The sequence below is a fragment of the Maylandia zebra genome, linkage group LG1 (assembly GCF_041146795.1).
Source record: "Maylandia zebra isolate NMK-2024a linkage group LG1, Mzebra_GT3a, whole genome shotgun sequence".
NCBI classification, from domain to species: Eukaryota; Metazoa; Chordata; class Actinopteri; order Cichliformes; family Cichlidae; genus Maylandia; species Maylandia zebra.
Genome location: NC_135167.1, coordinates 45,377,975 through 45,522,153, shown reverse-complemented (window position 1 = coordinate 45,522,153; position 144,179 = coordinate 45,377,975).

Genomic DNA, 144,179 nt, shown 5'->3' with positions numbered 1-144,179 from the left:
TATGCCTTGCCTGCTAGCATCTTGCACCCTGCTGTTATGTGCTGGATTGTCTCTGGGGCATCTTTACACAGCCTGCACCTGGGGTCTTGCCTGGTGTGATAGACCCCAGCCTCTATGGATCTTGTGCTCAGAGCTTGTTCTTGTGCTGCCATGATTAGTGCCTCTGTGCTGTCTTTCAGTCCAGCTTTGTCCAGCCACTGGTAGGATTTCTGGATATCAGCCACCTCCTCTATCTGCCGGTGGTACATACCGTGCAGGGGCCTGTCCTTCCATGATGGTTCCTCGTCTCCCTCCTCTTTCTTGGGTTTCTGCTGCCTGAGGTATTCACTGAGCACTCGGTCAGTTGGGGCCATCTTCCCAATGTATTCTTGGATGTTCGTTGTCTCATCCTGGACTGTGGTGCTGACACTCACTAGTCCCCGGCCCCCTTCCTTCCGCTCAGCGTACAGCCTCAGGGTGCTGGACTTGGGGTGAAACCCTCCATGCATGGTAAGGAGCTTTCTTGTCTTTATGTCAGTGGCTTCTATCTCCTCCTTTGGCCAGCCTATTACCCCAGCAGGGTACCTGATCACAGGCAGGTAATATATATATATTAGGGGTGCAACGATATTCGTATCGATATTGAACCGTTCGATACAGTGCTTTCGGTTCGGTACGCATATGTATCGAACAATACAACATTTGTAATTTATTTTATCAACTTTCCTTCTGACGATGCTGTCTGTGTTGAGCGCTCAGTGAATCTGCGTTCGACTACTCCGCCTAGGCTGCACTGTCGAGCGCAGATCCACTGAGCGTTCAACACAGGCAACATAGTCAGAAGGAAGAGGGCAGGGCAAGCTAGCGAGACAGAAGTTAAGCTCTCCTTGCAACATGGACCTCCCCCACCCTCATTCAGATCTGGCGTTTTGAATTATTTTGGTTTTCATGTGACGTATGACCCTGAAGGTAAGCGAGTCATGGACTAAAGTAAAACAGTATGTTGGATGTGCCATGCAATGCTTAATTACATTGGTGTGAACTAGTGTGTTAGCGCAGTTAGCTCGTTAACGTGTTGGCCGTCTAGCCCCATGCATGGAGCGATCGGCGGTAGCTCGTTAACGGAGATTTGCCGTGTTGTGGCGTTAAGGTCATTTCAACGAGATTAACCTGAAATCACTAGTGGGAACACAACGAATATGACTGCACATTTACGCCGACATCATCCTAGTGCAAAGACAAAAACAACAAGCATGCTACTAACTTTAGCCGAGTCATTTAGACAGCTGTTAGCACATGATTCTCCTTATGCTGCTGAGAATATAGCCCAGAAGAAGCGGATAGTATAGCTTTTATTTTGGAAAGAGCCATTTCTCTGTAATAAACTCTCTTTTCCAAAGATGAGTGATTCCTCAATCAGATACAGGGCTCGCAATATCGCTAGCCCGACGTCCCGGGGCTAGCGATTTTTTCAGTCGAGCTACCAAAATCTATCTCTTCCCTGCCCGTCGGGCTATTGTAGGAAGGAAAAATATATGTCAATGCTTTTGCATTCTTTCAGAAATGTAGCTGGGTAATTATGTCATTGGCATCGGTGAGCCACTGTCAATATGTGACATATTGAAGTCGCGTTTGAATTTGCGCTTGTTTTTTTGCTTTCACTTTGCAATTGTGCGAACTGTGTATAGAGAGCGACAGCACTGATCTGTGAGTGATGATAATTTGTGCACCAATTCCTCTGACATCGTCTTATTAATCGTTAGCTTACTATGCAAACATGACAAGTGAAATCTCCCGCAGCTTAAACATGTGAGAGGTTGATCGCGCAGAGAATCGCTGAGCTTATGTGAGTGCATGTGTAAAAGCAGCAGGATATATATTTTAGTTCTGCTGAGCCAAATAAGACAGGTCAGGGTAAAGAAGTGACAGCCAAAGAAAAGCTTACCACAAAACGGAGAAGTTATGACAAATCAGACTATAAGGCAAAAAGAAAGTGCAGCTTTATGGTTTCATGGACAAAATTATTTCTGTGGCTGCAATATGACGAGCTAAATAACCAGGGCTGCACATAAGTGGTCCGCAGGTGCGCATTCACTGTCAAAATAAAAAACACGCACAAGGGTTAGGGTTAAATTTAAAAACTGTACTTTTGAGTTAAAATATATATTTATAATTTTAATAAATGACAAATTAAAAAGGCATGAACATTTTTTTTGTATCGAAAAAATATCGAACCGTGACACCAAAGTATCGAACCGAACCGAACCGTGAATTTTGTGTATCGTTGCACCCCTAATATATATATATATATATATATATATATATATATATATATATATATATATATATATATATATATATATATATATATACTGACCGAGTGCTCAGTGAATACCTCAGGCAGCAGAAGCCCAAGAAAGAGGAGGGAGACGAGGAACCATCATGGAAGGACAGGCCCCTGCACGGTATGTACCACCGGCAGATAGAGGAGGTGGTTGATATCCAGAAATCCTACCAGTGGCTGGACAAAGCTGGACTGAAAGACAGCACAGAGGCACTAATCATGGCAGCACAAGAACAAGCTCTGAGCACAAGATCCATAGAGGCTGGGGTCTATCACACCAGGCAAGACCCCAGGTGCAGGCTGTGTAAAGATGCCCCAGAGACAATCCAGCACATAACAGCAGGGTGCAAGATGCTAGCAGGCAAGGCATACATGGAACGCCATAACCAAGTGGCCGGCATAGTGTACAGGAACATCTGTGCCGAGTATAACCTGGAAGTCCCGAGGTCAAAATGGGAGACGCCCCCAAGGGTGGTGGAGAATGACCGAGCTAAGATCCTGTGGGACTTCCAGATACAGACGGACAAAATGGTGGTGGCTAACCAACCGGACATAGTGGTGGTAGACAAACAGAAGAAGACGGCCGTAGTGATCGATGTAGCGGTTCCGAATGACAGCAATATCAGGAAGAAGGAACACGAGAAGCTGGAGAAATACCAAGGGCTCAGAGAAGAGCTCGAGAGGATGTGGAGGGTGAAGGCAACAGTGGTCCCCGTGGTAATCGGAGCACTAGGTGCGGTGACTCCCAAGCTAGGCGAGTGGCTCCAGCAGATCCCGGGAATAACATCGGAGATCTCTGTCCAGAAGAGCGCAGTCCTGGGAACAGCTAAGATACTGCGCAGGACCCTCAAGCTCCCAGGCCTCTGGTAGAGGACCCGAGCTTGAAGGATAAACCGCCCGCAGGGGCGTGCTGGGTGTTTTTATATATATATATATATATATATATATATATATATATATATATATATATATATATATATATATATATATATCCCATTCGCCTGCCTTCTGGTAGTTCAATCCCCTCAGTTCTGACTACCTTCCCTCTCTTTGTTACCATTCGACTACACTTCTCCAGTCCGAACGACATTCCAATGTCATTGCTGTATAGCCTGGTATTGTGGATCAGTGAATCGATGTCTCGTTCACTCTTGGCATACAGCTTGATGTCATCCATGTACAGGAGGTGGCTGACAACTGCTCCGTTCTGTAGTCGGTATCCGTAGCCAGTCTTGTTAATGATCTCACTGAGGGGGTTCAGGCCTATGCAGAACAGCAGTGGGGACAGAGCATCTCCTTGGTAGATCCCGCACTTGATGGTGACTTGTGCTATGGGCTTGGAGTTGGTCTCTAGTGTTGTGCGCCACATCCCCATTGAGTTCCTGATGAAGGCTCTTAGGGTCCCATTGATCTTGTACAATTTTAGGCATTCCAGTATCCAGCTGTGGGGCATTGAGTCATAGGCCTTCTTGTAATCAATCCAGGCAGTGCACAGGTTGGTCAGTCTGGTCTTGCAGTCTCGGCTGACTGTTCTGTCTACCAGTAGCTGGTGTTTTGCGTCTCTGGTATTCTTGCCAATTCCTTTCTGTGTCCCGCTCATGCATTGACCCATGTGCCTGTTCATCTTAGCTGATATGATGCCTGACAGGAGCTTCCATGTAGTACTGAGGCAGGTTATTGGTCGGTAGTTGGAGGGGACCGGTCCCTTCTTGGGGTCCTTGGGGATCAGGACCGTCCGGCCTTCAGTTAGCCATTCCGGGTGTCTCTCGTTAACTAGCAGCTGGTTCATTTGTGCTGCCAGACGCTCGTGGAGTGCAGTCAGCTTCTTCAGCCAGTAGGCGTGAACCACGTCGGGCCCTGGTGCTGTCCAACTCTTCATACTGGAGACCCTTTCTTGGATATCTGCCACTGTGATGGTTACTGGACCCTGTTCAGGGAGGTCGCTGTGGTCTGCCCTCAGATCCACTAGCCACTGAGCATTGCCGTTGTGGGTTGCGTCCTTCACCCATATGTTCTTCCAGTATTGCTCCGTCTCCAGCCTTGGTGGTGCTGTTCTCTTATTGTTCCCCTGCCACTGAGAGTACACCTTTGCTGGTTCTGTGGAGAACAGCTGGTTTATTCTCCTGCCTTCTATCTCTCTGGTGTACCTCCTCAAGCGGCTGGCCAAGGCTGTGAGTCTTTTTCTTGGCAGTTTCCAAGGCCTCAGGTATGGACAGTTTGCTGTATTTTTTATGCACCTTCTTTCTCGCACCTTTCTGCAACTCCGTTAGTTGGCTAACCTCCCTCCGTGCTACTTTGATCTTGCCCTCTAGCCTCCTTCTCCATGCAGGGTACTGCCCCTTGTGGCTGTTCAACTTATAGCCAAGCATCTCACTGATCACTGCTGCCATATTGTAGATCAGCTTGTTAGTCTCGGTAAGCATGGCTGTAGGTATCATCCGTAGTGCTGCATTAACATCATCTAGCAGACCTTCTGAGGGTACTTCACGTAATCTTGGTAACCGGCTATGGGGGATCCAGGTCTCAAGCTTGGCCATGATCCTATCTTTCAGGTCAGTTCCTCTCGCACTCAACGATCCTTCTCCTATCGCACTTGGGGCTTTGTACCCAATCTCCGGTGGGGGTGATGACATCTCCCCATATATATATACACACACACACACACACACACACACACACACATATATATATATACAAATATATATATGTGTGTGTGTGTGTGTGTGTGTGTGTGTGTGCGTGCATATACATATATGTAAAATATACAGAGGTCAGCAGTTTGAATATTGTGCGAAAGAAATGGCATATATATACAATATACAATATACAATATGGAGTGCATAGTGTTGAACTTCAGCTTTTTAGCCACACCAACGGACCAACAGTTGTTGCTGGTTTAAATTCCTGCTAAGTGACCTTAACTTCCTTTATCTGTCAAATAAGTCAAATAATATTGTTTAAATATATTCAAAATTAAATAAAAATGAGTTAATATTTCATAACTTACATTTAAAAACAATTTCATCCACTACATGGAAATATAAGTAGTTTCATCACATAATACATCATTCAAATAAGCCATAATTAAAAAGCCATCAGCCTTTTTAATTCTCATAAAGAAGTAGATGAGCTATCAGACATATGAATTTGAAGTCTCCAGAATAGTATACAGAATACCCTGCCTTGTCTTCGAACAAAATGATTGTAGACTTGAAAGAACAGCTGCCGAGTCAGAACATACTACCACCTACCTGATTTTTGAACACTCTACCCATTTCAATGTACCAAAATTGCTACCATTTCAACCGTGTACACTGCCAGTCCATCTGAAGTGCGTCTGTTTATTTCAATATTTTTTGACGGAACTGCTATTCCACACCCTGTAATTCCAGTATCTGGACTTTTAGCACCATCTCTGAACACATGAATACGCTCAGGGTATTCATTCAAGCTGTGAAAATGAAATGCTGAAACAAGATTGACTCTTCCTTTCATTTTTCTCTTCGGATCCAGCAAGTACCAGTCCACAGGAGGGGTCTCCAATAATCATGGAGGAACCACAGGGTTCAGACACATGACACTCCTTAGCCCACTGATTCCCCACCTTTCCAAAATGATCCTTCTGACTTCTTCCATACTCCCAGCATTCCAAAAGTACCCCCTTTGTGGGATGTGCATCACCATGACCACCAAGATGAACCCAGTAATTCCCCGATACTTGCTTCCTCCTAAGATCTAGAGGCATTTCTCCCATCTCCACCTGTAGGGCCCTGACCGGAGACATTTTAAAAGCTCCACAGCACACTCTAAGGGCTTCCGATTGCAGAACATCCAAACGTCTCAACACAGAAGGAGCTGCTGAACCATATGCCACACACCCATAATCGAAGACCGATCTAATTAATGCCTGGTAAAGTATTTTCAAAGCAGAAGAGCTCGCTCCTCAACCCCTGCCAGCTACACACCTCATAACATTAATAACTTTTTTGCATTTGGTTTCAATCCGGTCAGTATGCTCCCTCCATGTCAGTCTTGAATCAAACACAACACCTAAGTACTTAAAAGAGATATGGCAGCCTCGCTTCTGTCAGTCTGCCCCAGGGCAGCTGTGGCTACAACTGTAGCTGCCTCCACCAGTGTGTGAATGTGTGTGTGTGAATGGGTGGATGACTGGGTGTGTAAAGTGCTTTGGGGTCTCTAGTGGGGACTAGTAAAAGCGCTATACAAATACAGGCCATTTACCATTTAATAATAGCATCAGTTGTGTTACGAGCTGTCCTGAAACCACTGTCCTAAAGCCCCTTTTCTTCCAGCTCAAAGGACAGTCTTACCATTATCATACGTTCCATTAACTTGCACACATTTGATGTAAGAGCGATTGGTCTGTAGCTATCTGGTTTAGATGGATCCTTCCCGGGTTTTCTTATTGGCACAATAACAGCCTGTCGTGGTCTGGGTGGTTTTCCACAGCATCAGCTCCTCCCCACTGGGTGGAGTCTTTGTTGCTCCTCACCTGATGGCAATCGTACCAGCAGTATTTATGACCGGCGCACTCAACTGGTCTTCGCCAGATTATCTGCCAACTTTAGTCAGTTCTCGGCCTCACGTCCGTTCCTTGGTGACTAATCGTGTGTATTAACCGAATCTCTGTTTTTCTCGTCAGCCTCTGAAACCCACCTACCAAGCTCTCCTGGATACCAGTTTGCTGCCTGCCTCCCTGCATTGCATGCAGCACCCACCTGGACCTCTCCTGCCTCCCCCCTCCACGCAACCCCCACCTGCAAGCTTGTAAGACAGCTCAGTGTACTATCCTTAGATTCACTCGCAAACCTCTGTGGGATTCCCCTGACTGCTCTGTCCTCTGTTTCAGTGCCCTGGCCCGCCACAGTTTCCTCTGCCCAGTACCTGCACCCAGTTATCCCTGCCATCTAGTTATCACCACAGTATTTTTCTCTCGCCTCAGACATCTAGTTTATGTTCATTGATTCTAGTCTGCACTTTCTGTTAGCCTCTGAGCATTGTAAAATAAAATCTCTTTTCGTTACACCTCACCCCTGGCCTCCGGTTTTGAATCTGCACTTGAGTCCATCCCATGTCCACGGGCCACTGCGCCTGACACAGCCTCCCTCCAAGTACTTGGGAGCTCACTCTTAATCCAAACTGTGTTAACCAAACACAGCAGTTTATTAAGCGCTTTCGTACCAAGGTTCTTCAACATTAAATAACAAATTTGATCCTTTCCCGGGGGTGTGGGCTTTGTTTTTTGAAGTGCTCTCCCCATTTCCTCCCGAGAAAACACCGCATCCAAACTACTGTCTATGTGCGCCTTTCTTACTAGAGCCTCTGAATACCGTGTTTTAGTTTGGCACATTCTGTCTTTTCCCAACACTGATATGTTATCAGAGCAATGAATCTTAGCAAAAGTTTTCATCATAGCCTCCACTTTTTCCTGAGCTGTTACAAAGTTCTGTTGGCCTGAAGATAGAACTGGGTAATCCCATTCCCGCCGGTCACCTCCCATTCTTCTGACCATGCCCCAGACCCTACTGTGGGGGAGTGGTTCTTCTTATTTTAGAACAGAACAACCTCCAACTGCTCTGCTTTGCTTGTCTCACTGTTCTCCTGACCACTCCCACTGCTTTTCTGTATGCAATCAGAGCTTGTATGTTAAGGGTTCTTTGGAGAAATATAAAAGCCTTGTTTCTTTCCTTTACAGCAATTCGACATTCCTCTGTCCACCATGGCACCAAAGTCCTACTTTCCTTACCTTTACTGGTTGGGATTGAGGCCTTGGCGGCTACCATAAGTACTTCAATAAACTGATTATTCATTTGATCAACGCTACCAGACTCATCAACCTTGTCAATCGTTTCCTCACATAATTTTTGGAATTTTGTCCAGTCAGCCCTATGAAAACTCCACTTCTTATGCACCTCTCTTAGAGATACCTGTATCTTCCCTCCAACATCACAGAAAACAGGATAATGGTCACTGCCTATGGTAGTGTCTGTTCTGATGGTCCACTGACTTATTCCTGCAAGGACAGTTGAGACTAGAGTTAAATCCAAAATTGACCCTGTTCCATTAACAACATTACATCTGGTCCCCCTACCATAATTCAGGCACATCAAATTGCATGTATCCATCCATTCCTCAATTACCTTACCATTTTTATCTGTGTGTGTGCCTCCCTACACTCTGCTATGGGCATTAAAGTCCCCACACCAAATAACTCTACGACAGTCACTTCTTTCAATTGAATGAAGATGCGGCAGCTCCAATCCGGCACAAGGATTATAGAAATTCACAATAACATTTGGTTCATTCCTGTCCCAAACCTCAATAGCAATATACTCCAAATCATTGCCTTTACCCAGGAGTCTATATGGAAGGTCTCGTTTGACAAACGTTGCACACCCTCCCCCTCCACCACGGTCCCTGTCATTTCTTATTATCTTGTACCCATACAACACAAAATCCAAAGAAGATTTAAGCCAAGATTCCTGTACACAAATGACATCCGGTTTAACATCAAGTAGTTTGATGAAATGCTTCAACTCTTGGCCATTGACCAACAGACTCCTTGCATTCCATTGAAGAATAAGTACCATGATTACATAAAAGAACATCATGTTTCCTGACTTGACTGATAATTGAGGTTGTCCCACTCACTTCTTCCCACGTCAGTCCTACTAACCCCAAGTGGTTAATCGCCGCCTTAACAATGAGCTGAATTTTCTCCTGCTTAGATCTCACATCAGCTGTGGTGTTTATCACTCCTGCAATGAATGTAACCAATGCCATCTTATCAATAACCATACTATTCACGTTGATCCGGGTAACTCCTTGATCCCGTGATGCACCCTGTCCTGGGTTTACGTTGACCTGTTCACTCACTCTCATCACCCTCACTGCTTCAGCATAGGAGATCTTCTTCTCTACCCTCACTTTTTTCACACTTGTTTCATTCTCTCTCATCCAGCATATGCAACACTGTGACTCCCACCGCAACTACAACACTTTGGTTGAACTCCATCTCCACATTTCCCATAATCGTGATCTCCACCACACCGAGCACATCTCCTCTTTTCCTTACAGTTTTTCGCTAGCTGTCCAAACCTTTGACAGTTAAAGCATTTCAGACGTTTTGGAACATAGGCTACTGGATAACTAATGAAACCCAAAAACACTTTCCTTGGCAGATTTCCTTCTTCAAAGTGTATCAGGATACTTTCGCTATCTACCTTAAGTCCTTCTTTTGTTGCTTTCATTCTGACCACAGAAATCACATTTCCTCCTTTGACTTTGCTTTTCATATCATCCATTTTCACACTAATTTTCACACTCCCGTCTGTGCACCCACTTGCCCAGCATTTCTACTTTAAACTTCCCAAATTGTTTTAAGTTCAAAGCCTTGTTGAGCTGCTCTTCATTCACATATTGCACAAGAAGATTTCCATCTGAGAGTACCTTAGCAGAAACTATATCTCCCACTTTACTGTTAAGTTCAGCTGTCAACAAGAATGGACTCAGTTTTTTAATATGGACTTGTGTTCTTTCATTGAATCTCAGAACAACAAACAGTCTTGTTCTCTCTCTAGCTTCTAAAGAATCATCCCTACCACTACTGCTCCCAACTCTTTTACGCTTTTCTCTCCTCTGCTCACCTTGCACTTGCTCCAGAGGCATTTCTTCCTCTTCGGCAAAATCAACATAGTCTTCCCAGCTGCCCACAGCTGACCCACTCACGGAACAGTTGTGCTCAACCGCCGCCACAGGTGGACTGCCAACCAGGTTTGAATTTTTGGCACTGCTCCAACCAATTTTGCCAGCAGATGCCGCTGCCATCCGTCCTCTCTCCTCCATCCACCTCTCACCCAATGCTCTGTAGCCTCATCTGCATTCATACGGAATCTCGCTCAGTCAGCATAAGTAGGAGGGATTTACTTCTCCTAACCAATCACAGGCAAGTGTGTATGGTTTAAGCCAATAAGGTGAAAGGATGGCAAAATAAACTTGACTGGCATACAATTGAGCCAATAGAAAATAGGTTTGGCAAAACAGACCAAATAAACTATAGTGAATTATAAAAAAAATAGATTAGACAGAAAAGGAAAAAGAACAACTGTGGAAGCTCAATTCCACTGGGCTACACTGACATTTACAAATGCTCAGCACTTGCCCAACATAGAGACACAGAAATGATCGCTGTACACACACTCACACTCCCCATACATACTCTTGGCAGGCTTGGCAGGTGGCTGCCGATGGTGTGGTGTGGCGGAGGCTGAACGTGGCTTAGCAGGTGCCTGCCGACAACATAGCGTGGCGTGGCTGGTTGGATGTACCATGGTGGGTGCTAGACGAAGCTTGAGTTAGCAGGACCAGATGGCGCAATGAGCTCTGGCTGAGCAGGTGGATGGCCAGGCCCACCTGAGTCCCCAGCTGACACAGTAGGACCCTCAACGAGCTTGCCTGAGCCCCCAGTGGAGACAGGAGGCTTGGGACAGGCTCGACTGAGGCCCCAGCGGAAAGAAGAGGCTGGGCGGCTCAATTGGACTTTTAACAGGAAGAAACCTCCAGCAGAACCAGGCTCAGGGAGGGGTGCTGTCTGACGCGATTGGTTGGGGGTGAAGGGAGGGAGACAAGACAAAGGACATACTGAGGAAGAGAGTCAGAAATTAATAATAACTAATTATTAAATGCAGAGTGGTGTATAAACACATAGTGAGTGTAGAAGTGTAAGGCGAACGAGAAATGTTCAGTGCATCATGGGAATCCTGCAGCAGCCTAGACCTATTGCAGCTTAGGCTTCACCTGACTATATGCTTTGTCAATAAGGAAAGTTTTAAGCGTAATTTTAAAAGTGGAGAGGGTGTCTATCTATATATACACAACACTATTTATTACATATTACTTTTTTTTTAAAAACCAGCTTGTACATTATTTATATATATATATATATATATATATAAGATGGGGCCTGATTGTTGAAGACCTTGTATGTGAAAAGCAGGATTTTAAATATGATTCTGAATTTGAGAGGGAGAAGGCAGTATAGGAAAAATATGCGCCCTATTTCTAGTCCCTGTCAGTACTCTTGCTGAATACTGAGATAAAATAAAGTGAGACCTTTATTATTATTTTCTTTAACAGTATTTCAATGCACACACTCACACACACACACACACACACACACTCACACACACACACACACACACACACTCACACACACACACACACACACACACACTCACACACACACACACACACACACTCACACACACACACACACACACACACACACACACACACACACACGCGCGCGCGCATGCATGCAGGCACACACTCATATGCATGCTTTCTCTTTATCCTTTTGGTGCCCTCTTGATGGCTTTGTTTCCATGTCAGCTGTTAAAATGCTGTTAAAATTCTTCAGATGCCAGTGGCTGATTTGGGTCAGTGGACACTTTATCTGTTTGTGTGTAGACATCTGTTTTAAGAAATGTTTTTTTCAAATTAAGAAAAAAGCATGTTTAAAAGTGAAATGATGCACAACATGCATCCCAATCACTAGCTATTTTGTGATTAACCATTGTCACTAGGTGCATTAAGGGGAACCTTCTAAGAGCCTTTTCAAAAATACAAACCCAATTCTAAAGATCTGGGCACACTGTTGAAAATGTAAACAAAAACAGAATTCATTGATTTGAAACTTGCATAAACCCATATTTTATTAATGTTTGCATTACGACATCAACTTTTTTAAACTGAGAAAATATATCATTTTAAAAAAAATATGAGCCCATTTTGAATATAATATTAGCAACACATCGCAAAAAAGCTGATATTCAATTTTTAATTCAATTTTATTTATACAGCGCCAAATCACAACAACAGTCACCTCAAGGCACTTTATATTGTAAGGTAGACCCTACAATAATACATAGAAAGAAAGGCAATGTACTAAAACAAAATGCTGGAGAAAAATTAAAATTACTTGGCAGCATTTCAGTGACATGAAACATCAAATTAATCTCTGGTACACTTGCCGTAATCTAACTCTGACCGTGAACACCATAGCTCCTGTGCATCAATGTATTCACAGTGCTTTGCTGTAAACTCACCACAGAAATGCAAGGTAACCTGTTTATTCAACACTAAAGTGCCGAGTAATTTTCATAACACAAAGTTAGTATACCTTAGTTTATTTTGCAGAACATTTCAAATCGTTCTCAAACTCTAATAAACCTGGTGTTTGCCAGAGGGTCTGCAGATGGAGATTAGCCCAACGCTATAATCTGGCATATTTACATTTGTTTAAATGTTCATTAATATGTATTGCCCCTCTTTCTAAATAAAATAAAATTAAAAAAAAGATAAAACTCTGTAATGAATTACGGTCTGATTTTATTGGCCATTCGGGGGAATGTGCGCTGATGGTGTGCATCCTGCCCGGACTGTCAGCTGGTGAACCAGATGGCTATTACTTTGTGCCCACTACTATTAATGGAGTTTCCCATTGAGCACATTGGCATGGGCCTCATCGACCCATTTCCTCAGAGTGGACGGGAATATTGGTTTGTATTAGTTCTGGTGGATTTTTCAACTCCTCCTTGAATCGCTACCTTATCGTGGTGGAGGGGTTTGTGTGTCCCAGGGATCCCAGGGGCTATGTTGTCTGGGGGCTTTTGCCCCTGCTAGGGTCTCCCATGGCAAATTGGTCCTGGGTGAGGGACCAGACAAAGAGCGATTCAGAAGACCCTTATGAAAAGAACATCGAGGGAACAGTTTACCCTGCCCGGGATAGGGTTACCGGGGCCCCGCCCTGGAGCCAGGCCCGGGGAGGGTGCCCAAGGGCGAGCGTCTGGTGGCCGGGCCTTAATCCATGGGGCCCGGCCGGGCACAGCCCGAAGAGGAGACATGGGCCCATCCTCCCGCAGGCCCACCACCCGCAGGAGGCGCCATAGGGGTCGGGTGCATTGTGTGCCAGGTGGCGGCCAGGAGCAGAGGCCCTGGTGGATTGACCCCCGGCTGCCAAGACTGGCAATAGGGACATGGAATGTCACCTCTCTGGTGGGGAAGGAGCCTGAGTTAGTGGAAACAAGGTGGAAGGCCGGTCGCCGAAGGCGGCCGGGCTTCAATGCACAGGCCTTCCTTAGTCTCCACCCAGGGGTCCACCTTGATCACACTACAGACCTGTAGAAGGGTTCTATTCCTTATTGAAAATTGGGGATATCAATAGTTTCGTAATGTGATTGAAATATTTTAATTAGAGGAGGAGGGAGAGATGAGGGGAGAGAGAGAGAGAGAGAGAGAGAGAGAGAGAGAGAGAGAGAGAGAAATGAGGGGAGAGAGAGAGAGAGAGAGAGAGAGAGAGAGAGAGAGAGAGAGAAAGGGTTAGGTTTAGGGCCCAAATAAGTACCAGCATGGGGTTTAATGAGGTTAGGGTTAGGATAAGTTACAGGGTGGGATGTTAGAATAGTGTGTGTAAGTACTCAACAATCATCATAATCGTTCGAGAAACACACACATAAACCATTAAATAAGTAAAACTCCTTAAATTTGTGTTTTTCAAAATCCCTTTTCATTCAATCCCCTGGGGTACATTGTATTTAATTTAGCAATCCAAACCTTTTCGGCCCTCCTCCTCTGTTGGATTGACCATCTAGGACAGGGCTGCCCAATCCCAGTCCTCGAGAGCTACCGTCCTGCAGCTTTTAGATGCATCCCTACTCCAACACAGCTGAATCAAATGAATGGCTTGTTATCAGGCCTTTGCCAAACACGATGGCATGCTGAAGAGGTAATCAAACCATTTGATTCAGCTGTGTTGGAGTAGGGATGCATCTAAAAGCTGCAGGACGTTAGCTCTCGAGGACCGGGATTGGGCACCCCTGATCTAGGATTTCCCTCCAACACAATGGCACTAACAGATTCCCAGTTATGAGACAGAAAGTGTCTTACCAGATATGTATGGCTGTTTTTACCTTTTAAGATATTGTGCCTATGCTGTGTGAATTTGGTCAATAGTGTATTACCTGTCTCACCGACATACTGTAAACCACATTTTTTACAGGTGATCAGGTATACACAGTTTTTGGATCTGGGAGTGCCATGACACTGTGATAGGAAAACATCTTTATTCTTCCCAGATCCTTCCCAGACGCCTTAACGCCCACTCACATCCTGGGCCATCTGACCTCAGGAATTCGCATGATAAGGTGGGGCCAGGTTTCACAATGAACACACCCGAAACTCTGGCTGATTGGGACCCACGCCCAGTTTCCCACCTTGGCTCAGGCGATTAGAGGATCATCAGGGGGTCCTTTTGTCCCTCTGTGGGGGGTCACTCCCACTAGGTTTATATCTGGGACTCTCCACCATTTGACCTTAGAACTGAAGAAGCTTCTCGGATGAGAGGTGAAACGTCTTCAAGCAACTTAAAGAAGTCCAGACGCTTTTCTTTGCAAGCTCCTTTGACTACGATGACCTGGATGACTGAGAACCTTCACAGACTTGTTTGATGATTGTTGACATGCTCTCCAAATAGAAGTTTTTCCTCCTAGCAAGGAAATATAGGTGCAGCAGTCAGAGTATTGCTGAAAGGGATCTCCTGAGAAATCTTCAGAGGCCCAGTGAGAAGCAAGATCCATTCCAGGCATAGCTGACAGCCCAGGCAGTGGTTGAGGTCAAAGGTCAAGCTGGTTGGGGCCCATCATGAGATCAGACTTTGGAGCCACAGCAAGGACCACGAAACTGCGTTGGAATGAGAGCTGTGCCAAAGGGGGCTATCCAGAGGCCAACAGAGGAGATTGTGGACAACAGACAGGCACCTGAAGGATGAGGGGAGCGTGCCAAGCTCCAGCGACAGCGCAGAGGGAGTCTAAGGATGGCATCATGATTCTGTGAAAAGCACAGGAACCAGAAGCTATGGTGGTGATGACAGCAGTTTCCTATGAACATCACCTAATGCTGTGCCACTATACTGTGCATACGATGACACTCTGAAGACTGCTGGGATCATAACAGCAGTAAGATAACTGAACCCAGCACCCTTTCCACAGAGGGGTTTTTCTGCAGAGCGTGGACAGTGGAGGAGTCATAAGTATCCCCCTCGCAGGACGAAGGCCTGAAGTGAGGTGATGGGGGTTGGTAGAGGCCATAAAACTAGAGTGCTGAAGAGGTCTGCAGCTTTGGAGATAGCTGAGACCCATGTTGACAAACAACAAAACCAACTGGTATGTTTGAATGTTTATTCTACATACATTTGGACTCTGGTCCTATGGACAGTGATGGAAACAACTGGAAGGGACATTTATGACGCCCTGCAGAACTCAAACCACTCTGCAGAGACATTTGATTTGCACACCCGGAGGAAACACCACCAAGCTGGGATGTTTTTGAAAATGTTACTTTTTTATTTTAACTATTGAATTAGCAATTCATTTGTTTGCTCGTAGGTTGCAGTTTGCCATTGGATGAGATCAATGAGGACTAGGATAACTGCTAATACATTTGTTAAACTGTACTTTTACAGTAATTTAGGGTGATTTTGTCATGATTCGGCCGTGTGGCAGGCAGGATGAGGACCCAAATTGCAAACTCACAGACACGGGGGATAAACTCAAAATGCAGCTTTATTGCTGACAGGTGATAAACAATAACGATGATACAAAAGCAATGCAAAACTACACTAAACTGGGAAAAGCTAAAGTAACATATACCGGAAGACACGGGGAGAACCACACACGGCATGAGGGAGAACGCGACCCCGAACAGAGGGAGACTCAGACAGAAATACACAGAGGGTAAACGAGGAAAGTGGGCACACACGGGGAACACAGGTGATACTGATAATCATAACGAGACAGGGCGGGGTGAACTGAACATGACATGTACAGGCACAGAGGTTCAGACAGGAGGAGAGAGAGCACGGGGAAAACACAGACATAACGGGCTGGGGAAACATGAAACAACCACAAAGGGAGACGAGGGCTCATAAATACATAGAGGGCACACAGGGGGGAGAGAGAGCACGGGGAGAACTTAGACATAAAGGGCAGGGGAAACATGGAATAAAACATAAGGAGAGACGAGGGCTCACAGATACACAGAGGGGCACACAGGGGGTAAAAGCCATGAAGGGAAAACACTTAGGGAACAACACAACAGGGCAACTCAGGAAACATGGCCTAAATAAGGAACGAAATACAAAAATACAAGGAACTAAGAATACTGGGCCCACATGGCCCAGGACCATGACATCACCCCCCCCTAAAGGGCTGGCACCCGACAGCCCAAACCCGAGAAACAAAACCAAACAGAAAACAACCCACCCAGGGCGGGAGGCGGGGGACCAGGACGGAGGGACCAGAACGGGAAACAAAACAAACAACAGAAAACACAGGAGCACATGACCGTAGTCCAAATAAGGTTCAGGGGGCCGACCCAGAGCCCACAGGCACAAGAGTTCACGGGTCACACGGTCGGGGGGCCGACCAGGCGGGTGGCACAGGTGGCAGAGCTGGTCCGTAGGCCGTGTTAAGGTTCAAAATTGAGGAAGGAGAGTACAAACCACCCATGGTCCAGAAGGTCTTGGTCAAACAATGATTTTAATGACTACACATGTGTGGGAAGAACACTCTGTACGCCGACAGCAAGTGATCTCCGACTTAATCAAAGCATAAACAGATATTTTATAGCATCAGGGTTTGATTTACTGACGCCCCTTCATGCGTCACAGATACATTTTATACATAGATCAGATCAACACCACAATGACTTTTAACCCAGAAGATCATCTTCTATTTTCATGGCTGGTACTTTCCGTTCTTGTCTTAAAGTGAATTGTTCCTCTTTCACCGAGACATGACTAATCTCTCCTCTAAATAAATCTAACTCATGTGTGTGTGTGTGTTGACCCCACATGCTCTTTCTCAATTCACCTGTTGCACTTCTGACCTTTTACCAGACCAGAGGCTCACTGAGACTATATGTATGTCTTCTACTAAATAAATGTTTTAACCAAGAACTTCTACTTAAACCTTAATATGAAATGACCTGATATATAAGTGTTTTGTAAGCATGTATTGCAATTCCTTCTATGGCTCCAAGTCACTTGCACAATAGATTGTCCGGACATCGCGCCGAACAAAGCTTCCAACCCCCAATTAATTGACCGAGCTCCAACTCTTTAATAAGCACAGATATGCATTGTGTATAAAATAGTCATAACTGCACCTGAAATACAAGGTCAACATAATAACTGTATGCATAACATCTTAAGGCCTTCTTAAAGCTATCTGTTACATTGTTAAAGCCTCGTCTTAGCCTGCTGCTCAAAATAACTTTCACTTCTGCAAAACTCTCCAAGCCTGTTTCCTGTCCTGTTACTTTTAGCCTTTCTGAAAGACACACACTGTTCAACCCCTGAATGCAATATAAACTCCAGATTATATTATTAATGCAATGGTAATAATGATGATTATTTAACAATAGCAGTAAAATAATTTCCCTGCTCCACACTCCCTCTCTCGACCTCTGGAACACCAGAGGTCGCAATACATTGTGTCCTCGCTCAGACCCTCTCTAGCCGTCCTCTGGCTCAACCAGCTCCCATTCGAGAACACTCCATGTGTAAGCTTAGGTTTTCTCGGTCCCTCTCTTTTGGTTCATGAGGCCTCGAGATCTCCAGCATCCTCGTTTCTGGTTTGTGTTATTAGCTTACCCAGTTTAGGTTTCCGGTTTCTTGTTTTTCCACCAGTGCTGTTTTGTGCCCACCGTTGTAAATAAATATTCACCTGCACCAGAGCTGCCGCCTTTTGGGTCCTTTTCTACAACTCCACACGGCTTGCCCCGCAAACCGTGACAAGTTCACTTTAATCCTTTAACCTTAACTTAAAAATAACAGTTTCAGTTTTACCATATCCAAATGATCAAAAACCCAAAAGGTCCTAAAATGATCCTAAATTATTAAACAATTAAATTATTAAACCCTAAACCCCCCTTTATCTTGATACATTTCATGTGTCAAGATACTATACAAAACTTAAAAATGCTCAGTTTTCCCCACTCATGATCCAATCTATGTCATAAAAAGAAACTTAAAACAGAACAGTTATCAGTCATGTGTTTCTTCAATTAATGGTAACTGAGTTACATCAAAAAATATTTCCCCTTTAGCATTTGGCATTCTCCCAACAATATACTATAATCCCATAATCTAACCCCACTTAATAAAAAAAAACAGAAATTTTCTCTGGTAAAAACAAATTGTTTGTCCACATTTATTCATCCTCACATTCACTCACACATTCACACCATATTTTTGCTAATAGTGGAGCTTCCCGCGTCAGATTCTCCACCCTCAGCAAAATGAGCTCAGTCATTTTTATTTTCCATAGGAAAATATTTCTTTATGCTTTTGGACTGGATTGACTCGCATAAAATCCTTTTTACAGGTAGCTTTCTCCTCAGCCAATTGTAATCTGGAAAGCCCCCTTATATTTGCTCTTCCCGAGAATTTTCAGCGCTGTTTCAGGCCTGCTTAGAACAGAAATGAAAAAATAGAGCTGATTGTTAGCTCACCAAACACAAAACAAAATCACCTGACAGGTTTTCTTTAAGTGCACTGTTACAAAATAATGGGCCCAATTTTTAGACATGTCCATGTTTCCTAAAACTCCCTCTATTAAAAACAAAAACAACAACAACAACCTAACTGACAGAATCAACCCCTCACCACAACAACCTCAACAACCTTAAACACACAAGTCTTGCCACCACATAATTTCACCTCCTCAATACACCGAAAGTCTCATTAAAACCACACAATTTGCACACAAAAATCACCCCCTTTAACATACTTAAATTCAGCATAAAACCCCCTTACGACAACATATAATCACTAAACTATAAACTATTTCCTACCCAAATCTGTACTTCTCTTGTCTGCCATGCTTCGTCTTCTGAAAGTCACTTCCTCAGTCACACACACACAGGAAGTTCCTTCGTCACCACTCACTCCAACTAATTTGCATACTGAGTCATCTCTCAATGAGTTGCTGTAACAACAGAAACATGGTATGTTTAAACATTACCAACTCATTAAATCATTTTATTTCTTTCTACAGTGATCACTAGTGTTGATCACTCAGTACGAGAGCACTCCTAAGTCACTCTTTTAAAACTACTTTAATCATTTTTTGTTTACATAACTCACTCCCTTTGTCATATGGCTTCTTCTATTCCTCAATTACAAACTCAAATGTATTTTATTAAACATTCACACCATTGTATCATTCATACAAAATAGCAAGCTGTTCTTCATTGCATATGTTTGTGTTCTTAGCCAGGTTTAATCAGTGTCTATGCATTAAACTCCATGAGCTTGTCTTGTCTTTATAAGGTTAATGCATTTTCTGTTTGTGTGTGTGAATTTGCATATGTTGCTTTTGCAGTGTGTCAGACTCCTTCATAATTTTGCCTTTAAACAGTCAATTTACTCCTTCCCAAATTTACTAACCCAAATTCTGATTTCCTACCTTAAATAGCAGCATTCCTTGTCCTCAGCCAGAAGGTAGGGCTCCACTTGCCACTCTCCCCCTCTGCCTCAGCCCAGCGGCTTTACCCTTAAGGTCCCGTCTTCTTCCCTTCATCTCACCCGTGACTCTGAGCTCACCGGGACTGAGTGAAGCCGAGTAATCGTGACTGTGCCTGCCTTAGGTTGTCCCAGGGTTTCGAGGTGGGATCTTACCCGTCATGGGCTATCCAGCCTTCCATACTCGCCTGATACGGGGCCCAAGTGGGCAGGGGAGGGAACACACTGGCTCTGGAAATTAAAGGAGTGTAAGCTGCTTCCTTCATTGCATCTTATATTAAACTATCTCACTTCTGACTCCTTCCTAGAATAATTTCACATATGGCACTTTGTGTATGTGTGTTTTCTATTCATTAATGTAATTGTCAGTTATTTTCTCTCTTCAATTTTACTTTTTATCTGTTTGTTTGTAACGTTCTACTTTAGTTCTACTAAATCTTGACGTAAAAACAATACGCCCTTATTTCACGCACACACACTCTGCAGACTTCCTCTGTTCACACACTCGCCTATGAGTTATAATTATTAGTTATTTATTATTTTGTTCAAATCACACAGAATCATTCAAATCGAGTACTCACAGCATTCACATCACAACCTTCAACGTGCTCACTTTCAATCCTGCAAGACGCAGAGATGGACATCTCCTTCACCTAACATAAACTAAATTACCATATCAACATACAATTACTGAAATTCAGACTCAAATACACCGTCTGTTTTAATAAAGTCAAAGAGTAAACGGGTGTACCAAGTGTATGTACTTATGCGTTCTTAAACTGAAAGAAAAAGAAACTCAAACTCTTATAACATCACTCATGCCTCTCTCAAATTAAAAACACTTTCAAACTTTAAAACATCCTTCTTTACATCACCAAAGAAATACCTCTCACACCTTTATTCCTCATTCAAAACCTTCTAGTCACCGCATTCACACACTTAAACTGTGACCAGAGTTGAGGAATATAACTCAAAACACACTTTCCTAAGAGTATTTTAGACATGCTTGTCATAATCAGAAAGAGCAAGTCAAAAACAAACAAACAAAAAATTGAAACCTCCATTAATTCTCACCGCACACACAAGAAATTGAAAAAATAAAACACACCAGCAACTATTGCTGGAGAAAAGTTACTACTGCAAGTAATGTGTTAGTCTTAAATATATACAGTGCACTCAATATATTTATATATCTGCATCCAAACTCAGTCAATTACTATACATCCACTACGGCAACTCAAAACTTTATTTATAACCCTCTAATGAACATAAATGGCATTTGAAACACACACTCAGCAATGTTTGCAGCAGTATATGTAAAACCAACTGTGGTTTAAACAGTTCACTACTTACTCATTTGCATTTTCACTCACACACACACCGTCTAAAAATAGCTCCAGCATTGCCTCAGACTCCTTTCACACAGAGATCTCTTATTTTATATTACAAAGACATCTTATATTTACAACCACTGTCAGATCTGTCAGCTTTAGCGCCTAAACAATTTCGACAAATTTAAAATAACCGCCCAGCGGATAAACTCCCTGAGTTTTTTGCGACCAATTAACCAGTATCTGTCCAACAGTTTCTGGCCTCATCTCTAAAGTCCCTAACACAATTTAAAAGCGTCAACCAACCCAAACTTTGCCTGAAGCTCTATTTTTGGCGTTTCACAGCCAAGGCTTACCCCGAAGTGTTAGGTTAAAGTTACACGCCCGAAGTCCAACTTCTCCTGTCCAAAAAAGCGCAGACTACCGTTCCAAACGGTAAGGAGACTCTAACTCCTAGTTATTCTGGAGTGCCCCAAGCTCCACAGTGACCAACTGACTATCCCTCTTCGAGGACAATGCCTAAGCGTCCTTGGCATTGGCAAGCGTTACCTCTGAGCACTGCGCTTCCTAGCAGACTCGAACTGCCGTTCTAGAATAATTTATGATACTTTGAAACAACAATCAACACCCAACAAAGTGTATGACTGAGGCAGGTGCAACCTAGTGGTCAATGGAGACTCCAACTCACAAAATGACCGCTCAGGTCCACTCTTATGACCAAATTTGGACTCTAACCAACACAATAACCAATTCCCTACCAAACTACTTGAGACTCTAACTCAATTTCTTTGGGACTTCAACCCAGTATTTAAACTTTTCTTATCAGACTCTTAACTGCTTCAACTCATGAAATTTTCATCAAAATCAAAACAGACATGCACCAGTAATTTCAGTGAGTAGACTTAAATTTTATCATGTCCAATTTGGCACACTTTGGAAATAATTCAACAGGTAGTGCCTTACCTTTTGGATAAGCCGGCTTATGCCCACTCACTTCGACCACTGGAATTCATGTCTGCCCGTCAGACCACCTAAGACCAGATTTCTCCATCTACACCTCCAATTCTCCCTCCTCAACCACCGGACAAAGCCCCCAAATGTTAAGGTTCAAAATTGAGGAAGGAGAGTACAAACCACCCATGGTCCAGAAGGTCTTGGTCAAACAATGATTTTAATGACTACACACGTGTGGGAAGAACACTCTGTACGCCGACAGCAAGTGATCTCCGACTTAATCAAAGCATAAACAGATATTTTATAGCATCAGGGTTTGATTTACTGACACCCCTTCATGCGTCACAGATACATTTTATACATAGATCAGATCAACACCACAATGACTTTTAACCCAGAAGATCATCTTCTATTTTCATGGCTGGTACTTTCCGTTCTTGTCTTAAAGTGAATTGTTCCTCTTTCTTGCCGAGACATGACTAATCTCTCCTCTAAATAAATCTAACTCATGTGTGTGTGTGTGTTGACCCCACATGCTCTTTCTCAATTCACCTGTTGCACTTCTGACCTTTTACCAGACCAGAGGCTCACTGAGACTATATGTATGTCTTCTACTAAATAAATGTTTTAACCAAGAACCTCTACTTAAACCTTAATATGAAATGACCTGATATATAAGTGTTTTGTAAGCATGTATTGCAATTCCTTCTATGGCTCCAAGTCACTTGCACAATAGATTGTCCGGACATCGCGCCGAACAAAGCTTCCAACCCCCAATTAATTGACCGAGCTCCAACTCTTTAATAAGCACAGATATGCATTGTGTATAAAATAGTCATAACTGCACCTGAAATACAAGGTCAACATAATAACTGTATGCATAACATCTTAAGGCCTTCTTAAAGCTATCTGTTACATTGTTAAAGCCTCGTCTTAGCCTGCTGCTCAAAATAACTTTCACTTCTGCAAAACTCTCCAAGCCTGTTTCCTGTCCTGTTACTTTTAGCCTTTCTGAAAGACACACACTGTTCAACCCCTGAATGCAATATAAACTCCAGATTATATTATTAATGCAATGGTAATAATGATGATTATTTAACAATAGCAGTAAAATAATTTCCCTGCTCCACAGCCGGCCGTGCGGAAGGCAATGGCGGCGGCGACGAAGGAGACGACGGAGCAGTTCAGGAGGCCGGCCGCGCGGAAGGCAGCGGCAGCGGCGAGGGAGACGACGGAGCAGTTTAGGAGGCCGGCCGCGCGGAAGGCAGCGGCGGCGGCGAGGGAGACGACGGAGCAGTTCAGGAGGCCGGCCGCGCGGAAGGCAGCGGCGGCGGCGAGGGAGACGACGGAGCAGTTCAGGAGGCCGGCCGCGCGGAAGGCAGCGGCGGCTCTCCAGTGTCAGGCGTGCTGGCCATGGCCCGGTGGGCACAGGACCAGACGAAGCACAGGCTGAGGCTGGACCAGACGAAGCACGGGCTGAAGACTCAGAGGCTGGACCAGACGAAGCACGGGCTGAAGACTCAGAGGCTGGACCAGACGAAGCACGGGCTGGAGCTGCGGCTGACGAAGCACGGGCTGGAGCTGCGGCTGACGAAGCACGGGCTGGAGCTGCGGCTGACGAAGCACGGGCTGGAGCTGGACTAGGAGGAGCAGAAGCAGAAGGTGGCTGGATGGGCTCCTCGGGCCCTCCAGCTGAGGTGGCATGGTGCTGGACGGGCGGCTCGGGCCCCCCAGCAGACGTGGCATGAGGCTGGTGCGGTTCTCCTGAACCCCCAGCTGACGAGGAAGGTTGCTGAATGGGCCCCTCGGACCCTCCAGCGGAGACAGGAGGCTGAACGGGCCCCTCGGACCCTCCAGCGGAGACAGGAGGCTGAACGGGCCCCTCGGACCCTCCAACGGAGACAGGAGGCTGAACGGGCCCCTCGGACCCTCCAGCTGATGAGGTAGATGGCGGCGTGGGAGCCGCGGAGTCCTGGATGAGCTCATCCAAGCTCCCAGCAGGAGCTGATGCAGAGCCAGAGAGATTTGAGACCCCTGGCTGAATGTTAAGCTGACCAGCGGACCGTACTGCTATCGGGGACTGGGCTACTGGAGACGCGGGGAGCTGAGCTACTGGGGCCTGCGCTACAGGCGGCACTGGAGCTACTGGGGCCTGCGCTACAGGCGGCACTGGAGCTACTGGGGCCTGCGCTACAGGCGGCACTGGAGCTACTGGGGCCTGCGCTACAGGCGGCACTGGAGCTACTGGGGCCTAAACTGAAAGGGACACGGGGGACACTGGAAACTGAACTGAGGGGGACACTGGAAACTGAACTGAGGGGGACACTGGAAACTGGACTGAGGGTGGCTGCGAGGGAGCTGACTGAGCTGTGAAGGGCTGCGAGGGAGCTAACTGAGCTGTGAAGGGCTGCGAGGGAGCTAACTGAGTTGTGAGGGGCTGCGAGGGAGCTGACTGAGCTGGCCTGGGAGGAGAAACACGAGCAGGAAAAGGAGCAGGCTCAGAAAAAACTGTCCGAGAAATGGCAGGCTCAGGGTCGACAAAAATAGCTCTATCAAAAATGAACCCGCCGTCCACTTCATGTTTTGTAGTTTTAGCATTGTCCGGTTTATGGCGGCGGGCGCGCCGCCTCCTTCGAGCAGAGGAAGCTGGCGCGATGGGCGCTGATGGCGCCAACACAGAGGGTGACGTAGTGGTGAGTTCCCCGTCGTCCGCCCCCATCCTTGCCAGAAATGAGACAGGCGAAAAATAGCCTAAGCGGATCGGAGACGGCGAGCGGCTGGTAGGCTGTGCAGCAGGTGAGAGGTCCTCCTCCGGGATGAGCCAGGGTTTCCGCCGGAGCTCGTCCTCCCGATAAGCCCGTAACACCTGCTGCCGCTCTTCCTCGCCAAAGTCTATGGCTTCCGTTGTCTCCGTGCGTCACGCCGTGCGGCCAGACCGCGGTGAAGACGCGGAAGCCGGCGGGGTGCGGGCGGAAGGTGTGTCTGTGGCGAGCCTCACCGTTCCAACTCTGACCGCTACTGGCTCATGAGACAGCGGGGAAACGGCGCAACGGCACGGCTCTGGTGAAGGTGCACGCCCACCGGGCCGCTGCTCCTGCGGACGGAGTTGGAGGGTGGAGACGAGAAAGTCGCTGACGAGGGGGTGCAGCGTCTCCCATAACCAGGGGAACACAGATACGCACACCCCTACTTGGCGGGCGAACTCCTCTCGTTCCTCCTCACTGGAACAGTGCAGCCACTTGTCGCATAGAGACTCCACTGTCCGGACGATCCCCCTCCTCTGTGTTGCTGGGTCCAACATGTTCGCGTCGTCCTGGAGGTCCGCGGAGGGGTTGTGAACTGCTGGGTCCATGTTGCGGTCGCGTTCTTCTGTCATGATTCGGCCGTGTGGCAGGCAGGATGAGGACCCAAATTGCAAACTCACAGACACGGGGGATAAACTCAAAATGCAGCTTTATTGCTGACAGGTGATAAACAATAACGATGATACAAAAGCAATGCAAAACTACACTAAACTGGGAAAAGCTAAAGTAACATATACCGGAAGACACGGGGAGAACCACACACGGCATGAGGGAGAACGCGACCCCGAACAGAGGGAGACTCAGACAGAAATACACAGAGGGTAAACGAGGAAAGTGGGCACACACGGGGAACACAGGTGATACTGATAATCATAACGAGACAGGGCGGGGTGAACTGAACATGACATGTACAGGCACAGAGGTTCAGACAGGAGGAGAGAGAGCACGGGGAAAACACAGACATAACGGGCTGGGGAAACATGAAACAACCACAAAGGGAGACGAGGGCTCATAAATACATAGAGGGCACACAGGGGGGAGAGAGAGCACGGGGAGAACTTAGACATAAAGGGCAGGGGAAACATGGAATAAAACATAAGGAGAGACGAGGGCTCACAGATACACAGAGGGGCACACAGGGGGTAAAAGCCATGAAGGGAAAACACTTAGGGAACAACACAACAGGGCAACTCAGGAAACATGGCCTAAATAAGGAACGAAATACAAAAATACAAGGAACTAAGAATACTGGGCCCACATGGCCCAGGACCATGACAGATTTGACATATGCTGAGTATAAAAATGTTTGCATTGAAACTGTCAGACATGAGGTATTCATAACTGGGAACTTTTCTAGCATAAAGGTCAAAAAGGGGGGGGGGTGTTAGGTTTTGTATTGTTGATTGTCATTTATGCTTAGAAATATCTACTTATATATGCTTAGAGTTTTATAATTAGTTGTAGATTGGTAGAGGTTTGATCCTTGATAGTCTGCAAACTTTGTGTGCATTAGAGAGCACTCTGGGAGCACAAGAGAGGTCGTACCTTGTCTTATTGTTCTACGGTAGGATTAACGTAGCTACGTCTGTTCTAGTCTAAGTGCTTTTTGTTTAGATGAACTGCTGGACTTCCTCACCGTGTTATCTAGGGTGAACCATCAAGGGTGAGGGGGAGACTACCCTCTTCCTGACCAAGGATGTACCTTTTGTGCTTTCATGTTATATGAGCCTTTGATCAGCAGCACCACACACACACACACACACACACACACACACACACACACACACACAGGCAAGGTACTCTTTGTGTGTATGTAGACATCATATGTTAATGACCCTATGCATATTCATGTAACCACAATAAATGGAGTGCTATGGGGAGCCTGGCTGAGAGTCTGACGGAGGTCAAGTGGTGGAACGACACTTGGCTCCAGGCAGGTCTCCCTCATGCATGACCCAGATAGCAAGGAAACATTGAAACAATGTTGAGTCAATATCAGGCGATGTCATTGATTCAACGTTGAAGTGTGACGCTGACCTAACGTCACTCTTGCACCCTTTTTTAACGTTGAAACAACGTCAGGTTTTGATGTTGAATCAATGTTGAAACCTGACGTTGATTCAGCGTTATATTTTCTAATACTGTTGACATTGAAACAATGTCAGATTCTGATATTGAAACACTGTTGAGCTATGGTGTTGATTTTCCACCTCTTTCGCACAGTTGCTTTTTATTAAAACAACAGTTAAATCATGACTGGAAATCTACCTTTCTTTATAGGTATTTTAACCAATACTAAACTACTGCATGTTTCCATCAATACTTCAACCACCTAAACACATAATTGTACTTATTCCTTAAATTGGACACCCTTTATAAAAAACCCCCCAAATGTCTCACAATGTATCATGTCAATATTATTATCCTAAAATAAGAAAGCATTGCATGTGATGTAACAGAGAAAAAAAAAAAGAAAGGTCAATAGTCATGTTTCGTTTGCTAAATACTTTATTAAAAGACAGTTTCCTATTTACATTTATATGTTTCACAGAAGTTTGTAATTTTTTACTCCGGGATGGGGATGCATGATGTGGTCCTGCACCACCCAAACGATCTGGGGCGTATCGGAGCCATTTCTGCACTGCTTGCGCAAAGACAAACTCGGACATAGAGTTTGCCCCTAACTGCTGCGTCAGGCCACAATGTATGGCCAGACATAAATTAGGACACGAAAAACTTGTTATTGTTACATTTATACAACACCAATCCAGATGATACCCACCATGGCTTATTAGAAGTCGGACTGGTGCATAGGTGAGCCATGTTGCACCAGGATGAACTCTCCTCTTTACTGCGTCGTGGATCCTGAATGTTTCTCACGGAGGATATGGAGGCCATGACAATTTCTCCCCATTTATCCATGATCTAGGGACTATTTCTGTACCACCAGTGCTAAACTGCACAATGCACCAGTCTTTCATTTTTTATCTTTTTTTTAATTTGGAGTCCTTTTTTGCCCTGTCTAGGATAAACAGGAAACAGATAATTACAATATATTTCATAGTCACTACAAAACTTGATCTATTGATTGAACTAAATAATAAATAATAGCTTAAAATGTATATAGGCAACAATTACAAGCAAACCCGTATATGTAAGCATTTAAACACTGAAGATAATAAAATTAACAGTATTTTGTCTAAGTCTGCCATTGTAGGAATTCATGGCACCGAGACAAAAACATGGTGCACAGTGTGGCGTCAAAATAGGCGCACACCTTTGACGCTGCGTTTTCTCCGTCTTCCTCGTCCACACGTAAATGCTAAACGCAGTTTACGTGTGGACAAAAGGTGCAAACGCAAGTTAGGTGAGCGTGCAGCGTAAAGTTTGAATTGAGTGCGAATCGAAGCGGGTGCTCTCCAATCATTAAAAGTAACAAAGTCATTGAACACATTTATACATTTACCTTTACGTTTATCAATCATATATCACAGATTTACAATTTTTTGTAGTACTATGCTAAAAAGCAACTACAGAGCGAAAGTCTGGGTCAAGCGCCGAGGCGACGGCAAGAACAAAGGAACCCTCGAAGCGTTAAAGCTAGCTTTGTAAGGAAATATAACAGAAAAGTATGAAACCAAAATGTTTTCTTTGTTGATAGACTTTGTTTGCAGTGCAATTTATTTGTTGCCGGATTGTAAGAAGTGTCATGGTCCGGGTGTGTGCCAGTGTGTCTCCCTCCGTCTCCACCCCGAGGAGGGGCCTCAGTGTTTTTGCTCATCGCTTACACCTGTGGGTAATTTAGCCGGGGACTCATAAGGCCAGTGTACTCAATCTCTCTTCGCCAGATTCTCTGCTAACATCAGTCAGTGCAGGCCACCACCATCATTCCCTATGTATTTTGTGAATCACCTTGCCTCACTGTATGTTTGTCTTTTGTGCGCCTCTCTCTTAGCTACACCCAACTGTCAACCCCTGTCGAAGAGCTCCTACTTGGATGCTGGACCATCTGGCAGTCCCACAGGCTATTACCCAAATTACCTACCTGCCTCTCTGCCTCCACGCCAGGAGTTTTTTGGATTTCACACCCGGACTACTCACCCCTCTACGTCATCTCCGACCTCCTTTGGCAAGTACGCAGTACGAAGGAGGATTCTGAATCAGCAACATATTCATATGTCTCCTTATCCGTATCTGAACATCTGCACTCTGTTACAGTGACCCCGACCTTTTCCTGGATCAAATGTGACTTGCTTTCCAGTCCAATCCCTGGAATAGCTGTCCTCTCTGACCCGGACCAGATCATTACTTAGTTTCAGTGGTGGAACGTCGTACTTGTCTACTCTCACCTTTTGTTTATGAATATTTGTGGAAACATTAAACTTTATTCTTAAAATCTACTTACGAGCTGTTCGGCGTCCTGCGTTTGAGTCCTGTCACTCGTCCAAAAACGGTCTCGGCCGTAACAAGAAGAAAGTAGACACAATTTCGGGCTCCCACATTTTATCCGAAACTTTACATTAACAAGTTTGTTTTGTTTTTTTTACTGTTATTCAAATGCAACCGTGGAAATAACGAATAGAACAAAAGTCATTCATTCTTACCTTATACTAATCGTGGTGCAGGCCAGTGCAGTGCATGAACTGATGCCTTCTCCGGTCAATTCCGCTGAGAGTAAATCTAATGTCCCGCTTGATAGGGGTGCTGGGGAATAGTCCAAGTGGTAGCAGCTTTAATTTCCCGCTCAACCATAAATCGATGGTTTTTCAACGTGATTGTTGTCACCTTGTCAACTATAAATAGATCAACAATCAACGATGACAGAACAACAGTGAATCAATGTTATTTCAATGTCAGTGTCAGGTTTCATCAGTATTTCAATGTTGTTTCAACATTGGTTTTGTGTTGACATTTCAATCCTGACGATTCTGATGGTTCAGATGGAAAATCAACATCTGTTCAATGTCTCCTTGCTATCTGGGGAGTAACAAGAAGAACTTTGCCTACTTCGTGTCTTGCTTGCTGTGTAATTATATTGCCTTCAACGTTCCAGCGAATAGGTTCAAGCTACAAACCTATCAACTGGACCAGCTCTTTATCCTCTCGAGGATACTTGAGGGTGCATGGGAGTTTGCCCAACCAGTCTACATGTGTTTTGTGGCCATGGAGAAGGCATTCGACCGTGTCCCTCGGGGTGTCCTGTGGGAGGTGTTGCGGGAGTATGGGGTGTCTGGCCTATTGCTATGGGCCATTCGATCCCTATACAACCGTTGCAAGAGCTTGGTTCGCATTGCCGGCAATAAGTTGGACTCGTTTCCGGTGGGTGATGGGCTCCGCCAGGGCTGCCCTTTGTCTCCGGTTCTGTTCATAATTTTTATGGACAGGATTTCTAGGCGCAGCCAAGTGGCGGAGGGCTTTCGCTTTGGTGGCCTCAGAATCTCATCTCTGATTTTTGCGGATGATGTGGTTCTGTTGGCTTCATCCGGTGAGGGCCTCCAGCTCACACTGGAGCGGTTCGCAGCTGAGTGTTCGCAGCTTTGACAAAAGTCTAGCTGGGATAACCACATTTACTCAGGCACATTTACAAAGGTTACTAATATGTGTCAGGAGTATTGGAGCAGTTGAGATAGCAGAACACAGAAGAGCTCCCTCGTCAGGCCAGGACTCTGCAGTCTATTTACACCTACAGGCCAGTGGACACTCTTTCATTGATGAGGATGTAACATCTTGGACAGGGAGGAATGCTGGTTTGAGCGCGGAGTCAAGGAGGCCATTTATGTGAAAAGGGAAAGACCATCTCTGAATCGAGGAGGGGGCCTAAGGGTACATCTTTTGCCATCTTACAATGCTGTGATTGCAGCCATTCCCCAACTCTATGTGAATGGTACTCATGGCCATTGATCAGTGGGCTTTGATCAGTGGGTTTTGGTCAGTGGTTGTTGATCAATGGTCATGAGAATTTGCATAATTAAGATTAAGGAACTGACCTCCTAGCCCATTGTTCCTTCAGTGGGCTGGTTTCAGTCATTATGCAAATGTGCTGTTTATAAGATTGGGGAAACCTGCAGTCAGCTGAGACTGAGGAAGTCACTTGGATGAGTGACGAAACGTTTTTCCCACAAAACGCTACGTCCAGATGAACAAAATCAACTTTTGGAGATTTACTTTCCTGGATGATTGAGAATGCATCAAGACATAAAAGTAGGAATAATAGATGAGTGCCTGGTGTAGCCCCATAGTTCTTATGCAGAAGAAAGACAGGGCTATACAATTCTGTGTTGACTATTGGAAGGTGAATGAAATGTCACAGTTTTATTCTTATCCCATGCCTGGTCAACAAGCTCCTCCACCAGCTAGGTACTGCTCATTTTTTCATGATGCTGGATATAACCAAAGGTTACTAATAGATTCCCTTGTTACAGAGTCCAATGAAAAAATTGCCTTCTCCACTCTGTACAGTTTGTACCAATGCATCATACTTGTGTTCAGCTTGTTCAAACTGGGTGCTGCATCTGTATACTGCATATACGGGTACCTACCTGGTTGATGTTATCATCCACAACAACACCTGGGCGGAGTATTTGCAGACAGTGGCCACGGTTCTTGAGTCCTTAGGTAGGTGGGGCTTATGGCCAAAACGAAGAAGTGTGTAGGCGAACAGAAGGATGTGCAGTATCTGGTACCACTTGGGAGGCAGGCTATTCTACCCGCATAAGTAGAAAACAATGGCTATCACAGCCTGCCCATGTCCCAAGACCAAAAAAGAGGTGAGATGGTCCTTGGGGCAAGCCGGTTATGACCACAGTGTGACAAAATGATGGACCCAACCACATAGTTCACACTTTTGACACTTTTATATGGTTGCTGTTCTGCTGGTCCAGGGCAACCTGCGTGAAAAGCGGCGGTGGCGCAGCAGTCGAGGATATGAGCTGAGGCTCACAGCTGGTTGACAGTGTGCTGACCTCTGGCGAAAATGAGGCCAGTCCAGATGACGTGCTTGCGTGGGGATCTTTCCCCCATGGGATCTTGGGACACCAGTGGGCGCAGTGGCGGTGACGGCCAGGAATTGATCCGAGCTGCCAGACTCTCTAACAGGTGCATCCGGCGCTCGGACTGATCCTGCAGTCATTCCACCTGGCAGGCAAAACACTGCAGCCTGCTCGCTCCGCATAGCTGCAAGCTCAGCCACCATTTGGGCCAGCACCTCCAATGGCTGGTCGTGGTTCCGCCATGCCACAATCCTGATCCTGGGTTTCGACACCAGTATGACAAAATGGACCCGACCACATAGTTCGCAATTTCAACACTTTTATTCAGTTGCTGTTTCCTCTACTCCTCGGCCGCAGCTTTTCAGCTGCCAGCCACACACACAACAACACACCTTAGGTCCCGGCACGTCTTATCCAGGGGAGGTGGGATGAGCTGATGAAGTTCTGGTGTGTGTCAGCCTTCCCTGCAGCCATGCCACAAACCATGCCCTGCCACATACAGGTTTGACCAAACTTTGCGGAGTTGACCAGCCCCTTGGCTGATCTCATCAAAAGGGTGCCCCAGATGTGGTCCAATAGATGCAACAGTGTCAGGTGCTGTTTGCGCAGGTAAAGGAGGCTCTCTGTAGGGAATCCCTGTTACCCCCTCTTAATTTTTTACCTCTTTTTTGTCCTGGAGACTGATGCTTTGAACAGAAGGCTGGGGGCTGTTTGGTCCCAGCAGGTAAGGAGGATTGACCGCCTAGTTGTGTACATCACCCGGAAACTACTGAAGTGAGAAGCCCAGTACAGCACCAAAAGGAAGCAGTACTTGACGGTCCAGTAGGTGGTCAACTCCCTCCTGGGCTGCCCTTTCAGTTCAAGGTTATTTATTTGCCATTTGTGTATAATCCAGCAGTCAAGGCACATTGGAATTCTTGTGCAGAACTCTCTCAGCCATAGTGAGCATGTTAAAGAAAGACAAACTAAATAAGACAATACAAAATACAAAACTAATATAAATGATAAGTTATACCCCTTTTACAAGGTGGCAGCATATACACAGACGTCTGATTATATTGCAGATATTGCATATATTGCACAGTTAGGCTATGCACATTTCTGAGGTAGTGTGATAGTGTGGGGTTATTATTGCACATTGTTCAGTGAGGTTTTTCGTTTTGCCATCGGTCTGACTGTGGTGGGAAAGAAGCTATTGAAAAGTCTTGTTCTGTGAGTGATGATACTCTGCTGTGTCTTAGGTTGTATGTGCAGTTCTTGTGTCTGAGCAGAGAGTAAGCTGGATGGAGTGAGTCCCTGATAATTCCCTCTGCTCCATCTCACACTCTGTTTGGATAACACGCTGCTGCAGTGGCTCCACCGCAACGCCAACGCCAACTGCAACATGATGGTACCTTGCTTTGGAGCCTTTTAAGTTCAGAGTGGTCCAAATGCTGGGGGCGCAGGTGGTGGTGGCTGATTTCCTATACCCTTCGTGGAGATGGGTGGAGTGGGGGAGCTGTGGCTGAGATGCAGGGTAGGGACGGAGCAGCGGGTTCAAGCTGTAGTGTCAGGGGAGGCTGGTTGTCACAGCCAGCGAACATCATCTAATAGTAGTTGCCAGGGAAGAAGAGGGAAGTGGAGCGGCTCAGCTGACAGAGTGGACCTGTTAGAAAGCACCCAACTCTGTCTTTTGCACTTTTCCCTGGAAAGTGCAAAAGACAAAAGTAAACTGTTACCGTAAAGCAGCCATATCTGAATTGTCTTTTTACAATGACATTATATGTAGGCTTTAAATATATATATATATCTATCTATATATATATAATTTTGAGTCAACTATTGTTGTGATTCGGTGCAGGATGAAAATGGCGACTGCAGTGCTGACTGTACTAATTTCTTCAAAATTCCCTCTATTTTAGTTTGCCATTGATCACTTTCTCATGCTTGTGTGGCTAAAATGAATAAATAATATATAATCTTAAGTAATCACAATGGTTCTTTGATATCAACAAATATCAACAAACTGGGCATGGATTAAAGTATGAATTTTAGTAGCAGACTGCTTGTATTTCAGTGTCATCATCTCTTACATCATGATGCCAGCTGATGATGTTGCTTTAGTGATATAGATAACATGAAGTGGTATATGGTAAGTGGAATAGCATTTTTGCACTCTGGCTAAATACCCATTGCACTCTTTTCATTACAACCTACAGTCTCCCCTATATTCATACTATATTACAGTCTCAGAAAACACCATATCACCATATTAGCACATCATTGGAGGCAAATGGGGCAAATAGAGACACGAGAACCTGAAATTATTTTCTTTTAATACAGTTTGTGTAAAGGCATTTTAAAAATAGGTAGCCCTATTATTATTCTTTTCAATGCAAGATTACCATATCCTAATGTAAGACTGTAAGGTTTAGCTTCTTTAAGTTTTGTGAAACCTCTTGTGTTTGAGAGGGGTTTGAGTTACTGGACTTAAACATGTCCAGTCACTTTCTTTCTGAGCTGCTTAATTAAAGCTGTTCTGTACTATTTCACCATGTTTTTTAGGAGTCTTTTTCTAAACAGTTCTAGAGTTTGCAATTTGTGTCAAAAACAGGGACTCCATGTGATTGTGGCATTTAACCCTTGGAAGCCTTTATTCTTTTCGGCTCCACAGTCGAACAGAAGACAACATTTTCGCATGTTTGCATTTAGTGAATGTGTAATTATAGCATATTGTGTCTGGCAGCCATGGCAGTAGTCGCCTGTCCACTCGCATTAACTTGACTTAATTGTGTGAATATCTGAAGAAAGACATGGCCTGATTTTGGACTGGGGATGTTGCATGCTTGTGTGTGTGTGTGTCACTACTGTTAGATTTATAAAGACACTGCAAAATATATAATTATATATAGTGTGTTCAGTGCTGCAAATATGTTTCAGTATGGAAACAGGCTCTAATCATTCATCATTTATTATATTTTTGTGTGTCTGCATTCATTTATTATTCTCTGATTTTAAATTTAAATGCGTTACATATACATACTGTATAAACAATGGTAATTTAAGATCCAACCCATAAAAGAAGAGCCAGAAAATTCAGATTTTTTGGAACTGAGATGTTTTAACCCTTAAAACAAAATCCACATTTTTTTTTTTGCTATATCATGCTGTGTATGATGTATTTTTATTCTATATTTATTCTATATTTTTTGTATCACATTTGATACATTGGGCGTTTTTGGCGACTTCTTGTTAACAACAATGTTAATTTTAGACAAAAAAGAGTTTTATCCATAACATTTTGAAATTATGGCAAGTATTGACCATGTTGAGGAGGTCTCAGAAACTCTATGTCTGTGAAGGTTCTCAGTCATCCAGGTCATCGTAGTCAAAGGAGCTTGCAAAGAAAAGCGTCTGGACTTCTTTAAGTTGCTTGAAGACGTTTCACCTCTCATCCGAGAAGCTTCTTCAGTTCTAAGGTCAAATAGTGGAGAGTCCCAGATATAAACCTAGTGGGAGTATCCCCCCACAGAGGGACAAAAGGACCCCCTGATGATCCTCTAATCGCCTGAGCCAAGGTGGGAAACTGGGCGTGGGTCCCAATCAGCCAGAGTTTCGAGTGTGTTCATTGTGAAACCTGGCCCCACCTTATCATGCGAATTCCTGAGGTCAGATGGCCCAGGATGTGAGTGGGCGTTAAGGCGTCTGGGAGGGATCTCAAAACTGGATTATAGATGGCAGAGAGTTGGTGTCGTAAACCCCGCCTCTGTTCAAAGATGGTCGCTCACAGTGGACATAGATGGCTTCTTTCACTCCTCTTTCAAACCATCTGTCCTCTCTGTCCAAAATGTGAACATTGGCATCCTCGAAAGAGTGTCCTTTATCCTTAAGATGCAGATGGACTGCTGAGTCTTGTCCTGTGGAGGTGGCTCTTCTGTGTTGTGCCATGCGCTTGTGAAGTGGCTGTTTGGTCTCTCCAATGTAGAGGTCTGGGCATTCCTCGCTGCACTGTACAGCATACACCACATTGTTAAGTCTGTGTTTTGGCAGAACGGGTCGAGCTGGCTCTGACGGCGGCGTGGCAACCGCAGGACCAGACGAGGCAGGACCAGACGAAGGCGGAGCCGGACCAGGCGTGGATGATGAAGGCATGGAACCTGACGGCAGCGGGACGGCTGCAGGCGGTGAGGTGAATGCTGCAGGCGATGATGTAGAAGTCGCGGGGGATGAGTCAGCAGGTGACGGCTGAACAGACTTCCCCGGACCGTCAGCAGATGTGAGGATGTGCTGGCTGGGTCCTCCAGGACCCTCAGCTAACGAGGCGTGGTGCTGGGCGGGCTCCTCGGACCCTCCAGCAGACGTGGCATGAGGCTGGACGGGCTCCTCGGACCCTCCAGCAGACGTGGCATGAGGCTGGACGGGCTCCTCGGGCCCTCCAGCAGACGTGGCTTGAGGCTGGCTGGGTTCTCCCGAACCCCCAGCAGACGAAACCCGAGGCCGGCTGGGTTCTCCCGAACCCCCAGCAGACGACACTTGAGGCTGGACGCGCGACTCGGGCCCTCCAGCTGAGATAGACGGCTGAATGGGTCCCTCTGGTCCTCCAGCAGAGGACAGGGGCAGAGGGGCGGTCTCACTAGAGCTCTCAGCAGGGGATGACGGCTGAGACTGCTCAGTAAAGTCCTCTAGTGAAGCTGCTGGTGCTGGCATCTTGACCTCTAGGGGTCCAGAGTTGGCTGGTGACTGACACCCAGCCTCTGGGGAGGCCCTAGAGGGAGCAGCTGTCTCTGAGATGGCCAGCTTAAGTGAACCAGCTAAAGTTTGTATGAAGTGTGTTCCCTGCTTGTAATGAGGTTGTGAGGGTGATGATAATCAGAAATAAGCTGTTGCAGCCTGACTTCCAGAACGTAGAGAAATGCTTCTCCCTCATGCTCGAGCCACAGGTTGATTAGTTTTGGCACTGAGTCCGTTATGAGCTTTCGAAGCTCTGTGGGTGGGGTGAATGCCGCTGGATCCGTATCTGGCTGGTCCGTACTGTCACGGCGAGTGAAAAGAGCCATGTAGAAAAGGAAAAGGAGGATCCAAACGCAGGCAGTTGTGAAGGTGTAAAGGTGATTTATTGAACACAAAAGAGAGGCAAACGGCAAAACGGAGAACTAAACTATACTGGGACAACTAAACTACTGAGCACGAACCTGAATATAAAGGAAGGAAGACGATGGTACATGATGATGACGGCAGGGAACACACGGATGAAACATGGTGGATACGCAGACGGACCAGCAACTACAATGACAGAGGACACGACTTAAATACACCCAGAGAAACACAGGGGAATTGCACACAGGTGGTGGACACAGCTAGGAATAATCAACAAGACGAGACAGAGGTAAAACTGAACACACTCACATGAGACACAGACCTTCACAATAAAACAGGAACAAGAAACCATCACACTAAGACGCAGACTCGACAGAGAGACAAACAGAAAATGACACATGAAACTAAACCCACACAAAACATGAGAGCACAAATCTTAAACCCAAATAAACAGAAACATGGAACTCTAACAATAATAATCATCGCACCCAAAACCACAACAATCATTCAAGAAATAAACTAACAATCAAAACTCAAAATACTGGTTCGAAACTGACCCAGAACCGTGACAAATTCAGCCAATTAATTTTTCATCTGCAGGGAATGTCTGGAGATGTTTTTTCATCATTCATGAGGACCTGATGTGCAGTACAAACTCCACAGCACTGGTAATGAAGTCACAGCAGATACTTTAAGTATAGTTACTTTCAGCTTACTTAGCAGAGTTAAAATGAAGCTTTTGGGTAAGTTTAATAAGGAAGATCTGTAGGCACACATCTGTCTGCTTCCCAGATGTTGATGGCTTCACATCCCCTCCACTTTGCCACACGGCCAATCAGCCTACTCTCCATATACTTTAATCTCACTGCTCATTTGTCGTTTTCTCTTGCAGAGGTTTGCAAAGAAAAAATTGGATTGTCAGGGCTCTGTGTGTGGGCAGGTGGAGATGTGGATCCAAGTGCAGGACTCTCAGACGGAAATATAACTGAAAACCACAGCTTTATTGCTGGCACCAACAAAACAGAAACCAAAACATGAAAACACTAACTGGAACACACAGGCAGGGTCTGAGGGTACGACGCGACACTGAGCACAGGAAAACACATGGCTAATATACACAGGGTGGTAATCAGTGAATGGGCAACAGGAGGGAGACACAGCTGGGAGAGATCAGGGTTAACGAGATGGGGGGGAACCAAGCTGCACACACTAACATAAGACAAAGACTTTCACAATAAAACAGGAAACATGAATTACTAAACAAGCATGCAGACTTTACATTGAGAGACAGAATGACACATGGAATCTGAACTAAACTAAACGTGAGATATAACTGAGAACAAATCCTTAAGCACGGATAAACAGAAACAAGAAATAATAATCATCATCCCTACGAGAATAAGAAAACAATCCATGAAGCAGAATTAAACCGAAATATAATAAACTCAAAATACTGGGTCCAACGGACCCAGAACCGTGACAGTACCCCCCTCCAAGGGCTGGCTCCCAATAGCCCTAAACAAAAAAGCACAAACCACCAGGCCAGGGTGGGCGGAGGGGGTCCAGGACGGAGGGACAGAAACCAAGCAAAAAACAAGGAGCAAGAGTCCACGAAAAGTTCAGGGGACTGACTGTGCACACGGCAACGGCAGCGACAGGCAAACAGTTCTGGACGCCGACCACTTGGAAGGCAGAGGCAGCCACTGAGCAGGTCTGGAGGTCGGCCACGATGCCAGCGGTGGCGACAAACTCTTTCCGGAGGCCGTCCCCGAAGGCCATGACGCCACCTTAGAGGCCCGGAAAACGGCCGGCAGAGGCGAGGCGGAACGGGTCGAGCTGGCTCTGACGGCGGCGTGGCAACCGCAGGACCAGACGAGGCAGGACCAGACGAAGACGAAGGCGAGGCAGGACCAGACGAAGACACGGAGGCTGGACCAGGCGTGGACGAAGACACGGAGGCTGGACCTGACGGCAGCGGGATGGCTGCGGAACCTGACGGCAGCGATGCTGCAGGCGGTGATGCGAATGGTGATGATGTAGAAGTCGGGGGGGATGATTCAGCAGATGACGGCTGAACAGACTTTCCCGGACCGTCAGCAGATGTGAGGATGTGCTGGGCGAGCTCCTCGGACCCACCAGCTAACTTGGCTTGAAGCTGGACGGGCGGCTCGGGCCCTCCAGCAGACGCGACAGGAGGCTGAACGGGCCCCTCGGGTGCTCCAGCAGACGCGACAGGAGGCTGGACGGGCTCCTCGGGCCCTCCAGCAGACGCGGCATGAGGCTGGGCAGGCGACTCGGGCCTCCAGCTGATGAGGCAGGACGCCAGCTGGGTTCACCCGAACCCCCAGCAGACGAAACTTGAGGCTGGCTGGGTTCTCCCGAACCCCCAGCAGACGAAACTTGAGGCTGGCTGGGTTCTCCCGAACCCCCAGCAGACGAAACTTGAGGCTGGCTGGGTTCTCCCGAACCCCAAGCAGACGAAACTTGAGGCTGGACGGGCTCCTCAGGCCCTCCAGCTGACGACACTTGAGGCTGGACGGGCTCCTCGGGCCCTCCAGCTAGAGCAGATGCAGGACCAGAGGCAATTGGGACCCCTGGTTGAGGGTGAAGATGAGTGGCTGACTTAGCAGATGACAACGCTAATGTTTCCTCCACTAACTAAGCTACTGACTGGGTCATGGACTGTAACAAAGCTTGCAGAAAATCCGATTGTGGTAGCAAATGAGCTATAGATAGCGGGGGTGAAGACTGAGCTATGGGTGACTGAACGTGAGACGAAAGTGGTGGGGGTGGAGTTGGTGACTGGGCTACAGGCCGGGTGGCTAACTGAGCTGAAGGTGGCTGCTGATCAGAAAACTGAGCTGAAGGTGGCTGCTGATCAGCTAACTGAGCTGAAGGTGTGGAAATGAAAACTGCACCAGTCCGTACTACAGGAGAGAATGGAAGTGTGGTTGGATGATGATGGTGAGGGTTGCATTTCTTCTTTAAAGGTGGATCGAACGACTTGGCAATGAACCTTGGCAAAACATACTGCTGACGTCGAGAGCACCAAGTGGCGAGGGCCTCCAGGAGAGCAGCAGAATCCTCCTTCCCTGGGCCGCCCATGCCAAACAGTTCAAAACAAAAACTGGCCCTCAGAGCTGTTACCAGTGTTGGTCAAGTTACTTGAAAAAAGTAATCAGTAATTAATTACTGATTACTTCCCCAAAAAGTAATCCCATTACTTTACTGATTACTTATTTTCAAAAGTAATTAATTACTTAGTTGCTTAGTTACTTTTTAAAAACACGATTTACAACCTGAAGAGGTGATAAAGCGATAGATCTTTCAGCCCAATTCTACTTTTCCTGCATAATCCATCATACAAAATGTAATCAAATGGAAAAATCTCTTTTTTTTTAACTTGTTTTATTAGTTTTAATCTTTTAACTTTATGCATCAAGCAAAAATTTAATTATATGCAACATTCTCTGAGTTGAATAAATTAGTTTAACATTTAAACCTATTTTCTGCACATTCCAGCACATAAAATAAAAGAAAATATTTTTTGTGTTTACACTCAGTCTTTCAAATAGATGCAAGTAAAACACAGCAGAAAATAAATAAAGTCAAAGACTCAGCGGTCCTGTTGCTCTATTTTCACCTGTAAAGCAGGAGTGGGGTAGGCGGAGGTTTACCCTGGTGCAGGTGTGCCGCGGTCAGTTGAAGAATCCGCGACTTTCTCTGTGAGTTTCCCATTACGTCGTAGCTACTCGGTGCTTGCTTGGAAGTTTAGGGGTTTTTTTCGCTGTAAAAAGAAGTTTTCTTCCCACGCACGATGGACGCTAATGTTTTTGTCACTTTTTATGGAATCAAACTCAAAGTAAGGTCAGTACTTCCACGCTTTAAACACTGCACGCTCATACTCTCTCCCACTCTCGATATGTGATCCATTGTTGATCTGCAGACAGCTGTTGTCACGAACGGCGCACTCGCTTACGTCACTGTCATGAGACATTCTCGCAAAAAATCACGGTTTTAGTAACGCAGTGTTCCTACGGGAAAGTAACGGTAATCTAATTACCGTTTTTGCAATAGTAATCCCTTACTTTACTCGTTACTCGGAAAAAGTAATCAGATTACAGTAACGCGTTACAAGTAACTTGTGTCTCTGCGTGTTGTCATGCCGTTAACATACACACCCTCTCCGTGCTGTGTGTTTCCTCTTTGCTCCTGGTTTAAATTGAACTTGTTAGTCTCATAGTCTCTAGCCTCTTAGCTCTCTGTTTCCAAGTTTAGTTTCCTAGTTTCCAGTTATTATGTTCGGTTCTCTGTATTTTGGCATCGGAGTTTTCCCAGCATTAAAAGCTGCACTTTGAGTTTAAACATCTGTTTCTGAGTCCTGTGATTAGGTCCTCACTTCTGCCTGCCACACAGCACACACCATGACAATATTAGTGGAAACTGATGGAGTGATGAATCGAAATTTGAATTTCACTAGTTAAAATCATTGTCAGCATGTATGGAGAAGGTCATGAAAGACCTTCTCCATACATGAGAGTCCTTCTCCTTCTTTATGGTTGGTTTACACAGCTTGTGTATGTTTGTGTATGCATGTGCAGCTGTATATATCCACACGCGCAAGCGTGTGTGTGTGGGTGGGTGAATTGTGTTGCTTACATTGTTGAGATATACATTGCTGTGCTTGAGAGTCACCATTTACCGGAACCAAATTCCTTGTATGTGTCTGTGCATATACATAGCCAATAAATGTGATTCTGATTCTGATTCTGAGAGATACAATCACCAATCACCCTACAATAGTGACTGTGTACACCTATCTCTAAAACACAGTAGAGGCTCTGTCCTGGTTTGAGGCTGTGTTTGAACCTGTGGTGTTCTTGTCAAAGTTGATGGAATTGCATTAAAGTACCATAAGATTTTGATCCACCATGTAATACAATCTGGAAAGCATTCCAAATACACTACCAGTGCATTAAAAGCATACCATACACAATGCAACACTATCAGTCATGATCTCAACCCCAGACCTCAGCATTACTTAAGTTCTCTCTCTCTCTCTCTCTCTCTCTCTCTCTCTCTCTCTCTCTCTCTCTCTGTGTGTGTGTGTGTGTGTGTGTGTGTGTGTGTGTGTGTATTCTGTTGATTGTGGTGTAACACACTGTTGAACAGATGCATATTCAACAAACTTGACATTCCCGCCAAACTGACCCCTAGAGTGAGTCTTTCCCCTAACCCTCCCCCACCTTTCTCCCGCCAATATCCATAAGCTCAGTGCACACATACACCCACATACTGTGTGTGTTACATGTCCAGCGCTCATCTCATGCCCCTTCTTCTTTGGGCCACAGACTGGCCTTGTGTCAGGCACACTGGCAGACCAGTATATGTGTGTTGGGATGGTAAGGCAGGTGCCTCTTTTCTTTCAGAGACAGTTGTACTCATCCAGATATACTCCAGAATGGACAGTTACCCTCAACACAATATAGCGACCCATCGATCCTACAGCCAGTGGCTGGCTGCCATGTTATGCTGTTGAAGCATGTCTATATATATAGAGATATCTATATATATATAGATATCTCTATATAGAGATATATCTATCTATCTCTATATCTATATACACACACACACACACACACACACACACACACACACACACACACACACTTCAGATGGCTTGTGAACCATTATCAATCACATTCAGACCAGCTGGAAACAGTCTTCGGGGTTTTTAAAACAATGGTTGAAGTGCGCTGTGATGGTTTAGCTCATGTTTACACAATTAATTGCCATGTATAAATCAGGTATTTTTGGTTGTTTATTTTTGTTTCTGTAAAAGTATAACTGCAGCAAGTAGTTTTAGTTTTGGTCATTAATAGGGCAGCTCCCAGACACGTTGGGTATTTTTTGTATGTGATGTGTTGGTGGTCCTTCTAAGCTTGTTCACCATCAAATCAAGTGTTCATCCTTTGTTCATCACGGTTGCAGTGTTGGGGAGTAACGGAATACATGTACCGCCGTTGTGTATTTAAAATACAAAATAGAGTAACTGTATTCCTTTACAGTTACCGTTTAAAAAGGTGGTATTGTCACGGTTAGCGGAGCGGACTCAGGCGCAGACCACAAGTTCCTTCAAACCAAAAGTGAATTTATTTACAGTGTTCTCCACAGTGAAATAGATATACACAACGGTGTCTGGGGAAAAGGGGCCGTGGTTCCAGGGTCCGGGAGTGAAAGGGGCAGGAGTCCAGGGAGGGGAGATTTCCATACAGCTCTCGCAAGCACACACAGCTCCTCTTCTTTCCTCTACTACTCTTGCTCAGTCACAGTACACAAGGAAACGGGTCCGGGGGGAATCTATACACAGACAGAGAAACAGTTAGTCTCCAGGTTCAGACGTACTCACGAACAAAACTTTGCAGAGGGCAGGACGACTGACGCTGATGGCTCAACGATCCAGCGACGAGTAGAGCAGGTTCACCATCTTAAGTAGGACTAATTCTAGTAATCAGCCACAGGTGTGCTGATCATCCCCAGGTGCGTGGGCCACGGGCGGAGCGCATTCTGAGCTCCGCCCCGGCAGGAGAAAGAGAGAGTGGGAGAGAACGAGAGAGAAAGAGAGAGCAGAGGCGAGAGAGGAGGATAAACAAAACAAAACATAGCGCCTGACTAATGTCAGCAGGCGAGGTGCGGGGACCATGACAGGTATTTAGAATACAGTTGCTTTGTTGAAATAAATAGATTACACAGCGGTATTTTCCTGTTTCATATTGTGGCGGGTCAGGCCTGTTTGGGTTTTGTTTGACAGCTGTGTTCTGTTGTTCCAGGTGGCAGCGTTGCGGTTGCCATGGTGACGCTCTCTCTCTGCGACTGTGCGTTTCCTGGGTGAGAGAGCGCCCTTTTGTTGTTGTTGTTGTTGTGCTAAGCTAATAGGCTGAATGCTACAGGCATAGCCCTAAACAATGTAGCCTTATGGGCAGTGTAGTCCGTGCTGCAGGGAGAATGGACTGCCATACCCGTTATGTGTCTGTGAGCGAGGAGGGAGAAAAAGGAGAGTGGAAAAGTACGAGTTGTCATCGAGCAGAAATGGGAGCTGGAAGCATGTAAATATAATAATAACCACTGCAAGAAGAGAGCCTGACGAGCCCAGTTGTAAGTAAGCTATTAAGACTCGACTGTACACCGTGTTCCTGTTTTCCTCCGAAACAATAAGTTCCGTTGCAGCAGTCTTTCAACGCCTCTCTCTGTCTCTCACTAGCAAAGTTGACCCTGACAACAAAGTAAAGCTAGTTTTCGGCTACAAGCCCGACACGGAGCCCGACGTATTAGCCAGAGGTCCCTTTACTACGCGGACCTTCAGTAATAGTAATAAATCACGCAACAATTTTACATTCATGTAGTTGTAAAGAGCATGATAATATATTATGTAATCCAAAGTATTCAGAATACGTTACTCCCCTTGAGTAACGTAACGGAATATGTTATAAAATACATTTTGGGGCATGTATTCTGTAATTGAATACATTTTAAAAGTAACCTTCCCAACACTGCACGGTGGCCCCATTCCCCCTCCACCACTGTGTCTAGTGACTATTGCAAAACATCCCTGTCCACCGGTTCCCCACATGTCAGGCATGTGTCCAGCCTGTGGTCAGTGCTGCAGAACAATAATGGATCCATGAAGAAAAGTAAGAGGACATATTTCCCCCCATTTTTCCCTTGTCTTCTCACACCACCCTCTTTCCACACTGACCTCATTGCATACACTTGATCAGTTTTCTTTTGTGTTTGTGTTTGAAGCGTGCCCATCACAAAGTGGTAACCACTCCTCACCAGGAGACCTCTGTCTTTTGGTACAGCTGACCTCCTTCTCAACTCATTAGTAACATCTACACACACGCATACGCAGATGCTTTCTGTTACATACTGAATTTCACAGCTGCAGCATTTAAAGAAAATTCGTTCTACAAGCTTTAATGTTTGGAGGGAAAATAATCGTTAAGCACATTTAAATATAACAATGTTTTTGTTTTTGTCTTTTTAACTCACTTGGTAAGGCACTGGCTTTTATATAACACTTTTCTAGTCTTATTGACGACTCAAAGCATTGTAGGCTTTATACTACAAGCCACATGTAACCATACATTCATACAGCATTTTATACTATATTTTAAGAAATTCATCAATCTGACATCCATGGCCGATTAATTGGCCATTATTCTAATAGACATGCGTTTGGATGTGAGAGAGGAAATCCATGTAAGCAAAGCAAAACCATACACATGCCACACAAAAAGCTCCAGATTTGAATTAAGAATCTTCTTTCTTTGAGGAAATAGAACTAAGCAATCAATTTTCCACTCAATAGTTGTTTTAAGTGTTAACAATGGAATCCTTTTAGAATAGTTTTATCTATAAATCTAATACAGACAATCCAGACTATTGTGAGATTATTATATCATTGTCACGATCCTGGGTCTTAGGACCCAGTGTTTTGAGTTCTAGTTCATTTTGATGTTTATAGTATGTTTAGCTCATTAGGCCTCCTATGTTCATTTGCTTATTAGTTCCCCCTTGTGTTTCAACCCATGTTAAGTCTCCCCTGCCCTTCATGTCTCTCTGTGCCCCCTCTGTTCTGTTTATTGTGTGTCTTTGCATGTTTGAGTTTCTTGTTTTCTGTCACCCTGCATTGTGCATTATGTTCTCATGGTTGGTCTTTTGTTACTCCCTCTAGTCTAGTCTCTTGTGTTCAAAGCTGAGTATTTCCCTCTGTGTATTTTGGTTCTTAGACCTCTGCCTTATGGTTTGTCTCTGTTTCTTAGTTGCTGTCTCCACTGTGTCTAGTTCGCGTCTCTGTGTGATACTTCCTGTTTTACTTTGAAGGTCCATGCCTCATGTGAGTGTTTCTAGTTTTGCGTCTCTGTCTCGTCCAGTCCTGATTTCTCCCAGCTGTGCCCTCCTTCTGTGTCTCATTCCCTCGTTATCCCTCTGTGTATTTAAGCCCTGTGTTTCTCTTTGTCAGTGTCGTAGTCTCCATCATAGCTGTGTGATTTTTCCCTGTGGCTCTTTGTGCTTTAGTTTTCCCAGTTTAGTTTATTTTGTATTGTTTTTCGTGTCCCACTTCACGCCAGCAATAAAGCTGTGTTTTTTGAGTTTACCTTTTGTCTCTGTGAGTTTGCGTTTGGGTCCTCTCCTGCCTGCCACACAGCCGAAACATGACAATCATATATATTTCGCTTTTATACTTGGCTCTCTCTTCACCACGACGGACTGGTACAGCATCTGCAGCACTGCAGCCGCAGCACCAATCCGTTTGTCGATCTCCTGCTCCCTTCTCCCGTCGCTCGTGAACAAGACCACGAGATACTTAAATTCTTCCAAATATTCAAATTCATTTCAATTCAATTTCATTTATATAGCACCAAATGACAACAACAGTTGCTTCGGTGTGTTTTATATTGTAATGTAAAGACCCTACAATAATACAGAGAAAACAGAAAACCCCAGCAATCATATGACCCCCTATGAGCAAGCAATTTGGCCACAGTGAGAAGGAAACTTCAGGAAGAAACCTTAAGCAGAACCAGGCTCAGGGAGGGGCAGCAGTCTGCCAAGATAGGTTAGTGGTGAGGGGAGGAAGACAGGATAAAGACATGCTGTGGAAGGGAGCCAGAGATTAATAATAACTCAAAATGTATTGACGAGAGGTAGCTGAGCTGAAGGTGGCTGCTGGGCAGCTAACTGAGTCGAAGGCAGCTGGGCAGCTAGCTGAGCCAAAGGCAGCTGGGCAGGCGATAAGCAGTTCATCTTGTCGTTTGCAATACTAAACGCAACCCCCGAGTAAACAGTACCACAGTTCAAAGCAGTCATATTGTCCTTCTCACTCACCACAGCCGACAGTTCAGAAGTCCCACCGTCCGGCTGTGGGGTGACATGCCGGCGGCGCGAACGTCGCTTCCTCCCCGCAGACGGCACCGACGGGCTGGGCAAAACCACATCCGGTCGGGCAGTGAGGCAATAGTAGCCTGGAAAAGGTGTGGAGTACACTGGAGAAAGGCCTGCATGGTCGGGGGAAGCAATTCCAATAGCCATGGAAGACCGCAAAAGAGCCATTGTAGCCAGCTCTCAACTGCGCGGCGAAGCTACTCTGGAGGGTTTTCCAGCCATAGACCGAGGAGAATCTCCACACTGTAAATTATGTTGTCTCGGAGCTCCTCAGAAGGTTTCTGTGCTGCTGGGTCCATGGTGGCTGGTTCATACTGTCACGGTCAGCCGGGCAAACCGTGTGGATTATTAACGGACCCAAGATGCGGCACAACTGAGGTGAGGAACCTACACTGGGAAAAACTAAGAATAAAGCTAACCAGAAACCTTGAGACACAAACGGAGATGCAGGGAGACATAGAGAATGATGCACCGAGTGAACATAGAATGACGGACGGAGAGACGCAGATGAACCAGCAATGAAGACGAGGTAACACACACTATAAATACACACACCAGGAATCAAGGGATGGGAAACAGGAGGGGAACGCACCTGGGAGACATCACAGCTGACGAGGCAGGGGAATGTAAACAGAACGCACTGACATCACACAGGGACCTTCAAAGTAAAACAGGAACACATACATGCAAAGACACAGACTAAGAAACATGAACTAAACACAGAGACCTTACTACACTGGGGCGACCGTGGCTCAGGGGGTTGGGAAGCGTATCTGTAACCTGAAGGTCGCCGGTTCGATCCCCGGGCTCTCTGTCCTGGTCGTTGTGTCCTTGGGCAAGACACTTTACCCTACCGCCTACTGGTGTTGGCCAGAGGGGCCGATGGCACGATATGGCAGCCTCGCTTCTGTCAGTCTGCCCCAGGGCAGCTGTGGCTACAACCGTAGCTTGCCTCCACCAGTGTGTGAATGCGAGAATGAATGAATAGTGGTATTGTAAAGCGCTTTGGGTGCCTTGAAAAGCGCTATATAAATCCAATCCATTATTATTATTACACAAAAGGAATACACTGGCAGGGATGACACCAAACAGAGGGAACACAACTAAACCCTGGGAAACCAACACACAACAGTCATAATACATAAAACTATCAAAAGTAAAAGTACACCAACCAAAAACACTGGGTCACTGACCCAGGACCATGACACATTCAGGTAAGGAAATTCCAGAAAGTTGATTCTGTTCATCTGGATGTAACGTTTTCAGCTGGAAAAATATTTCATCACTTATCCATTTCACTTCTTCAGTCTTGAAACTGACCTCACAGCCAGATTTTTAAAATACTCTTGGAACCACAAATACCTGCAATCTGACAGTGAAGCACTCTATTATGGTACTACAGGGTGGGCCATTTATATGGATACACCGTAATAACATGGGAATGGTTGGTGATACTAAAGTCCTGTTTGTGGCACATTAGTATATGTGAGGGGGCAAACTCCTCAAGATGGGTGGTGACCATGGTGGCTATTTAGAAGTCGGCCATCTTGGATACAACTTTTGTTTTTTCAATAGGAAGAGGGCCATGTGACACATCAAACTTATTGGTAATGTCACAAGAAAAACAATGGTGTTCTTGGTTTCAATGTAACTTTATTCTTTCATGACTTATTTACAAGTTTCTGACCACTTATAAAATGTGTTCAATGTGCTGCCCATTGTGTTGGATTGTCAATGCAACCCTCTTCTCCCACTCTTCACACACTGATAGCAACACCGCAGGAGAAATGCCAGCACAGGCATCCGGTATCCGTAGTTTCAGGTGCTGCACATCTCGTATCTTCACACCATAGACAATTTCCTGCAGATGACCCCAAAGATAAAAGTCTAAGGGGGTCAGATCGGGAGACTTTGGGGGCCATTCAACTGGCCCACGACGACCAATCCACTTTCCAGGAAACTGTTCATCTAGGAATGCTCGGACCTGGCACCCATAATGTGGTGGTGCACCATCTTGCTGGAAAAACTCAGGGAACGTGCCAGCTTCAGTGCATAAAGAGGGAAACACATCATCCTGTAGCAATTTCAAATATCCAGTGGCCTTGAGGTTTCCATTGATGAAGAATGGACCCACTATCGTTGTACCCCATATACCACACCAAACCATCACTTTTGTTGTTCCAACAGTCTTGGAGGGATCCATCCAAGTTAGTGTTAATGTCAGACCAATAGCGGTGGTTTTGTTTGTTAACGTCACCATTCACATAAAAGTTTGCCTCATCACTGAACAAAATCTTCTGCGCGAACTGAGGGTCCTGTTCCAATTTTTGTTTTCGTTGAGATGCTGCAGTAGCTGGAGTTTGTAAGGGTGCCATTTGTGAGTAGCTAATATCCGCCGAAGGGATGTTCGACTAATGCCACTTTCCAGTGACATGCGGCGAGTGCTACGCTTTGGGCTCTTGCTGAATGAAGCTAGGACAGCCACTGATGTTTCTTCATTACTGACAGTTTTCTTGCGTCCACATTTTGGCAAATCCAACACTGAACCAGTTTCACGAAACTTAGCAAGCAGTTTGCTGACTGTAGCATGGGAGATGGGTGGTCTCGTAGGGTGTCTTGCATTGAAATCTGCTGCAATGACCCGGTTACTGCGTTCACCAGATATCAACACAATTTCGATCCGCTCCTAACATGTTAACCTCTTCGACATGTCAATGGCTGTGAACAAAGAGAAACTTGTAAATAAGTCATGAAAGAACAAAGTTATGTTGAAACCAAGAACACCATTGTTTTTCTTGTGACATTACCAATAAGTGTGATGTCTCACATGGCCCTCTTCCTATTGAAAAAACAAAAGTTGTATCCAAGATGGCCGACTTCTAAATGGCCACCGTGGTCACCACCCATCTTGAGGAGTTTGCCCCCTCACATATACTAATGTGCCACAAACAGGACTTTAATATCACCAACCATTCCCATTTTATTATGGTGTATCCATATAAATGGCCACCCTGTACAATAACATTGGGTGTTTAAAATAAAACAGGGACGATTACTCAAGACCTATTAAATAATGAGAAGGATTTTAAATTTGATTACACATTCAACAGGGAGCCAATGAAGAGAAACCAATATGGGAGAATACTACTACTACTACTCTACTACTACTACTAACTAGAGATGGACCGATCCGATATTACGTATCGGTATCGGTCCGATACTGACCTAAATTACTGGATCGGATATCGGAGAAAAATAAAAAGTGTAATCCGATCCATTAAATATCACGAAAGCACCTCACAAAACTTGCAACACGCCGTAACTCACCTCAGAACGTTAGCACGTCGGAGCAGTATGCATCACGTGATAGAGCGGCTGTGGCATGCGGGACCTGTCGGTGGTCTGGATAGCATTTGGAGCTTCGCTAGCAACCCGGCATTTCATCTCCGACAAAATTATCCCGAGAGAAGTAAAGCAAGTGTGTAAGTCCATCTCTGAATGTTTGTAAAGCATTCCTGCGTTAAGCTTAACGAGCGACTGCCTCTCGCTCTCCGGCTGCTACTTCAATCATGAAACTGCTTAATGATCAGCTGATCGGCTTTTCTGTCGCGAGTCCGTGTCTCTTGTTTGCTTTTGGCCCACTTTGCACCAGAAAGAGGAAACCAGCGGCTGAACAACAGCAGCACGTTTAAGCTTGATCAGCTGTTGTTAGAATGTATTTAATATTACTTTCTACTCGAGGATCTTTTTCTACGTAGCTGACGCTGGTAACTGTGCAGGGGCGGATCTAGCAAAGTTTAGCCAGGGGGGCCGATAGGGCATTAACAGGGAAAAGGGGGCACAAAGACATACTTTTCTTTCTTATTCTCATTTAAAATGTCTAGCTTTTAATTATTTAATATTTATCTGAATCTTACACCCAAGGTTTTAATCTGATGTAAAATGTATAGAAGTCCATTACTGCATATAGTAACTGTTAAGTCTAATATACCCTAGTAAGCTATAGTACTTTTTCCTTTGGGAAGGTACCATCTGTGCAGTCTGCAATTTTGTTGAAGAAAGATGTTGAATCTATTTAATATTTCTTGAAAAAGAATTGATTTCTGTGCATTTTTTTTCACACTGCATCAAATTAAGGTTGATTACGTCGATTAAGCATCATGAGGTGGAGCGTGAGGGGTGGTTCCCTATTTTTTATTTATTTATTTTTGTTGTTGCTGGGAGTTGGAACCCTATTAGTTAGGTTGCTTAATATTTACGCTAAGTACTCTTTAAAATACCAGAATAGGGAGGATGGTGTAGGTTTAAGTTTATTAGATTGATCAGTATTGCTGAACTATGAAATATTTTTTTTTGCATACAGGTATAACAGAATAGCTTTAGTGTAGTTGTTGTTTTAAACTTGAGTATGAACTTATACAAAATGCAGCAAGATATTTAAAAAAACAGTTTTGTTGATTAAAACACACTATATCGGATTCATATCGGTATCGGCAGATATCCAAATTTATGATATCGGTATCGGACATAAAAAAGTGGTATCGTGCCATCTCTTCTACTAACACTACTAATAATAATATTTTATTTATAAAGCATTTTCAGACAAAGTGCTGAACAGCTATTGAAGATAAAAATAATAAATAAATAGTCTCTCTCATTCTAGTTCCTTTCAGTACTTTAAGTACTTTGCATGGAGTTTTTAGGACATCCTAACAACAAGTAGTCCAACCTACAAGTAGTAAATGCATGAACCAGTTTTTTAGCATTCTTGTGAGACAGGATTCTTCTAATTTCAGACATAGGACGTGTCCAAATTCATGAGCTGCGTCCTCCTGAGGCCGCATTTGTAGACCGATTACATCACAGCGACGCGCCGAAGGCTGTCCAAATTCGTAGACTCCTCCGAATGCAGCCGACAAATGCGTCCTCCTTTTCCCCCGGGTGTGTCCTTCGTGGCCCACCATATCCCAGAATTCATAGCGCGGCCCAGCCAAACTCCAGTTTCCAACAATGGCGGCCGCTACTAAGTTTTAAAAGTACTCATACTAATCTTTCTGGGTCACAAAATAAACTTTTAACATATTTTCAGGCGAGAAAGTAGCTGTGTAAACATCAAATATCTGCTCGGTTTATCAAGACATCGCATATTTGCAAAACTGCTTCGACGTTTTCGGAGGCGTCTGCTACCCACCAGCTCGATAGCTAGCCAGGAGCTCGAGGGTTACTGATGCGGCCGAGAACGGTACAACTCCCGGCACATCATTTTCAGATCACCGCGGACTTTCGCTGCTCGGGTTAAATGTAATATATAAGTCACTTAGACAACCTAAAAATGTTATTGTTGGGCTTTTTTCAGTGTTTTGTTTGTTCGTGAGTAAATCGGTTTGGCTGAGATTAAAGTTATTAGATTAGATTAGATAAAATAAAACTTTATTAATCCATCGGGTGGGTTCCTCCTTGGTTTTTACACAGCTGACTAAACATCAAACAGAAAACTGATTAAACAGAAGTATGAGACAGTCGAGAATTTACGCCAGTGTCCTGTTATATTTTAGATAGCAAGGAGCAGACGGCTGAGTTTATTAAACTCCACCGAGACAGCGGTGACGCTAATCAGAAGGCTAGACCGTCCAATTTCACGGCCGTTTACTTCCGGCCTACCCGACCTTCTGAGGACCTGGCCCACGTAGACCGCGAAGGCCGGGTCCTCAGGAGGATGCAGCCCATGAATTTGGACATAGCCATATTGTACAAATGGCAGGAATAAGTCCTACATATTTGTTTAACATGTGTATTCAGGACTCCTTACAGTGTTACTGGAGGTCAAGGTAATGCCTAGAAAAATATGTGTTAAAAAAATAAAAACAGAACTGATTTTCAATTTCTTTGTGATGTATTGCACTTTTTTAGCAATAATTTAGCTCATTTTTACATATATATAAGTGCAATTTGGGATATTATTGTGAAATGAAATAAATAATGAAATAAAAGATATGATTGGGCAGAATTGGATGGCAAAAAACCATCCAAGATGGCGCCACAGTAAGCAGCCTGTATCCTCAGCTCCCAGCTTTTTCCTGTCCTTTCTGTTTTTTCTTGTGCTTTAAGCTTTTTTTACTCGACACTCTTGGTCGTGTTTTATTTGTTGTGCAACGGGACATGGACCCACAAATTTTCGTAAGAGTAGTAGTATGTCTTCTACTCTTTTTGGGACTTTTTACCCCCACTTCTGGAGAATCTGTAAGCCAAGCCATTGTTTACAGTAGGGAGCAGCTGCTAGCACTGGGCAACAGGAAAGTACTCCCGGAGGAGCGACCCAAGCTTCCGAAGGAATTACGACGTTGGAGGAGGGGACGCAGGGCTGGAGTGAAGTACCAGGAAAGAAGGAGACGGTACAAACCAAGCATTCCATCCATTCTCATGGGTAATGTAAGATCTTTACCCAACAAGATGGAAGAGCTAATTGCGCTAACCAGACTGCAGTGGGAGTACAAGCAGAGCAGCCTCCTCCTGTTCACTGAGACATGGCTCACGGACCACACACTGGACTCTGTCATAACTCTGGATGGCTTTCAACTGGTTAGAGCGGACAGGGATGCAATGGAGAGTGGTAAGAGGAGAGGTGGGGGACTAGCAATGTATGTCAATGAGAGATTGAGAGATGTAACAATGAGAGATCAGAATCAGAATCAGAATCAGAATACTTTATTGATCCCTGGGGGAAATTATTTTTTGTTACAGTGCTCCATTTTAAACCAACATTAAGACAAGACAGACAATACACTAACTAAGAATAGTACAATATATACATATATATACATACATACATACATAAGTCACTCATAAATAAATAGTTGGAAAAGAAACATGTGTAGTTGTAGCAGCAAACAGTGTGTTAAGTGGATGCGTTGTACAGGGAGATGGCCACAGGCAGGAATGATTTCCTGTGTCGTTCAGTGGTGCTTTTCGGTAATCTCAGTCTCTCACTGAACGAGCTCCTGTGACTGACCAACATGTCATGGAGTGGGTGGGAGGTGTTATCCAACATTGTCTTTATCTTGGACAGCATCCGCCTCTCCGACACCACCTTGAGGGAGTCCAGCTCCATCCCCACAACATTGCTGGCCTTACGGATTAGTTTATTAAGTCTGTTGGCATCTGCGACCCTCAGCCTGCTCCCCCAGCATGCAACAGCATAGAGGATCGCACTGGCCACAACAGACTCATAGAAAATCCTCAGCATTTTCTGGCAGATGTTGAAGGACCTCAGTCGCCTCAAAAAATAGAGACGACTCTGGCCCTTCCTGTAAAGTGCTGTGGTGTTTTTAGCCCAGTCCAGTTTATTGTCAATGTGTACTCCAAGGTATTTATAGTCCTCCACAATGTCAACACTGACCCCCTGAATTGAAACAGGGGTCAAGTGTTTCCTGGTCTTCCTGAAGTCCACGATCAGTTCCTTGGTCTTTGCCACGTTGAGCTGCAGATGATTCTGCTCACACCACGTGACAAAGGAGTCGACCACAGCCCGGTACTCTGTCTCATCATCCCTGCTGATGCATCCAACCACCGCAGAGTCATCAGAAAACTTCTGAAGATGGCATGTCTCTGTGCAGTGTAACCCAGGGCACATCACTGTGAAGGAACAGAGCTGTACCAAAGACATTGAACTGTTGGCAGTTAGCGTCCGGCCATACCACCTGGCCAGGGAATTTTCACACGTTATTGTGCTGACTGTTTACATCCCACCCTCGGCCGACGCTACAGCAGCCTGTGATTACATTCACTCCACTGTCTCAGCTACAGATGGCACATCCGCAGTCCCTCATTATTATTTCTGGGGACTTCAATCATGCCTCACTATCTGTCACTCTCCCAAACTTATCCCAGTACGTTGACTGCCATACAAGGGACAGCAAAACCCTGGATCTATTGTTTGCCAACACAAAGCAGGCTTACAGTGCATCACCCCTCCCCCCGCTTGGCCACTCAGACCACAACCTGGTCCTTCTCCACCCCACCTACACTCCTATGGTGAACAGGAACTCCCCCACGAAGAAGGTAATAAAGGTGTGGTCTGAGGAATGCACTGAGGCCTTAAGAGACTGTTTTGAATGCACAGACTGGCAGGAACTCTGCAAGCCTCATGGTGAGGACATCGACGCCCTCATTCACTGCATCGCGGACTACATTCATTTCTGTGTTGAGAACACTGTGCCTACCAAGAAGATACAGTGTTTCTCAAACAATAAACCGTGGGTCACCCCAGAACTGAAGGCCCTGCTGAACAAGAAGAAGAGTGCTTTCTGGTCGGGAGACAAGGAGGAACTTAAGAAAGTCCAAAAGGATCTTAAATACAAGATCCAAGAAGGCAAGGAGTGCTTCAGGAGGAAGATGGAAAACCAACTCCAACAGAAAAATGTCAGAGACGTCTGGAGGAACATGAATCTCTGGACACTTCCAGGACAATGGAGGAGCCACAGTGTCTGCTGGCCGGGGGTGGGCTAACGACTTGAATCTGTTTTTTAACAGATTTGACAATGGCCCACTGATCACCTCTCCCACCCCCCAGGTTCCATTAACCCCCCCTCCATTTGCCGCCCCCCCCTCCGGGTGCAATGCCATTGTCACCTGAGCTCTCCTCTCACCACAACCCTGCTTCACCCCTATCCACACATCTATCCACAACAAAGCGAGCCCCACCCCCCACTCCAGCCCAGCCTCACATCTACTTCACAGCTGATCAGGTGAGAAATCAGCTCAAGAGGACGAAGGCAAGGAAGGCAGCAGGTCCGGATGGAATCTGCTCCAGACTGCTCAGGGACTGTGCAGACCAGCTCTGTCAGGTGGCCCTGTACATCTTCAACCTGAGCCTGAGCCTGGAGAGGGTTCCTGAACTGTGGAAGACTTCCTGTGTGGTTCCGGTGCCAAAAATCGCACACCCCAGGGAGCCCAACCACTTCAGGCCTGTTGCCTTGACTTCTCATCTGATGAAGACCATGGAAAGGCTCATCATCATGCAGCAGACTGTGACAGCACTGAGCAGCTCCTTCAGTGGGAGACTGCGGCACCCACGGTGTGGGACGGAGAGATTTCGCAGGTCTTTCCTCCCCACTGCTGTCAGACTCCATAATAAAGACTTTAACTGATCAAGCACACACATCCATACATATGCAATAATACTAAGTGCAATAATCCTTTCTGTCATCGTTGTATTTTTACTCAGTTGTATATAGTATTTGTATTTGTATTCTATTTTTATCTTATTGTATATTTATTTTATTTTATTCTACTGTATATAGTATTTTATTTTATTCTATTCTGTACAGTTGTGTACTGTATTTATTCTTATTGTATTCTAATTTTTGCCTCATAACTTTTGCACTGTCCACTTCCTGCTGTGACAAAACAAATTTCCCACGTGTGGGACTAATAAAGGTTATCTTATCTTATCTTATCTTATCTTATCTTATCTTATCCTGCACCACCTTCAGCCACTGGTGGGCTCAGTGTTGGACCCCTGCAGTTCGCCTACCGTTCTGGAATTGGGGTGGATGACGCTGTCATCTACCTGGTACACCAATCCCTCTCTCACCTAGAGCAGGCGGGGAGCACTGTGAGGATAATTTTTTTGACTTCTCCAGTGCTTTCAACACCATCCAACCGGCACTACTGAGAGGGAAGCTGGAGGGAGCCGAAGTAGGCAAACAGCTGACTGCATGGACCATCGACTACCTTACCAACAGACCACAGTATGTGAGGCTCCATGACTGTGTGTCCGAGGTGGTAATCTGCAGCACGGGGGCACCACAGGGCACGGTTCTCTCACCTTTCCTGTTCAGCCTTTACACTTCAGACTTCTGTTATAATTCAGATGATTGCCATCTACAGAAGTTCTCTGATGATACAGCCATCATTGGATGCGTATCAGACGGGAATGAGTGGGGGTCATCAGTGACTTTGTTGGCTGGTGTGAGACCAACGTACTCCAAATCAACGCTGGCAAGACAAAGGAGATGATCATAGACCTTAGGAGGAAGTCGATGATCACCTCAACAATAAACTGGACTGGACTACAAATACAGATGTCCTGTATAAGAAGGGCCAGAGTCGACTCCACCTGCTGAGCAGACTGAGGTCCTTCGCAGTCTGCAGGACTCTGATAAGGACATTCTATGACACTGTGGTAGCATCTGCCCTTTTCTATGCAGTGGCCTGCTGGGGGAGGGGATGCACGGACAGGGACAGGAGCAGGATTGACAAACTGGTGCGGAGGTCTGGCTCCGTGCTGGGATGTCCCCTGGAGTCTGTGGAGGTGGTTGGTGAGGGGAGGATGTTAGTAAAGCTGACATCCATCATGAACAACCCACATCACCCACTGCATGAGTCTGTGAGTGGGCTGAGCAGCTCCTTTAGTCAGAGACTGAAACATCCTCGCTGCAGGAAGGAGCGCTTTCGTAGATCATTCATCCCAACAGCAGTTAGACTCTATAACTCCTCAATCACGATGTCATAAGTCACTGGACACTGTGAACATCCACGGTCACCACTTCATGCATAATGGACCTTCCATGACCTTCCAAGCTATATAGTTTATGTCTTCCATATTTCCAACCATATCCATAATCACATACTGTGTATGCTACCATTGTATATAGTGTATTATCTTACTTTTTTTCATTGATTGTACTTAATTGTATTTTTGTATTTCCTTCATATAGCTGTACCTGAGCTGAGGTGACGCAAAAATTTCCCCGTTGTGGGATCAATAAAGTCTTATCTCTTATCTTAATTGTTTTATTTTAGGCTAAAAAGGTTTAATTAATGGTACATTTAATCAATCATTTATTGCTGTATTAGGCGATTCATTATGGCACTCATGGGCCTCTGTAGAATTCCATCGGTTTCTCTTTTTGGTAGTACCCAATTCTGCTTTGGAGAAAGCCCTTTCACAAGGTACTCAGGATACAGTGGTGCACAAATATCCCACAGCAAGTCTGTATAAGCTTCAATATATGCACCTCTGTCTAAATGATACCCATTTACGAAGTTTATAACTCATGCTTAGCACACAACAAAGACTTTACCTTGAAATAAACCCCCCCAGAAGCCTAAATATATATATGTATGTATCTATCACTGATCCCCTCCTGGACCCCATGTCGTTTACCCACAGAGCCAAAAGGTCAGTAGGCAATGCGGTTAACATGGCACTGCACTTCATCCTCCACCATCTGTACTCTGCAGGAAGTTATACCAGGCTGAGGCTCTGCTGCAGGACAGCTGAATGTGCTGCTTTTACCTGTGGGTGGATTACTGACTTCATGTCTGACAGGAGGCAACATGTGAGACGGGCAGCCATGTCTTGGTCTTTCAATGCATCAGCACAGGTTCCCCTCAGGCCGATATACAGTACTTTCTCCTCTGCTCTTCTTCCTGTGCACAAACAGTTGCACGTCCAATCATTAGTCAGTCAAACTCTTTAAGATTGCAGATGACACCACCCTCATTAGACGCATCTGAGGTGGAGATGAGTCTGCCTATGGGAAAGAGATTCAAATCCTGGTGACCTGGTGCAGTGACAACAACTTGGAGTGTAATGCAGCCTAAACAGTGGAGATGATAGTGGACTTCAGGTTGAAACCAGCCCCCATGACCATTGGAGACTATACACTGCCAACAAACTGAGATGGGAGAGAAAGATTGGTGTCCACCCTTCACATCATAAACACAAACTGTTTGTGACACTCAAATCTGGCAGGAGGCTGCGGTCCATCAGAACCAACCCTTCATGGCACAAGAACAGTCTCTTTCTGTAAGGCTGTCAGGCTACTTAACAACGCTCCCTAAACCCACTCGCTGCTCAGTTAATGTGTTTAAGTAACACGCTTGCTTACCCATGCTACAATGACTTTGCACTCTGGACTCAGTACAAGAATCCAGTAAAAGATATTTATGTGGAAAAGCTCTTTACTGATGATGCAAAGGAAACTTGTATGTTTCACCAGTCTGGCAGAATTGCACTTATTCAGCATAGCTGAATAGTTGAATTGACAATTCAGTATTTCTGGTGTGAAGATGACCAGCAAAGTATTTAATTTGGCTTGCAGTAAATCTCCACTTTGGTCTACTGAAAAATACAACACTCTATCCTCAGATTTCTTTTGTTGCCTCACCTGTTTTTTGATGATGCTAGAGGCCACTGTCAAACCCTTGTCAAAAATGTCCCATAAGTGTTAAGTTAGACTGTGTGCAAAGTGAGTGGGAGGGAGTTGTGTAGTAATCACTTTGAATCCAGTCTCTTTAAAACTGAATTTTTCTTAAGATATAACTTTTACTCTGCCTGTATGTGCAGAAGAAGAATGATACTTCACATAACTTTAATGTCTATTAAATATGCACAGTTTGATTGATGACTAATGAATTTGCATTAATTGGCACCCTTTTGTCACCCTTTTGGTACAAAGGGATACCAATAATTTTGAATGTTGTCAGTGAAAACAGTATAACCATATCTTTAATTTAACATGTACCAATCATTTTGCCAGTGTATCACAGGGCTAACATGTTGTACATATCAGTGTTGTGCCATTGGTCAAATCGAAACAAAATTAAAACTTACTCAAATAAAACAATGCTTCTCCTTTCATCTCAGACAGTGCTGTCAATTAATATGTGCATTCATCCTTTACATTCCTTTACTGGGGCGATCGTGGCTCGAGAGTTGGGAGTTCGCCTTGTAATCGGAAGGTTGCCGGTTTGAGCCCCGGCTTGGACAGTCTCGGTCGTTGTGTCCTTGGGCAAGACACTTCACCCGTTGCCTACTGGTGGTGGTCAGAGGGGCCGGTGGCGCCAGTGTCCGGCAGCCTCGCCTCTGTCAGTGCGCCCCAGGGTGGCTGTGGCTACAATGTAGCTGCCATCACCAGTGTGTGAATGTGTGTGTGAATGGGTGGATGACAGGTTGTGTAAAGCGCTTTGGGGTCCTTAGGGACTAGTAAAGTGCTATATAAATACAGGCCATTTTAGTGTTAGCCTTGAGGGGAGCTGAGCAAGCTGAGAAGTCAGCAGATTTTTTCTGGTTGTTTGCACATGTGCATTGTGGATAAACCTGTGGTCTTTGATGGCAAACTGAGAGGAGACCTTTTATTTTTGCTAATCACCTTGGACAACATGTGTGATATAGAGAAGATGGAGTTTGAAAAGATTGCTATTTACTGTAGATGTAGAGGGGACGGCAGCTCTGAACATGTCCAGTCTCAGCAGCACTTTAAGATTAGCATTTATTGAAAACTCTTACCAGCTTTTAACTTTGATATTGACAGTTAATCATGTCACTCACTGAATTGTATCCTGTTAATTAAGATAGAATTCTGTGTTTCTGAGCTCATAACCAGCATTTTTTCCTAGTTTTATTGGTTCTTTTCCTGTTTGAAAACAGTGCAGATGTAACCCACATAAAAATAAAAAGAACTGCATCTATAACTAAATCGGAATCTTAAATTCCAACCGGAGCGTGTCCGTGAAGGCATCGTGACGCGTCATGACGCACGCCACGCCGCGAGGCTGCACGTGCCTGTTGTGACCAATCCTATTCGCGAGGCACTATTATATGCCTTCCGGGTTGTCGCCTCGAAACGACGCGGGGGAGAGGTGTTAGCGGATGGAAGCAATAGGTACGTGGGCGAGCGCTTTTCGCTGTTTACTATCTTGACTTGTTTTTAAATTAATTGTGGATTGCGTTCAACAGTACTTTGATACCGCCGCGGGTAGATGCGTGGGGCTCGTATGTGACACTGCAAGTAGTGAATGGTGAGTTGAGTCTGAATGTCTGTTTGTATTTGTAACTTGTATCAGTATGCCAGTGCTATTAGCTGATGGGATAGCTAAGGCTGAGGCCTACTACATTACTACTACTCTCACTTTACGTGGCTGTAGTTTTGTTATTTGAGATTGTCATTTATTTTAATTCATTACAATGGTTGGATATGTATTTGTTGTATTTTCTCATGGATTTCATTGTGTACACTGGAACTAAAGCTAGCTTGGGAAATTTAGATGAATTTTGCTAATGGTGGTCTTGTGATTATAGTGCAGGCTAGTGGTGCCCTGGAGAGACCACAGCGTAGTCTCCACAAGTACACAAAGACTAAGACTTATTTAGCTGACTTAAAACAAGTAGCAAAACTGTCTGGTCAGGATTTTGCTGAAGTTCTCCAAGAACTAATGACCCAAATAAATGGAGCTGTTTCAGAACTGCGCCCAGGAAAACCAGAAGGGCTCAAGCAGGAATGCACTGCCGCATCTGAACACAAAACGGCTGCCACTCTGGATCAACAAACCCACAACATGGCTATTCCTGTCACTTCTTCAGCTGCCCTACATCCTACAACAACAGAAGGACATTCTATCAGTATGTCTGCAGCTGAGTTGAATCCACCTGAAGTACAGAGGTATGTTGTGGAGCATATAGTAAAGAGCGAAGATGTAAATATACGTTCATCTCATAAGCTGCGCATGTTTTCTGGGAGACTGCCACACCCACAGCATGAGGTGGACTATGATACATGGCGCTCTGGAGTGGATCTCATCTTAAAGGATCCAGCCATTTCAGAACTGCGAAGATCCAGACACATCCTTGATAGTCTTTTACCACCTGCAGCGGACATAATCAAGCACCTTAACCCTGACCTACCAGCAGAGACTTATATTCAACATCTTGATTCTGCTTATGGAATTGTACAGGACGGGGAAGAACTTTATGCGAAGTTCATGGACACGCTGCAGAACTCGGGTGAGAAACCATCCGGCTACCTACAGCGACTTCAGGTGGCCCTAAGTTTAGCTGTTAAGCGGGGAGGGGTCAAGCAGGGTGAAGTGAACAGGCACCTGCTCAGCCAATTCTGTAGGGGATGTTGGGATAGTAACCTTATCTCTGAGCTCCAGCTGAAGCAGAGAAAATCCAACCCACCTTCTTTTGCAGAACTGTTACTCCTATTAAGAACCGAAGAAGACAGAGAAGCTAGCAAAGCTCTGAGGATGAAGCAACATCTGGGAACACCAAGACACAGAGTTGCAGCTCAAGCTCAGTTCGCAGTAGAAGAAGAAAGGGGGGTCTGTGCTGCGTTGTCCACTCTCACCCAGTAGATGGCGGAGATACAAAAGCAACTTGCCGCCTTAACTGCTTCCCAGTCTCGTCAGTCCTGTACTCCTGTTCCAAAGCAGCACCCGAAGCAAAGAACGGATACACAGGGGAATATATCACCTAACCCCAAGCCTGGTTTCTGTTTCAGGTGTGGGGAAGATGGACACATTAGACCACAGTGTGAGAACAGACCCAATCCCGCATTGGTCAATGCAAAACGCAAACAGTTCAGTGAAAGGAAACCAAAATGGCAGAAGCGGAATTCATCAACTGGACATTTAAACTAGATACAGTTCCTGTAATGGGACGTACAGGAACTGTGCAGGACCCACATTGTCCCGCAAAGGAGGAAAGGAACAAGGAGGAAATTGTTCACTGTGTAGACCTACACACTTGTCCGAAGGCAACCACAATGTTACCTCATGGGTTAGTTGGGTCAAGATGCACAACAGAGGTGACCCTAGGAGGCCATCCACAGAAATGCCTGCTTGATACAGGATCACAGGTTACCACAATACCTGTATCCTTTTACAACAATCATCTTCATGAACAACAAATTCAACCACTCCATGATCTTCTCCAGGTGGAAGGGGCTGCGGGTCAAACTATTCCATATCTTGGATACATTGAGATTTCCGTCAAGTTCCCCAGAGATTTTGTTGGTGAAGAATATGAAGTAACAACATTGGCTCTAGTTGTTCCGGACGTACACCCTGACGTCCCCGCTACTGTGCTAATTGGGATGAACACCCTGGAACCCCTGTATGAACAGCATCTTAACCAGCATCCGAGCTATCAGCCTAGCACTCATGGGTACAGAGTGGTGTTGAAAACACTACAGCTGTCACACAAGCAGAAGGAGAATGGCAGCATTGGGAATGTGAGGCTACTAAGCAAAGCTCCAGTGCGTGTTCCGGCCGGCCGCACTATTGTCATCCAGGGCTCTGCCAAAGTTTCCACCCCATTGTTTAGCCAGAGTGTTCTCCTACAGCATCCTGCTTCCACCTTACCTGGGGGTTTGTGCGTCAGCAGTTGTCTCATCAACTTCCCAGTTCTTTCTCCATACAAGGTTCCTGTGGTTATTACGAATGAGTCGGAGCAAGATACCTTCATTCCACCTCACAGTGTCATTGCGGATTTGGAAACCTACCACTGCATCTTGTCTGAACATCGCGTGACCCATCTTCCAGTCAGGAACACTATCACCAGCCTGAATTTTGATTTTGGTGATTCCCCACTGTCACCTGAATGGAGGACGCGAGTCATAGGCAAGCTGAATGACATCTCGGAGGTCTTTTCGCATCATGACTTGGATTTTGGATGTACATCAGCTGTCAAACATCATATTCCACTCCATGACAATACACCGTTCAAGCAACGTGCCCGGCCAATCCATCCACAAGATTTCGAAGCTGTCCGCTGTCATCTGCGTGAGCTTCTGGAAGCCGGCATTATAAGGGAATCATCGTCTCCTTTTGCTTCGCCTATCGTGGTGGTCAGGAAGAAGAACGGTGAGGTCCGGCTGTGCATAGACTACCGGAAACTAAACCTTCAAACCATCAAGGATGCATACCCCTTACCTAATTTGGAGGAATCCTTTTCAGCACTCACTGGTTCTAAGTGGTTTTCAGTACTCGACCTGAAGTCCGGTTACTACCAGATCCAGATGGAGGAGGAAGACAAGGCAAAGACTGCTTATGCGACTCCTCTTGGGTTCTGGGAGTTTAACCAAATGCCTCAAGGTGTTACCAACGCCCCAAGCACCTTTCAGCGCTTGATGGAGCGATGCATGGGGGACCTTCACCTAAAGGAAGTGCTCGTTTTCCTGGATGACTTAATCATCTATTCGGACACTCTTGAGGAACACGAACGAAGGCTGCTGAGAGTCCTGAACCGGTTGAAGGAATATGGGCTGAAACTGGCACCGGAGAAATGTAGATTCTTCCAAAGGTCTGTAAAGTACTTGGGTCATATTATCTCTGAGGAAGGAGTTCAAACAGACCCCGAGAAGATAGAGACCATCAAGACATGGCCAGTTCCACAGACTTTGAAACAATTGAGGTCTTTTCTGGGCTTTGCTGGCTATTACCGCCGGTTTATAAAAGACTATTCCGTCATTGCCAAACCACTCAATGACCTGACTCGTGGATATTCTCCGGTTCACAGATCAAAGACTCTGAAAGCTCGCAAGACATCCACCTACAGGCCAGATCAACCCTTCGGTGAGAGGTGGAATACCAACTGTCAGGTTGCATTCGAAACCCTGATTGAGAAGCTTACAACTGCCCTGGTCCTTGGGTTTGCAGACCCGTCTCGTTCATACATTCTGCACACCGATGCGAGTGTGACCGGACTTGGAGCTGTGTTGTATCAAGAGCAAGAGGAGAAACTCCGGGTCATAGCTTATGCTAGCCGTGGATTGTCGCAGAGTGAGAGCCGTTATACAGCCCACAAGTTGGAATTCCTCGCCCTTAAGTGGAGTGTGACAGAGAAATTCCAAGATTACCTGTACGGGGCAGATTTTACAGTGGTGACGGACAGTAATCCACTGACCTACGTTTTGACAACAGCTAAACTGGACGCTACTGGACACCGTTGGTTGGCTGCATTGTCAACGTACTCCTTTAAACTTCTGTACAGAGCTGGCAAACAGAATTGTGACGCTGATGCGCTCTCGCGACGACCTTACTCCTGCTCCAATGATGAAGTTTCTAATGACCATGAACTCATTCGTCAGTTCATTTCTCAACACACAGCTGATTCTGATGTCCTCCCAGAAGAGACTGTGAGAGCAATCTGCCAAAGTCATTTGGTCAGAGCCACACGGCCGGGTGACTGCGGTGAGGTTGGCTTCACACTTGTCGAGTCTTTGTCAGTTCAAATGGATACCATCCCTGACAGTTACTGTTCTGAGGACTGTCATCAGCTGCCTGTCGTTTCTACTCTTAACATCAAAGAGAAACAACACTCAGATCCCTGCATTCGAGAGCTTATTCACCAGCTTGAGACGGGGGAGAGGGTTCCACCAACAGCTAGAGTTGAGCTCCCTGAACTTCCGTTCCTGCTCAGAGAATGGTCCAGGTTGGAGCTGGTGGATGGAGTCCTGTACAGGAGGAGACGGGACAATGGAGACCGTTCATACCAGCTTGTCCTTCCAGAGGAGTTGCGACCATCAGTCCTGAAAAGCCTCCATGAGGATATGGGCCATATGGGGATTGAACGTACACTTGACCTTGTCCGTATGAGATTCTACTGGCCCAAAATGGCAAAGGATGTTGAGCAGAAGATTAAGACTTGTGGCCGCTGTGTGCGCCGAAAAGCCCTGCCGGAAAAAGCTGCTCCACTTGTCAGCATAAAAACATCTCGACCCCTTGAGCTTTTGTGTATGGATTTTCTTGCTCTTGAGCCTGACACTAGTGGCACTCGTGATATCTTAGTCCTGACTGACCATTTCACTAAATTCGCTGTTGCCATTCCAACACACAATCAAAAGGCAAGAACTGTGGCGAAGTGTCTATGGGAGAATTATATCATTTATTATGGCATTCCTGAGCGAATCCATACCGACCAAGGGCAAGATTTTGAGTCAAGACTAATAAAAGAATTGTGTGAGTTTGCAGGCATTCAGAAGAGCCGTACAACCCCTTACCATCCGAGGGGAAATCCAGTGGAGCGGTTCAACAGGACGTTGCTGGCAATGTTGGGGACCTTGGAGACAAAACAAAAAACAAGGTGGAAAGAGCATGTGAAACCGCTGGTTCATGCCTATAATTGTACCAGGAACGAGGTTACAGGGTTTACTCCTTACGAACTCATGTTCGGTAGAACACCTCGTCTACCTGTGGATCTGGCGTTCAATCTGCCACTGCGGGAATCCAAGCAAAAGAGTCACTCACAGTACATTAAGTCACTCAAATCGAGATTGGAGGAAAGTTTCAGTATTGCCTCCAGTAACGCTACAAAGGCTGCCGACCGAAATAAGAAACGCTTTGATAACCGTGTGATACCATCAGCATTGGAACCAGGTGATCGTGTGCTTGTGAGGAATGTCCGCCTTCGAGGGAAGCATAAACTTTCAGATAAATGGGAGGAAGAAGTTTATGTGGTTGTCCATCGGGCTGGGGACCTCCCGGTCTATAAGGTAAAACCTGAGAACAGCAATGGACCTATGCGGACCCTTCACCGCGACCTCCTCCTTCCATGCGGCTTCCTCACGGGCAGTGAGGTTAACTTGGAATTACCAGAGCAATCACTTCCTCATAGACCAAGAACTCGGCAGCAGAACCCAGATTTAAATTCCCTCACAGAACCTCTGGTTGAGGATGAAGACACAGGAAGCTTGGTTTCATTGTATGTTAATCCTCCAATGTTGCACTTCACTGTGGAAAAACAGAATCAATTTCCAGATTCATCTGACGGTGGGAGCCTAGGACCACTGATTTTGGATCCTTCAGTTGAAGTGGAAGTGCAAGGAGAACCAGCCTCTGTGTCCAGTGTTCTTCCTCCAGCAGTGGAGTCTGGTGGTGAGCAATCTGACTCTGATGTGGAAGACATCCTACACTCAGAAAAATAAAGGTGCCAACTGGAACCAAAAGTGGTTCTTTAGACTGATGCCATAGAAGAACCTTTTTTGGTGCCACAAAGAACCTTTCAAACAATGGTTCTTTGAAGAACCATTTCTTTCAGTGGTTCATTAAAGAACCATTAAAGGTTCCCCAAAGAACCATCAAGAAATGGTTCTTTGGGGCACCTTTAATGGTTTTTCAAAGAACCTTTTAAAAAATGGTTCTTTAAAGAACCATTTTTAAAAAGGTCCTTCAAATGGTTCTTTAAAAGAACCATTTTAAAGAACCTTTTTTCAGTGGTTCTTTAAAAAACCATTTTAAATCTTTCAAAATAAAATGCATCATAAATTGAATTTGAGTAGGGTAAAATAAATACGAGCACAGCATAGACATATATTAATGGTTTATTGTCATTTTGTAGTTACCAAAAGACAAAAAGGCATTTTAACCCTCAGCACAACATCACTACTAATACATGTCACATATTAGTGTTTTAAACAGTAATAATTAAATATATTTTCTATACTATAAATAAATATATATAAATACTATAGCTACAGATAACACAACAAATAATACATGTATTGTTTAATTAATAAAACATCAGAAAGTGATAAAACACATTAGAAATAGCAATAGCTTCATAACAGACCAATAAATCAACACATTTTCATCAGCAGATGTTTGCATGTTCAGTAAAAACATTTCAACAACAAGTTTATGATTAAAATGATCAATGAACTTCAGCCTTACACTATGTAATGTACTTTTCATGTTGTACTCATGGTCCTTTGTTAGTCCAGTTTAGGATAATGTCTCTGACGTATGTATCATATCAAATATATGTCATATCAAAACAAGCCCACACCTGCAGTTGTTTCAGTTTTTTACTGGTGTTTCCTGGTGTTTCCAGTCACTCAGGCGGACATCCATATCAGCCAACCAAACGACAAGCTCCTCCCTTTGTGCTTCAAATCCCTCCCACTCTGAGACAAGGAGCTGAAAGAGAGAGAAAAGAGTCAATTATAAAGAAGAGAGAAAAGTGAAACCCTCCTCAGAAGGTCTGACTCGCATACCTGCAGTTGACCTGTGATGGACTCCAGTTTGGCGTTCACGTCATCCCTTGCTGTTGCCAGTAGCCGAGTCTGCAGGGTGCCCTGGAAGAGCTGAGTTAATGTTCGACTCCTCCTGGTCAGGCTCTCCAGCTGGATGAGCTGAGGTCTCCCCTCTCACCGCTGCCTCTGAGCACAGAAACACAAATTGCATCTGAAGCAGGAGGTGCAGATTTTTTTTTGCTATTCTTTTCTAAATCCAGGCTAGATCACGTGGAGGTATTTGGAAAACTTTTTTGGCCAGTGGACGACTGTTGTCTTGCAGAAAGTCAAATCAATCAAACATATGCGATACACAATCAATTCACAAGAACACATTGTAAAAAATAAGTCCAGTTCTTGCCTGATTTCAAGTGAAATCTGCATCAAAACAGGGTGACAGAAGTAAAACGAGTGCACAAAGCCTCACTTTGTACAACCCTGCTATTACAGTTCTCCTCTATGCAGACGACTTTCCTGTTTTGAAGGCACAACTTGGATCTGCTGTACGAATCTTATGGATACACACTAAATGAAACAATAGTGTGCATGACTCCAGATTCTGATCCCTCATCCTAATATGGTCCCAACATAGCAACAGCAATAAAGCAAATGTTGAGGCTTCAAAATACAAAGTCCATAAACCAATGGCTGACATGGGTTTTATCATAAGGGTGATAAATATACAGATTTCCGTCTGTCTTAGAGATTTATGTTCATTTACCTGCAGATGCACTATACGTACCTGCTCTGTGGTTTTTCACAACATTTTGCACATCACTATTTAATACAGGAAGTAGGTGAACTAAAACAAGTCATCTTTCTTTGTGAGAGGACCATATTAATGAAACAAACCTCAATGACATCATAGGGAGCCCTAAAGATGCTCCTGCTGCTTCTCTTCCTCCTCATCCAAAGCTTCCTTCTCCTTGTCCTCGCCTTCCATCCAATTGTAATTCAACCTAATTGTGTTTCTCCCCCTTCTCTTCCTCATTTTGTTGGAGCTGTGAACACAATTAATGTGAATCTGGATTAATTTGTGCAAACAAGAAAAATCTACAGCTTTTTGGTCAGAGGTGCTCTTGTGATTTAAGCCGGGTAGAGTAGATTTATGTGTTGATGCTGCCTGCTTCAGCTGAGTGATATTTACACCCTGGCTGGATTACAAACTTTAACCATGTGCTGAACTTTGGCCCAGCGTTATAATAATGTATAATGTGTATGTGTTAGTCCCCATAGGGAAATAGTTCCTCTGCATTTAACCCATTCACCCAGTGAAGCAGTGGGCAGCCATCAATGCAGCGCCCGGGGAGCAGTGTGTAGGGACGGTACCTTGCTCAGGGGTACCTCAGGGTAGCCGTTCAGTGGAGTTGAACCCCCGACCTTCCGATCATGGGGCCACCACTCTACCTACTGAGCTATCCCTGCCCGTTAATACCTCTTGTTAGTATAACGACCTCTTCTTAGCTTGTATGTATGATGTATGATGGTGGGTAAATGAAATATACAAAAAAATTAACTATATTACAAAAGAACATCTATCTTGGAAACATCAAATGACCGGAGCATAACTTGTCAACTAGTCCGAAACTAAGTTATGCAGGAACAGTCAAAGACACCTTCTCATGTCACATTTCTATTCATTTCTATATAATTCGATTAGACAATAAAGAGTTATCTAATCTAATTATTCATTCAAAACTCTTATGCATAGCTGTATTTTATACAGCTCATACAGAATTCAAAGTACAGGTTCATGTGAGTATTTAATGTACGGCTCAGATCTACAGAATTTCAGAGTTTCTAGAGCAGACACAGAGCTCACGCCACAACAGGCTTCAGGCGCCATTTTAGTGACTTTAACAACATATTAATTTTAATTTCGGTCTAGCTGACATTAGGTTATGTACGCAGCACGCAATTGAACCACATATTTTAGAAGCCAAAGGTTCAAATTAGCTGGGAGCACCTTCACTTCATTATAACAGTGGTTTTGTTAAGAAAACAGTTGGATACTAAATTGCGCTGACGTCAACGGCTAACGTATCTAGCTAATCGCTACTGTTAGCACAACATTAACAGCAAGCTACAATGACGAGTAACAAAAACAAAACAGTAATAAGGTTTTAATGAAAATGTTTTACCTCTTCCAACAGTCCCAGAATCCACAGCTTCAAAGTCCAGAAGGTACTGAAGACTGCTATCCGTTTCGCTGTCACCGTCCGTGAGAAAGTGTTTTTTTCCCCCCCGAAAGGTCAAGGCCCGCCGCTCGCGCACTCTGTCTGCGCAAGCGCATCCCAACGACTGACCCCCTCCGTCCGCTCCCGGGAGATTATAGTATGACGTGTTCAGACGTCACTCTCTCTCTCCCTGTCATTTATTTGGCTTGAAACACATATTAACAAATTGCTCAGTGATGAACAACTACTCAGATCATTTACCTAAGCTGTGCTTTGTCAAAACGAAGTGTATGTTCATTACACTGACATTCTGTTCTGCAATTGTTATTTACTTGTATTTTATAATTTGACTTTACATACTGCTGGGTGGTTTGTAAAGTTTACAATAACTAGTATTATCATTATGCTATATTTTCAAAAATATATAATAATCTCAAAAGTAATGCCTTGGAGTAGAAAATAGTAATGCTTTATTAAAATTTAAAACTAAAGTACAGTACTTGAATGTGTGTATTGTGTCTACTGCTTGTTAACTCACCATATTCATAATGTGTCTGTGGGGTTAGGGGTGTGTGTCTGTGTGTGTGTGTGTGTGTGTGTGGGGGGGGGTTAGGGTCTTTAGGCTTTGGCCCCCACCCCTGCCACCAGTATATTTTTAAGGAAATATTTCTGACTTTTATTTGAATATTCAGTTTCCTACCATCTTCTCTTAAAGGGTAATTGCCAGGTAACCCGCCCTCTCCCTTCGCACACACATGCACACAAAGAAAACACACAGTATAATTCACAGCCTCATTATAGTGAATAAATATTTATGCCATTTACACCATCAAACTTAGATAGCTAAGGATGAAGAACCTTTTGTTCTTTAAAGAACCATTTGTAATAGCTGAAGAACCATCCACAAAATAAAAAGGTTCTTTGACGTATGATGGTTCTTTAAAGAACCATGAAGCCATCTGAAGAACCATTTAAGAACCATAATTTTTCTGAGTGTACTTGAACTTGTTGAAAGTCACCCTGAAAACAGAAATAGCTTACCTGAAAACTTACCTGGAAATGGAGACATACTTGTCAACATTCCTGTCGTTGCTGTTGAAGATTCTCCTGAAGAGTCTAGTGTTATTGAGCAGGACACTGACATAGGTGACGGGCTAAGACGTTCACAACGACAAAGAGTACCACCTGATCGACTTCACTATTTCACTCGTGGTAATCCTCTGATTTCCATTGTCCAAACGATGTTGCATAGTCTTTCCAATGCATTGGGCCATGATGCTGGCCGTCCTTCGTCTGTTCACGTTGTCTAGCGGTTAACATGCGACGGGACGTGCATGGTTAAGGCGGGGAGGATGTAACCCACATAAAAATAAAAAGAACTGCATCTATAATTAAATCGGAATCTTAAATTCCAACCGGAGCGTGTCCGTGAAGGCATCGTGACGCACGCCACACCGCGAGGCTGCACGTGCCTGTTGTGACCAATCCTATTCGCGAGGCACTATTATATGCCTTCCGGGTTGTCGCCTCGAAACAACGCGGGGGAGAGGTGTTAGCGGATGGAAGCAACAGGTACGTGGGCGAGCGCTTTTCGCTGTTTACTATCTTGACTTGTTTTTAAATTAATTGTGGATTGCGTTCAACAGTACTTTGATACCGCCGCGGGTAGATGCGTGGGGCTCGTATGTGACACTGCAAGTAGTGAATGGTGAGTTGAGTCTGAATGTCTGTTTGTATTTGTAACTTGTATCAGTATGCCAGTGCTATTAGCTGATGGGATAGCTAAGGCTGAGGCCTACTACATTACTACTACTCTCACTTTACGTGGCTGTAGTTTTGTTATTTGAGATTGTCATTTATTTTAATTCATTACAATGGTTGGATATGTATTTGTTGTATTTTCTCATGGATTTCATTGTGTACACTGGAACTAAAGCTAGCTTGGGAAATTTAGATGAATTTTGCTAATGGTGGTCTTGTGATTATAGTGCAGGCTAGTGGTGCCCTGGAGAGACCACAGCGACACCACTACTTTGGATGGCGAGCTAGGCCCAACGAGCCAGAACCCCAGCTACAACTTCCTGCGGTCTGGTAGGAGGCTGCTGCGGCCTACACTCTCCCCTCTTGGTTTTCAGTCCCCTAAATCTCACTTCCGAGATTTCAGTCTTGGAATCTTAGTGCTGATCATCATACTTCCAATTTCAACCTGTCTAGACTGTCATACGCGTTGGACTTATATCAATCATGAAATAAACTTTATGGACATTGTTTGCCAGAGGTTGGACAAGGTTGCTGCACCGCTGTGCAGCGGATATTTTACAAGCTTGAATTATGTTTTATCTTTTCCTGTCTGCAGATTTTGTAAATATTGGTATTTGGTAATTGCACTTTATTTTCACTATAAATAATAACTGTAATCACAATATCTGTGGTTGTATGTTTATTGTACTTCACTCACCTCCTAGAGCCGAATCTGATATCTTCTGAATTAGCCCAACTACTCATAACCAACTTAAATTATTTTAGCTTATGTACTTGCTACACAGACAAGCAGCACAAACAATATGCTTTAATCTGATCTAGTTTATCTTTTTAAATTGCTAGTAGAAACCTAGATAATGTGACCTGTGCAGTAAGTCCTGATTTAGGCACACCTGTCCCAGTTAACAAAAGCCTTTATACCATACTTATTGTGCAAAGAACTGATAAGGTTAGATTTCAGTCTTCAGTGCAGCCATTGAAGTAGCAGCTAGTGATTACTGCAGGTCACACAGGCTGGGTGGCCTTCTGCACTGAGACGGACCTGCAGCTCCTAAGAGGACCCCCAGCTCAGTTTAGGGGCTACTGGTATATGTGTGTGTACGTGTGCCTGTGCATGTCCACGAGTCGTTTTGTGTGTGTTAGTTCCAGTGTATGTGTATGTGTGGAAGATCAAGGGTAACCCCGGCCATAGAGGAGGTCAGCAGTGTGACAGAGAGGCTCTCTTAGCAACGAGGCCCAGGAATGTTCTCAGGGACTGAACCAGGGGAAGTCAGCTGCTTTCGAACAATTACGCAAGAGTTAATATTGGCACTGCAGGTCAAAGGTTAAATGCCTGCAAGTCACATGATGGAGGTCAGGCTGCAAGTAGACACAATCAGTGTTGTGGCTAATGTTGTCCTGCAACCCCAGGAGTATTATAGCACATCACAGCATCACAGCAGGCAGACCAGTAATAGATAGCAAAAAATATAAAAGCCTTCTCATTCTGCCTGTGTATTGTCTTAATCTTAAGATTCCTGTCCAGATTCTTCCACAGAAAAGGTCATATCAAAAGGAAAACATCTGGATTTCAAAACAGCTCTTTATATCCCAAACACTTCCAGAGTACTGGGAAATGATGTGATGCAGTAATGCGGGAATCGTGCCCTTGTCCTCTCATTCATTAAGATCCCATGTGTGATTTAGATGCTTCCTTAAAGTCTTTGACCTTTATTTCAGTTTTTTCTTTCAGCAAAAGTTACGCTTGAAATATTTTGTAAATTGTTGCCTTCTCTTCTTGTCGGCATTTCCATAGCAACCTGACTTTTCTATATGTGTAGTGCAGAGAAACTTAGATTGTCCACTTCAGTCAGGAAGATACCACCCTCTCTGTCCCTCTGTGTGTATGCGTCTTGCTCTCTGTTCTCCTGCTCCCCACTCTTCCACAGGGCTCAGATTACTGTGGGAGGACGGAATGTATGAATGGATGGCCCTTCATGCACAACATCTGTGCACCCAGAGCGCGCGCGCGCGCACACACACACACACACACACACACACACACACACACACACACACAAATACCCTCGTACTTGCTCATTCACAAATATCTGAACGAGCCTGTCACTGGTCCTCGTCCAAACACAGGGAAGAAACCAAGAGAGAGCTGGAGACTTGTAAAAAATGTTGGAATCACCATTACCATCCAATTGAGAAGCTCTATTGTCAAATTCACTGATGGCTGAAGCAGAGAGCTGCAGACCTGAGGGTTGAATATTGATAAGGATAAGAGGGCAGTAAAAACCAAGAGGAATACCTTTCCTGGTCTGGATGGTTTAAGATGGCCTAAAGAAACTAAGATGTTAGTAAATCACAGGGAAGTGTGTTTTCATGGCTGTTGCTGTTGTTACATGTTTCTGTATCCACTGAAGATGACTCTCTGTGACCTGTACTCTACAGGTTATGGCATAATATAAGCTTACTGCACTGAACAGCAACCCTATTTATATACAGTATATCAAATCGAAACTTTAATTTTCAAGAAGAGCTTCTGATAGGTCATTTCCCTACTTCCCTTATTGGACTGTAAATGTTTTATTCATCAACATATTTATGTATTTTTTGCTGGAAGCCTTGTGGCACTCCACAAATCTGCACATCAGACACAACAAGAGGTGAGATTACTCACAGGTTTGCTACATTAAAGGTTTAATTTGGAGCTTTCCCAGTGTTTACTGCTTTAAGTTAAACGTTCAACATCCGAAATAACTTCTAATTCAGCTGTAATCATATAAAATGTGAAAATTTAAATGAAATTAGCTTTTAAATCTTTAAATAATAAGTATTATATACTGGACAGACATTTGCACAAATTAATAATTCACTTCTTTATGTAATCATGTGTATTCATATTTTTGCCACAAATACCTAAGGTCATGAAAGAAATGTACAAGTTGGATTCACTGTAGTTGTAGTACAACCTCCAGGATGGTCAGTCCAGGATAGGAGTTAACTACTGTTTATTGTTGTTCAGTGGAGCTTTATCGCAGAGATCTGTTTGTCTTCAAGTGGAAGTCTGCAGAGAATGCTGTTACTATGTGTGTATCTGAGAGTGTGCATTGCATAGCAGCTTCCCTCCACAACCTCCTCTACGTCAACCTAGTCGTTTCTTTGGCACAGTTTTGGTTTTGTGTGCTAAGGCTGAAGACTTAATACAGACCAAACATTTAACACAACGGAGATAGAGAGACAATGAGGATTGTGAACGGCCTAAGGCCTACTTTTGTGAGTCCACTAGGGTTCACTTTGGTGTAAGTAATATCAGTGTGATCATCAGGCAATGGGCACAAGGGTGTGTCTGGACCTCCACATGTCTGACCACAGCCCCTTTACAACTGCACTGACTCTCTCTCTGCTGCCACAGTGCACACTGAAAAAACAAGCATGTGAGCCTGAATTTAACAGTGAGCCCTGCAAGCACTTACTTCACTGAGAAAAATGCCCTTCACCCAGTACCCTGTAGTTGTCACATATGCTCCGAGAGCTTGATGACATAGCTCTGACATGTGCTGAAGGAAGCATCAGCACTGACTTTTTTCCTCCAAGTATATTTAACATAATCCTGTGGAAAACCAAACATGACTAAAGTGTACTACACACATAAAAATCTAATAGAGTCAAGTATGGTCTGTAATCCATTATCACTAATTTATGTATGAAAAGGATTCTTCTCTGAAGCTCAGTTTTCAGGTGAACACAGTAGTAAAATCCTGCTTTATCTAGTTAAGGTAACTGTTAGAGTCCAAACACAATCTTGAAACATTAATGCATGCTTTTGTAACCTTGTCTTGTTTACTGCACTTGTTTACTGCCTCCGTTGCTCATCTGTTGTCATGTTCCGTGGGAGTGTCTGGGGTTTTTCCCAGTCTGTGTTGGGATTGTTTACAAAATACATTTTGGGGCTTGTATTCTGCAATCTGTAGTGGAATACATTTTAAAAATAACCTTCCCAACACTGATTACAACAAAGGATCCATACTCACCTCGCTTGCCTGCGTGCCCTCCTGCCCTCCTGCCCTTCATGACTACCCTGGACACTCTTCAGAAACTTTGGAAACGGACCCCCTTCTCTCACAGTGCTGGTTCCCTGCTGTGAACACTCCCACAGTTACCCTCCCCAAAGCAACTCACTCTCAACCTGCAAGTAAGCAAATTCCTTACCAGTCAATACTCACCACTAGTCCTCCATTCACTTTCCCATCCGGTAACCGCTTTCTACTCTGCAGAGTTCCCATTCCGTCACCCTTGTTAGTGTCGCCCCGTGATTAGTCATTCTCTGTTCACGATCCTCACAGCTCCCAGTGCTCTGTTGGCGTCCCTTGTACCAAGTCATGTTCTATCTAACTCAGTGTTCTTGCTTGTAATAATAATAATGGATTGCATTTATATAGCGCTTTTCGAGACCCTCAAAGCGCTGAAAATAAAATTCTTGTAAATGGTTAATCGAGTGTTGAGTCTGCATTTGGGTCTGCGTCTTGCACGTTTGCTGTTTGCTTGCACGAGATAAAAATCAAGTGGAAGCGTTTTGCACTAACTATAGGTGTCATGAACCAAGAGCATTTCGCTTCATTTTCAGCTTCACAGGCTGGTAGTTTGCTTATGAATCAATTTTTAAAATCCTTTTATTTGTCTTTAAGACTCTTAATGGTTGTGCCTCATTTTTATCTGTCTGAACTGCTGCACCTGTTACGGGTCCCAAGGATGAAGACCACGATGACAAATATGTTACCTGTAAAAGCAGGTGAAGAGCAGAGTAAGGAAGACACGATGCGTCTCTGCTTTCCTCCAGAACGTGTCTGAGTCTGATTTATTTCACACAAATAAATGCTATAAAACACTAAACATGAGCTTTCAATATACTGTTCAGCTGGTTCCTCATTCACATCAATTACATTTACTTATTTCACAACCTCAGTGAAATATACTCTCTTTAAGTGGTTCAGTTTCTCAAATTCACACTTCTTTCCATAACAGTTACATTCCTTTATCATATCAATAAACATATCACATTGTCTTCTGCAGTGTCTTACTGGCTAAACATATATTCAATAACAGCATCGGTAAATAAATCACATTTGTTTCTTTCAGTAATTTACTGGCAAAATCACTATTTAGTGCATCATGAAACCCAGCTTGCTTAATTAACCTGTGAATGCCTCTGTTAGCTACACAGAGTTGCTCAGAGTGCTTGTGTTACACTAGCTAATCTACTCAGTCACTTTAACATAACTATTAACATTCACATCTCACAGAACTGATTTGATTGGAGCATTACAACACGTTTGCACAGAGCATAGGAGCGCACTGACTCTGCTTCACGAGCGCTCCACCTAACGAGCGGGCTCGCGGTGCGGCTGCGCGGGACACTCCTCTGGTTTCTCCCGTGTTTACATATAAATAACTCGGGCGGACCGCCTTAACTCTCTCATTCACATTAACGTGGGTAACCATGGTAACAATAAACAACATTTTCGGTACGAGCACCATTTACCGACCTGTAAAAGCAGGTGAAGAGCAGAGTAAGGAAGACAAAATGCGTCTCTGCTTTCCTCCAGAACGTGTCTGAGGAAGCAGCAGAAGCTGGGCTCCACTTACTGCACCCCAAAACCCCGGAGCAACCACCAAAGTTCCGCCCTCACTGCTTTCTAACATAAAATGAATCCCTGTTACATGGATTTTCTATCCTTTTAAAGAAACTGAAAATAAATACATATAGTAATGAAAAATGTCCCGTTACATGAGTGTTTTACACAAAATAATATTAATGCGTTCATTCCCTTACAGGGGTGCCACATGCTCCCCTACAACAAAAGTGGCTCCTGACACTTGAAACAAATTTGCACTTACAAGTCTCTGTATTCTTATCAAATCACACACAGTGAATAATCAAAACCCTTAAATTAAAACTTCAAGCACTTAGGAATGTTTGGTTCTCTAGGATTAGGTAACCACCATAGTTTAGGGCTCCTTCCTAATAACTACATATGGGGTAGAGAAGAGAGATATATGGGAACTGGACGACCGGTGGGTCTTGGAATGAAGATAAGCTTGGTTGTGGGGCCCACAGGGCAGCCGAAGGCATGAGGTAAGTACCTACCATGTTTACAGTGGGCAGTGACTGGTATGTTGGATGACCTAGAGATGAATAGGTGAGCATTTGACCTGGACGCCTCTGTCAGGTGGATCGCCTCAGTGGGGCAGGTGAGTTCAACGGAGAGTCTGCTGCCTGCTCATTACAACACTCATGTCGAGGTGGCTCGGGTTCTACTTCTGACTGAGGCAAGGGGCTGCCGAAATGTCACTCCCCTCGTGGTCATACTGGTGAGTCTCAACTTCATCTCCATTCTCAGGTGCCATGGGACCCTCTCTTCCTAATCGACCTCCCTTGTGGGCTCCAGCCATCTCTGACAGATTCTAAACAATGTCCTCGGCATCTGTCACAGGTGTCCTTCGTCCTGGCTCTTTAAGATCCTTTGGGCTCAGAACCGATCCTCCTTCAAACTGATCCTGCGTCTGCCTCCCCGGTTCCAATCTGTCCTGGCTGACAGCCTGTTTCTCGGAAGGGACGGTTGTTCTGAACTTAGCCTGGGTTGGTGGTACTCTCAGCCAGTAGCCTCTGCCCGGCTCATCAACTGAATCAGAGGTCTCAGCATTTTCTATCCGTCCTTCGCTGTCTTTACCCCTCACTTGAGCATTGGTCTGTTTGTGTGTCGATCTTAAGGTTAGTTTAGTTGGTCATGGTGGGAACTCTACTGGCAAATCATTGACCAATAGGAGCAGGGTCCAAGTTCTTCCCTGGTCATTACCCTCTGGATGGACCACATACACTGAGTTATCCAAAACCTGTTCCTTGACCACATATATCCTGTTCTCCCAGTAGGAGCGTAATTTGCCGGGTCCACCACGCTCGCCTAAGTTCCTCACCGACACTCTGTCCCCTGGTTTCAGTACAACTCCCCTCACCTTCTGATCATAGTACGACTTCCCCTTAGCACTAGCCGAGAGGCTATTTTTGGTGGCAATCTGATAGGCCTCTGTCATTCTCTTACACCACTTTTCAGCATACCCCCTGTGCAACACTGGTTCAGTTTCCTCAACCAGGCCAAACACAAGATCCACCGGAAGGTGGGGGTGACAGCCAAAAAGCAAGAAATGTGGGGAATAACCAGTGGGCTCATGACGAGTACAGTTATACGCGTGTACAACCTGTGGGAGACGATCTTTCCATGTTTCGTTTTCTTTGTCTGTCAGGGTACGCAACATCTGCAGCAAGGTGCGGTTGAATCATTCTGCGGGATTACTCTGGGGGTGGTATGGGGATGTCCGAGAATGACCAACCCCTGAGAGCTGCCCAAGAGTTCGGAAGAGCTCATTTTCAAACTCTCGCCCCTGATCGTGATGGAGTTTGTTGGGGAACCCGAAGCGAGGTATAAAATCACTGCAGTCCGCCTGGATTTGTTCTTGGTTGGGTAGGCCTGAGCAAACCGTGTAAAGTGGTCCACCACCACCAAAATGTATTCATACCCACCTTTGCTTTTCTCAAGATGTAGGTAGTCTATACAGACAAGTTCATCCGGTGAGTTGGACTTCAGGTTGCCCATGGGTGCACGCACATGAACTGTGGGTTTCTTTTGTTTAATGCAACAGCATTTCTTAGTGACATAGTCCTCTATGCACCTCTTCATATTAGGCCAATAGAACCTCTCACGTGCGAGATGAAGGACCCTCTCAGTACCGACATGACCCATCTGGTCGTGAAGATGTTTCAATACCATAGGCTGGTACAGGAGAGGTAGGACTAGTTGTTTCCGTCCGGGTGTTCGTCTATACAAGATTCCATTTTTGAGGTGTAATCGGTCCCACTCGCGGAGGAGTTTACAAGCAGATCCTTCTAACGACCTCCTGATACTCTCACTGAGTCTGACATTAGACTCTTTAAGTCTGATGACCTCCTTCATCATGGGGTCATCCCTTTGTGCCTGCATCAGGTCATCAGGTTTGACTTCCTGGAGAGCCGCGCCTGGCTGCAGCATGACTTCGTGAGAGGAAGCCAAAAGGACAGCCGCCCACGCAACTTCTTTCTGCTGGGCTACTCTTGCTCCCTCCCAAGCCGCTCTTACCACCTCCTGTGACAACTCTTCGGTACACACTGACGCGAGGTTGTTCACACCCAGAGGAATGCAGGACAGCGTGTCGGCATCTATGTTTGTTTTTCCTGACCTGTATTTGATGCTAAATCAGAAATCTGACAATTCCCCGACCCATCGATGACCGACTGCATTCAGTTTAGCTGTGCTCATGATATACGTAAGCGGGTTATTGTCTGTGTAAATGGTGAAGTGTGGTGCGTAGAACAGATAATCTCTGAACTTTTCGCACACTTCCCATTTAAGAGCCAGGAACTCCAACTTTCCACTGTGCAGGTGGTAGTTCTGTTCAGCAGGCGACAGGGTTCGTGACCCATAGCCAATGACGCGCAACTTCCCGCCCTGCTGTTGGTAGAGCACAGCGCCCAGTCCCTGCTCGGATGCATCAGTGTGCAAAACAAAGGGTTGGTCAAAGTCTGGATATGCTAGCACTGGAGGATGGACTAGCATGTCGACCAGTTGTTCCAGTACCCTGTGATGCTCAGGAGTCCAGTCTATGGGCGCCCTCGATGGCATTTGGGGCCCTTTGGTTTTACTCTGACGTCCATGAGTGGGCCGTTCTGAAGACTTGCTCTGGAGTAGCTCGTACAGTGGCTGAGCTATCCTCGAAAAGTTCTGTATGAAAGAGCAATAGTAGCTAAGGAAGCCCAGGACCTGTCTAAGATCACCTACTGTCTGTGGTGACTTGGTCTTCAGAGCCAAGACAGCCTCCATATCCTTTGGGTCAATCCTGACGCCCTCAGCACTAACTAAGCGCCCCACATAACGAACTTCTGCTTTAAAAAGCTCACACTTCTCAGGCTGCAGCTTCACACCATGGACCTGTAGGACCTGAAGCACTTTGCGGACCAGCTCAACATGGGTTTCAAAAGACTGTGAGTAACAGAGGATGTCATCAAGGTATGGTATGCAATAGTCATCCCTCAGTGAACCTAAGATCTCTTCCATACTTCTCTGGAAGGCGGCGGGTGCATTAGTGAGCCCGAACGGGATTCTCACCCATTTGTATAGGCCCCAGGGTGTGGTGAAGGCGGTGAGATGGCTGGAGCCTTCATCCACAAACCCCTGGTGGTAAGCCTTGCCTTGATCAAGGATGCTGAACCAGGAGTATCCCCCTAAGGTGTCAAGCAGGTCGTGTATCTGAGGTAGTGGATGTCGGTCCAGAACCGTTTTCTGGTTCAATAGACGGTAGTCTATGCAAAGACGGAGTGAACCGTCTTTCTTCCGTACACACACGATGGGAGCAGCATAAGAGGACTTGGATCTTACTATCCATCCCTTCACCAGGAGGTCTTGCACGTACTCTTTAACCTCCCTTAGCAGAGGCTTAGGTATGGAAGTATGTCCTCTCTGCACTGGTATGTCATCCTTTAGGTTTATCACCATTTTCAGATCAGGATTACAACCAATATCATTCCCATCCCTCGCAAAGGCCTTGCACTCATAGAAAACATTCTCTCAACAATCTCTTTTTGTTCCTCCTCCAAATGTTTAGGTTCACTGGCGGATGCCATGATGTTGGGAGAGGTTCAGCTGGCTCCACCGTTACCTCGCCAACTGTTACGGTAGGTGGGGACTCGTTTGGGGCCTCGGCTGTACGTCGGCAATGGCGACGTACGGCTTAGCTGGATTCTTTATTTCAACTAACCCTGTCCAGACATCCAACTGCTCTAGGGCCTGATTACCCTCATCAGCCTCAAACAGCACCAAACAATCGAACGGATTCATGGTTGACGGATGTTACGCCCCTAGTCTAGGCGTGTAGAGATGCACATAAGGTTGGAGGAGAGAGAGACAAATCCCCGCCCTGGTTCCCAAGCCAGACATCCAAAACCAGTTGTGAGTAAAAAAAGGTAATTTTATTGAAGGTAATGAAGCATAGTTCCAGGGTGAACTCAGGCCAAAATAATAAACAAAACCAACTAAGTCCCACCAGAAAACTAACTAAACCCTAAGAAAGAAACAGAACAAACAAATGACAATACTAACCCTCGCTCCCTAACCCGGAAAACAGGAGAAAACTGTTCCAAAGAAAAAGGCGGCTCACCCCTTCTGCTTCAACCTAAGGGTGCCTAAGCACTAAGTTAATGCACCAAGAGCGGCTCTCACAGATCACGCTCACACAAATACACAGTAAAAGTATAGGCTGGAAAACCAGGGTCACGACCACGTCGGCTGTTGAGCTACTTGCTCGCTCCACTCTCTCTCTCTCTGGCGGGAGCTGTCAGAGCGGCTTTTTGAACGTGGTCACCTGTTCCACGGTCCAATCAGCTGCTCGCTACTCTTCATTAGGGGAGGGACCTGCAAAGAGTCTTAAGCACAGTAAAGAGACACAGAACAAAACAGCCCACACAGTGTTCTTATGGCCACAGCCGTAACAATGGAACCCGGCACTTTACCCAGGTGGCCTGTCCAGCAGGGATAATCACATCCCTTTCACCTGTTCTCAAGCGCCCTTGTGTCAAGTTTGGCTCTACTGTCTGGATGAAGCTTACGACCACCTCAGCTTTCTCAGGGGGAAGACAGATGGCATTACACAGCAAGGTAACAAGAGTAGGTATCAACTGCTCTGGTTGCCCCTCAATGATCTGTTCCAAGACATTGAAACCGATCAATGGTTTGTCCATTGGCAAGGTACTGACGAGGACCGGAGTACTGACGGAGAGGCTGGGGTCTTCACCCCCGGTAAGTTGATCATGATGGGTACCCAGCCATCAAATGGTATGGTTTCCCCATTGACTGTGCACACTTTCAACTCATCAATTTCCCAGTGGTCGCATGACTAAGTCAGGCAAGTATCTGTCTTTCCAATCTCAACTTATGATACTAACTTGAGCACCTGTGTTAAGTAGTGCTTTCACTGCTAAGCCATTCAAATTACACTGTATGAGAGCTTTCTTACCGATTAGCTTAGCAACTGCCCCACGTTTAGTATGGGGTGCCATAACACCAGACGTAGCGAGTGCCTCACCCTGCTGCCAGTTAACTACTTCTGATGTGACTAGTGAGGGGAGACTGGGTTTGCTACTGTTAAGGCTAGGTTGGGTCCTCACCTCCCTTAAGCGCTCACTGTGGGGCTCTCTTTTGGACTCGGTCACTGGGCGCCCCGCTGCAGAGACCGGTTCACGTTTCCCTGGTTCTTAGATTTTTTTAAGCAGCCAACCGCCCTGTGACCCTCTTCCCCACAGATGAAGCAATGGCAACAATCTGGACGGCTCTGTTCAACACAGTTTGGACACCCAAAGATTTTGTCTTTTCTGTTTCTTGACCTGTTTAGTGAGTATGGGTTTGCTAGGTCTGAGGGTCATACTAGAGTCTGTTGTCTCATCGCCTCCACCAGCCCAGCGAGCTCATTAACTTTAGCTGTGAGTTCTTTAATCGGGTCAGTCTTGGTCGTGTCAATTGATTGGTCTTGCTTACTACATTCCTGGATGGTGTTGAGCTCAGACTGAGCACTATGTGCGCTAGTTGTGTTCTGTCGATGGGACGAGCCTATTCTCTTTTGCCTCTCACTTTCCTCGCTAGTGATTCTCATTATGTGGCACAAGATTGTTTCATCACTCACCTCTCCGCTTGACAACAGAGGTTTTAACTCTCGCCTAATGTCACTGTGCTTATACCCAAGCCCCTGGTAGGCCGAGTGCAAGAAAACATCCTGAACAGTAGCTGGACTGTACTTTATGCCTGCATCAGACATTTTGGATGTGAAGAGGACCCGCTGCTTCAACCCTATCACCCGGTAGAGAAACTGCTGTGGTGTCTCACTCTCGTCTTGTCTGGCACACATTAATTTCTGAAAGAGTTCTGTACTATTTTTCTCTCTCAGTTGGGCCTGGAGGAACCCCTTCAGTTCAAGTACAGTCAAATCGTCTTCATTGATTAACATATTTTTAAAAGTTCCAGGCTTTATTATCCTGAGCACTCCATGAACTATCTCTGTATCAGGGAACCCTTCTCTAATCCCCTCATCCATCTGTTTGCAAATGTTGTTGTAGCTAATGTCAGGTGAATGGTCACCAACTTTACCCCCTTGTACTCTAAATTCTCTTCTCTGGAGATAAGAGAGGTCTCTCAGAGAGATCATCCCCTCACGAGTGGGCTGGGACCTTGGCTGCCCGAGTGGGTTGGGTTGAAGTGGGTTGCTCTGTGTTAGGTTAGCTTGAACTAGCAAACCCGTTGGCTGTCGAGGTGACTGTTCAGTGGGGACCATTACACTTTGTCTTAGTCTTTTACCAAGCTCCTCATAGCTATTTAACATCTCCTGCAGCTCGCCGAAGGTGATTGGCTGCAGACTCCCATCTCTGCAGGACCTGTACACCTCCAGGACACTGGGACGTGCAGCTCGGATCTTAGCTGACCCTTCTCACCCTGGACACAGTCTGTTTGACCTGCTCCCCTCAGGCAGGAGGCTCCGGTCCATTCGCACCAGAACCTCTCGCCATAAGAACAGTTTCTTCCCCTCTGCTGTTGGACTCATGAACAATAACCATAAGACTGTTCCCACCACTAACACATGACCCTACGCTGTGTTCACTGCATCATTCCATGTTTGGCACTGATCACCACCTGCACTCATGTATATATCTATCTACTTAGCACTTTTAATTCTTATTCTTATGTTATTTATTTTTTTCTCATGTCTATTTAAGCGTTATTTATGACAGTATGTTTGCACTAAGCACCGCAGCAATTTCCTAATGTTGTAAACCTGCTCAACATTTGGCAATAAAACCCTTTCTGATTCTGATTCTGATTCTGATAGAGCTGGCTAGGCCAGTCGGACTAGTTGTACCGACAACTGGCGGCCGGTTAACCATGTTAGCTATCGTGGTCACCGGAACAGGCTGTGTAGGACGATCACCCATGCCACTTGAGGGGCGAACTGGTTGCACAGTTTGTGTAACTGTCTGTGTAACAGGTGAATCTACATCCTCACTATCATCACATACTTGTCGATTTTCAATCACATCATCAATGAAGTCCTTTAACATTAGCAAGTCCACCATGCCACCATCTTCTGCCTCAAGCAATGGCTTACTGTACATGAAAGAACTGATGTGGTCAAAGCAGCCCTCCTGGTCTGTCGTGTCGAGCCCTGGCTGACCCGGGCCCGCTGGACCCACCTTCTTAGCAACCTTGTAGAGTTCTCCTGCTGACAGGGTGAGTAGGCTTCTCCTAATGTCCAACACTAGGCTCTTCCTCTCGCCCTCAGTCATGGCTGCAACTCCTTGCTGTCCCCCTAATTGGGCCACTCAGCACGACGATGGATCAGTCTCGGCTCCAACTCTCAGCTCACTCAGCCGGCATCAGCTCGCGTCCTGGTCCCAGATGTCATTTATGGATCAGCCCCGACTGCAAGGTGGCGCCGATCCCGGACGAGCCCCAAAGATTTGTTACCGGTCCCAAGGATGAAGACCACGATGACAAATATGTTACCTGTAAAAGCAGGTGAAGTGCAGAGTAAGGAAGACACGATGCGTCTCTGCTTTCCTCCAGAACGTGTCTGAGGAAGCAGCGGAAGGTGGACTCCACTTACTGCACCCCAAAACCCCGGAGCAACCACCAAAGTTCCGCCCTCACTGCTTTCTAACATAAAATAAATCCCTGTTACATGGATTTTCTATCCTTTTAAAGAAACTGAAAATAAATACATATAGTAATGAAAAATGTCCCGTTAAATGAGTGGTTTACACAAAATAATATTAATGTGGTCATTCCCTCACAGGGGTGCCACACACCCAGATGTCCCATCAAATTCTATCAGGTCATCAGACCTGATGCTTTTGCTTCTTCCAAAGACACGTGGCCTTAACCTTCCTGCCTTCTTGGGACCTTTTTGTGCCACTGCTATGTGTTAAATGGCTGCCATTTCCACTGTGTTCAGTGGAATATAACCAAACTTGCCACAGGATAGTTTTTACCTGTCAATGTTAATATTCCAGTGTGAATTCCTTAAATCAGCCTAAAATGGCTGAGCAGCAGAAATCCCCACACCCATCACCCTGGGGACCATTTTCTGCCCATTGACTTCCATTATAAACGCTATTTTTCAACCCCAAATTATCATCATATGATTTTATTTTTTCTTCTTTTCTTGGATGTCAATGAAGACTCAGGGCCTTGAAGTTTTAATTTTTAAATTGCAAAAAAAATGCAAAAAAAATAATGGCAGGTCAAAATGTATGTTGGTGCCAATCTTTGGTCCATCTAAAGGCCTACTTATAATGACAATCACATATTACTTCAACTGGTTTTTTGTGGAAATATTTAGTTTCGTTTTTTGGTTTTTGGGGCTTATAACACAGGGCGCTCATGTAATAACACTGGGATTTGAAGGGTTAAAACAACGAAAATATAATTAAAACTTTACATGAATATTTCAGGGAGAAGTAGTTTTACAAGGTTGGCTAATTTAAAGTGGAATAAAATATGGATATATGGTCTTTTTATGGCGTGGCTGAGAATGGTCCCTAGGGTGATGGGTGTGAGTTTTTTAAAGGATGGCAGGAGGGTTAAGTTACTTTTTACATCTTCCTTTATTCTTAAACTTCTAAAGCTCTTGCCTTGTAGCCTTTTTTTTGTCATTCATGTTGGTGTTATTGTACAAAGTTGTATGGTCTGAGCTGTCAGATCTACACTCAGAAGTACAACTTACTAGTGGCAACTGGACCCTCTCTTGACTTCAGAACTATTTTTACGGCATATATTCATGAAAAATTCCTCAGAAATTTTGCTCCATAGATTTATGGACTGCACATCCATGATGCCCATCTCCTGTTGAGCACATCACAAAGGTGCTTTGAGATCTGGAGGCCATTTGAGTTCAGTGAGGTACTCAAATTCAATTCAGTTCAGTTTTATTTATACAGCACCAAATCATAACAATAGTCTCCTTAAGGTCAAGACTAGAGCAGGAAGATATGGCCAAAAATATATATCACAATACATATTTGAAAATTTGCGATAACGATATAACTGACGATATAATTTCTGCAAGACAAAATACAACTCCACAACTTTACTAGCGCAAAAAACCCTCATCCATTTATTTTCACTTAAACAAGCAGCTATTTTTAAGGGCATTAAAGCTATATAAAGATTTAACAGTGCAAATGCAAGTTCCTTGCTGAAAGTGTAACCAAAAGGCATTTCCAGTAGAAATGAGCTGACATATCCTGAGCATAACCATATATAAAATCCACTGAAGTTAAAAAGAGGAGCTTTGCAACATTAAAGTGCACTGTGCCAAATAAAGTCAAATACGTATTTTTCGGACAAAAAATTGCACGGGATTATAAGGCACATTAAGCGAAACAAAGCAGTCAGATAAATCAAACTTTATTCAACTCTCATTCTTCTTGCTTCCTCCACTTCTGTACCATTGATTCATTAATGCTGTATTCTACCACAGCTGCTCTATTTCCGTGTTGTTGCAGTATATTAATGACTAACCTCGTATTGTGGATGGATTATCTCAGTTGTTCTCCTGACTGAAGTTTGGTCCATTTACAGCATCCTGCCATGCGATTGCATTTGTCTCTAACCATCAGGAACCTTCACGTTAACTTTTATCGAGTGGAAAAGTGTTAGCGTTCATCCTACAGCTTCACAGTTTATGTTATGCTAACATAGCTGTGTTGCTAGCGATCACGTAGCACATCATTATATACCACCTAGCCCAACTTCAGTAACCCTACAAACATCACTGCTGTTTGATTCAAATCAATTCAATTCAATTTTATTTATATAGCGCCAAATCACAAGAAAAGTCGCCTCAAGGCGCTTCATAGATACAGAGAAAAACCCAACAATCATATGACCCCCTATGAGCAGCACTTTGGCGACAGTGGGAAGGAAAAACTCCCTTTTAACAGGAAGAAACCTCCGGCAGAACCAGGCTCAGGGAGGGGCGGCCATCTGCTGCGACCGGTTGGGGTGATAGAAGGAAGACACGATGAAGACATGCTGTGGAAGAGAGACAGAGGCTAATAACAGATATGATTCAATGCAGAGAGGTCTGTTAACACATAGTGAGTGAGAAAGGTGACTGGAAAGGAAAAACTCAATGCATCATGGGAATCCCCCGGCAGCCTACGTCTATTGCAGCATAACTAAGGGAGGATTCAGGGTCACCTGATCCAGCCCTAACTATATGCTTTAGCAAAAAGGAAAGTTTGAAGCCTAATCTTGAAAGTAGAGATAGTGTCTGTCTCCTGAATCCAAACTGGAAGCTGGTTCCACAAAAGAGGGGCCTGAAAACTGAAGGCTCTGCCTCCAATTCTACTTTTAAATACTCTAGGAACAACAAGTAGTTCTGCAGTGTGAGAGCAAAGTGCTCTAATGGGGTGACACCATACTATGAGGTCTTTACAATAAGATGGATCCTGGTTATTCAAACCCTTGTATGTGATGAGATTTTGAATTAAATTCTGGATTTAACAAGTTGCCAGTGAAGAGAAGCCAATATAGGAGAAATAAGCTCTCTCTTTCTAGTCCCTGTCAGGACTCTTGCTGCAGCATTTTGGATTAGCTGAAGGCTTTTCAGTGAGTTTTTAGGACTTCCTGATAATAATGAATGACAGTCGTCCAGCCTGGAAGTAATAAATGCATGAACTAGTTTCTCAGCATCACTCTGAGACAGGATATTTCTAACTTTAGAGATGTTGCGCAAATGGAAGAAAGCAGTCTTACATATTTGTTTAATATGTGCGTTGAAGGACATGTCCTGGTCAAAAATGACTCCAAGGTTCAATTCAATTCAATTCAATTTTATTTATATAGCGCCAAATCACAACATAAGTCGCCTCAAGGCGCTTCATAGATACAGAGAAAAACCCAACAATTATATGACCCCCTATGAGCAAGCACTTTGGCAACAGTGGGAAGGAAAAACTCCTTTTAACAGGAAGAAACCTCCGGCAGAACCAGGCTCAGGGAGGGGCGGTCATCTGCTGCGACCGGTTGGGGTGAGAGAAGGAAGACCGGATAAAAGACATGCTGTGGAAGAGAGACAGAGGTTATTAACAGATATGATTCAGTGCAGAGAGGTCTGTTACAGTTTTTTTCAGTCGCTAACAAGCGTTTGTCCAAACAGTTGTCACATTTGCAAAACTCTAAACACAATTAGCACAGCATCGGTCTGTTGTGGCCATACCATTCACACATTTCATGTCGTGTTCACCCAATATGCAGTCAGTGAACACATTTCCACAATGCTTACATTTTCTTAACAGACAAGCTATACCTCCCAACAAAATTATGGACTGTTTTTGTAGTATCTACGAATGTTAACACACAACATCCCACAATAGCAAAAACAATATTCCAAACCTTAGATACAGTATAAAAACCTCTGCTTCTGCAATGATATCAGTACAAAAACAATATCAATATCAAAAATATATCTCATCTGATAATAAACAAACAAAGGCTCAATACAGCGGGAACTCAGCGTAATTGGCAGTCCACAAATATAATCAAACAGTATATGAGCGACTTTGGTCTTTGCGATGCATGGCGCTCCCTTCACCCCACCAGTAAGGAATATACTTTTTTCTCACATGTCCATCACTCCTACTCTCGTCTGGATTATTTTTTGGTCAGCAGCTCACTGCTGAACGACATTTCAGACACTGAGATTCATCCTATAGTTGTCAGCGATCATGGTCCTGTATCTTTAACACTAATGCACAAGAATAATACTACGCCAAGAAAAAACTGGAGATTTAATATATCACTACTTAAAGATGAAGACTTTATTAAATATTTAAAAAAAGAGTGGACTTCATATTTGGACTATAATGACACTCCCGAAACATCAGCTTCTGTTCTATGGGAAGCAGGGAAAGCTGTGATGAGAGGTAAAATAATTTCTTTCTCATCACATAAAAAGAAAAAAGAAAACAAAAATATTCAGGAATTAGAAAAAAACATCAAATCACTAGAAGAAGCCTACGCGTCCCACCAAGATCAGGAAACATTGAACAAAATACGCAAAACAAAACTAGAATTAAATGAGATAATTGATAAAAAAACAAAATTCTTAGTACAAAGACTACGCCTACAAAATTATGAACATGGTAATAAATCCGGTCAATTTCTAGCAAACCAGCTAAAAATAAATAAAGAAAAAACAACTATATGCGCTGTTCAAGATTCATCTGGGAACACAATATATGATCCGATACAAATAAACAACATTTTCAGGGATTTCTATAAAATGTTGTATTCACCACAAATAAACCCATCTAAAAAAGAAATTGATCAGTTTTTGGACAACATAACTCTTCCAAAATTATTGGACACTCAAGCAATGGCACTGGATTCACCACTGACACCAGGTGAACTCCAGGAAGCCCTGATAAGTATGCCCAATAATAAGGCTCCAGGTCCAGACGGCTTTCCTGCAGAATTCTACAAAGAATTCTGGTCGATTCTAGCACCAGTTTTCTACAGAACGTTGTTGGAAATTAAAGAAAAGGGCAGACTTCCATCAAATATGAATTCTGCAAACATTAATCTCCTGCTAAAACCAGGCAAAGACCCTGTATATCCCTCAAGCTATCGTCCAATATCCCTTATAAACGTAGACCTTAAAATAATCTGCAAAGCTCTCTCAAAGAGACTGGAGAAAATAACCCCCCTCTTAATTCATCCTGACCAAACTGGTTTCATAAAAGGTAGGCACTCATCAACAAATACACGTAGATTACTTAATTTGATAGACTACTCATACAGTAAAAACCTAGAAACTACAATATTCTCTTTAGACGCAGAAAAAGCATTCGACAGAGTTAACTGGAAATTTCTATTTGCAACTTTACACAAATTTGGTTTTGGATCCTCTTTCATAAACTGGTTAAAAATATTATATAATTCCCCAACAGCTTGTGTTAGAACAAATGACCAGACATCCTCCAGCTTCTGTCTCTTGAGGGGCACCAGGCAGGGATGCCCACTCTCCCCTTCACTGTTTGCAATTTTTATTGAACCACTAGCAGCAGCAATTAGACAGAATTCAGTAATTAAGGGCATAAAATGCAAGAACGTGGAACATAAAATCAGCCTTTATGCGGATGATGTGTTACTCTTTCTCCAAAATTCACAAACCAATATCTCTGGGGTGATTGAATTGATAAACTCTTTTGCAAGAATATCAGATTACTCAATTAACTGGTCAAAATCTACAGTTCTACCGATTAATTGCTCCCTCCATAATTCCTCTTCTACACCACTGCAATCGGGAAATATAAAATATTTAGGTATTAATGTTTCTCCCAAGCTTGCAGATCTAACTAAATTAAACCATATCCCACTTTTAAAGAAGGTAGAAGATGATCTGGCTAGATGGAAATGTCTACCCATATCACTCATGGGAAAGGTTGCCGCTATAAAAATGATGGTCTTACCAAAAATAAATTATTTATTCTCAATGATCCCAACTAAACCGCCACAAGATTGGTTCAGATCTCTAGATTCATGTATGTCCAAATTCCTTTGGAAAAATAAACCCCCACGTATAAGCTTAAAAACACTACAAAAGACCAAGGATAAAGGAGGACTAGAACTGCCTAACTTTCAGCACTACTTCTTAGCCAACAGGCTTCAGTTTATCTCAGGATGGCTAAAACATACCCTCTTAGATGAACCTTGGCTAGATGTAGAACAAGCACTCTGCAATAATCTAGAGATCTCAGACCTACCATTTATCAGCTCAAACATCCAACGACATGAATGCTTTAAAAGCATCAACATCAGCTCTTCTCTGACAGCATGGTGGGAGTTTCTAAAATTGACGGCGTCTTCATTAATCCCATGCAAACGTACACCTATCTGGAACAACCCTGACATATTACAAAACAATAATATGATAAACTTTTCAGATTGGAGTGGTAAAGGAATCAAATATTTAGAACATATACTAGAAGGAACAGAATTTATTTCATTTGACAGACTAGTTACACAATATGGGATCAACAAGAAAAGATTTTTAGAATATCAACAAATTAAATCCATAGTAAAAAAGAAATTTAAACCGGGTCAAGTTGAACTACAAACACCACCAAGTGTGGTTCAATTTCTTACTCTTAAAACCCCCAAATTACTATCCAAAATATACAGAATGCTTTCTAAAACAGATGAATCAATATCACTTCCTATTGCAAAATGGGAAGCGGATTTATCAGTTAACTTAGACCTAAACTTCTGGTCTCAGATTTGCTTAAAAACCTTTAATCTAATTAGAAATCCCAGTCTTCAATTAATTCAATACAAAATATTACATAGAGTGCACTATACAGGTCATCGGATGTTCAAGATGGGCTTTACGTCTACCAACAACTGCTCACACTGCCAAACCAATTCACCGGACAATTATATCCACGTTCTTTGGTTCTGTCCACCAGTTCAGAAGTTTTGGCGCGAGATATGTGAAGACTTATCGAAGTGTCTGAAATGTAACATTCCAACTTCCCCCTTAGTGTGTTTGTTGGGCAGTTTAGATAATGTCACTTCAGAAAAGAATATCTCCCATATGGTTTTCACTGCCCTATGCATAGCCAAGAAAACAGTCCTCATGAACTGGAAAAATAAAAATAATCTTAATTCTAACCAATATAGAAATTATCTATTAGATTACATTAGTCTTGATACAGCCTCTGCCACCACATCAGATCAATTGCTCTGGGCTCCTTTGATCAGCTCCATCACCTAGTGGGGGTGGGGGGGTCATAGTCTGGTCTCGCCTTCACTGTTGTGATTGGTGTGGGGGTAGGGACAGGCTTAGGGCGTCGGGGGGTTCCCCGGAGGCATCTTCCTTGGGGGGCTCAACCCGGGGTAGCGGTCATGTCCGGTTAGGGGCTCTGTTGGCTCTCAGGTGACTGTTTCCTCGCGGCTGCGTGCAGCGGGGCTAGGGGAGGGTCTGTGCTGACGGACGTGGGTTACTGACCTGGTAGCCTGGCTGCCCCTGGGTGGGTCCGGGATGGGCGTGAGGTTCTGGGAGCGCTCTGTCTCTGGGCTGGGACCCGGACCGGGCCTCGGGGGCTTGGGTCCTGGTTGGTGTGTTGCCGGGGTTGTGGGCGGGTGGGTGCATGGGGGCCCAGCCCTGGAGCGGGGTGCCGCCGGTGCATCGAGCCACCTGGGGGGCTCTTCAACTGGTGGGGGAGATTGTCACATCTTGCAGGAGCTTTCCTCTCTTCAGGAGCTCCCTCTGCAGGAGGGGGAGATGCAGGAGAGGTGGAGGAAGATCTCAGCCTGGGTGTTTATTGTCTTATGTAGTCTGGAATATGAGTGGATGGTGGGGTGGGTGCAGTTTTCTTTGTGGTGGGGTTGGGAGGACTGTCCCGGGCTCTGTGGGGCCGGGAGGCGCTGCTGCGCTGGGCCCCGGTCTGGATGGGCCTGGGCCCCCTTTCCCTGGCAGGTCGCGGAGTATGGGGGTGCCTACTGGGGTCAGCGGGGGAGCTGGCCCCAGGGAAGGGTCACTTGCCCCTCCCTTCCTTCCCTCCCCATCTCCAGCTGCCTCCCTCTTCCCGCTCCACCACAACCACCCACACATGCAGGACCTTGGAGTAGGGGTATGTCACCAGGGTGCAGAGGAGGCTACCCCCCCCCCCCCCCCCCCCCCTCTGTCCCCTTCTGGCTGCCTCTGCCTCAATTTTATCCCACAACTTAGACATTCACATTACTCACACTCTCATTACACATACATATAGGATCTTGGGGGTGGGCACGATACACGGAGTCCAAAGTACCATCAGGGTGTACACCCCACCCCTGGCATCGTTGCCCACCTCTCAATTTTAAATACACTTAGACATTGAGGGCTAGCAGGAGGGACCATGCGCTTACCTGCTGCTCTCTGGCAGGTAGCTCCAAGCCCTCCTGGGTTTTAAATGCACCTTAGAACACACATGCATCAACACTACAATGAGCGGGTGGAGGGAGGTTTGGAGTCTTCTCTCACCCCCATTCTCTGCGACCTGCTGGAGCGGGGGGGCTAGGAGGAGGAGTTGGCCGTCCGACTGCGGTCTGGAGTGTGGGGCCTTCCTGCTGCTGCAGAGTCGGGGCGGTCTGCCTCCCCCCACCGTAGGGAAAAGGGTAACACCACCTGGGTCTGGGTGCGGTTCCCCCCTCCAGGGGCAAGGGCACCTAGACCCGGTTTGTAGAGTACGCTTGGGGAGTGTGATCGTGTGTACAACGTCTCTTTATGTCTGTCTCCACGTTGGTTGAGTGTGGAGTGAGTGCATATGAGAGCATGAGGGTGGGAATGGATGTTTGTATCTGTGTGTGCCTGTATGTCTGTGTCTATATGTCAGGTTGGGTGTCAGGCGCCACCTCTCTGGGGACATCTCAGGCCCTCCAAGGTTTGGAGGCCTATCTCCCCCTACCACCACTTCCCCTGCCAGTGGCGGTCCCCCTCGGACATCGGTGCGTTGGTGGTTCCTTGTGTCCGGGGGTGGGCGTCCAGGTACACACCGGCTCACTCCTTGGCGGCCGCTTGTCGGGGCCTGGAGCCTGGGGCTCGCTCGGGCCACTTCGGAGGTGGGGTGCCCCCGGCCTCTCGGCCTGGGGCTCGGTCACTCAGGCACGGCTGGCTGCCGGCGGAGCTCACGGGCGCGTCACTGCAACTCCCCCTGGTTTCTGCTCCGCGGCTGCTGGGTGAGCCCTCATCTGGGACTCTCCTCAGCTCTTTCTGGGACAGTGGCGCAGCTGCCCCTCTGTTGGTCTTCCTTGGTCTCTTGTGTTCTGGGGGCCTCTGGATGTCTGGAGTTTTGATCTCCTCCATACCTGCTTCATGGCCTGAAGGACGGGGCTGTGGCCCCCCCACACCCTCTAGCAGATTATTACATGAAGGAACCTTTTAAAAAACAAAAAACAAGCGCGTCCATGCTCACAGGTGTACACACGGGTGATCACACCCACAAACTACACCCTTTTTGGCTCCTACCTCAAAGCACACTGTGTTCTGTTGATCTTATGTGCTGCACAATAATGTTTAATATTTAGTATTTACTGTCATATTCCCATATATCATTGTGATGTTGTTTATTCTATTACTCGTTCTCTTCTGCTTGCTTTCTTTTTTCTTTCTCAGCAGGTGATCCAGGTGATTGATATATGCATTTTTTTTTCTCTGCCCGTTCTGTTGGTTTTTGTCTTTTGCCCTTCTCCCCCGTCCCTCTTCTTAGCTGTTTCTCTTTCCCTCTTTCTTTCTCCCCTTCTTTCCCCCAGTCAAGTCTGTCCCGTATTCAGTAAGTGAAAATAAAATAAACAATAAAAGGTGAATCAAATGGACCATTACGGCAAGGCTGGGATGGTCAATTTGGTAAAGTAAATCCGTTGGGCATCTTTCTTTGCCTTTAGACAACAATTCTGATGGCAAAAGAGCCAAACGGGACAGGCAAAAAAAAACCAAAAAAAAAACCAAAACAAACAATTGAATAATTGACATACAGCTGATTTATGTTGGGTAAATTGGGCCAACCACAGCTTCTTCCATTCTGGCTTAGACTCAGTGGGGTTTATAAGGCAAGACCTTGAGGAGTGATGTTTTTGGAAACAAAAAAAAGACAAACACTGTAATGTCTGGTCGAGGAAGAGTAAGAGCAAGGGGCCCAGGGAGAAGAGCAGGCCCAAGGAGAGGGCAAGGTAGAGGTGTAAGAATGCGTGGTGGTGGCATTCCAAGGGCTGCAAGAACAGTAGTCAGTGATGAAATTCGTGCCACTATCATTGACCATATAATCAACCATGGTCTTTCACTAAGAGAGGCTGGTGAAAGAGTGCAGCCCAATTTGAGGTGGTCAACGGTTGCCTCCATTATACGCATCTTTCAACAAACCAACAGGTAAGTATTGAATTTTACATGGATTGTTTCTATTCTCACTTGACATGTCAATATGGTCATACAGTAATACACAACACTAGGTTACAGTACAGTATGGTATACAGTACTAACATGACTTACATAAACTTTGTTTCAGAGAGTTATGGAATTGGAGGCCAACCAGGCCCCTCATGAATTCATATACATCGATGAGGCAGGATTCAATCTGGCCAAAAGGCGTCGACGTGGACGAAATGTAATTGGAAAAAGGGCCACAGTTGATGTGCCAGGACAGAGAGGGGCAAACATTACCATGTGTGCTGCAATTGCAAATGCAGGATTACTCCTTCACAGATGTCAGGTTGGACCCTATAATACAGAGCGCTTGCTTGCCTTTCTCAATGATCTCCACCAGCGCCTGGTTCCAGAGCAGGGTCCGGAGGGTGAAAACATGAGGACCTTTGTAATTACCTGGGACAATGTGGCTTTCCATCACTCGCAAGCAATAACAACATGGTTTGAAGTCCACCCAAGACTGGTAAGTCTCTTCCTTCCACCCTATTCACCTTTCCTCAACCCCATAGATGAGTTCTTTTCTGCATGGAGGTGGAAGGTTTATGACCATCAGCCACATGACCAGATGTCCCTCCTTGAAGCCATGGATGCTGGCTCCAGGGACATCACAGTTGATGATTGCCAAGGGTGGATCCGACATACCAGGCGGTTTTATCCCAGGTGCATCGACTTGGATAACATCAGATGTGATGTTGATGAAAACATGTGGCCTAACCCTGAAGATCGCAGAGATTAGATGCAAATTTCTTGCCTTTTTTTTAGCCCCCCTCCCCCTCCCCCCCTTTTTATCTTGGCTTTTTGCTGTTGTTTTTTTGTTCAGAATGCTCTTGTGTGTTTCATGGATATTTTGTTCACTGTAAGCAATACTGTAAAACTTTCTCTGTCCTATCATACCGTGTTTCTACTGTACCTCCTGTAGTAAACAGTAAAGAAACAAAAACTTGTTTGCTTTTTACTGGAAAGCTTTTGAATGTGAACATTACTGTACATGTGGACATACAGTTACCAACCAAGACATTTCTGGTGTCAAAATGGTGGATTGCATGTTTCGCATGCAAATACCTGTAAAACTGAAACATAAAAGTCTATGCAGTTTTTGTAATGTCAATAATAGCCAGTATTTTGAAACCTGGTGTACTTTGATTGACTGCATGTACCTTGTGAAGTGAAAACAAGTGTTATTCTTTGACAGACTAATTTCATTTTGAGTCAGATTTATAGTGTTTTTGTACAGTTAGTGTGTGCAGAGAAAGATGTGTTCTACACTCAACAAAAATATAAACGCAACACCTTTGTTACTGCTCCCATTCCCCATGGGATGGACGTAGAGACCTAAAATTCATTCCAGATACACAATATAACCATCCCTCCCAAACAGTGGTCACAAATCAGTCCAAATGTGTGGTAGTGGGCACATCTGCTATATTGAGATAATCCATCCCACCTCACAGGTGTGCCACATCAGGATGCTGATCTGACACCATGAGTAGTGCACAGGTGTACCTCAGACTGCCCACAACAAAAGGCCACCCTGGAATGTGCAGTTTTTTGCGCTATTGGGGGTCTGGGGACCCAGAACCGGTCAGTATCTGGTGTGACCACCATTTGCCTCATGCAGTGCAACACATCGTCGCATGGAGTCTATCAGATTGTCAATTGTGGCCTGTGGAATGTTGGTCCACTCCACTTCAATGGCTGTGCGAGGTTGTTGGATATTCGTGGGAACTGGTACACGCTGTCGTATACGCCGGTCAAGCACATCCCGAACATGCTCAATGGGTGACATGTCCGGTGAGTATGCTGGCCATGCAAGAACTGGGACATTCTCAGCTGCCATCTGCCCTGAACAATGTGAACCATGATTCATCCATGAAGCGCACACCTCTCCAACGTGCCAGACGCCATCGAATGTGAGCATTTGCCCACACAAGTCTGTTACGGCAACGAGCTGGAGTCAGGTCAAGACCCCGATGAGGACGACGGGCATGCAGTTGAGCGTCCCTGAGACGGTTTCTGACAGTTTGTGCAGAAATTGTTTGGTTGTGCAAACCAATTGTTCCAGCAGCTGTCTGGGTGGCTGGTCTCAGACGATCTTGGAGGTGAACCTGCTGGATGTGGAGGTCCTGGGCTGGTGTGGTTACACGAGGTCTGCTGTTGTGAGGCCGGTTGGATGTGCTGCCATATTCTCTGAAACGCCTGTGGAGACGGCTTATGGTTGAGAAATGAACATTCAATGCACGGGCGACAGATCTGGTTGACATTCCTGCTGTCAGCATGCCAATTGCACGCTCCCTCATTGCTTGTGGCATCTGTGGCATTTTGCTGTGAGACAAAACTGCACATTCCAGGGTGGCCTTTTGTTGTGGGCAGTCTGAGGTACACCTGTGCACTACTCATGTTGTCAGATCAGCATCCTGATGTGGCACACCTGTGAGGTGGGATGGATTATCTCAATATAGCAGATGTGCCCACTACCACACATTTGGACTGATTTGTGACCGCTGTTTGGGAGGGATGGTTATATTGTGTATCTGGAATGAATTTTAGGTCTCTACTGTCACAGTTCTGGGTCCGTTGGACCCAGTATTTTGAGTTTTATTATGTTTGGGTTTTAGTTTGCATCGGGGATTGTTTTCTTGTTCTCTTGTTGTGTTTATGATGATGATTATGATGTTTATTATTAGAGTTCCATGTTTCTGTTTATCTGGGTTTAAGATGCGGGTTTAGTTTCATATGTTATTTCCTGTCTGTCTCTCGATGTCGAGCCTGCGTGTGATGTTTTATTGTGAAGGTCTGCGTCTCATGTGAGTGTGTTCAGTTTTACCTCTGTCTCGTCTTATTGATTGTTCCCAGCTGTGTCCACCACCTGTGTGTAATTCCCGTATTTCTCTGTGTGTATTTAAGTCGTGTCCTCCGTCATTGTAGTTGCTGGTCCGTCTGTGTATTCCACCCTGCCTCATCTGCGTTTCTACCATGTCTCACCCGTGTGTTCTCCCTGCTGTCCGCTGTTAGTCTCTTCTGGTCGTTCTCGTTAAGGTTTGTGCTCTGTAGTTTAGTTCATCCCAGTATAGTTTAGTTCTAGCTCCATTTGCCGTTTGTATTTACTTTCATGTTCAATAAACCACCTTTACACCTTCACGACTGCCTGCATTTGGATCCTCCTTCATTTCTTCCACACGGCTCACCTCACGCGCCGTGACATCTACGTCCATCCCATGGGGAATGGGAGCAGTAACAAAGGTGTTGCGTTTATATTTTTGTTGAGTGTATTTTGAAATGAAGAGTTAGTATATATTTAACAAAATGTATTTTTGAGAAGAAAATTATCCATTTGGCCAATTGTGTTTTGTAGGTGTGAGTCTGTGTTAAGAGTTTAGAAAAAGTATCTGAAGTATGGGTAGGCGCTTGTTAGCGATTGAAAAAAACTGTAATACATAGTGAGTGAGAAAGGTGACTGGAAAGGAAAAACTCAATGCATCATGGGAATCCCCGGCAGCCTATGTCTATTGCAGCATAACTAAGGGAGGATTCAGGGTCACCTGGTCCAGCCCTAACTATATGCTTTAGCAAAAAGGAAAGTTTGAAGCCTAATCTTGAAAGTAGAGATAGTGTCTGTCTCCTGAATCCAAACTGGAAGCTGGTTCCACAGAAGAGGGGCCTGAAAACTGAAGGCTCTGCCTCCCATTCTACTTTTAAATACTCTAGGAACAACCAGTAGGCCTGTAGAGCGAGAGCGAAGCGCTCTAATAGGGTGATATGGTACTACAAGGTCATAAAGATAAGATGGGGCCTGATTATTTAAGACCTTGTATGTGAGGAGCAGGATTTTGAATTCTGGATTTAACAGGAAGCCAAAACAGGAGAAATCTGCTCTCTCTTTCTAGTCCCTGTCAGGACTCTTGCTGCAGCATTTTGGATCAGCTGAAGGCTTTTCAGGGAGTTTTTTGGACTTCTGATAATAATGAATGACAGTCGTCCAGCCTGGAAGTAATAAATGCATGAACTAGTTTTTCAGCATCACTCTGAGACAGGATCAGCTGTCTCAGACAGATCAGCTGAAAGTTTTTTGTTTTTGTTAGGGAGTCTTTAGGACATCCTGATAATAAGGAATTGCAGTAGTATAGAAGTAATAAATGCATGAACTTGTTTTTCAGCATCACTGTGACACAGGCTATTTGTAATCTTTGGCATAATACCCGAATGCAAGAAAGCACATATTTGTTCAGTATGTGCATCGAAGGACATATCCTGGTCAAAAATTACTCCTAGATTCCTCTGGAGGCCAAAGTAATGCCATCCAAAGTAAGCATCTGGTTAGATACCATATTTCTAAGAATTTTAGGGCCTCATTCAAAAAATCAGTTTAAAACCAGAGATAATTTGAGCTTTGTGGCATGGTGTGTTATCCTCGTGGAAACCACCAAGCCATTACTGTTGACAGAAAGGATACACCGTGGTCATACAGGGATGGACATGGTCAGCAACAATACTCTTGTAGGCTGTGGTGTTTAGAAAATCCAGAGTTAGTAAGATTATTATCATTTCATCATTCATTGTTTCTTTTACAACTGCTGTTATGTAAATTGTCCAAAAACTGGAAAATGCAGTAACATGACATGCAAATATGCCTGAAATTGCACGCCATGAACCATGCCATGATGTTACAAATGTCTATTCGATAATAAGTTGTGATCAGCACATATTTGAAAATCAGCATTGTTCAGAACCCTTGATTCAGACTGGGCAGTTGTTTAAAGGAAAGTGTTACATAAATATGGCCGTAATAATCACAAAAGTCAGAACTTAGGTAGTTTCCAACTTCTGTAAGTGTCACCCCTCCTTTCCTCCTCTGACCACTTCCTGCATGGTTCCTTCACCCCTGATAGCCGTTATCTGGAAGGAATTGTGTGAAACCAGTGGTGTGATAGGGAGGCGGTGGTTAAATGTATACTTCTTTATTAAAACTTTAAATGCCCTCCCTTAGGACCAGAAATAAAGAGCTGGTACAGAGGTCATATCAATACAGATTACAGTTTTTCTTAATTGCTAAAACACAGTTCTTGAAACCTCCACTCATTTTCTCAAAACCTTAAACACAAATCCAAAAATTGTAACTACATTCACAAACCCCCAGAGTTTTCTGTCAAAATCAAACTGTTACCTCAAAATCAGTTATCCTGTGTTCAAATACAAACATTGTGTTCACATCATAAACACAGCAAGTAAAAATATATTCACCACAGAACATTTCTTAGGCACTACATCAAATAATTGAAGGCAAAGAATCCAGGGCATTACAGTTTTTTCTGATTGCTTAAGCACATTTTTTGTAACTATTGGCTAATTTTGCAAAACTCTTCACACAAATAAGAAAACCTGTCACCCAATCATCAAAACATTGTAGTTCTCTTGCAAAAGCAAACACAGCTAGATTAACTCTTCACACCTTCGTAAAAATGGTGTTTCCGTATCAAACAGTACACACAAGCCATCATCTCCTAAGCACACAATGCGCCAACTGCACACTGATGGTATGAATAAAAACACATCTGGCTTTTGCTTTCTCTGTGCACAAGGTAGGCTATGTCAGTTTGAGCTCATACTTCTGTCATAGATCCATAAGCATAGAGGGATCCAAACTTCAAGTACATCAAAACAAACACAAGTGTTTATTTCTGTCACGGTTTGCGGGGGCAAGCCGTGTGGAATATATATAGGACCAAAAGGCGGCAGCTCTGGTGCAGGTGAGTGTTTATTAACAACAAAAATGCAAACAACAAAGGCGCTAGAAACATGAAACTGAAACCTAAACTGGGTAAACTAACAACACAAACCAAGAATGACGGTGCAGGGAGATCCGGGGAAATACATACAGGGAGACCGAGGGGAAACAACACAGACGAACCAGCAACTACTATGACAGAAGACACAACTTAAATACACTCAGAGAACACAGGGGGATTACATACAGGTGGGGACACAGCTGGGAGTAATTAACATGACGAGACTAGGGAGGCAAACTGAAAACACTCACATAAGACACAGACCTTCACAATAAAACAGGAACTTACACATGAAAGGACACAAACTAAGAAACGCGGACTAGATACAGGAACACACGGGCAGAACAGAGTAAACACTAACCAGAGGAAGAACAGAACCAAAATCGCGAAGAGAAAACACAAAACGCTGGGTCAAAAGGACCCAGGATCATGACAGTACCCCCCCCCCCCCTCAAAGGCTGGCTCCAGACAGCCCAACAAGAAACAAAACAGCCAGAAAAAACAGAAAACAACCCGACCAGGGCGGGCGGCGGGGGCCCAGGAAGGAGGGCTCGAAGCAAAACAAAACCGGAGCACCAGAAGGCCAAAAGACAAAAACAAAAAACGAGCCCAAAACCAAAAGAAACGAAGCACACCAAAACACAGGAAAAAAAAAACAGAGTCCAAAACAGAAGAGTTCAGGGGGCCGACAGCACAGGAGTCCAAAACAGTTCGGGGGGCCGGCCAGGGGGCCGACAGCACAGGAGTCCAAAACAGTTCGGGGGGGGCCGACCGTGCGGACGGCAACGGCGGCGACGCGGATACAGTTCGGGAGGCCGGCCGTGCGGACGGCAACGGCGGCCACTCAGGCGATGGCGGTCCGGGGGCCGGCCGTGCGGAAGGCAGCGGCGGCCACTCAGGCGATGGCGGTCCGGGGGCCGGCCGTGCGGAAGGCAGCGGCGGCCACTCAGGCGATGGCGGTCCGGGGGCCGGCCGTGCGGAAGGCAGCGGCGGCCACTCAGGCGATGGCGGTCCGGGGGCCGGCCGTGCGGAAGGCAGCGGCGGCCACTCAGGCGATGGCGATCGGGGGCCGGCCGCGCAGAAGGCAGCGGCGGCGCCCAAGTGTCAGGCGCACCGGCCGAGGCTTGGAGGGCACAGGACCAGGCGACGCTGAAGCAGAGGCAGGACCAGGCGTAACAGAAGCACAGGCAGAGGCCGGACCAGACTCGGATGAAGACTCGGATGAAGCCGGACCAGACGTGGCTGCAGCTGGCGATGAGGCTGCAGCTGGCGATGAGGCTGCAGCTGGCGATGAGGCCGCAGCTGGCGATGAGGCCGCAGCTGGCGATGAGGCCGCAGCTGGCGAAGGCTCTGAGGCCGCAGCTGGCGAAGGCTCTGAGGCCGCAGCAGGCGAAGGCCCTGAGGCCGCAGCAGACGAAGGCCCTGAGGCCGCAGCAGACGAAGGCCCTGAGGCCGCAGCAGACGAAGGCTCTGAGGCCGCAGCAGACGAAGGCTCTGAGGCCGCAGCTGACGAAGCACAGGCCGGAGCTGCAGCTGACGAAGCACAGGCCGGAGCTGCAGCTGACGAAGCACAGGCCGGAGCTGCAGCTGACGAAGCACAGGCTGGAGCTGGCGTAGCAGATGGTGGCTGGATGGGCTCCTCGGGCCCTCCAGCTGATGTGGCATGGTGCTGGTGCGGTTCTCCTGAACCCCCAGCTGACGAGGAAGGTTGCTGAACGGGCCCCTCGGACCCTCCAGCGGAGACAGGAGGCTGAACGGGCCCCTCGGACCCTCCAGCCGATGAGGCATGAGGCTGGTGTGGTTCTCCGGAACCACCAGCTGATGAGGAAGGCTGCTGGACGGGCTCCTCGGGCCCCCCAGCTGAAACAGGAGACAAAGGCCGGAGCGGTCCCTTGGACCCTCCAGCGGAGACACGAGACGAAGGCTGGACGGACCCCTTGGACCCTCCAGCAGAAGCCATCACAAAGCCAGCAGGCATGGAGTCCACTGGCAGACATGAAGGAAATGGGTGCTGTGCTGAGCACTGGCCCTGCTCAGACAGCACTGACACGGGGCACTTCCCAGGTGGCTGCTTAAACTCCAGGGGTCCAGAATCAGCTGAGGACTGGGACCTAGCCTCTGGGGAAGCCCTGGAGCGGCAAACAGTGCCAATGGCGGCTGAACCAGGAAAAGCACCTTGAGGTGAAATTAAACTTTCTCCCTGCACGGAGTGAATGAGTGAAGCCGATGCTACTGGGGCCTGCGCTACAGGCGGCACTGGAGCTACTGGGGCCTGCGCTACGGGCGGCACTGGAGCTACTGGGGCCTGCGCTACGGGCGGCACTGGAGCTACTGGAAACTGAACTGAGGGAGGCTCTGGAAACTGAACTGAGGGAGGCTCTGGAAACTGAACTGAGGGAGGCTCTGGAAACTGAACTGAGGGAGGCTCTGGAAACTGAACTGAGGGAGCCTCTGGAAACTGAGCTGAGAGAGGCTCTGGAAACTGAACTGAGGGAGGCTCTGGAAACTGAACTGAGGGAGGCTCTGGAAACTGAACTGAGGGAGGCTCTGGAAACTGAGCTGAGAGAGGCTGCGGGGGAGCTAACTGAGCTGAGAGAGGCTGCGGGGGAGCTAACTGAGCTGAGAGTGGCTGCGGGGGAGGTGATATGCTGTTCACAAAGTCATCTGCCGCACAGAACACCGCCCCTGAATGAACAGTCATACAGTCCGCAAATGGAAAACAGTCCTCACTCACCACAGCCGGCGAATTAGAAGTCCGAACGTCCAGCTGTGGGGTGGCGCGCTTGCGGCGCGATCGGCGTCTCCTCCCCGCAGACGGCTCCGACGGGCCGGGCAAGATCACATCCGGCGAGTCGGGCAGCGAGGCAGGAGTGGCTGAGAGAAGGTGCGGTGTGAGCCGGAGAAAAGCCTGCATGGTCGGAGGAAGCGAGTCCAATAGCCATGGCAGGCCGGAAAAGAGCCGTTGCAGCCGGTCTTCTGCTGCACGGCGAAGCTCTTCCGGGGGATGTTCCAGCCATAGGCTGAGAAGGATCTCCACATTATATGTGATGTCGTCCTGGAGCTCCTCGGACGGATTTACTGCCGCTGGGTCCATGGTGGCTGGTTCGTTCTGTCACGGTTTGCGGGGGCAAGCCGTGTGGAATATATATAGGACCAAAAGGCGGCAGCTCTGGTGCAGGTGAGTGTTTATTAACAACAAAAATGCAAACAACAAAGGCGCTAGGAACATGAAACTGAAACCTAAACTGGGTAAACTAACAACACAAACCAAGAATGACGGTGCAGGGAGATCCGGGGAAATACATACAGGGAGACCGAGGGGAAACAACACAGACGAACCAGCAACTACTATGACAGAAGACACAACTTAAATACACTCAGAGAACACAGGGGGATTACATACAGGTGGGGACACAGCTGGGAGTAATTAACATGACGAGACTAGGGAGGCAAACTGAAAACACTCACATAAGACACAGACCTTCACAATAAAACAGGAACTTACACATGAAAGGACACAAACTAAGAAACGCGGACTAGATACAGGAACACACGGGCAGAACAGAGTAAACACTAACCAGAGGAAGAACAGAACCAAAATCGCGAAGAGAAAACACAAAACGCTGGGTCAAAAGGACCCAGGATCATGACAATTTCCAAGTATAGGATTATTTGCAATCGCCATAATGACTATATGGGTTACTTGGTCTGCAGTGAACATGCTTCCTCTGCCCCAGCATCTGGTCATCTAGCAATTCTGTAAAGTAACAATTTCAGTATTTTTACATCAATGGTATTGGTGTGTTTCTCATTGGCATATGGCAGTGCTACAAATCTTTGTGCGAAGTGACTGTACTAACCGATTCTCATTTCAAGATGTCCTTATGGTACTTGCTACAGTGTAGCGGCTCGAGTTAGGCTGGACCCGTTGGCCAGCTACCCTCAGGGTCATTCCACGGTTGATTACATGGTCCACTATTGTAGCTCTGATGTCATCAGCAATTCTATTTCTTACAGTTTTTACCGAATGCCTAAACACTAACTGTGAATCCTGTAGCACAATTTCTAAAACTAGTCAGACTTATAGCAAAACCACTCACTGAGTGTGCAAAACTAAAAGCACAAAAACTGCTTTGCACTCAGTTTGCAATTTTGTAACACACACTTTGCAAGACTGTAGGCACAATTCACTGCACAACACTCAATTTCCAAATTTCCAACACACTCCTAGCAAAAGTATACACATGTATGGCTATCATTAACACTAATTTGCCAACTGTCTGGCACACTTTCACATGTGAAAACTTCCTTAGATAATTCGTTCACTTTGCAATCAGCCTAAGCACTATAATACAGGTAAGCTGTGTGTGCGGAGTACAATGGTGGGAGCAGAAAGAGTGAGAAGTAGAGGAGGCCGAGGAAGAGGACGTGGAGGTGAAGAAGTAGGATGAAGAGGACGACAAGGACAAGGAGGAGCAAGAGGAAGACGAGGAGGGGGCAGAGGAAGCATGTTCACTGCAGACCACGTAACCCATATAGTCATTATGGCGATTGCAAATAATCCTATACTTGGAAATAAACACTTGTGTTTGTTTTGATGTGTTTGACTAAACGCCAGTACTTGAAGTTTGGATCCCTCCATGCTTATGGATCTATGACAGAAGTATGAGCTCAAACTGACATAGCCTACCTTGTGCACAGGGAAGGCAAACGCCAGATGTGTTTTGTATTCATACCATCGGTGTGCAGTTGGCGCATTGTGTGCTTAGTAGATGATGGCTTGTGTGTACTGTTTGATACGGAAACACCATTTTTACAAAGGTGTGAGGGGTTAATCTAGCTGTGTTCGCTTTTGCAAGAGAACTAAAATGTTTGGATAATTGGGTGACAGGTTGTTTTATTTGTGTGTAGAGTTTTGCTAAATTAGCCAATAGTTACATAACATGTGCTTAAGGAATCAGAAAAAACTGTAATCTTCCTACCCTTCCTCTCCCCCCTCCTCATCTTCCTCTCCCCCCTCCTCGTCTTCCTCTTGCTCCTCCTTGTCCTTGTCGTCCTCTTCATCCTACTTCTTCACCTCCACATCCTCTTCCTCGGCCTCCTCTACTTCTCACTCTTCCTGCTCCCTCCATTGTACTCCGCACACACAGCTTACCTGTATTATAGTGCTTAGGCTGATTGCAAAGTGAACTAATTATCTAAAAAAGTTTTCACATGTGAAAGTGTGCCAGACAGTTGGCAAATTAGTGTTAATGATAGCCATACATGTGTATACTTTTGCTAGGAGTGTGTTGGAAATTTGGTAATTGAGTGTTGCGCAATGAATTGTGCCTACAGTTTTGCAAAGTGTGTGTTACAAAATTGCAAACTGAGTGCAAAGCAGTTTTTGTGCTTTTAGTTTTGCAAACTCAGTGAGTGGTTTTGCTATAAGTCTGAATGGTTTTAGAGATTGTGCTACAGGAATCACAGTTAGGGTTTAAGCATTCAGAAAAAACTGTAAGTGTATTTAACAAAAATTACAGTGATTAGAATGACACGAAGTGCAGAATGTAGATAACAAAAAATCAAGAAAATTACAAAACCTAAATGAAAAGCACATTAATGTAAGCACATCATCATGTCTTTGGGCGAGGTCTGTCCAGAGGACTTCATCCAAATCACAGGCAATAGTCTCCTTTGCCAGACTATGTGGGAACCCCCCTCCCCCCCAGTTACCTATTGGCTGCACATAGGGTACCATTGCCAGTATGTTGGTCAGGGACTTTCACAATGGCACACTGACCAGTTGTGTTCCTCCTTTTTGCCAGATAGAACCCTGCTTCAGCTCTGCAACTACTAGCCTACAGTAACAGTAGGCCTATGGGCATACTTTTACTGGGTTGGGTTGAACTCTTTGATCTGCTTCCCTCATTGTCATTCCATGAACAAGACATGAACTCAATTGTGAGTTGCTGTGTGTAAAAGATGACAGCTGTGTTGGAATTGTGTTCACATTTTGCTGCTAGTGTTTATAGTTTTGTGTATAAATGTGTTTAAGGTTTTGTGTATGAGTTTTGCAAATTGTGTTCAAGTACCTGAACAGTGATTAAGGTTTGGCGAAAAGAGTGTTTGATTGGAAAAATAAGTTTAGGCCACTGAGAATTTGGTTTAGAGAATGGAGTTTACAGTTTTTCTGCATTCCTAAAACACTACTCTATTTCCAAAATAAAATATGACTGTTCTGATGGGAGTATTTGTTACAACACTGGTTTAATCTTAAACACCCTCAATACTACTACAGTGGCAATAACCTTTGGCAAATTCCACCAGATTGGCTACACTCCTTGTGACAAAAGTGTATGTAGAGCTACTGGGAGCTTTCTGCTCAGCCTTCGTGGTTTTGGTAAATGGTGCAGACTATTCTAGCATGCAGTAACCCCAAACCCCAGACTTTTTTTCATTTCTTAGATACATAGATGCAGACAGCATCCACCAGGATTCAACAGAGGAACTCTTTGGCAAAACATATTTGGATGGAAGTTTACAGGTCAGCTTATCATGTGCTCTCCTACCTCTTGACAGAGGCAGCTGAATCAATGGTGTGGCGGGGGATCCCCTATCCATGAAGACATGTGTGGTCCCTTCATCATTCTGTTTTCCCTCCCCCTCCATGATACTGTAGCTTAGGCTCCCCTCCAACAATCAGGTCCTTCATGGAGGCCATAATGACAAAATGAAAGCCAGTTGTGTGTCTGTGGAGGTTTTAATGAGTTTCAGAGCTGCTGTGGAAATGCTGGCTGTCCAAACACACAGTGGTGCTGCTGAAACACAAAGAAACTAATGGGAGGCTTGTAAGATTGTTCCAGGAGATCTGTTGTAGCTTTGTGAATTTTGCCTTTGATAGTAACTGTACTGATGATGGGGATGCCAGCAGAATTCATGTTCCTGAGTTTGTGTCTTTTTGAGCAGGTCTTTGCCTTTGAGTGAAGGATTAGAGTATGTAGCCTGATGTGCTTGTTTGCAGTTCTCCAGATAAACAGCAGAAGTGGGCTTGAAGAGCAAAGGGAGGGGAACACATGAGTAGCACAGACAATGGTTACTGTGGTGAGGTTCATTGTTTTTAAAACTCACTTTATTTGCAATAGGAATAGGTTCTTTGTATACTATGCCTTCTATGGTCTCAGTGGCAGGGGCTAAGTTAAAAGGGACCGACTGCACTAAAGCCCACATTTCCTGTAGTTACAATGATTTCTGCTCTGGGGACATACACTGCTAAAACATGTAGATGATGCTCTTCCAAGCTCTGTGTAGGGCCAATGCACTTAGATGTAACTTCTGTAAATAAAGACAGCAGTTAAATATAATATCTGCACCGTCCTCTTTCACTTCCTGTTCCAAAGGAATTGGGAAAAAACTGCTGTCATTTTTATTGTCACACCAATAGAGCACTTGGCTCTCAAATGGGATTTATAGTCCTGCAAATGTGTCCGTCTATGCACATTTTTTAGTCGGACAGAGGGGGAGAGGGGTTTTCACCCATGCAAGACCCACTGGTGTGCAATCCTTAACCCTTTAAGACCTACCATAGAACCAAGTCCGCCAAAGTGTAATAAACTACAAAAAAATGTAAAATCTTTTTTATTTTTTTAACATATATTTCTAGTTAGAGAAATTTAAGAGGCTTATCCCTCAAAACTAAATACAAAAAAGTTGCACAAAATAGTTTCCTACCACAGGAAATTTATTTTGAGTGTCATCATAGTTTTATTTTTGAAATACACCAATTTTTATATACTGCAGGAAAAACGAAAATAAATATTATACTGCAAATTTACAAAAGAAACCAACATGTGCATCAAAATAAACTATTTCCAGCAGTGCAATATGAGTCCTAAGCATCCCAGAAACGACACAGAAAGTCATAAAGTCAAATATAACTTTTGAAAACACCAGTATAGGCTCAAAAGGCCCTGACAGTAAAAAAAAAAACTACATTTCCGCAAAATGACATCACTTCCGGTTTCGGCCAGGACATGGCAGACATGCTATAGTTCGCGCTGATGGACGTAGGAAGTGTTACAAACGGCTGATTGGATCGGCAAAGCGTGTTTCTGGAATATTATGTTTTTGTTGCTGCAAGTGCTTTTTATGCAGTTTTTGAAAAGCTATATGTGGAAGGAAACTGTGACTTAGGACAAGCTGATGGCATAAGATGTAAGTACAACTCCTCCGGTTTCATATGCAAAAAAAATTATTGCGCTAGCTTAAGTGGTTGCAGTGCTACCGGGATTTAAAAATAGTTACGTAAAACGGAGCGTGCCAGCTCTGACCGGCTTTAAAGGGTTAAGCATCCCAATTGCGCGTCACTGGAAGTGGATGTGGGCTGGAATAGAGCAGGGAGTGATATTGGAGTTCACTGAGAATTGGAAAACCACGAAAAAACTTCAAAGATGAAAAAATAAAGGATAAAACAGAACAGATAGTTGTTGCAGTGACATTTTTAAATGTTTTAAAGTTCAGTTTCTCTTCAGCTCTTTGTATGTCAGAACTTCACTCTCCTTCGTGGGATGAGCAAGTGTGACCCATAGACTGGTAGTGACATTTTGTACACAGACAAGCATGCCCTGGAGCAGGCAACGGAAACGCTCTCTGCTTCACCATAAATTCTGCTTACCGTATTTTCACGACCATAAGACGCACTGTGCTAAAAGGCGCAGTCTCAGTTATGTGTGCCATTACTGTATTTAACACACACATAAGGCGCACTGGATCATAGGGCGCATACAAGTACCGTATGCGTATTTAAAAATAAAGCGGGAGCAAACCTGAGTTCGGTACCTTACTCACATTTCTATTACCGGTAATCGTCATCATCAACAACACACAAGCACACAAGTGTGCGTATTTAAAAATAAAGCGGGAGCAAACCTGAGTTCGGTACCTTACTCACATTTCTATTACCAGTAATCGTCATCATCAACAACACACAAGCACACAAGTGTGCGTATTTAAAAATAAAGCAGGAGCAAAACAAAGTTTGGTACTCACATTTTTATCATCAATCAAACCCATCGAAGTCCTCATCCTCTGTGTCTGAATTGAACAGCTGCGCTAAATCTCCATCAAACATGCCAGGTTCACTTTCTTCACTGTCAGAGTCACTTTCCGTGCCGTGCCTCGGAAACGATGCCGGCTTTTGCGAAAGCTCGAACAACAGTGCCAGCAGACATGTTAGCCCAAGCATCTACAATCCATTGGCAAATTGTGGCGTAACTCGCCGGGCGCTGCCTTCCACTCTTGGTGAAACTGTGGTCTCCATCAGTCATCCATCGCTGGATGTGTTTGTCGCCGATGTGTTTGCTGCAGTAGGAGCGGAAGATGGCCAGCTTTTCCTTATAATCCGCTGGAAGTTGCTGCGCTACCATAGTCCTGGTCCGGATGGAAAAATGGCACCGTTTCATAAAAAGTGAAAGTGAAACTGCTTTTAGCCGAATGGTGACCGTCGAAACGCTTCTCCCGCTCGTTCTTTGCTCGATGATCCACCGCTCGAGTCTTTCCTCCAACTCGGGCCACCTCGCCTTATGTCCGCGGAAACTCAACTGCGTTTTCTTGACCTGCCGGAGCTTGTTTTCTAGCTTCCTCCATTTGCGAACCATCGATTCGTTAATCTTAAATTCTCTCGCCGCTGCTCGATTTCCATGTTCCTCCGCGTAGCTGATGGCCTTCAGTTTAAACTGTGCTTCGTAAGCGTGTCTCTTTGCCATTTTCAGGGTTGTTAAAACAACGATGTCCTGCATAACATACCTGTTCTTTTGAAGTGTGTGCGTGTGTGCGTGTGTGAAGTGTGTGAAGTGTGTGCGTTGACTTTATCGCACATACCTGTATTATGTGCGATAAAGTCAACGCACACACTTCACCCTTTAGCGTTCTCATGGTGTTCTCTACTACGTCCTCATTACAACACACAGGGCGCACTGCACTATAGGGCGCGCCGTACTTTTTGAAGAAAATCTAAGACTTTTAAGTGCGCCTTATGGTTGTGAAAATACGGTACTTGTAGTTCCTAGGATATTTAAAAGTAGAATGGGAAGCTGAGCCTTCCCCTTTCAGGGCCCTTTTATGTGGGACCAGCTCCCAGTTTGGATTCAGGAAACAGACACCCATACTTTATGATTAGGCTTAAAACTTTCCTTAAACCCTCACTTAGTTTCACTGCAATAGGTTTAGGCTGCTAGAGGCTTCCCATGGTGCTTCCCACTGTTGCAAAGTGCTTGCTCTTAGGGGGTTGTATAAATATTAAATATAACACAAAAAGTGCTTAAGGGGACACGGTGACATGGTGGTTAGCACTGTTGCCGCACAGCAAGACCACCATCAGACTGCGGTCTTTCAGTGTGGAGTTTGCATGTTCTCCCCGTGTTTGCGTGGGTTCTCCCCGGTTACTCCAGCTTCCTCCCACAGTCCAAACACATGCAGTTAGTGGGGATAGGTTAATTGATCAATACAAATTGCCCATAGGTGTGAATGCGGGAGTGAATGTGAGTGTGAATGGATGTCTGTCCCTGTGTGTTAGCCCTGCGACAGACTGGCAAGCTGTCCAGGGTGTACCCCGCCTCTCGCCCTATGACAGCTGGGATAGGCTCCAGCACCCCCTGCGACCCTGAAAAGCGGAAGCGAATGGAAGGAAGTGCTTAAGCAACTGTTGTGTTATTTGGCAGTATGAAAAGTAAACTGAAACGAACGTGTTGGCATGAGCTTTCCAGTAGTACAGATAGTACAGATCAAACACACAGGCGCAAATACAGCAAATTATGTCAAAATAATGTCCAAAAGCATCAGTATGAGGGGCAGTAGTGTAAAGCTTTCCATTTATCGGCACAGAATATTCAGCACAATATAAAATAACAGCTTGACTGACTAAGGGTTATTAAAGAGCAGTTTTTCTGCAAATTCAATCATTATGTGCCACAGTGTCCTGATGGCTAGAGAAGTAGGGGGCCGACTATATCTCGCTATGCCCCCTGTGGCAGGGTGTGGCTTGGGCTTGGCTGCAGGGGAGGCTGACACACACTGGAGCTCCATCAGTTCATCACGCTTCCCCCTGTATAAAATATGCCGGGACCTGAGGTTGTTGTTGTTATTTGTGTGACTGTTGGCTAAAAAGCTGCGGCCGAGTGTGTTGGAGTATACAGCAACTGAGTAAGATAAGGTAAGATAACCTTTATTAGTCCCACACGTGGGGAATTTGTTTTGTTACAGCAGAAAGTGGACAGTGCAAAGTTACATAGAAAAATTAGAAAAAAAACCCCCACTGGAATAAGATAAGAATAAGATACTGTACACAACTGTACACAATAGAATAAAATAGAATACAAATGCTATATACAATTGAGTATAATACAACAATGCCATGGATGTTTAGTGGTTGCAGTGGAGGGTGTTTGTGCCTGCGGAAGTCTACCACCAGCTCCTTGGTTTTACTGGTGTTGATCTGGAGGTCGTTCTGCTGGCACCAGTCCACAAAACCATGGGTCAGTTCTTTGTACTCCCTGTCGTCCCCATCAGTGACGAGGCCGACTATTGCAGAGTCGTCAGAGAACTTCTGCAGGAAGCACTGGGTGGAATTGTGGGAGAAGTCTGCAGTGTAGATGGTGAAGAGGAACGGAGCCAGAACCGTTCCCTGTGGGGCCCCGTACTGCAGACGACCCTGTCCGACACACAGCCCTGAGTCCTCACATACTGTGGGCGGTTAGTGACTAGGGATGGGTATCGAAACCCGGTTCTTGTTGAGAACCGGTTCCCACTGTTTCAATTCCGTGGAATCGTTTGCCATTTTTGCAAACGATTCCCTTATCGATTCCAGTCGCCCCGAATGACGTCACCACGTTGCGGAGCGTCATTTACCCGGCAGGAAACACGGCGCCTAAGCGGCTCAAACGCTCAAAAGTTTGGTTAAAACTTTACGAGAACGGATGACAACAGGGCAACTTGCAATACTTGCCAAGTAGATATTTCATTTAAGGGAGGAAACACTACGAATATGCAAAAGCATTTGCTCACAAAACACGCGATGACCTTAAATGAATGTCGTGTTTTTAATTCCGCTCCGGACTCGTGAATCTCAACCCAGCAGCAGCGGTAACGTTTGCACGTCCTCTCCCGTTAATGCGGCAGGTAAATAATCAACTAACAGTGCATATTATGTTAGTGCAATCTGCCTTATTACAAACCTGCCATTACTGTGCATTTAGTGACCATGATGAGAGAGACAGACAGAATCTGGCTGGCTCAGATGCTGGCAGTTGTCGCTGCAGTCTACCGGTAGCGTCTCCTTTCAGGCCGGGATAGACGAATGTCACCGAGCAGTGACTCAGTTTGTGGTAAAAGGTTTGCACCCGTTTGCCACAGCAGATGTCCCCGATTTCACTTTGGTAAGTGAATGTGTTTAATTGTAGGCAGGGACATTACTGGATATTCTTGTGTAATTGCTACAGAATAATTTATGTTACACTTTGTTATTGCTACAGGAGAATATTTATTTTATTATTTTACATTTACATTTTTTTTCCTGGGGACCCTGTGACACCCCATTGAAGAGCCGTAGGCTGGATCTCTTAAGATCTCACTGTTGGGTTTGTAAGGCCATGTTACTCCTAAATTTCTATCTTGTTCAAAGAGAAGATATAAAACAAAGTTCTAAGCTAATCGACCTTAGTGTTCTCCTTTTTTAAAAATAAGAATCGATAAAGAATCGAATCGTTAAACAGAATCGAAAATGGAATCGGAATCGTTAAAATCTTATCGATACCCATCCCTATTAGTGACGTAGTCCAGAATCCATGTAGTGAGGTGATGGTCCACTCCTGAGTTCTCCAGCTTGTTCTTCAGGACCATGGGATGAATGGCGTTAAAGGCACTGGAGAAATCAAAGAACTTGATTCTCACAGTGCTCCCAGCAGTCTCCAGGTGAGGCAAGGCAAGGCAAGGCAAGTTTATTTGTATAGCACAATTCAACAACAAGGTGATTCAAAGTGCTTTACAGAGACATTAGAAACAAAAACAAATAAAAAGCATGATTTAAAATTGATTAAAACAAGCAAACAAACAAACTAACTAAACACACACATTTCACACCTGTTCGCGCGATCTGAACCCTTATCGTAAGGGGAGCTACCAGTCCTTCTGTGGACGAGCTAGAGAGGGAACGATGCACGAGGTGAATGACGGCATCATCCGCTCCGATGGTAGGCAAACTGAAGTGGGTCCAGTGATGAGCTCACCAGGTACTGAAACTATGCCAGGACCAGCTGCTCCAGGGTCTTCATCAGGTGGGATGTCAGAGCCACCGGCCTATAGCTGTTGAGGTCCTTTGGACGAGGAGTCTTTGGCACTGGTACAACACAGGAGGTTTTCCAGAGCTGTGGGACTCTCCCCAGCCTCAGGCTCAGATTGAAGAGGTGCTCCATCACCCCACACAGTTGGTCCGCGCAGGACCTGACGACCCTTGCGCTGATGCCATCTGGACCCGCTGCCTTCTTGGCTTTAATCCTCCTCAGTTCCCTCCTGACCTGGGTGGTTGAGAGAGACAGGCTGGAGCCTTGTGTTGAGTGTGTGTTGGATGCTGTTGTTGGGGGTGGGGAGTGGTTAGCAGGGTGAGTAGAGGAGGTATGAAATGGCTTAGGTGTCAGAGGTGGAGGTGCAGCAGCAGTGCGGGTGGGTTAGTCTGCAGCTGATGTTGAAGACTGCCTCATGGATGAATCAAATGTGTTAAAGAAATGATTCAGTTCATTCGCCATGGAACATGGAACAGAGCAAAACAAGAGCCCCCAAGAGTCCAAAACATTGTTCAGAGGACCGGCCTGGGGGCTGCTGCAGACAAGGATGTGGAAGCCATAGGTGATGGCGCGAGTGGCTCCTCGGACCCTCCAGCGAAGGCTGAAAGCTGAAGTGGCTCTTCTGTTATGAAACGGTTGTGTGCAGGCAGGAAAAGGACCCAAGGTGCAGACTCCAGAGACAAACGTAAACTCAAAAAACAGCTTTAATGCTGAACTCAAAGTAACAAACTTCCAAAGTACAAACATTAATGCAGGCAGGCAAATAAAACACACAGCCGTTTCATAACAGAAGGTCGCGACCAGAGTATGGACCCAGCAAACTCCGTGTGGTATCGGCGACCCACAGTATCTGCCTTCCTCAAGGAGAGGGTGATGCAGGAGGCTAAGCATGCCCGGGAACTCGAGTCACCCTTCTATGGGTCACGTTTGGCTTGGGGAGGGCTCCCCAGCCTCCAGACTGGCATGGCTATGGCCGAGCCGGCGCCTATGCCTCGGGCGATCAGATTGAGCACGTGCTCATTCTCTCCGGACACTACACCTCCACCTCCACTCCTGGATTACCAGTCCGACAAGAGGCTGGAGCAGCGGAGGAAGAAGGATTATGCAACGGCAGACATTGGACTTACTCTGCTACAGTCTTTTGCTCTCTTTATGGGACTGCAGCGTTCTGAGCTTCACAAACTCTCTGCTTCCTCATCGCAGCCCGGTCCGTTCGAGGATTTACAGCCCAGTTTGCCACCTCCCACTTCCTGGAGAAGGCGGCACTCATGGCATCACCACTCTGTCTCTGCGGAGCAACTCTCAGTGGTGAGTTATAATGACTGCTTTCGTTCTGCTCCCTCTGAGCTGGGAAAAGACAATCATATGAACACTGCTAAAACCAAGACTGAAAAGACAGTTAAACATGGTGGGAAAGGGTCGACACCTATTTTAGATGAGCCGGTTTTCATTGAGCCTGCTCCTTTGTCTCCCTGTGCTCCTGCTCCCAGGGTAGCTGCGGTCCAGCCATCCCCTGCACCTGTATCAGTTTCTCGGGTGAGGGGGGGCTAGGGCCCAGTTGATCCCTGCTCCAGTTTCCAGGCCAGCTGAGGCTCTGCTAGTCCCTGCACCCGTACCTGTTCCTCGGGTGGGGACAGCAGCTGCCGAGCCGTTGCCTGTGCCTGTTCCGGTTCCCAGGGTGAGGCTAGCCAGGACAAAGCCTACCTCTGCACCCGTACCTACTCCTTGGGTGGAAGAGGCTAGTACCCAGCAGGCTCGTGCACCCATTTCTGACCTTGCTGGAGGCTCTGGTGAGCCCGTCCAGCCGTTTTTTGCATGTTCTGGAGGCTCAGGAGAATTAGCTCAGCTACCTGCTAATCCACCACCTAACCCACCATTACTACCATCTTTACAACAATCAATACATCTGAAACTTCTGTCCATAGCTCACACATTAGCTCACTTATCAGTTCAGCCACCTGTTCCTGCTGGAGGGTCCAAGGGGCCCGTCTGGCCTTCGTCTGTTGTTCCCGCTGGGAGTTCTGGAGAACCGCACCAGCCTTTGTTTGTCTCTGCTGGAGGGACCCAGGGGCCTGTCCAACCGTCTGTTCCTGCTGGGGGTTCTGGAGAACCGCTCCAGCCATCTTCTGTCTCCGCTGGAGGGTCCGAGAGGCCCGTTCAGCCTTCTGTCTCTGCTGGAGGGTCCGGGGAACCGCGTCAGCCATCTGTTCCCGCTGGAGGGTCCGAGGGGCCCGTCCAGCCTTCGTCGCCTGCAGTGCCACCATCTGCGGCTCCCACACTCTCCCCACACAGTCGCCTGCAGCGCCACTTCCTGCCGTTTCCACACTGCTGCCTGCAGTGCCACCACCTGTTCCGTTGCCTGCGGTTACCATGCTGCCATCTGGTCCTGCTTCGTCTCTGCCTGAGGCCTTCGCATGGGCTGGTTGCACTTTGTCTACGCCGGAGGTGTCCGCACCGTCTGGCCCTGCCTCACCTCGTCCTGTCCGGCCACTTTCCAGGCTGATGGCTGGACGTCATCGCCATCGTGGACGCCATCGTGGACGCCATCATGGACGCCATCGTGAACGCCATCGTGGATGCCATCTGTTTGTTTCCCATTCCCTGATTACTCCCTCTGTGTATTTAAGCCCTGTGTTTCTCTCTGTTCGTGTCACGATCTACCCATATCTTGCTGTGTGTTCTGTCTGCGTAAGCTTATTTTGTATTCTCAGTTTTGTTACCCTTTTGAGTTCAGCATTAAAGCTGTTTAAGTTCACGTTTGTCTCCAGAGTCTGCACTTTGGGTCCTTTTCCTGCCTGCACTCAGCCGTTTCATAACATCTTCCGACCCTCCAGCGAGAGCAATCACAGAACCAGCAGGCATGTGGGCCTCTGGCACATGAAGCAAACTGCAGCTGCACAGAGCAGTGTGCCTGGACTTCTTTAACGAAGTCCAGACGCTTTTCTTTACAAGCTCCTTAGACTCCCCAGTCCCATGCATACATTCCAGCTCTCCCGACTTACCGGGAGAATCCCGAATCTCAGTGCCCCTCCCGTAAATCACCCGCAGCCACCATTCTCCCGAATTTCTCCTGATTTTCCACCCCGGACAACAAAAAATAAGAAACCATATCCCAGAATTCATAGCACAGCCCAGCCAATGCCAGCCAACAATGGCGGCAGCTACTTATTGTTAATATTACTCTTATTACTCTTTTTGAGTCGCAAAATAAACTTTTAGCATATTTTCAGGCGAGAATGTAACTAAATAAATGTCAAACAGAAAACTGATTAAACAGAAGTGTGAGATGGTCGAGAATCTACGCCAGCTTCCGGTTATATTTAGATATCAAGGCGTAGACGGCAGAGTTTCACTCCACCGAGAGAGCTTGTGACGTAATTCTGAAGGCTAGACCCAGCCCACTTAGACCACAAAGGCCGGGTCCTGAGGTGGATGCAGCCTCTGAATTTGGACAGCCCCGGTTGGGGGACAGTAATAACGGTGACATTTAACTTACTTTAAATAAATAATTGTAAATAAATAAACACTGTAAAATTCAAGTTTTTTGTATATGTATATGTATATGTATACCTACCTGAGGGTACCTATTCTGAGGTCTCAAGGTTGGCAAGTATGGTCCCATGTCTTTGTTTCCCCTAGTCAAGTCCGCGTCTGTCATGTTTCCTGTTTTACTCTGAAAGTCTGTGTCCTAGGTTAGTCTAATCAAACAATCCTAGTTTGAGGTTTTTTTTTTTGTATTGCTAAGTTTGTCTTGCCAGCAAATAAAGCTGCCGTCTTAAGTTAATGTTTTGTCTTGGAGTCCTGCACTTGGGTCCAGCCACTGTCAGCCGCACAGCTCATCGTGACAGAAGGACGCAACCACAATATGGACCCACCGGACTCAGCTCACCTCCAGAGAGAGGTGGACCTTGCTCGCATCCTCGGACTGATGAGTCGCATTAGCCATGCCTTGGATTTGCGGACATTTTCAGTCGGACTGAGTGCAATAGAAGCAATGTTTAAAAGAAATCCTCACCTGCACCAGCTCTCCATGTCTTTGGAATTCAGCCGTTCGCTGATCCAGGCTAAGGAGGCAGTCCAAGCCTGGGAGCTAGCCCAATTCATCTTCACCTCCTCATCCACACGCCTCAGTCACAGTAAGCAAGCCCTCTCACGCCCCACTGCAGCAGCAGCAACAGTCACAGCATCGTACTCCTTCCTCCCTTACGCTTGGTTCCGACCACCCCTCAACTACCTCATGCCTGGCATGAATGTGGTCGGAGGATGATGGGCCGGTCACTGTTGCTCTGACACCTGAGAGTTGGTTACCTGCTCAGTCACGAGTTCAACAACCACCACTACCACCAGCACAACCATCATCACGACCACCATTACAACTTCTGTTTCAGTCATGTGCCCAGCTGGTACCTCAGCTATTAGTTCAACCATCAATTCAGCTTCCTGTGGATGGATGGCATAATTATTCATGTCAAATTTACACTATTTTTTGGTAATAGTGTTCTATAGCAAATGCAGAAATAAATGCTTTAAGAAGAGCAAATATAAGTTGGTGTTCTAAAGAATATGATTGGTTCCTTGCAGGACACCAGGAAAGATGAGCCCTCCGTAACAGATGGTGTGGTCACCTGCAGGTTCAAAGCTATTGCATCTCCAACCCACATCCACTTATACTCAGTGTTGGGAAGGTTACTTTTAAAATGTATTCCGTTACAGAATACAGAATACATGCCCCAAAATGTATTCTGTAACGTATTCCGTTACGTTACTCAATGAGAGTAACGTATTCTGAATACTTTGGATTACTTAATATATTATCGTGCTTTTTACAACAACGTGAATGTACTATTGCTGTGTGATTTATTACTATTACTGAAGGTCCGCGACTCCGAACTGTAGTAAAGGGACCTCTGACTAATACGGCGGGGTCCCTGTCGGCTCATAGCCGAAAACTAGCTTTACTTTGTTCTGTGGGTCAATTTTTCTTGCGAGAGACAGAGAGAGGCGTTGAAAGACTGCTCCAACGGAACTTATTGTTTTCGGAGGAAAACACGAACACAGCGTACAGTCGAGTCTTAATAGCTTACTTACAACTGGGCTCGTCAGGCTCTCTTCTTGGCTGCAGTGGTTATTATTATATTTACATGCTTCCAGCTCCCGTTTTTCCTCGACGGCAACTCGTACCTTTCCACTCGCCTTTTTCTCCCTCCTCGCGCTCACAGACACATAACGTGTATGGCAGTGCATTCTCCCTGCAACACGGACTATACTGCCCATGATGCTACATTCTTTAGAGCTATGCTTGTAGCATTCTGCCTGTTAGCTTAGCACAACAACGAAAAGGCACTCTCTCACCCAGGAAGCACACAGTCGCAGAGAGAGAGAGAGCGTCGCCCTGTAACCATGGCAACTGTAACGCTGCCGCCTGGAACGAAAGAACGTAGCTGTCAAACAAAACCCAAACAGTCCTGACCCGCGACAAAATGAAACAGGAAAGTACTGCAGTGTAATCCATTTATTTCAACAAAGTAACTGTATTCTGAATACCACCTTTTTAAACGGTAACTGTAACGGAATACAGTTACTCATATTTTGTATTCTAAATACGTAACGGCGGTACATGTATTCCGTTACTCCCCAACACTGCTTATACTGTACTTAAGGGAAGTTGGGACAGTGTTAAAACTCTTCTACACTTGACAGTCATTCAGGCAGTAATGCAACAACATACCAAGCTTCTGTTTTTGAATACAAAACAAATGTGTTTGTCAGGTTTGTGAAAGCAGGACCCATATTTGCAGGACTTCCTGTGTAGAGTACAGTGCATTTATTTACAGTGAATAAAATGACAAGTGTAACAATCCTTAGTATTTACATGGATGTTAAAATCCCCCACAATAAATTAATTAAATTATAATTTTATCTGAGCAGAGCACTAAATCAAAAAAGTAAGGCCAAGGTTGATAGATAACAAGAAATAAAATTGGTTTTTGAGCTTTTGTAGCTAGGGTGGACAAGTCTAAGCATCAAGCTTTAAAATGAATAAAAACTCTGTCTGGGTCTTTGGTTGGTTAATAAGTTGGAGTAGAAGTAGAATATTGCTGCCACACCCCCTCCCTGGCCTGTGCTTCCAGGAGTCTGACAGTTATTATAAGTCAGTTGTTTGGATTCATTTAAACTAACATAATCATCCTCTACAAGGCAGACTAAACCAACTAATCATCAATTATTAATTCATAATGTACTGGCAGGGACTAACAAGGAAAAAGACCTAATGCTTAATAATCCACATTTCACTGTTTTACTCCTTGGTGTAATTGTGGATACTATATTGTTCTTTCTCTGGGATTTAAAAGGTTTGAATTGGGTTTTTTTTGCTGATTTTTGGTTTGGTTCTTGTTGGTTTGGGAGCAGACACTGTCTCTAAGGGTTTTGAGGGTAGAACAGAAGGAGAGAAGCTACAGAGAGGCATGTAGGACTGCAGCTTACTTTGTCACCTTTGAGGAAAAGCACCGAGTTTTTTAAATGGACTAACAATCAGGTGGAGTTGTTGCTGCGAGTAACACAAAAGTACAAAGTTGCAAAAGCAAGTGAGAGTTAAAGAATTTGAAGAAAAGCTATCTGAAACATGTACACTGATATTACTCTTTAATAGGGCTGTCAAAATTGAGCGCAAACAAAACAAACACTGTATAATGCCCTCCGCTATCTTAGTTTAATTGGTCACATGACTGTATCACATGACTAAAATGTGTCATTATTTTAGAAAAGGCTCCGGGTTTGCTGTCCACACTGCGACGCAAAAACAGCGTTTTCAAATGCACTAGCTTTGGAGAGTGTTTTTAAAACGCTGCATTTTCCTTAAACGACAACGTCGTCCCGTGGACAGAAGAGAAAAAGATGGGTTTTCAAACCAAAACGTATTAGTGTGTACATGGCCTTAGGTATCACCCTGGGTCAACACACCTGAATCAAATGAAAAGTTCATTACTGTTAGGATGCCTGGGTCGTTGGCCCAGGGTTTTTGAGTTTATTATTATTTATAATTTCTATTCTTTGGTTTCTTTGTTAGAGTTCTGTCTTTTGGTTTATGTCTCTGTGTTATCCTTAGTTGCTGTCTCCCCTGTCGGCTATATCCCCGTGTCCAGTCAGTGTCTGTGTCTGCCCTGGTGCCACGTCTCTGTTCCCTCTGTAGTGCCTGCATGTGAGTCTGTCTTTTGTTCAGTCTGTGTTTTGTGTTTCCTGTTTTACTTTGAAGGTCTCTGTCTTATGTGTGTTCAGTTTACGCTTCCTTGTCTCGTCAGTTCTGATTGCCCCAGCTGTGTTTCCCTCCTGTTGTCCATTCCCTGATTGCTCCCTCTGTGTATTTAAGCCCTGTGTTTCTCTGTGTCTGTGTCGCGATCTACTGTTTACCAAGCTGTGTGTTCTGTCAGTCCTCCGCTGTAAGTTTATTTAGATTTTTTCCAGTTATGTTATATTTGAGTTTAACATTAAAGTTGTTTTGAGTTCACATCTGTCTCTGGAGTCTGCACCTTGGGTCCTATTCCTGTCTGCATACAGCCACTCATAACAATTACCAGGCTTCTGGAGAACTTCGAGAAATGTTGAGGTGGTAATTTAGCCATTTAAATCAGCTGTGTTGGATCAAGGACACATCTAAAATTCGTAGGACACCGGCCCTCGAGGCCTGGAGTTCAACACCCGTGGACTAAAGCATTATCTGTGAATGAGGCTTGTATGAAAAATAAATTTGGCTTCTAGATTCTCCAAGACACTGTTAGGATTATTCCAAATTAGATTAAATTTAAAAAATTGTAGTCAAAGGTTTATGACCAAACCAGCCACTCAGGTGTCAACAGGTGTCACTCTCTTAGCTTATAATTGTGGTTTCTAACTTGGAACCCCTGCTTCTCATTTTATACCTCTGAAATGTGAAAGCGGTAGATTGGTTTTAACAACATTATTGAAATGAGAAATTTCTGAAACATTTGTTTGATACAACATAAAATAATTCTTTTTCAAAGAGCATAAAGCGTTCTTTCATTGGGCTTATTGCAACTTTGCAACTAAAAGCAAACGGATAAAAAAAACCCCTAAAACTGCTTTTAAATTCACAGTAAGCAAATGATTAATGAGTAATCAAAGCAATGAGATGAGCATATGGATTAAACTTTGAAAACTGTTGTATCAACTGTCGTATCATGTGGCTATTAAAAATTAGCAAACCAGTAACAAAGGATTTCTAACCACAACAGTATGCAAAACTCCATCCCTCTGACAATGTGCTATGGTGACGGAATTTTCTCGAGTGCCTTTTTACACTGTTAAAGTGTCTTTGCTTAGAGGAACAGCCCTGTAAATCTGGCCTGGTTTTCTTACTCAAAGTGGTCATGAAGCAGTTTTGACTGACACTGTGTTTGCCCCAGCAGCTTTTAAAAGTAACCTTTCCCACATGCCCGAATTAAGGCTTACTAGACCAAGCCTTCTAATGTGCCTGTATGGGCAAGAATAAGCAAGTTGGCGTCTGTGGTGGTGAGAGATGACTCTGAGGAAAGTGAAAGCACATTCCTTTTACTTACATACACCAGACAAGCATAGCATGATGAGGAATGAATGCTATCTTATCAGACTGTGCACCCAAGGAGATGCATATGTTACCTCTTATATCTTGTCTGTCTTGTTTGTTTTTATGTGCTTGCACTTTAGGTCAGCAGGTTAGACCTATACTATTGCTGTATATGACAGGAGATGTTTTACGTTCATATAGTTTCGTCCTGGAAGCTGTTTCAAAAGAATGCTTACAGAAAACATCACTTTTTGACATAAAAAACCACGAGCAGCTACTATTTTAGTGAGTGCAGCGTTGAAATGAGGGACACATAAAGACTGTTAATGATAGAAATAATGTGATAAACAGTGTTATTTGGTTAACTGGCCACTATTCAAAGTCATCATTACCTTTTATATATTGTGTTTTATCTTCTTCTTATTGGCTTAATCATTTAGAACATAATATACCATCAAAATAATTCTGAGAGCTACTACCTGTTTAGTGTTTAATATGATCTACCAGATCAGGATTTTCTATGTGGTTTCCACCTTTACATAAGATGAAACAGGAAGCTCTAGAAGAAAAAAAAACCTTTCAGCTGTTCATTTTTGTCCAGTTGTCTAATGGAAGCTTTGCAACGGCTTCCCACTCTGTAGCCAGACACTCTCGGCCAGCTGCTGCAGGTGCTTCCCGGTTGTGTAATGAGTAACAGCCAGTGGGCTTTCCCCTGTACAACTGTTCTGTGCTGCTGGGCTTAACGGAGGGTTGAAATGCAAATAATATTCAAATATGCAAAAAATACGAAAATCTCTTCCACAAAGGGCACATTAGGGCTCCAGGTTGTGTAAAATTTTCCAATCACCTCTGCTGGCTAACAACCAAAGCAATAAACTCTATGGTGCTGTGACTGAGACACAGAAACAACAGTAAAAAGTAATCAAGTCAAAGTCAAAGTCAACTTTATTGTCAATTCTGCCACATGTACAGGACATACAGAGAATAGAAACTTCGTTACTCTCAATCCCTAGATAAAATAGAAAATGAACATTTAAATATAAGAGTGATTAAAAATGCAAGTAAAATATTTTAAAGTAAAAAAAAATTAAATAATATAATACAATTTTACATATAACAAGAAAGCTATACAATATACAATATAAGGGTAAATGACATTGAGTGCAAACCAGGCAGAGTAGTGCAAATAGGCAAATAGTGCAAATGGAGATTTGGTAATGTACGGTATGAGATAGTGTAACACAAAGTCTTATGAGGTAATGGCAGTCCAATGCTCCACAAAGTGACTGGTAACTGGTGCAGGCCAGTGAGTGAGTCAGAGAGTGTGTGTGTGTGTGTGTGAGTGTGTGTGACAGAGTTCAGTGAGACCGTGGAGGAGAGAGGGGAGAGGGGGCAGAATCGGGAGGGAGTTAAGCTTCCTGACAGCCTGATGGATGAAGCTGTCCTTCAGCCTGCTGGTCCTGGCCTGGAGACTCCGCAGTCTCCTCCCCGACGGCAGCAGCTTGAAGAAGCTTTGCATTGGGTGCGTGGGATCAGCCGCTATGCAAAGGGCTTTTTTAGTGAGACGGGTGCTGTAAATGTCCTGGAGGGAGGGGAGAGAGACACCAATGATCCTCTCTGCAGCTCTCACTATGCATGTAATTCCAGTGTATCAATATCTAGATTTGAACAGGATAAGATAAGTGTTGCTTAAGTCTTCTCAAGTCTTACATTACTGTTCAAAAGTTTTAGCTTCAGCAATTTTTTGGCATACCTGCAGTATGTAGCTTAAACTGACTTAGGCACCTCTCTTGTAATTTCTTTAAGAAGTTTTCGGGAATAGTTCCCTAGGCTCTCCAGGTAGGTAATGTTCTGGTTCTCTGTTTTCTAGTTTGAGCTTCAAGTTTTGAGTTTCTAGTTTAGTTTTCTTGTATTTCATGTTAGAGTTTTCTACAGCAATAAATCTGCTGTTTTGAGTTTATTCCTTTGTGTATGAGTCCTGAGTTTCATCCTGCCTGCCACACACCTTGACACCTACACTGCTTCAATGATGTTGAGGTCCAGGCTGTGGGGAGGCCAATCCATGATAGATAGTGTTCCACTGTGTGCAGTGTGTTTTGGGTCATTGTGATGCTGAAATATGAAGCCACTGCCAACCAGACGCTTTCCAAGTGGTATTGCACAATGGATCAAAATCTGGCTCACATAATTCCATGAATTTTGACAAGACCCCTTTGAAATCTCCTTTGCAACAGGGGCAGCCCTAAATGACCCCCTACGAGCAGCACTGTGCAGCGGTGGGAAGGAAAAACTGATACAGCCTGTTCCGCCACATTAGATCAATCTCTCTGGGCTCCTGTGATCCATCACCTCCATCACCTAGTGGGGGAGGGTTGTTGTTTTGTCCTGCCTTTGTTATTGTAGTCGATATGGGGTTAGGTACAGACTTGCAGTGTCTGGGGATTGTCATTGGCTGTGTCTTTTGACTCAGCATTTTGAGTTTCATGTGTTTTCCCCATTATGATGGTCATGGTGTCGTATCTTCAGTGTGCGAGTCTGTCAAGTCCCCTGTATTCAGTCTTGGGAAGGTTACTTTTAAAATGTATTCCACTACGGATTACAGAATACATGCCCCAAAATGTAGTTTGTAATGTATTCCATTAAATTACTCAATGTGAGTATTCTGAATACTTTGGATTACTTAATATATTGTTATGCTTTTTACAGTTACATTAATGTACTATTGCTGTGTGGTTTATTACTATTACTGAAGGCTACTCCCCACACCAATACCAACGAGATTATTAAATCTTAATATAAAATGAGTAACAGTAGGGTGGAGGTAACGCTGCACTTTTTGCAGTAATCTCAAAAACTATTTCTGTATCAGTAATATGTTTTCTTTTTGTCTGCTTTCAGAACTGCACATGATTATTTGGAGCTAGCAGGTCGTTAATGCTATCCATCAAGTCTAACAGTCTGCACGTATATGAACTAACCTCAGCTAACGCCAGCTAACAACGTTAACTCCGTGGCGAGTAGCCTTCAGTAATACTAATGAATCACACAGCAATAAAACACTGAAGATAATGAAGTGGCATATAACCCAGGTAGCTACCACAACTAAAACAAGGTACCAGCATTAGTAGGCAAACAGTCAGTTCACAAGGTTTAATGCTAATACAAAGCAAAATCTAATTGGTGCCTGCTGATACAATGAAATACAATATACAAATAAATAAACAACCACAAACCTCAAAATAGTCCTTAGCTCTTTGCTGTCAAGTTAAACCAGTTTTGAAACAAATTACAAAAGCAGTAAGGACCTCGGCTCAGCAGCCAGAAATCCACCCCAGCAAAGGAGCAGCTTGGCAATCTGTAAATTAAAACGGGACATCACTACGCTGAACAGTTTGCCTCAGAAGGAATATCCCTCCTACTTTGCTTCATATCTGTGTTTCAGTTACCGGTCTCCAGGTTAGGGTCGCACCCTAATAAGTATCGGCAAGTGGTGGCAGAGTCCACTACAAGTTTCTCCACAGGCATAAAACAATGTTTTCTTCCTACAGGGGCACAAATAACGTTAAAACTTTACCAAAACTCAAGTGGAACATGTTCTGTGACCTACCGCTCCAATAGAAAGCTATGGAACCCACATCAAGCAAATACCACTGCTTAGACCAGGTATTCACACAGCTCCAGGTTCACGCAACAGATCAATAATTACCTGCACCTGTGCTTATAAAAGGGAAAAACCCAGCCCAGACTCAGGTCTTGTCACATTGTCACATGGCAATGCATGGAATTGCCAAAATTAGAGGGGGGATAGCCTAACATATCAAACAGGAAAAGACCGCCGTGTAATCCATTTATTTCAACAAAGTAACCGTGTTCTAATTATCACCAATTATCACCAGGGCAGGGATAGTTCAGTAGGTAGAGTAGTGGCCCCATGATCGGAAGGTCGGGGGTTCGACTCCACTGAACGGCTACCCTGAGGTACCCCTGAGCAAGGTACCGTCCCTACACACTGCTCCCCGGGCGCTGCATTGCAGAAAAAAAAAAAAAAAAAAAAAAACAGGGGTGGCTGTAGCTCAGGTGGCAGAGCAGGTGAAGTGCTTTGGGGTCCTTAGGGACTAGAAAAGCGCTATACAAATGCAGGCCATTTTACCTATTTAAACGGTAACGGAATACAGTTACTCGTTTTGTATTTTAAATATGTAACACTGGTACATGTACTCTGTTACTCCCCAACACTGCCTGTGTTTAAGTCTCCCTTGCCCTCTGTGTGTTTCAGTGATGTCTTTGTCTCCCCTTTTGTTTACAGTTTTCCCTCCTTGTGTTTCGTTTGGTCTCCCTGTTTGCCATGTGTAATTTCCTTGTCATTTAGGTCCCCCTTGTGTTTCTGTCCTGTGTGCCCTTCTCTGTGTTCGTGTGTTTGTGTTGCAATGCTCCTCCTCTTCGTGTTCATTCCATGTCTCCTCTATCTGTCATGTTTATCCACGTTTTCCAGTTCCCTCACTCCCCCTCTCATCCTCTCCTTAACTATCACCATTTCAGCTCTGTGCGTTCATTTGTATCAGCTGTTTCCTCATGTATTTCCACTTACCCCTCCCTGTCTGTATATAGTCTGCGAGTTCTCATTCACTCTGTCTGTTGAGTTCACATCATGTTTCCATGCCTCCATGTTTTCTCGTGTTCAGGTTTTTCTCATGTTCAAGGTTTTATGTTCTTTGTCTCTTGTCTCCAGACCATTATGGCGCCCCCTCCACTGTGGCATGTAGAAAACATCTCAGGTGGGATTTGCTTGTCATGCCAGTAACATTGGAAACCATCAGGACCATGAATGTTAAATTTCTTTCTCATCAGAGAATAAAACTTCCTTCCACCTTTCAATGTCGCATGTCTGGTGGTCCCTTGCAAAGTCCAAATGGTCAGTTCTGTGGCGTTCAAGAAGACGAGGCCTTTGAAGACGTTTTTTTGTTTTTGAAGCCCTTCAGTCTCAGATGCTGTCTGATGGTTATTGGGCTGCAGTCAGCACCAGTAACAGCCTTAATTTGGGTCAAGGATCATCCAGTGTTTTGACAGACAGCCAATTGGATCCTGTGCAGTGCTGGTGACATTTTTTTCCATCTGACTTTTTTCCCCCCATAATCCTCATGATCATTTAAGAAATTCCAAATGACTGTCTTACTGCGTCCCACCTCAGCAGCGATGGCACGCTGCGAGAGACCCTGCTTATGCAGTTCAACAACCCGACTACATTCAAAAAGGGAACGTTTTTTTGCTTTTACCATCAGAAATTCATGACAGTGTGACTACCTGACAGAAAATGACAATGAATCCATATTTTTGCACAGATCTGGCCTTTTAAAGGCATGTGGTCTTAAACTTTTGATCTGCACCTGCTTTTTAGGTGTAGCAGGGCAATAACAGTTTACTATTCCATCACTGAGTCCCTCAAAATGTGCCAAATGGATAGTTGTAGAAATTCTTTAAACTCGTATTTGTAAATACGAGTTTTTGGCAGTATTTGGCAGATTTTTAGTGCATAGTGTTTGGATAGAAATAAGGGTTGTTTTTTCCACAATGGTATGAGAAAGTGATAGAAAATCTATGTTACATGTTATTCAAGACAGAAACTTTACTTTATTTCAAGAACTTGTATCTAAATATGGAATTAGCAACAATAAAATAGCTTGAAATACAGCAGTTGAAGTCATATAGAAAAGATACCCAATTATCTGGAGAAAAGTAACCTTTTGTTACTTTCCCTCATCCCCTGGACTTTTATAGGGGAACGTAACATTAGAAGTTCCTATAATTGGGTAACAAAATATTTTAATCTCTATAGCCCAAACTGTTATCAAAAATATATGTTATTGCTAAAAATGATGATTCAATTTCCCTTCCAGTTAGAGTATGGCAGGGAGATCTTTCCAATCCAGATCAAAATTTCTGGACAAAAATATGGTTAAATACAACTTATAAATAAAAACACTCTCAGCTTCCCTGAGATACTGAAATGAGATGGCTAGCTTGCCGCTGCCTCTGGTTCTCTGGGGCACTTGCCCTTTGGCCATGAGGGTTCGATCCTTCTCCGACTGGGGTAGGCATGTTGTTGTCATCGAGATGTGATGGTCCAGGTCTCCTCTGTCTCTGCCCAAGTGGTGTTTCTGACAGAGGTGTCATTGCAGCTTGTCACCCTCATTACCAAGTATATTTTGTGATAAACACACACACACACACACACACACACACACACACACACACACACCCCCCAGAAAAATATTGTTGGGTTGTTTATCCATGTTTTTTTTTCTATGTCCTTTTCTCCTTTCAGGTGCTGTTTGTTTCCTGTATGTGTTTGGAGACCTATTGTACTTTTCCACTTGAGCTCTGTCCTTTTATTCTTATTTTTTCATTCAATGCACTTGTAAAAAAATTACAAATGAATAGTTAGATAAAAGGAAAAAGGAGCCTATAGAGCAGGGGTCCCCAATCCCAGTCCACGAGGGCCGGTGTCCCTGCAGGTTTTAGATCTCACCCTGGGTCTACACACCTGAATCACATGATTAGTTCATTACCAGACCTCTGGAGAACTGAAGACATGTTGAGAAGGTAATTTATCCATTTAAATCAGCTGTGATGGATCAAGGACACATCTAAAACCTGCAGGGACACCGGCCCTCGTGGACTGGGTTTGGGGACCCCTGCTATAGAGTGTCTATAGAGCTCACCACAGAAAAGCAAAAATGTTTAGCGTAACAGTGCTTTAAGATCCGATTACATGATCTAAAAATAAATAAAAGGTAGCTTAATGAGAATTAATAATTTTTTTTATATGAAGGCAAACACTCATTCTTTTGATATCATCCCCCAGTCCCCAAGTAAGTGAACACTCATTATAGCAACTTTCAGTGTGAAATTCAGCATTAAAGTCACCTCAATGTGTATTTTTAAAGAGAAATATTGTCGAAAATTAGGTCAGAGTTTAAACAGCTGTCCTCCAGATGTTTCATTTTAATATTACTGTTTAAATTTTATTTTTGTGTTTGATAACTGAAGTGTTTAAATAATTAGGTTTCCTGCTTGTCTGCTATTGACATATTAAGATTAGGTGAAAGATTTCTCAAAGTCGGGTTCTGTTAGAGTCTGTACTATCTGTATAATTGTTTTCACTGGGATATTATTGCAGCAGGAATGAGTGGTAACTGGAATGGTAATTTAGTCCCTCCCTCTCTTTTTCAAAAAAGAAGCAGAGAGGGAGGCAAGAAGGGAAGAGACTTGAAGAAACATGAAGGAGATAATATGGAAAAATGACTGTTGACATTCCATGCATATTAGTGCAGGCGGGATTTGTCAGTGCTAGGAAATTAGTTTTCTGTTTATTTACACAAGGATCTACAACCATGAAATTATATTGCTATAATCACACATTAGGTTATCCTTGAATTGTGTTTATTTAGAGCAAAAAGAAGTTCCACAAAGTGGTAGGTCAGCAAAAGCCCCACAAGCAGAGACTTTTTTCACTGATGTAAACCCGCGGCTACTCTAAATCCCATCACTAACCTCAAATATAAAGTGCTCTTTTCATTTTATTTTTGATAAGGCTTTCATTGTTAAATCTCAATTATATTTTGACATTGAATAGTGACTGTGATGTGATAAATTGCTACATGGATGATTCTTTCTAAAAACCATTCCCAGTGCATTATCATGAGCTGCAGTCAAAGGTTCTAAAAGTCTACCCATTAGAAAAAGGAAAATATCCACATTTTAAATGTACCTGTGTATAATGTGAAAAGCATTGTTTTGTGCAAACTTTATAAGTTTGGCAAAAATGTGTGTATGACATGGCATTGTCTTTACTGCTGTGCACTGTCAAAACCAGTGAAAATTGACTCAGACATCATGAAAAACAGCTGAGTAACTTTGGCACCTTGAGGTCACTGTTGCTGTGAGCTAGCATTATACAAAATCAAATGAGTTGAAATGAATGAAATCATTGCTCTGGGTATTCTCAGCTGACTGAAACAGATGGCTAATACTGAATTTAAAGGTTCCCCACTTCACTGGAATGAAATACTGCAGACCTGTATGGTCAGCAGTATTTGGTGGCATTTGATTGGAAACCACTGGTCCAATCCAGCAGCTGCAATTACATATTAACATTCTGCATCAACTGTTTTGTCTAGCAGAGCACACCGAGTTGTTTTGCTACTCTGCCCACCGAGGCAGGCATGGCCAGCTGTTGTGTAGGAGGGTTTACCACCCAAGAAGGCCGTGCAAGAAACATGACACGCATGCAACAGTGTGTCATAGTCACTGTCTGTTATTCATCTGATAAAAGCCTCATCTGCAAAGAGTGGGAGGAATATAACCATGTGTGGAGGGCTGAAACAAATTAACTATAAGAAACTGCATTATGCACAAACTTACACTGTTCTTCTGTGCAGTGTGAAACCAAAAGAAAACAAACAAGAAAAACATAATTATTCAGCATTGCTAAAAACAGCATTGATAGGTGATAATTGTAAGAATAATACGAATAAAACGAAACTATAACTTCAAGATATCGCAGGTGTTGTGATTAAAATGTGTTACATGATTGTTGTTATAAAAGATGAGCAGAAATGAGCAAATTGCTCTTTGGATTGTGACTTTGTGCACACTGGAAGACCACAATACAAAATGAAATTTTCTTGGACATATGGATTGGAGGTGCCCAAGAATAGGTGTGTAGGAGGGTGGAAGATATTATTTAGTCCATGCACACTTAGGGATAAGGAACATAACTAAGTGTGTATAGGAATGCAAAGCTCCAGCATTTTGACAAATTATTAGTAGTTAGTAGTAGTAATCTAAGAGCTTTATTATTGGGCTGACAAATGGTTTTTCAGGAACTGTACTAAACTGGTTCAAAACATACTTAGAAAACAGGAAATACTTTGTATCAATAGGTAACTTCACATCCGAGCAGACAAGTATCACATGTGGAGTTCCCCAAGGTTCCATCTTGGGACCCCTTCTGTTTAACATTTACATGCTCCCACTGGCACAGATTATAAACAACAACAAAATAAACTATCACAGCTATGCAGATGACACACAAATATATATCACAATGTCACCAGGAGACCGAGGCCCTGTACAGGCTCTTGGTAAATGCATCGAGGAAATCAATGACTGGTTGTGCCACAATTTTCTCCAGCTAAACAAAAACAAAACTGAAGTAATAGTCTTTGGCGCCAAAGAAAAACGATTACAGGTCACCAGAGAACTTCAATCTATACATCTAAAAACCACAAACCAGGCGAGAAATTTGGGTGTAGTGATGGATGCAGACCTAAACTTAGAAAAACACATTAAGACAATAACAAAGTCAGCTTACTATCACCTCAAGAATATTTCAAGGATAAAAGATCTGATGTCTCAACAGGACCTGGAAAAACTAGTCCATGCATTCATCTTTAGTAGGCTTGATTACTGTAACAGCATCTTTACAGGTCTACCTAAAAAAATCAGTCAGACAACTACAGCTCATTCAGAACTCTGCTGCTCGAGTCCTCACTAAGACCAAAAAAGTGGACCACATCAGTCCAGCTCTGAGGTCTTTACACTGGCTGCCTGTCCGTCAGAGGATAGACTTTAAAGTTCTGATGCTGGTCTATAAAGCTCTGAATGGTTTAGGACCAAAATACATCAGTGACCTCCTGACCCAGTATGAACCTTCCAGATCCCTCAGGTCATCTGGATCCGGTCTTTTATCAGTTCCCAGAGTCAGAACCAGACACGGAGAAGCTGCATTCAGCTTTTATGCTCCTTATATCTGGAACAAACTCCCAGAAAGCCTCAGATCAGCTGAAACACTCAGTTTATTTAAATCCAGGTTGAAGACTCACCTATTCTCAGCTGCTTTTGAATAAAGCACCAAATCCACACTTTTAAGCTTAAATTTCAAAACTTACATTTAACTACTGATTTTATCTACTGTTCTGATTTTATCTGTTTTGATTTTATATACTGTTTTGTTTGTTTGTTTGTTAATTAGTTAGTTTGTTTGCTTGTTTTAATCAATGTTAAATCATGCTTTTTATTTGTTTTTGTTTCTAATGTCTCTGTAAAGCACTTTGAATCACCTTGTTGTTGAATTGTGCTATACAAATAAACTTGCCTTGCCTTGCCTTTGGCAAAATAAACAGTAAACTCAATTACACCAGTTATTACCAAAGATGTTATGAGATTTGATTGAAATGAACTGGGACTTCAGGGCTCAGTTTTTTGGCAAGTTTTAGAATATAAGGAACAGACTTGTAAAAACGGTTTGGATTTTAGATGGATTATGAATGCCATCACTTTCAGATGAATATAGAAATCAAGAACTGCCAAAGAAAAACCTTGAAGTGTGTGGAAACTGATGAATCTGGATGAATAAGAAGATGAGGCAACGCACGTGGATAAAAACGCACTGTACAGAGAAAACCCAATCAACAATCACACGACCCCCAAGTGCTTGCCCAAGCGAGCAATGGCAACAGTGGGAAGGAAAAACTGCTGGTGGAATCTTCCTGTCTTCCTCACCTCACTCACAACCAGTTGTGGCAGATGGCCGCCCCTCCTTGAGCCTGGTTTCTACCTGTTTAAAGGGAGTATTTCCTTCCCATTTCTGCCAAGTGCTTGCTCAAAAGGGGGGTTGTTTGATTGGGGTTTATCTTTCAACATAAAGCACCTTAAGGTGACTATTGTTATGATTTGGTGCTATATGAATAAAATTTAACTGAATTATTCGTCCAAGAACAGAAACATTATGGTATACATTAAATCTTGTGCAAATGTTGTTCCATTGTTTAAGCAAAAGTGATTATTGGAAATATAAGAACCTGGTTATGCTCACCACTACTACACCCATTCACACATGCATTTATACAGCACTTTTCTCTGTACTTTTCACACACACACACACACACACTCAAATGAATGCCAATCGGGGTTCAGTATACTTCAGCATGCAGACTGAAGGAGGTAAAAATTAAGCCACTGACCTTCTGATTCCGACCATGTGAGCCGCAGCCATGAGACAATTCAATTCATTTTGCTTTTTTTCATACTGCCCCAATTCACAACAACAGTTGCTCGAAAGCTTTTTATATTGTAAGATAAAGTACAGCGATCACAGTGAAAAAAGCATTGTAAATTTATATTACAGCTGAAAGCAGTGAGACAGGCAGTGTAGCATGTGAGTGATGGCGGCAGGCAGTCTGTCCAGCTTCTCAGTGAGACGGGCAGTAAAGGGCTATGATTGACATGAGGTCTTGTCGCTTGTGCCTCGACACACCAGTTATCCACTACTTCCTGGGCCCTTTGTGCTGCTAAACACACACACACACAGACACCATCTGCTGTGGTAATTCACAAGCTGCATGCCGGAGCAGCACACAGCCTCCTCTCTTACTTTGCTTTCTCCTATTCATCCCTCTTTCACTCAGTCGCTGTCTTTTATTTGGAGGGAAAAAGCCAGGCTATTCAGAACTTTTGTTTGTAGCCCCCCCCCAGTCCCATTAGACACACACACACACACACACACATCAGAGGTACTCTGAGTTTTAAAATGTATTTATCTTCTTATATTTTATATGAAGCACAGGGCAGCAGTTCAATCAGCAGCTAATTCTCTTTCTAACCAGTCACTTAAGCAAATGTGACACAACTGCAGATATGGTTACATTTCCAATGGAAAACGATGATTTTATCAATGACCAAGAAAAACCTAGTCCTTACTTTGTATGGGATTCTTGACAATTCAATTGAGGATAAATTCATCAGTCACCAGCCTCAAAAATCGCAAGATCACAGCACCTCAGATAGAGCCCAGATAAATGCTACACAGAGTGCCAGTAGCAGACACATCTCTACATCAACTGTTCAGAGGAGACTGCACGAATCAGGCCTTTATGCTGAAATAGCTGCTAAGAAACCACAACTAAGGAAAAGCAACAAGCAGAAGAGATTTGTTTGGGCCAAGAAAGACAAGGAATGGACTTTAGACCAGTGGAAATCTGTGCTTTGGTCCGATGAGTCCAAATTTGAAATCTTTGGTTCCACCTGCTGTGTCTTTGTGGGATGCAGAAAAGGTGGCGTGATGTGTGGGGGTGCTTTGCTGGTGACACTGTTGGGGATTTATTCAAAACTGAAGGCACACTGAACCAGCATGGCTACCACTGGTTCCATCCGGTTTGCATTTAGTTGGACCATCATTTATTCTTCAACAGGACAATGACCCGAAACACACCTCCAGGCTGTGTGAGGGCTGTTTGACCAAAAAGGAGCATGATGGAGTGCTGGGCCAGACGGCCTGGCCTCCACAGCCACTTGACCTAAACCCAATGGAGATGGTTTGGGATGAGATGGATCGCAGAATGAAGGCAAAAGGGCCAACAAGTGCTCAGCGTCTCTGTGAACTCCATCAAGACTGTTGGAAAACAATTCCAGGTGACGACCTCATGAAGTTCATTGAGAGAATGCCAAGAGTGTATAAAGCAGTAATGAAAGCAAGGCGTGGCTGTTTTGAAGACTCTAAATATAAAACATGTTTTTAGTTTTTTCACACTTTTTTGTTTACTACATAATTCCATATGTTCTCAATCGTAGTTATGATGCTTTCAGTGAGAATCGAAAGTGTAAATCATCATGAAAATTAAGAAAAACCATCAATAAGACAGTGTGTCCAAACTTTTGATTGGTAGTGTGTGTCAGGTCACACAACAACCTGAGCCTATAGCAGCAAAGCTAAGGGCTGATTCAGGGTCACTTGATCCAACCTTAACTACAAGTTTTATTAAAAATGAAAATAGCACTGTATAAAGTAATTATTCCAAAGAGGGTATTTGCATCTGGAAACCAAACTGGGGGATGCTTCCACAGCACAGGTGTTCTGCCTCTTGTTCTACTTTTGGAAATGCTAGGTCCCACAAGTCAGCCTGCACTCTGAGAGTGCATTGATAAGATACAATGATTGTTTAGGGTTTTAAGGGTTTTACTCTTACTTGAGTAACTTTTTTGACGACTACTTTTCACTTTTACTTGAGTAATAATATTTTAAAGTAATGCTACTCTTACTTGAGTACAATTTTTGGATACTTGACCCACCTCTGCCTGAATCCCCTTCGTGGTTGAACACTGCAGGCACTTTCACTGAAACTGCTGTTTGGTGTCTTTGTCAGAACTGCAGCTGTTTAAAGCACTTTGAGTGCTCGAAGTAGAAAAGTGTTATATAAGAACCAGTGTATTTACCATAACTGGAAATGCAACTTTCATTACAAATGATCGGCAGCATTTAATAACTACAACAACATTTTCATTTATATCTCCCATGGAAATGAGTCTCATATAACTTAAAAGGAATGAGTACAACAGAGTCACTTTTCCATTTACCAAAACTAAATATTTAATATTCACTTTTTAGTTAAACAATAGTCAAACATCAAATATGAAAACTCAAAAAAATGTCACACAAAAATTAAAAAATTTAGGCAACCGACTTCTTCAGTGTAACAGTGTTTTCTTGGTCTCCAGTAATGACACAATATGCTGTTAATATTTAATAAATATTAAAAAAATATCAAACACAAAGGCAATGTGTGCTTTTGAATATCTGAATATCACGTTTGATGAATTCCACTGTGAACTGAAACTCTAAAACTCTAAACTGTACATCTGTCCTGGTTCTGTTATTTGTCAGTACCTACTTGGTTAACATTCATATTCAAAATGACTATCAGAAATTTCTTGTAGTCTAGTTACTGCAGCAAAAAAAGAAAAAAGAAAAACAACAACAAAAAACAAAACAAGATACTGTGCTTTGATACAGTGATCCAGACTCTTGGGTCTATAAGTTGTGAAACAGTTTACCAGCTTCCAGACTATACTGTACACTGATAAGATTCAATGAATTCTGACAAAGATGGAACATATTTCAGAAATAGTAACAAAAATAGCCGATTTAACAGATATAATAAACTAGTAATACATTAATAGTATAAATTAGACTTGTGTGATTTACATCAGACAGTTGTGGCTAGGTGTTAGCGTATGTTGTCTGTGCTTAACTGTATGAAGCTTATTAGACATTATGAAACAGATGATACGTAAAAGAGAATTTTGCCAAAGTGCTTAAGATACTTTTTCAATTATCTTTTTTTTTTCTTAAAGACATCTACTACATCATGTGTAATTTTTTTATGTCATGTGTAATTTTCATGGCAAATATTAATCGCAGTTAAATCGCAGAAGATGGCAGTAAAAAAATCTGGAGCTGTGATGTCATCTAGTACACTGCAGTTCCAATTGTAGAACGACTGTGCTGCGTTCTTACGAAGTCCAGACTAGCGAGAACGCGAGGACGGACTCACGTACTTGAGAAACGGCCTAACAGTCTGCAGTCTATGAACTAACCTCAGCTAATGCCAGCGAATGTTAGCTGGCGTTGGTGGTGAAGTATCCTTCATTAATAGTAAAATAGTAAAATTCACACAGCAATAGTAAATCGAAGATACTGAAGTTTCGCCCATCCCATTCTTCTTATGAAGCAGTGTCAGAATTTCCAAGTAAAAAATCAATTCCTGTTGCTGTTGTGCTGGCTCCGGGTCCATTGTGTAGCTGACGCCACCAACATTAATAGGATGCTTACATTAGAGGTTCTTATTGTGTGTTTATTCTTCTTATTGCGTGTTTTGTTTGGGTTTCCGGCAATCAGAATCAGAGAAACTATATTAATCCTGTGCCTGACTGCAATTAATCACCAAAATTGGAGAGGTGATATAGAGGGGATAGTTTAACATATGAACCAGGAAATGATCGCTGTGTGTTCCATTTATTTCAACAAAGTAACTGTCTAGCCGTGAGGCTGGGTCTCGATTGACTCAAACCACTGTTAGAGGTGATTGTGAACTGGCAATTAGACAGACCACCTTTTCACAGAATGTCATATCAGGGAGTGAGCTTCTGGAATACAACTCTCCCCATCTTTAAGAATCACTTAAAAGGGCGGCTGAGGGACACACAAACATGTGATTATGTTTAATAATCATGCTTTATATTGGACATGAAAAAGAGGTAGGGTATTATAAAAAAGGAAACAACTATTAGTGTAATGGGTCAGTGCAATAACAGGACAGTTAAGCGCTGTATAAATCCAATCAATTATTATTATTAACTGTAACAGAATACAGTTACTTATATTTTGTTTTTTGTTGTTGCTTGTTTTTTATTCCGTTACTCCCCAACACTGGCTATATACCAGTGCGTATAGTTTGTTTTTCAGCATCATTTTTTACCTTTAGATTATAACCGGATATGAAAATTTCCTGAATTTAGTGACTCTGTATTTCAGAATTTTTTCATTAGAAGGTTACAGCTCTGTAACTGTTAGGAGACCTGGGTCATCGACCCAGAGTTTTGAGTTTTCATTATTACTGAACTTTGATTTTGATATTTTTCATCATTTCTAGTCTTTTGGTTTCTTTGTTAGAGTTCTGTCTTATGGTTTATGTCTCTTGTTCTATAGTTGCTCTGTCTCCCCTGTCAGCTATATCCCCTTATATCAAGTCTGCGTCTTTGTGTTGTTTCCTGTTTTACTTTGTGTCTCATGTTAATGTCTCATTAGCCCTAATTTATCCCAGCTGTGTTTCCCTCCTGTCTCTCATTCACTGATTGCTCCCTCTGTGTATTTAAGTCCTGTGTTTTCCTTTGTCTGTGTCGTGATCGCCATCATCCAACGCTGTGTGTTCCATCCATCCATCCATCCATCCATCCATCCATCCATCCATCCATCCATCCATCCACCTGCCAGTTTAGTTTCTGTATTCCCAGTTTACCCAGTTTTTATGTTTTTGTCATTTACTAAATGACATTTAGTAATAAATCTTTATTTTGAGTCTGCACTTTTGGTTCATCATTCTTCCTATCCTGCCTGCACACGCCCCACACATGACAGACACTCAACTGTTCAAGTGCTAAAATAACTAAGCAAACCATACGAGACTGTATTTTGTATTGTGGTGTAAAGTCATAATCATGTGACCTAAGGTTGGGTATCTTGTAATAAACAAGATTAATGCATTAGTGCATGAATACATGTAAACTCACTCTTTCACTATTGTTCTTTTATGAACATATAAACAAACAACTGTCTTACCTATATTTACTTATGTCCTCTTTGCTTTCCTCCTTTCCTTTGCTTGCCCCCTGGTAACAAATGAGTGCTGATGAGGAAGAAGAGGAAAGACATGAAAGCATCCTAAATATCAGACGAGATAACCACAATACTCGAGGTCTTTGGTGTCACGGGAAAAGCATTGTCTTACTTCCCCTCTATGGTTCTTCAGTTCAGTTCAGTTCGTTTTATTTCAAACATTTCAAACATGTGCTTTCACAATCATTAAAAAATACCATTCCATTATTTGTTTGAAAAGGAGTAGGCAGAAGTATTTACTTATTTGTCCCTACCCCCTCAAGTTTTACCTCTCATTCATTTAATTTTCTTTTAGTCTTAAATTAAACAAACAACATATGAAACAAAATAAAGAAAAACAAAACAAACATACATAAATCAAAAACAAGAAATAATCAAGCTCCACCACAGTATAGTTTCTTTCATATGAAAAATACAGAATGTGTAAATTTGCAGATTCACAAGTTATAGAAAAACAAACAAACAAAAAACAAAAAACAAAAAAGAACTAAAACACCATTTTTTGTGTTTCTTTATGTCCTCCAGTTCCTCCTCGTTAACGTTGCTCCTCTTAGGCGGCATCTTATCAGCGTTAAGGCCCGCTGGTTGCGAAGCTCCTTGAGAGTTGCTGAAACCCGGCCTGTCCTGACAGTTAACCTCGCTGGCTGCTGGTGGAGCGAGGCTCGGCCTGCCAGCCAGCCTTGCTGGTTAGTGTTGGTACCCGGCATGGCCTGGCAGCTAGCCTCGTTGGCTGGTGATGGAGTTCTGTCTCTGAAGAAGAAAAACAGGGGATGTTGAGTACAGACCTCTCCCTGTATTTGCTGTAACATGGGACACAATAATCAGCAGTGCTTTGCTAGTGGCAGCAAACACACTCACTTTGCTAGACACCCATCACCAGGTTCAGTAATGTAGAACATGCTGAAAAAATAGGATAAGTTAATTGTTAATGGTGCCAAAGGAGCTTGTAAAGAAAAGCGTCTGGACTTCTTTAAGTTGCTTGAAGACGTTTCACCTCTCATCCGAGAAGCTTCTTCAGTTCTAAGGTCAAATGGTGGAGAGTCCCAGATATAAACCTAGTGGGAGTGACCCCCCACAGAGGGACAAAAGGACCCCCTGATGATCCTCTAATCGCCTGAGCCAAGGTGTGAAACTGGGTGTGGGTCCCAATCAGCCAGGTTTTCGGGTGTGTTCATTGTGAAACCTGGCCCCACCTTATCATGCGAATTCCTGAGATCAGATGGCCCAGGATGTGAGTGGGCATTAAGGCGTCTGGGGAGGGATCTCAAAACTGGATTATAGATGGCAGAGAGTTGGTGTCATAAACCCCCGCCTCTGCTCAAAGATGGTCGCTCACAGTGGACATAGATGGCTTCTTTCACTCCTCTTTCAAACCATCTGTCCTCTCTTTGAAGGTTACTTTGAAGGTTGCTACAGCAACCTGTTGCAAGATGAAAACAGGCTGGCTCAGGTAAAATAAGACTCAGTGAGGACTCTGGAAGCTCTGGGTCCACCAGCTCCAGAAACCATTTTCTTATGCTTATTCAGGGTCACACTTTAGGGGGTATCTGTGACTCAGGCAGATGGGGTGATCTACCAATCCACAGATTGAACCGGTTTTGCCCCCAGTGCATCCATTTGAGTGTGCTAATGTTAGATAAGCCACTATAGAGGGAAAAAGTGCTTGATTTGTCTAATTCTAAACTCAAGGTGTATTTAAGTAGAAAAGCGCTTTGAATGTATTACAGGGGTGTGAATCATAAGACTTATGATAAAAAGGCTAAAGTTTTATGCCTTTTTTTATTGCCTCACCAAAGTAATGAAATAAATAAATAACAGAAAGTGTCTGGGTTCTTTTTGGTTTTTTTTACAATGGGTTCCCAGTTTAAAAAAAAAAAAAAAAAACTTTTGTAATTTTGTCAATACAGCATTACGGCTGCCGTAGGGTGGAGCTTCGCGGAGTAATCTGGGTCCAAAAACTCCGTCCACTTCAGGTCCCAAAGTCAAACGAACACTGTCTAAATTCTTTCATCTTTAATTAAATCATCAGCGTTGCTGCTTTATCGGGTGTAACAATTAAGTTTTACATCCAGGCATCCATGAAAACGGAATTTATTAAATTTAACGGAGTTAGAAGTTAACAGGAAGTTAGCTCGCTAGTTTACACCTAAACATTTCACAGCATGTTCTGACTGAGAGATTTTTGAAACTAATTCAAACGTCCAGCTCTGCTGTCACTTCCAACATAAATGAAGACAGAAAACTAAACAGCAGTGGTGTTTGCAGGGTTACTGAAGTTGGACTAGCTGGTATATAATGTTGTGCTACGTGATTGCTAGCGACACAGCTATGTTAGCATAACATTAGCACAGTGAAGCTGGAGGATGAACGCTAACTTTTTTTCCACTCGATAAAAGTTAACGTGAGTATTCTGGTGGCAAATGCAGTCGCATAGCAGGATGCTGTACACGGGCCAAACTTCAGTCAGGAGAACAACTGAGATTATTCATCCACAATACGAGGTTAGTCATTAATATACTGCAACAACATGGGAATAGAGCAGCTGCGAGAGAATTCAACATTAATGAATCAATGTTACGGAAGTGGAGGAAGCGCAGTTTTTGGCTTTCCCCATATTTCAACAGTGCTTCATCTCTTTGCTGTGACTGTCGCCCGCCATCATTTGCAGATGATAATGGTTGTAGCCGCTGCGATGCTTTCGACCAAAACAGGCGCAGCTTAATGACATCATCAACATGCGCTATCGGGATAGAGCGATATAGTCAAAATCTCTATCGTTGGCCAAATTTATATAGTTTCTATCGTATATCGTTTATATCGCCCACCCCTAGAGTAAATATTTTGTCAGTCTATGTTTTTAAGATTTTTGGGACTGAGTACAATAGCCTGAGCTGAAATTAGAGGTCATCCAGGCTTTTATGTTGGTAAGACATGCCTCTAGTTTAACTAGTTTACTTATGCCATCTGCCTTTGTTGATAAATAAAACTGGACAATGAAAATCTAGGTGCTCTTTCAAAAATGGTCAAAATGTGCATACTACCTCTGCTATGGTCGGGCAGTCAGCTAAACGCCTTCCCCACATCATGTCTCTGACGACACGATTCCCGGTTGTGGCTGTCCCCAATGTGGCTGTCATGAAGCAATTTTTAAAGAAGCAGGAAACGGGAAGAAAGAGCTCTGGTGTGGCAAATCACAAAAGAATTGGACTAGAAATCAGTGGAAACAGGTCTTAATGAGTGATGAGTCATTATTTACAAGATTTTTGACTTCTCTAAACTGTAGGGTAAGCCAGTAGATGTGTTTCTGTACTTGTTCAGGGAAACATTAAAGATGCTTTAACAAGCCTTTTATTCAACAATGTAGTGCCACACGGTAAGCGTGCATACAGGCCATGAAGGTTGAGTGGATTACTTATTGTTGTCTTTAAACCAGAGGTGTGGACTCGAGTCACATGACTTGGACTCGAGTCAGACTCGAGTCATTAATTTTATGACTTTAGACTTGACTTGAAAAAATGTTCTAAGACTTGTGACTTGACTTGGACTTTTATACCAATGACCTGGGACTTGAATTGGACTTGAACCGGTTTACTTGAAAAGACTTGATATTTCACCCCAAATATAAAATTTAACATGCATATTATATAGAGATTGAAAATGTGACGTCATTCAGGGGTAAAACCGCAAAGGATTCTGGGAACTCGTGGCAAGAGGTACTAGCGCACGCAGGCTTTCAATTGAAATCAGTCACACAGCGATAAAAAAGAAACACAAAAATGTCAAGAAGCTGTTGTATTATTAACTGCAATAGCCGGTCGCATGACAGCCACGGGAAGCCGACGGGTAAAGAGATCGGTTGTTATCGGATTACGTCGTTGAAGAGAAATTGTTCGAGCCATGTTTCCGAAGTAACAAAGAGGCGACGGATGGTCTGGATTGCAGCCATTCAAAGACCAAATATAACGTCCCAGAACACTCCAGCTCACAGGTTAGTCTGCTCCAAGCATTTACACGAAGGTCAGTGTTTTTTAGTAGTTAATACGTCATTTTCATAACATAATTGGTGATATAGGTTACAAGCAAGTCTGGCGCTGAACAGAAATTGTCGCGCTATGCTCCTTTGTTTATTGTGCATAAATAGTGAATTGTCCTGACACAATATTGCGTTTCGCTTCTGTTATTATGGTACATTGACAAAAACATATACTTTTATTCACAGGATAAAACAGGTTTTTTGTATCACTAATTGTCCAGTACGATTACAGCATACAGTATTATTGTCACTGCTACATTTCTGTGATGCTACCAGAAATTATTTCTACTACTAATTAATTACCGTTGAGCTCAAAGGTCCTATTAATAAACGGTTAACGAATGTGTATTTATGAAGACAATTTGTGAGACTGGTAAACTTATGATAGGTACGATGGTCTTTCGTTCTACAC